Below are 123,959 nucleotides of genomic sequence, written 5' to 3' on the forward strand. Positions count from 1 at the left end.
GTCTGGGAAGATCCCACATGCCACGGAGCAACTAAGCCCGTGCACCACAACTACTGAGCCTGAGCTCTAGAGCCTGTGAGCCACAACTACTGAGCGCACGTGTCACAACTTCTGAAGCCCGCGCACCTAGAGCCCATGCTCCACAACAAGAGAAGCCACTTCAATGAGAAGCCCGTGCACCGCATCGAAGACTAGTCCCCGCTCAATGCAACTAGAGAAAGCCCATGCGCAGCAACGAAGACCCAGCGTAGCCAAAAATAAATAAATAAATAAATAAATAAAAATCTTCAGAAAAGTTGAAAAAAAAGAGTAAGTACTACTTTATGTCTGGCTAATTTTGTTCAACATAATATATTTGAGATTCATGCATGTGGTTGTATGTATCAGTAGTTTGTTCCTTTTTATTCCTGAGTAGTAAACCATCATATGAATATTCTATGGAGTGTTTATCTATTTTTCTGTTGATGGACCCCTGGGCTGTTTCCAATTTGGGGTATTATGAATAAAGCTTCTCCAAATAGTCTCATACAAGTAATTTTGTGGATATATAACTTCATTTCTCTTGGATAAATACCTAGGAGTGAAATTGCTAAGGTGGTTAGCTTTATATGAAACTTAGCTTTACAAGAAACTGCTAGACCTTTTCCCAGTGGTCATGGGAACAGTTTTCAATATGTTAACTAAGTATAACCACAAACAAATAAATTTACTGAGCGTTTTCTATGGGCATTGCACATAGAGCTTTACTTAAATACAGCATTTCACTTGATTCTTATACTAAGTCTATGGGGCAGATAGTATTAATTAATTAATTAATTAATTTATGGCTGTGTTGGGTCTTTGTTGCTGCGCGCGGGTTTTCTCTAGTTGTGGTGAGCGGGAGTTACTCTTCGTTGCATTGCGCGGGCTTCTCATTGCGGTGGCTTCTCTTGTTGCGGAGCACAGGCTCTAGGGGCACAGGCTTCAGTAGTTGTGGCACGTGGGCTCAGTAGTTGTGGCTTGCAGGCTCTAGAGCGCAGGCTCGGTAGTTGTGGTGCATGGGCTTAGTTGCTCCGTGGCATGTGGGATCTTCCCGGACCAGGGCTCGAACCCGTGTCCCCTGCATTGGCAGGCAGATTCTTAACCACTGCGCCACCAGGGGAGACCTATGGGGCAGATATTATTTTCATTTTACATGTAAGATAATTGAGGCACAGAGAATTAAATAACTGCCCAAGGTCACACAGCTAGTAAGTGGCCAAGCTTGGATTTGGATCTAAGCAGGTTGGACTCCAGTTCCTATGCCTCATGCTTCCTAATATTTACTAGCAAAAAAAAAAAAAAAAAAAAGAAGAAGAAAAAGAAGTATAAGAAGAGGCTATTTCTTTTCTCAGGAAATGAAATAATTTCCTAAGAATGAAAATTGGTCATGGTAACCAAAAGATACCACATTCATCAATAAGCACTATGTAAATGTAAATTCTCACCCAGTATTTAGATGTAGTGCATATGGTAAAGAGGGAGATAGACAAATGCCTCAATCAAGGTCTCTTTATCCTCCTGGGAGACTCTTCAAGTTTATCTTTAAAGACACCCTATCTCTTCAACCCTGTGCAAATCCATCTAACTTCTCTTTAGAATATGAAGGGTTAAACTTCAGAGTCTCTTTCTTGGGCTGTTTAATAAGATTATGATGCCTCTCCTCTATAATTAAGAAAGGAGTCTGAGGCTTTACTGGAGAAGTGTACATATAAGCTGCCAAGAGGTGGGGAGGTAGAAGACATTCCTGCCCATGGTTTTACTAAGCCATTAGAGCTCAGTCTCAGATCCAGACTTGCCCTGGACTATCTGTAGGAACCTTGAGGCAAGGAGGAGAATCCTAGGGAACACACCTCTTCCTTGGGCTGAGAACCCACCTCTCATCTAGGACTCTGACATTCTCTCTCATCTTCGAAAAGGTCTCTAAACCAGAAGAAGTTAGAAAAAAAAAAAAAGGAGCTATAGGTTGGAATTGTTGGTTAGGGAAGGCTAGGAGTCTGAGTCTTCTGAAAACACGTAATAAGTTTATATTTTCATTCTGGCTCCTAGGCCAGGGGCCTTATGAGATGGTTGAGTATGTGGTGGTTGATGTCTCAAGGCCTTCCCTCCTTATTTGTTTTTATTTATTTATTTTTGGCTGTGTTGGGTCTTCGTTGCTGTGCGCGGGCTTTCTCTAGTTGCGGCGAGCGGGGGCTACTCTTCATTGTGGTGTGCGGGCTTCTCATTGCGGTGGCTTCTCTTGTTGCAGAGCATGGGCTCTAGGTGCGTGGGCTTCAGTAGTTGTGGCATGCAGGCTCAGTAGTTGTGGCTCACAGGCTGTAGAGCGCCGGCTCGGTAGTTGTGGTGCACGGGCTTAGCTGCTCCACGGCATGTGGGATCTTGCCAGACCAGGGCTTGAACCCGTGTTCCCTGCATTGGCAGGTGGATTCTTAACCACTGCGCCACCAGGAAAGTCCCTCCTTATTTGTTTTTTAACTATTAAAAAAAAAAATTCAAGTATAGTTAATTTACAATGTTCAAGTGTACAGCAAAGTGATTCAGTTATACCTTGTTATTTTTTATGGTTCTGGGAAATACCAAATTCTCTCCTCTGGTCACATGTTAGCTACTCCCAACGGATATATTTGTCAGGATCAAGTCCATACACCTTCAGATGGCGAATGAGGACCCTCAATATCTGGGCCCAACCTCTCTCCAGCCTCCTGAACTGCCACTCCTCCCTGTGCACTAGATTTGAGGAATTGCTTGAAGGTTCCTGTGGATACCACATTCCACCCATCCGTTTCTCTTCTCTCCTCTCTATTCAGCCTTTTAGGACTGGTTCAAAAGTCACAAATATGGTAACTACTGGCTTACATACACACCCCACCTCCTAATCCTCTTTAGACTGATTCTTCCCCCCAGGCAGAAATGTCTTATTCTACTTTTTTTTTTTAAAAAAAAAAATATTTATTTAATTTAAGAAGTCCTTCTTATTCTACTTTGTATTTCTAGCCTAGCATATAACAAAAATTTCATAAAGCTTTTCTAGTAAGAAAGACATATGGACCAAAAGTTTTGAGTAACTAAATACTTTATTTGAACCACCCCAAGAGCTAAATTATTTGTTTTCCCTGCTTCACAGAATGCTATTTTCATCTTGCGGTAAAAAAACACATTTTTCCCTAGGATGCTAAGACAACAATTTTTACAAATATTGATACAAGCCAGTTGTCCTTTTTGTCTTCTGAGCCCCCAGTGAGTTTCCTACTGACCACGGTCTCAGTATCCATTAGAAATATTTTTAGGAAATGTGTAGGGGAAGGGACAGATGAGGTGCTTTCAAAACTTAGTATGCCACGAATTTTAATGACAATCAGAATTTTTCTCTGGAAAAGTTTAGAGAGAAAGTAATGTCTCTGAAAACTTCACTTTTCTTCTTTTTAAACTCCAGAACTCCTCTTCTTTTTCTCTCATTTGCCCAGATACGAACTGAACGGTAACGTAGGCCTTACCCAGATGCCTCTAGCTCTCATCAGACTCCTGCTGACTGGCATCCTGGGGACTCTTAGGGACAAACGTCCTTTTTCTTTAGTGTTTTCTCTACTTAGCAAGTCCAGCCCTTGGCCTCTCCCCTCCCCACCCAGGGAGGAGAACCGGGTGACTCTCCTGCTAACTGGAAGGAATTGGGTGTTGCCGGGCACACAGCCAGGAACTTGAACTCTGCTGAGGAATGGGGCCTGGGCAGCGGCTGACTCCCCAGAGCCATGCTGGCAGCCAGCTCACAGGGCGTCTGGCTACCCGGCAGGGGGGAATCTTCTCCTCCTGACAAGGGGGCAGTTTGTTCAGTCCTTCTCGCCCCGATTCCTCTCATGCTGCTGTTCACTGCATCCCTGAGCCTTTTGGTAACCCTCCCTCTCACCAAAGTTTGCAATTTGTGGTAGACTTCAAAACCTCAGGCTTTACCTCTCCAGAGCTGCACTGCCCTGCAATCTGAAAGCCAACAAAGAGGCTCAAGTTTCCTTAACTCCTTTTCTTTCAGGCTCCTGGAGCTGAACTCTTTGGACCTACATACCAGAAAAGCTCTTTTATCCTATCACCGTTTGAAATGTTTCCCCAGCATTTCCGACCTAGAAGCTGACAAAGGAGCTAAACATTCTGTGTTCAGAAACACTCTTCACAGGACACTCACGCTGGGACACCGCTGATCTTCATTTGGGGGAGCCCCTGTTTTCTCAGTTCTAATGGGGACTGATGTTTGCTGTTGTTTACCTTTTTTTGCTCCGTCATGATGACATCTTTCTCCTGCTGCTTTTCTCTCCTCCTTTGCTTTTCTTTTTCTTCTGTAATCTGCCTCTCTCTTGGTGGAATTTTCTCTTTGCTTCCCTCTTTATGCTGTTTTATTTTTTCTAGGTAGCTTGCCCCTTCCTCCCCCTCCTGGAAACTTCTTTGTTCCAGGGTTTCACTAGGAGATTTTATGAATCACTAAAGAGCTTCTAGATTGCTAATCCAGGGATAAGGGCAATTTGTTTCTTCTGTTTTAGATTAGATTCCTGGTCAAGGCTACTTCTTAACTGTGTGCGTAATCTTCATCCCCCTCCTACTGCTGTTTCCACGCTGCTTCATTAATCTGTAACAATCACCCATCTTCCTTCCAGACAAGGAGGCACCTTTTCTCGTTTAAAGTCCTCAAATCTTTAGATTTCTCAGACAGATGGCTGCCCCCAAAATGGCAGATAAAATCTGAGGTACAAAAAAGTTATTAGGAAAAACTTTTCCTTGAGAGTCCTCTGTCTGATTGTTCACATTAGCTATTATTTTGTGGAAAGAGAACTAGATTTAAGAGTCAAAAAAGGGGATTTAAGACTCTGCATTTCCATTGCAGGGGACATGGGTTGGATCCCTGGTTTGGGGAACTAAGATCCCACATGCCGTGCGGCCAAAGAAAAAAAAAAAAGAGCTGGGATGACGTCCTGATTCCTCTTTAAATCCTTCAAACGTAAAGGGTCATTAAACACTGAGATTTGTTTTGGTCAGTCTATTTTAGGTGGGTCTCAGGGAAAGCTAGCAGCTAGAAAAGGTACAGCAATCCTTGTGGTAACATTTGGCTAAAATTGAGGGTATAAACTGTAGGACTTTTTGAACACAGAGGGTCCTAAGGAATTCTGATTACTTTGGATTTGGGAACCCAGTTTCCGCTGCTGTGGCCCCAGGGAGGTGCTTTGATAAGTGGAATCACTGCAGGTAGGTTCAGCATTCACTTCTCAGGCGAGCCTGAAACCTGTTTTTAAAAAAACGTGTGTGTGTGGGCCAGAACCAAAGCAGCCTGGGACATTTCAGACGGGCACCACCTCCTCTGGCTGTTTTCAAGGCCATCCAGAGGCCAGGGTCCAGATAAACTGAAAAGTTAAGACAGGACTGCATGGGACTTTCTGCAGACGCGCTTGTAGCACAGAGGGTGGGAGGGAGGAAAGGAAGGAGGGAAGGAGGGCGTTGGGAGCTGAGGCCCCACCTTTCATTCCAGCACCGGCAGAGCAGGAATGACTCACAGGCACAGGTGCTCAGGTTCCCATAGGTGAGGGAGTGACTCCCCTCTCCGGAAAAACGCAGTGTGCTTTCCTCCTGGAGTGGCCTTGGCAGGGTGCTGGAGCGCTCGGTCTGCCCGGTCTGGTCTCTGGGGCCAGGGCTGGGTTTCCCTCATGTATGGCAAGAGCCCTATGCGTGCTGTGCTTTTTCTCCTCGGCATACAGCTCACAGGTAAGAGCTCTCGGGCTTCTCTGAGCCTACCTCCTTCACTGCCTACCCTATAAAGTTAGCTAATTGTCGAAGAAGTTGCAAGAGTCTTTTTTTGGAGCCTGAGCCACAGTTGCATTTTGTTTTAGTTTTGACTTTAGTGAAACTGAAGTGGTGGGTTGTTTTGGGGGAGTTGCTTTTGGAAAAACAGGTTTAGGTGTGTTCTCAGGTGCCAGTGATTCAGGCACAGAGAGGGTTTTCTAATCTCAGGTTACACACCATTTTTTGTGGCTACTCTCAAACTCCCACTGCTGGCAGAACCTGGCACTTCGATTTCTGTGTGTGGGTCTTGTCTGGGGCTCTCGGCAGCACTGGGAAAGCTGAGATTGTTAAGGAGAGAGACCCACTGTGGCTTTGTAACTGCCCCAACATGCACATTCTAAATGTAAATATCATGCTAAAAAAATGCCATGTGGTATAAAGGTTCCAGCGGCGCAGGCAAGCTAAACTGTCTGGGACTGATTAACTCAGTTTCTGCAGAAGACTAGGAACAGTGTGAAATTCACACAACAAGGACACTTTCTGGAAAACTTACCTGCTAGGGGACCATCAGACACATAACATACAATGCTTAATCTGAATACATGTCTAATTCATGTTCTGATTAGTTCTGATGTTTTGTTTCTGCTTTCAATTTTATTTGCCGATGTTTGTAGTTTGTTACAGCAGTTTTGAAGTGGGTACCATGAGGCTAGGGTATCATGCTTTGGAGAAAGTGAGAGCACTGTGTGGTATTTTTAGTTGTTTAAGGAATGGGAGGGTCAAGGTTGCATGTAGTAGGAGTATGTAGACTCTGAGTGAAGTGAGTTTGTGTGAGAGCTGGGGCATCTCAGTTCTGTTTGATGCCCTACTCAGACCTTTATTTTGGTAGTGTCAGCAGAAATTCTCTTAATACACATCTCCTGTTAACCCTTCCTTTCCCTTTTTTTCATTGCAGCTCTTTGGCCAATAGCAGCTGTGGAAATTTACACTCCCCGTGTGCTGGAGGCTGTCAATGGGACCGATGTTCGGTTAAAATGCACTTTCTCCAGCTTTGCCCCTGTGGGTGACACTCTAACAGTGACCTGGAATTTCCGTCCTCGAGATGGGGGGTCTGAGCAGTTTGTAAGTAAGGGTCCCTTGGTTAGGAAAATAAGCCAGTCCATTTCTCCTTGCCCTTCCTGTATTTTTCTTAGCAACAAGCACAGGGTAAACCTGGGAAACAAATCAACAGACAGAACTGAGAGGCTGGCGAAGGGGAAAGCAAGAGGTTCTTGCAGGAGAGCTGCAGATGGGACAGTCAGGCTTGCTTGCGTTTCTCTTCTGGTCCTGCCATCTCAGCCTCCCTGCCCAGGTACCAAATAAGACCTTTGGCCATTTCTCCTCTCTAGGTTTTCTACTACCATGTGGATCCCTTCAGACCCATGAGTGGGCGTTTCAAGGACCGGGTGGTCTGGGATGGGAACCCTGAGCGGTATGATGTCTCCATCCTCCTCTGGAAGCTACAGTTTGATGACAATGGGACATACACCTGCCAGGTGAAGAACCCACCTGATGTTGATGGGCTGATAGGGGAGATCCAGCTCAGCGTTGTGCACACTGGTAGGTGATGCAGAGAAAAATCGTTTTGGAAAGCGTGAGAGCTTGTGGAAAAGAGAGGGGCAAACTTTTGTGATGGCTGAAAGAGTAGAGAGAAGGACCAACCCTTTGGATCTGGAAACTGCAGAGGGAGAGTGAAGAGTCCTGGGGTAAAAAAGAGAAAGGCTTTGTTTGGCTGTGGAAAGAAACAGAAAATAAAGGGACCTAAGGAATCTGTTACAAAAATGGCATTGAGATCGTGAAAGGGAGAGGAAGCAACCCTCTGATAAAGGCTAACACAATAGGTCCATTCATTCACTCATTTATTCACAAGGTACTATTGAGTACCTACTCTACATCAGGCACTGTCCAAAGTTCTTGACATGTACTATCTCATTTAATTCTCACAACCACTGTTGGAGGCAGATACCAATAAGGGTAGTTATTGTTTATTGAACACTTCCCATGTGCTAGGGGATTTACATATCATATCTAATCTTTACATATCATATCAATTTATTGTGCTTTTAGTGTGCCCCCCCCACCCATTTTACTAATGAGGAAATCGATGCTCATAGAGGTTAAGTCACTTGTCCAAAGTCATGGAGCTCATAAATGGAGTCACTCAGAACTCAAACCCAAGCATCTGTGTCTCCAAAATTGTGCTCCAAACTAAGGCACTGTATTGCCTGCAGTTCTATAAAGGACAACCTGGAAAACTGCCAGACAACAAAAAGCAAAGACCATAAAACTTACAAGTTGTAAATCTGGGTTTGAGTACTGCTACAGTTTACCAGCTGTAAATAACTTTTCTTTTTCTCCTGTAAAGTGAGAATAATATAGCAAAGATTATGGTGAGGATAAAATGAAGTAATAAAAATAAGACCCCCCAAACTCTTGAATTGTACTGAAAATTATAATAGTTACCATATATTGAAAGTTTATTATGTGCAGGCACAGCGTGGAACAATTTACATAAGCAATTTTAGTTTTTATAAGAACTCAAGAAGTGAATATTGTTATCTCTATTTTATACATTGAAGAAACAAAGACGTTAATTACCCCAAATCACACAGGACCTGGTATTTTAACCTAGCTGTCTGCTGTATGCTCTTAACCAACACACAACATTACTACCCAAAACGTAAAAGCCTATAAAGTGGTATCATTTCCTCCTTTCATTCCTATTATCATCCTTCAAGGCCCTATCAATAGAGAGCTGTATGATCTTGGAGAAGTCATTTGAGTATTGAAAGAAGTAATGTAATATCTTTGGCTCTCAGTTTCTTATCCTGCAAAATGAACAGGTAGATAAGAACACATGGTTCTTCAACATATTGGGATCACTACTCTTTGAGAACCTAATGAATGCCATAACCCCTGTTTACCACAAACAATGTACACACACAATATGACATAGATTTTGTGGGCTTGTGCCCTGCTCCCCCCATCTTCCTTCATAGACTCCAGGCTGGGAACCCCTGGGCTAGATATTCTCTAATGTCTTTTCTGGCTCTGAGGGTTCGTTGAAATTTAAATCAGAAATCAAGGTAAAAATTAAGAGACCCAGGCTTCACAGACTCTAGCCTGGTTTAGGGACCCTTCCCTTTGGGTTCTCTCTTGCATCATATATCCACTAGACTATAGTTACTGATTTACTTGTCTATCTTTCCAGTGGGCATGAGTTCCTTGAAGATAATGTCTTTTTTGGCTTTGTATTTCCATCAGAGTCCCTGGAACATAATAGGCCCTTAATAAGCCTGAATAAATGACTGACTGCATGACAGAGGGGAAAAGGATTCGGGGAGAAATAGTTTAGACACTGGATTCGATTAGGTCAGCAATAACCTTACCCCACTAGGTAGCTCAATTGGCCAAGTGGTTCTCAAACTTTTAGCATGCATCAGAATCATCTGGAGGACAAATTAAAACAGATTGCTGGGCCCCCCCCTGTAATTCAGTAGGTCTGGGGTGGGGCCTGATAGAACTTGCATATCAAAGTTTTCAAGTAATTCTGTAGCTGCTACTCCTAAAACCAAAGTTTGAGAACCACTAAAGTAGTCTGTATGTTTTTCCTACTTTTTTTTTTTTTTTGCCACACCACGCAGCATATGGGATCTTAGTTCCCCAACCAGGGATTGAACCTGCGCCCCCTGCATTGGAAACACGGTGTCTTAATCACTGGACCGCCAGGGGAATCCCTGTAAGGCTTTTCTACTGCTACTAGACTTTACAAAATTAATATCGTAGAAGAAAGGAAGATTTCATTTCAAGATGAAAATACACCCCTTAAATGATTCCATTTAAGGATGAATATCTTGGGACTTCCCTGGTGGTGCAGTGCTTAAGAATCCGCCTGCCAATGCAGGGGACGCTGGTTTGAGCCCTGGTCCAGGAAGATCCCACATGTCGTGGAGCAACTAAGCCCGTGCACCACAACTACTGAGCCTGTGCTCTAGAGCCCGTGCGCCACAACTACTGAGCCTGCGCTCTAGAGCCCGTGCGCCACAACTACTGAGCCTGTGCTCTAGAGCCCGTGAGCCACAACTACTGAGCCTGCGTGCCACAACTACTGAAGCCTGTGCGCCTAGAGCCCGTGCTCCACAACAAGAGAGGCCACCGCAATGAGAAGTCTGTGCACCGCAACAAAGAACAGGCCCCACTCGCCGCAACTAGAGAAAGCCCGCACACAGCAACAAAGGCACAATGCAGCCAAAAATAAATAAATAAAATAAATAAATTTATTTTTTTAAAAAAGGATGAATATCTTTAGATTTCATTATAGTCTTCCTCTTTTCAGAACCCCAACTTGATCTTTTCTCCTTACAGTACGCTTCTCTGAGATCCACTTCCTGGCTCTGGCCATTGGCTCCGCCTGTGCACTGATGGTCATAATAGTAATTGTGGTGGTCCTCTTCCAGCATTTCCGGAAAAAGCGACGGGCTGAAAGAGCTCATAAAGTGGTGGAGATAAAATCGTAAGGCTGGGCAGTTCTGGGAAAGTCTTCTTTTAACACTGTTTTATGGCAACACTTGGTATTTTATAGTGGGGCTAAATAATTGTTGAACAGATGTTCTTCCTCTTGAGTTTATCTTACATAAAAGAATTCAAATTCACAGGATGGATAAATTAGGGTGTGAATTAGTAACTTTAGCTTTTTTTAAATTGAAGTGTAGTTGATTTACAATGTTGTGTTAGTTTAAGGTGTACAGTAAAGTGATTTATATATATATATATATATGTATTCTTTTTCAGATTCTTTTCCCTTATAGGTTAATACAAAATATTGAATATAGTTCTCTGTGCTATACAGTAGGTCCTTGTTTGTTCTCTATTTTATATATTATAGCGTGTATATGTTAACCCCAATCTCCTAATTTATCCCTCCCCACTCTTTCAAACAAACAAACCGTAAGTTTGTTTTCTATGTCTGTGGGTCTAGTAACTTTAGTTTCTTAATTTTACAGAAGATTTTATTATAAGCTTTCTTTACTATGCAGGATTTGATATTATAAAAATTTACTTATGTAAAGCTTTTCTAGGATATTCCTCACTTTTAAAAAATAATTAATTAATTAATTTTTGGCTGCGTTGTGTCTTCGTTGCTGCACACGGGCTTTCTTTAGTTGCGGCGAGCGGGGGCTACTCTTTGTTGCGGTGCGAGGGCTTCTCATTGCGGTGGCTCCTCTTTGTTGCAGAGCACGGGCTCTAGGCGCACGGGCTTCAGTAGTTGTGGCAGGTGGGCTCAGTAGTTGTGGCTCTCGGGCTCTAGAGTGCAGGCTCAGTAGTTGTGGCACACTGGCTTAGTTGCTCTGCGGCATGTGAGATCTTCCCGGACCGGGGCTTGAACCCGTGTCCCCTGCACTGGCAGCTGGATTCTTAACCACTGTGCCACCAGGGAAGTCCTGGATATTCCTCACTTTTAATGTAAAGCATACATTTCTAAGAACCACTGGGCTGTCAGCAGGGGCTCTATGAATCAGTGCCTAGCAAAGTCAGCCATGCTGATATAAGGTGCTTAATATTTTTTTTATTCAGATAAAATTTACATATAATAGAATTCATTATTTAATGTTCACAAAGTTGTGTAACCATCACCACTAATTCCAGAATATTTTCATCACCTCCACAAAAGAAACTCCATACCCTTTAGCCATCACTCCCTATTTTCCTCTCTCACCTGCCCCTGACAACTACTAATTTGCTTTCTGTCTCTATGGATTTGCCTGTTTGGACATTTCATATAAAGAGGATCATACAATATGTGACCTTTTATGTCTGGCTTCTTTTTTGTTTATTTATTTATTTATTTATTTATTTATTTATTTAGCTGCCTTGGGTCTTCGTTGCTGTGTGTGGGCTTTCTCCAGTTGCGGCGAGCGGGTGCTACTCTTCGTTGCGGTGCGCGGGCTTCTCATTGCCGTGGCTCCTCTTTGTTGCAGAGCACGGGTTCTAGGTGCACAGGCTTCAGTAGTTGTGGCTCACAGGCTCTAGAGCACAGGCTCAGTAGTTGTGGTGCATGGGCTCATTTGCTCCGTGGCATGTGGGATCTTCCCGGACCAGGGCTTGAACCCTTGTCCCCTGCATTGGCAGGCGGATTCTTAACCACTTTACCATCAGGGAAGCCCTGTCTGGCTTCTTTGAGTTAGTATAATGCTTTCAAAGTTCATCCATGTTATAGTACTTCATTCTTCCTGTGGCTGCATAATATTCCATTGTATGCATATACCACATTTTGTTTATCCATTCAGTTGATGGACATTTAGGTTTTTCCCACTTTTTGGCTATTTTGATTAATGCTACTATGAACATTCATCTACAAGTTTCATGGGCATATGTTTTCAATTCTCCCGTGTATATAACTAGGAGTGGAATTACTGGGATATGTAGTAACTCTGTGTTACCTTCTTGAGGAATTGCTAGACAGTTTTCCAAAACAGCCGCACCATTTTATATTCCCACCAGCAATGTATGAGGGTTCCAGTTTGTCTACATCCTCAACAGCACTTGTATTGTCTGTCCTTTTGAGTATAGCCATCTAGTGGGTGTGAAGCGGAATCTCATTGAGGTTTTCATTTGCATTTTCCTAATGACACTGAGCATCTTTCCATGTGTTTATTGGCTATTTAAATATCTAATTTGGAGATGTATCTATTCAAATATTTTGCCCACTTTAAAATTAGGTTATTTGTCTTTTTATTGTTAAGTTTTAAGAGTTTTAAAAAATATATTTTGGAGTATACAAAAGCGTCTTATTAGATATAGGATTTGCAATTATTTTCTCCCATTCTGTGGGATGCCTTTACACTATCTTGATTAGTATCCTTTAAATTTTGAAGAAGTCCAATTTATCTTTTTTTCTTTTGTTGCTTGTTTTGTTGGTGTCATATCTAAGAAACCACTGTCTAATCCAAGGTCAAAAAGATTTATGCCTATGTTTTCTTCTAAGAGTTTTACAGTTTAGTTCTTACATTTAGGTCTTTGATTCATTTTGAATCAATTCTTGTATATGGTGTGAAGTAGGAGTTCAAATTTATTCTTTTGCAGTTGTAATTTTTCAGCTGTCCCAGCACCATTTGTTTCTTTTCCTCAAGAAATATTTACTATAGTAAATAGAATTGATTTTTAAGGAGACTAATGTACCCAACTCTAAGTTGGTTTGAATAGAATACAATCAATAAAGATGACTTCTAGGTCAGTCTTTTTTTGTTTCTGTTTGTTTTATTTTTTATTTTATGCTTTTCTTTTTTGAATAGGAAGTAGAATTAGAGGTAGAATACTAATGGTAAACTAAGGTGTCTGCTTTAAACCTGGAGTTCCCAAATGATATTCTCTTCTAGAAATATTCTGAAAAGTGTCTAAGTTCAGATACCCAGGGTCATGTGGAGGTATGAGTATTATTAGATAGTGCTAATAGGTTTAGCACTCTGTAAGCTTGGATCTACTCCCAGGTGCATACAATTCTTCCCCAAATTTGGGGGAATATATCTCACCTGAACCTTTGTAGGATTTGCCTCCCTTGCTTCTTGCCTTGTTCCCCTGACATTGGTTTCTGCTTCTATGTTACAGAAAAGAAGAAGAAAAGCTCAACCAAGAAAAAAAGGTTTCTGTTTATTTAGAAGACACAGACTAACATTATTAGATGGTAAGGTTCACAAATGGGTTCATTTCTTTCCTTAGCTTTTTTTGGCTGCATTGGGTCTTCGTTGCTGTGCGTGGGCTTTCTCTAGTTGCGGTGAGCAGGGCCTACTCTTCCTCGCGGTGCGCGGGTTTCTCACTGCAGTGGCTTCTCTTATTGTGGAGCACGGGCTCTAGGGCAAGGGCTTCAGTAGTTGCAGCACACGGGCCCTAGAGCACATGGGCTTCATAAGTTGCAGCACGTGAACTCAGTAGTTGTGGCTCTCAGGCTCTAGAGCGCAGGCTCAGTAGCTGTGGCTCACAGGCTTAGTTGCTCCTCGGCATGTGGGATCTTCCTGGACCAGGAATCAAACCCGTGTCCCCTGCATTGGCAGGCGGATTCTTAACCACTGTGCCACCAGGGGAGTCCCTCCTTAGCTTTCTTTTTTTTTTTTTTTTTTTTTTTAATTATTATTTATTTTTATTTTTATTTAATTTTTTTGGCTGTGTTGGGTCTTCGTTTCTGTGCGAGGGCTTTCTCTAGTTGTGGCAAGCGGGGGCCACTCTTCATCGCGGTGCACGGGCCTCTCACTATCGTGGCCTCTCCTGTTGCGGAGCACAGGCTCCAGACGCGCAGGCTCAGTAATTGTGGCTCACGGGTCTAGTTGCTCCGCGGCATGTGGGATCTTCCCAGACCAGGGCTCGAACCTGTGTCCCCTGCATTAGCAGGCAGATTCTCAACCACTGCACCACCAGGGAAGCCCCCCCTTAGCTTTCTTATATGGCTCATTTCTACTGTGGATCTCCCAGATTATATGATAGGTGTTTCCTGTATGAAATTACAGGAGTTGGGCAGAGAAATGAAAGGCTTCTCTTGTGTTGTCGATGGCTTCCCCTTTGAGTGTGTTTTGTGCAAAGGACAGGAAGCTAGACCCTACTACCAGTAAAGCTGAGATAATTCTATGATTATTTGAGGCTTTGGGGTTATATTTACCACCACAAAGAATAATAAATTAACTTTCAACATGTAAATAAATTTTTTTAAATGAAAGAATATCTGCTCTTTTTCTTTTGTTTTATTGTAAACTAATCATGGCATTTAAGAGAGTGACTCAATAGATATGCTTGACATTTTGATAGGAGAACTTTTGTATTATTTGGAATTGATTTCTACTCCTCTCATTTAGTTATTGGGACTATGAATCCAATTTTAGTGGTGTGTAGTTTTGTTTTTCCAGTTTTTAGGTTTATTAGGCTTAAAAGGTAGGATGATTTATTTTTCATATGATCACAATTTCTTCTATTCTCTGAAGTAGGTCCACTATTATTATTTGCAAAAGGAGCCACATTTTTAAAAAAAATTAATTAATTAATTTTAATTTTTGGTTGTGTTGGGTCTTCGTTTCTGTGCGAGGGCTTTCTCTAGTTGTGGAGAGCGGGGGCCACTCTTCATCGCAGTGGGCGGGCCTCTCACTGTCGCGGCCTCTCTTGTTGTGGCGCACAGGCTCCAGACGCGCAGGCTCAGTGGTTGTGGCTCACGGGCCTAGTTACTCCGCGGCATGTGGGATCTTCCCAGACCAGGGCTCGAACCCGTATCCCCTGCATTGGCAAGCAGATTCTCAACCACTGCGCCACCAGGGAAGCCCCCAGGAGCCACATTTTTATAGCCTAAAGCTCCAGTGAAAGTTCTCAAGGATTTATAAAATAGAATATGGAGAAAAATGGTTCTGTTGTAAACCTAGAAAAAAAGTTTGGTGTCAGAGAGATTTTTACCAAGGGCTATTTTTAAAATCAAGCAGATTTTCTAATAAGCCAGAGTCATGGAAAATAAAGATGGAGGCTAAGATTGAAAAAAATTTAAGGATTCCAAAAAAGAGGGGATATATTTATACATATAACTGATTCACTTTGCTGTACAGCAGAAACTAACACAATATTGTAAAGCAATTATACCCCAATTAAAAAAAAAAGATATATAAGGAATTAACACAATCAAGTGCAGTGTACGATCCCTGACTGGATGGATACTAATTTGAATAAACTAGTTGTAAAAAAGATTTGGGGGGACAATGGGAAAGTCTTAATGTGAAAATTTTCAATCTGGACAATAGGGAATTATTAACTTTTATTAGGTATAATAAGGGTATTGTAGTTATATAGGAAGATGTCCCTATTTTAAAAATGCGTATTGGAGTATTTAGGGTTAAAATGTCAGTAATTTGTTTTAAAAACTTTAGCCCCCACCAATATATGTATTTATAGCAAATAAGGAAAAAAAAAAAAAAACCTTTAAAATTAAGTGATAGTGAATTCCATACACTGCCTTCTTTACTTTTCTGTATATTTGATTTTGTTTATAATAAAGGGGTTGGAGTGATGGTGGGGGTGGGAGAGAGAGAGAGAAGAATGAATGCATGTGAGTGAGCAGCTATAGATCATCCAAGTGTCCATGCAAGGCAGAGACTATGCATTAAGGACACTGACCCTCAGAAATATGTAATAAGGATCAGGAAATTTCTTTTAAAAGTTAAGTTAGAAGAGGACAAATATACTTAAGAATGTTTTCCTTCACGATGGAGAATAGATTATATATATACGTATGTATTCGTAATGCCAGGTACTCCTATTGCACTCTTGCCATATACATTATCCATTTAAACTTTTATTTCGTATTTCAGGAAGCTGAAGATTTCCAAGAACAAGAACCCTGAGATAAGTTGGAGTTAATGGAAGCTTTTCTTTGGCTTTTCCAGTTGTGACCTGTCTTCCAACCAGCTCTGCAGTATATAACCACCTAGACAAGCAACGTTCCTCTGGTGCCAGCATAGGGCCCTTCTTGAGCAGATACCAGCAGACTCACACACAGCCCTGTTACTAAGGTTTTATTTAATTTCAGAGTACAAATATTGTATTTTTTTCAAATGCTCATTAGCTTTTATATACTAGGAAGCTACAGTTTTGCCCTTAAACACTCCTTGTGGATTATGACTTGTATACATATATATTGGCATCAAATGGGATAAAAGTCAACTTGTGTGTCATAACATTTCCTTTAATATATTAGCTTCCTTAGAGCAGCATTCTTGCTACTAAAGTTAACATGTTTACTCTTTCCTTCTCACACTCTCGATTAAAAGGTGAGCTAATTCTCCCAACTGTTTTTGATTGATTAACAGAAAATCCTAAATTCAACCTGTTAAAGAACAGTTTGATTTTTATGGCTCTCCTTAAGTATGGGACACATTTTATCGAATTTCTTTCAATACCCTAGATGGCAGGTTTTTGTTTTTGTTTGTTTTTGGTCAGTTGATCCAAGGTTTACAGTAGTACAAGTCTAAACCACAGAGTAACTAGGGAAGGTTACAGAAATGCTAGTAGGTTGACAACACCTCAAGATGAATTGCTTGTCACCTTTTTTCTCTGCTGTGACAAGCAATCAACAGCTCAGAGCTTTCATGAGCAGTGAATGACTGTTTAGCTTACTACAGTTTTTCCCCCAATTCAATTATTTATCACAACAGAGGAAAATCTATGCTCATTTGTAGACTGGAATCATTAAGCAGTTAAATGGAAGGTTTCTGAAGGAGTATATTACAACTAAAAAATTTAGAGCTAGTGAAAAAAATCACCCTAAATGATAATAATTTTGTATAGTGTTATACAAAGCTCTGAGAACTGGAAGAGATTAAAATTTTTTCTTTTATTTATTTTTTAATTCAGTTGCTTATTTGGGGGGAGGATTTGGTATGGGGGCAAAGAAATACCAAAACTAACAGAATGAAACCAACTTTGTTTTTTTTTTCTTTTATATTAGTAGATAAAACAAACTTTATAAGTGGGTCATGGAAAGAAGAGTGCTTTTGAAAAAGTGTCTAGTCTCCCAGTGTCTTTCCAAACTTAAGCTACTGCAGCACTTATTTAAAGAAGAGAAAACATCTAAATGTTTAGGAACCTCTCCCTCTACCCCCTGCCCCCCATGTTTACAGCTTGATATTTTCAGTTTTCACCAACTAGGCTGAAGATGTTATTTCTTTTAAAACTGGAATTTCCAAATAGTTTATCTGTATTTAAAGATGATGAACTTTGATATTTTTTCCAATACTAAAAAAAAAAACCTGGTATAATTTACATATGAACCTTGATTCTGAAATGCATTCCATACCTGTCTCATTTTGCCTTTTATACTGTCTAAAAAAGTACAGTTTCAGTACCCAGTTTTGAAAGTAAAAATTAGATTTAAAGTCTATATTACCTTTCACATTTTCTATTTTTCTCCATAATTCAACCTTTGAAAATATAGTAACTGGGTATTTCTTCAAACAGATGGCCTGGGTGATGTTCCATAAGTGTAAAGAGGTAGTTAAAAACTCATGGAAGGTTTTTCCAGCAAAATTGTAGCTTTTGTGTCTTGGCTAAATATTCAAGTGTTCATATAGCCCGGCTGTTCAGTGTCTTTTACTTGAAGAGAACTTTTGTATTGTAACTTATTTTTTATTGTGCCTTAAACACTATGTAAATAACCTTCAGTAATAAAGCATTACAATTATATAATTTGCTTTTATGCAAATCTAAAATTTTTACATAGCAGGTCACAGAAAACTGATGGGAATACATTTTATCTTCATTGAAAAATTTTCTTAGAGGCAGCCTGGAAGTCAATAATGGATAGAATTAGTTTCTACTGGATAAATAAACCTGTATGAATTTCCACATTGCTTCAAATAACCGAGAATTGGGCACAACCAACTACTTAGTTTGGGGACTCTTTTGAAGGAACAGTATCATCTCTTCCATTTGATACTCTTGCATTACCTTCTTAATAGAGAAAACTACCAGCTTTCAAGTCTAGTAAAGGAATGGGAGTTGAAAAACGGAAAGTTATTAACTTTCCCAAAAGCTGAAGCATATTTTCGTTCCTCTCTTGCTTTCATTAAATATACATAGATTCCAGGAGAATAGGTTGACTAATGATTAGAGCAGGGTACCATCCCATCTCTTTTTCAGAAGAATGTGACACCATCTCTTCATTTCACTTCAAGCACTTCCTCACTGTTCCAACCAAAAGTGGCACAAATCTCAGCTCCTTTTTGTAATGATTTCATCATTGCCACTGTCAACAGCAATTTAATAAACACCCAATTTAGGTAAGTACTGAACTGGATGCTGTAATAGCTACACACACACAAAAAGAACACGAACCAAACAGTCTTAGGCACAAATTGACAGGAAGGCCTAATACATATTTATCTATTCACTGACTGATCCTGTATGATCTCCTAGGCCCCTCTGAACTCTAAATTTATAGAAATCTATTCTGAGAGCATTCAAATAAAATAATCTGTAGGGAGTAAAAAGGACTTCTGGCTTAGAGTCAAGGGGATCAAGACGATTAAGTCCTTCAGAATTCCGTAAAAATAAATAGTAAGTTCTCCAAAGCCTGTCCGACTTCATTTTCGAGCAAAAGGGAATAATGAACTCCTACTTGAGAGTTAAGAATCGCTGACTTGAAGTGAGCAAGTCCAGGTGCGGCTCTGGAAAGAAGCCACGTTACTATGGCAACTTCGAATCGCCATTTTAGGTCTTCCCGCGGCCTCCCGCCCTCGCGTCACTTCCGGTGTCACCTGTGTGGTTACAGAGAGCCGTAAACAAGGTGTGCAAACTTCTGGAGAGCTGTCGGGATGCTGCAGAGCGGGGCGGCTGGAGGCCGTGGCTGTGCTCTGTGCCCACTGCTGGGCGTCCTATTCTTCCAGGGTGAGTGAGTCGGCGGCGGGCTCGGTCGCACTTCCGGCCGGGGGCTTAGGGAAGATGGTCGCTTTTCCGGTTCCGGTGGGGGGTCTCAGGAAAGCCCCCACTGCGCTTCTGGGAAGGAAGGAAGCGGGAGGGCGTGGGGAGGATGTTCTCTTCTGGTAATCACCACCCACTGAGGGGTGTCGGTAGCTTGTCCGTACTTTCATGAGCCCCTGGCAGCTCGATCACCTTGCGTGGCTGTGCGTTGTACTGTGGTGATGGCACGGATAGATAGAATCACGGAGGGCACTGGGTTTGGGGGCACCCGGTGTTATCTTATGATGAGTTATGAGTGGTTGACTCGGCTGTGGTTTTGTGGGCCGTATATCCTGATTCGGAAAGGACAATTCTAGTCTTCAGTAGTTCCAGTAATTTTGGGAAAGAAAATGATGACTGTTGCTAATTTCTTTTGTAGGTGATTGTCAGGGCCTATGAAGTAAAACGTTTATGAGTCACAGAAAGGATGTGCTTTGATTTCATTGTAACAGAGATGCATGTGTTGAGGAAAAGCAACTGCTTTGGTATTTTAATAACAGTTTTTTTTTTTTTAATACAAGGAAGGGAATATCAATTCTGTTAAGATTTTAATCTATTAACCAATATCAGAAGTATAGTATTCACACTATCACGTAATCTTAAAATTTGGATAAGTTTTGCTTTCATGCAATTTTCAAGTTGCATAAATTTCAGTCAACCTAATTACCTTCATTTAGGGTGCAATTATTCCCTGGATTTGTGTGTGTGTGTGTGTGTGTATGTGTGTGTGTGTCTTCCCCAGGAAATCATATGTTAGTAGAGCTAGCATAGGAGTGTATTGTTAACTTCATAAAATTTCCCTGTGAGTAATGGGAATTTCTGAAGGGGATCTTTGATATAAAGGCTTCAGGTGTGCTAAGTCTCAGCAGGTAGGGCTAGGGAGTTTTAATTTATTTGATGACTAGTATTTATGCTGCCAGCATACTCCCTGATCCCTCCCAGCTGCCTGTGTCATAACAGGTGTCCAGTTTTTCAGCTAAATTATTTTGCAATATACTATTTAGGCAGACCTACTGTCACTCCAAATAATCCTAAATTCTTTTTCAATATACTATTTAGGCTGAACTACTGTCACTCCAAATCATCCTAGTTTCCTCTCTCTGTCTGTCTGCCTGTCTCTCTCACACACACAGAGAAATGTTCAAATATTGTCCTACTGGAAAAAAATTCTAGAAATGGTGGGTGGTTTCACAAACTTGATGTCATTTCACATTGAAAAGTGTCCATCAGTTCAGCAACCAAATAATTCAAATGTTATAAGTTGAGTCTATGATCTGTATGTATTTGTGGATTTATCTTTTGCCTAAAAAAACCACCCAAAAACCCCAGCTTTATTGAGATATAGTTCACATGCCGAACAATTTACCCATTTAAAGTGTACCATTCAGGGAATTCCCTGGTGGTCCAGTGGTTAGGACTCCTTGCTTCCACTGCAGGGGGTTGTGGTTTCGATCCCTGGTTGGGGAACTAAGATCCCTCATGATGCACAGCATGGCACGGCCAAAAAAAAAAAAAAAAAAAAAAAGGCGTACCATTCAATAGTTTTTAGTGTATTCACAGTTGTGCAATTATTATGACAATCAGTTTTAGAACATTTTCATCATCCCAAAGAAACTCCATAGTCATTAACAGTCACTCCTTATTCTTCCCTCCCCACTGCCCCTGGCAAACACCAATTTACTTTCTATTGCTGTGGATTTGCCCATTCTGCACATTTCATAGAAATGGAATTGTACAATATGTGTTCTTTTGTGACTAGCTTTTTTCACTTAGCATGTTTTCAAGGTTCATCCATTTTTGAGGGGGTCTTTTGTTTTGAGTCTCTTAGGTAATAGACTTTGGTTTCATACCAGTTTGATTGCCTTTCCTCTTCATATTTAGGACCCATTAAATTATTAGCTTGTTTGAATTCTTCCTAAGTTATAAGTATGGTCCTGCTATATCAGTTGTCTAAGTATGTAAAACCAGTAGATTAACAAGCCTAGGGCTCTTACACTTTTCTCTTTTCCACTTGAGTGTGCAATTTTATGACTCAGTTTGACAGATTTGTATTTTGGAAAACTGGGTGTATAAAATTGGGAGTTTTTGTCATTTTTTCCATTTCTTCCATGTATAAAGTTACTTATGGTTAAATGTGATTTTCTTGTTTTCCTCCCAGATTAAAAATTTTTTAAAATTATTATAATTATTTCTATAGTTGGCTGTTTTTACCTGGCAAGAATGCTTTTTCCCTCTGGGGAAGAGATAAATATCCATTAGCACATTAGGCCTAGGGTGAAAGTTTCTGAATGAATGTAACATTGGATTGATATTTTTTTCTTCTTATTTTATTTTTTGAGTGGAGGAGGCAAATTATTTTATATCCATTGATTTTAGAATACTTTTAATTTCAGTAAAACAGAGAAAAGTGCTTATAAGTGTACAGCTTAATGAATTTTCAGAAACTGAACACACCTGCGCAACCAGCACCCAAATCAGCATGTAGATTGTTACTGGCATTCCAGAAACTTTCCCTGTGCCTCCTTTCAGGCATTCTTCCTTCTCCTCCAGGGGGAACCGATATCCTGATGTATAGATTAGTAGTGTAGATTTGTTTAGTTCATCCATGGATGTTATGGTTACTTTTCTGTAACTATACATTTAAGACCTGCTTATCCAGTGTTTAGATTTCAGTGAAGTGACTTTACATATTGATAACTTTGTGGCAAAATTATGTTCATGAATATGGAGTTTATATATATTAAGAAGGAAGAAGCTGCTAGTAGGTAGTTTGATTAAAGGTGTACTTGCTGTAATTCAGTAACCAAAATTTGCTCAGAACTTGTAATTTTTATGCTTACTTTATAACAATTTTTGCTTTATAAAAGGAAACTCTTGGTTTGGTTCAGTTGAATAAATATTACTGAGCATCCATAGTGTGCTAGGTTCCATTTCAATGAGCTTAGGGTCTATCGAAGAAGACAAGTCAGCAGATAATTTTAAAATCTAGTACTAAGAGAGAAATGCACTAGAAACTATGGCATCACAGAGGAAGTGCCCTTAATCTGCCAAGAGGATACAGGGAAGACTTCCTGGAGGTGTCTCCAAAGTTAAATCTGAAAGAAGGATAAGAGTTAGAGAAAGGGAATGAGGAAAATTCCAGACATAGAGAAGAACATAAACAAGGCATGGAGGTAACTTTCCAAGAAAATTTTCTGAAACTTACTTTGATTAGATTAACTTAAATCCCGTGTTGACCCCAAATATATCTCTGTGGTCAGGAGGATGGTGTGCTGGAGCTACCTCCTACTGGCTCTCAAGAGCCAATCATGCACATGTCTTCCTAACTCAGCATTCAGAAACTTTTACCTTCATAGCTTGAAATTAGCCATGGTGGGAGTATTTGTACCACAGAAATCAGAAATTGTCAAACCTACATATTTGGGTTTTCTATTTTTAGCTGTTCACCAGCACACCTCTGGATGTAATGATTAGTTTAGGCCAATCTGAGTCACCTTCCAGATCTGGGAGTAGGGTCTAGTTATTCTTGGTTTGCTCTCCTCCCACCAGATCCATTCACTTCTCTTCTCTGTTTTGCCTACTCCCTGGAAAGCTGACCTATAAACCGCATCATCCAGGCTCCCGTCCTCTGGGTTCCAGTTAGGTTTGATCAGTGGTAGGCATTGGCAGGAGATTGGAGGGCAGGAGGAGAAAGACATTTTTCTCCCCTGCTCCCTCCCTGTCATGGTGCCATGGTTGATAGTGGTTTTGTTCCTCTGTGGCCACAGCTTCTGTCAAATGGCCCACAGATCCACCTCTTACCAGGCTTCAGTAACACCATTTCCTCCCTCTGCCCCTTTAGGCGTGGAGTGGTAAAGGCTTTGTGCCTTTGTTGGCTTCCTTGATGCTGAGAAAAGTCCCTTTGAAAAGTGACCCATACACTTTTCAAAGTTTTAGCTGATTTTGCCTTCTGTTTCCTGCCTGGACCCTGACAGAGGCCTCTACCCCCAAGCTCATGGGCTATGTAGGAAAGGGTGGATAGCTAAAGAAAATCTGGGCATTGTTAGGAAAGGAGATGAGGGGAATGGATATTGAGCTGGTAACAAACAAGAGTTCACTACCTTCAGTTTGGGTTCCTGTGGTGGTGATAGTCAAGTGGGTATATCCAGTAATATTTGGACACTCAGAGGCAGGTCATGGCTAGCAACATAGTTTGGGGAATCATTAGCCTATTAGTGGTTGTGAAATCTATAAAACTGGGTAGGATTGCCCAAAGAGAACATGTTGAAAGAAGGACCATGGGCTCAAGGTGGAACTCTGAGGAACACCAGTGTTTAAGGGATGGGGAGGAAAGGAGGAGCCTTAGAAAGAGATTTGATAGAAACTAGCTGAGATGTCGAGTGTGTGCGTGTGTGTGTATGTAACACAATCAGTGTGGAGAGTTGGTTGGAGGGAGACTAATGAGATTCTGATTTATAACTCTAATCCATAGTTCTTTTTTGCTATAAACCAGGGTTGGCAAACTTTTGTAAAGGACCAGATAATATTTTAGGCTTTGTGGGCCACATGATCTCTGTTGCAAGTATTCAACTTTGCTGGAGTAGCACAAAAGGAGCCCTAGATGATACATAAATGAATAAAGTTGGCTGTGTTCTAATAAAACTTTATTTATAAAAAGGTGTTGTAGGCTAGATTTGACCCATGGTCCATAGTTTGCCCATCCCTGCCCTAAACCAACTGCCCCCTTGACATTATCCCTTGGATATCTCAAAGGCACCTTAAACTTATCCAAAATCAAACTCATGTTCTTCCCTGCCAAGCCTGGTACTTTTCTAGTCTTCCCTGTGTCAGTGAATGGTATCGCCAAGCCAGAAATATGGGAGTCATCCTCAATGCCTCTCTTTCCCAAACATTCCACATATGATCTAACACCAGTTCTTGCTGATTTTTACCTTGTATTGTTGTCTTCCTAGTTCTCTCCATGTCCACTGCCACCAACTTAGTTCAATCTTCCCTTATTTCTCACTTGACTATTGTAGTAGCTTCCTAAGTAATCTCTTTATATATACTCTTAGTGCCTCCTAATCGTCTTCCCTAGAGTGAGGTTTTAAAAATGCAAACTTCTTCATGCCCCTTCTCACTCAGTCCCATACTTAAGTATTTTCCATGGCTTCCCATTACTCTAAGAATACGGACCCAGATCTCTAAGGTCCTGCCTGATCTAGTTTCTGCTTACCTCCTAGCCATGTCTCAGTCTTCTCTCTCACGCTCTTTGTGTTGCTGCCATTCTGCCTTGTTTTTAGTTCTTTGACTGACTGTGGACAGTTCCTTCCTAGTTCCTTCCTGACACAGGAACTAGGAACTAGTTCCTAGCTCCTTCCTGACACAGGACCTTTGCATACGCAGTATCCTCTGCCCGGAATGCTCCCCCTCTCCTCACCTTGTTATCCTTGCTTCAGAACTCAACTCAAAAGTAACTTTTTTCAGGCAAGCTTTCATTAACCACTCCCTGCTCCCGTATCATAACTGGTACAGTTCTCATAACTACTCTGTCTTTTCTTCACAGTGCTTATCAGAGTTTGTAATTATACATTTGTCTTTATGATTGTTTGATTAGTGTATTGAACTTCTGCTGCATTTTAAGCTCCAAAACAGGGAGTGTATGTATTTTGCTCACATTTAATCCTGAACTTAGAGGGTGGCACAAAACAGACGCTCAATAAATCTTTGTTTGAAGAATGAGTGAATGAATGAGTGTATCATCCTGGAAGGCTTGAGACAGAGAAGGTCAAGGAGCAAACAATTACTGCTGCAGAGGGATCCAGTAAAATCAGGAGAGAAAGCTGCCTATTGGAGTTTTTGTCCCTTGGATTTTGCTGTTTTAAGACAATAATGCCTTTTACTAGAAGTGGTAGTGGAGTCCAAATTGTGCTGTAGGGGTCCAGAAGTGGATGGGAAGGGAGGAAAGGGAAACGTCAGATATAAACAACTCTTTCACAAACTTGGCTTAGGATAGAGAGGGCAGTAGTTGGTAATGAGTAGGATTACAGGGTTAAGGAAAATTTGTTATTGTTTTGTTTTATTGTTATATATTTGTTTTTACAGATGGGAGAGAATTCTGTGTATTTAGAGGCTGAGGGGAGAAAGCCCCTCTTGAAAGGGAAATGTTGAAGACAGTAGAGAGGGCTTTTTTTTTTCTTCTTCTTTCTTCCTGGAGCAAGGCTTGGAAGGGAGGGATCCAGGCAGAGAAGAAGGGCTTGACCTTGCTTAGAAAAAGGGACACCACATCCTTTCAGATTGGAGGTAAGAATGGGTGAAGATGCAGGAAGATATGTGACTGAGCAGTTTGTATGGCTTCAAGTTTCTTGAAGAAGAGAGACATTTTTTTCTGAGAATGAGGGGTTTATAGGTTGCACAGAGGATAAAAGAGAATGGCAAAGTTTGAGGAGTCAGAAAGAGGAGATGACCAAGGCTGGTTAAAGAGTCATCATGCCTCATTAAGGACTTAGCTGTGGATGGAACTGATGAATTTCTTATGGTAACTGTCGGTGCATTGGTGTGATTTTTCTCCTTCAGTGCACACCAGCCATAGTCTAGAAGTGGTCATCTAGGGCTGAGCTTTTCCTGATTCAGTGCAATGGAAAGGTAGGTGTCTAGGGGACTTAAGAATGTTGAAAATACTTTAAGAATGGGGATAGGAAGAGAATGGGTGACTAATAAGCACACTTTGTTCCTACATGAGAACTTTTGGTGACCTGTCCACCTCTTTCTCTTGGTCTCTCTCTGCCTTCTCCCTTCCCTCTGACTTTTGCTCTTAAGGTACTTCCTTTAATTTAATGGAGGAAATCGTCTTTACAAATTGAGTGCAAGCAATGGTATATGTGCTCGAGTAGCATTATGTACTAAATGTTATGTGAAAATTGAAAAATAGTAATAAACTGCATCAGAGAATTTGGGAAGGCATCACAAGGGGGGCTGATATTTGAGATGGGTTTTGAAGGGTGTGAGTATTGGGGATGTGGTTACCAGGCAGGATTGGTAGGGATGGGGAGAAACTTCCAGATAAAGACATATTCAAAGAAAGTCACAGTGGCATGAAGGACATAGTAAATTTGAGAAATGGCAGGACATTCTGGGCATAGTGAAGGGGATGGGATGGGTAGGTGGGCAGAGTAGCAGAAGTTGGGGGCCAGACTGGCACTATTTAGATTTTATGTTATAGCCCAATAGAGAATTACTGAAGGTTTTTGAATGTTTGTGGTGTTCATTTTAATGACAATAGTTAACATTTATTGAAAGTTTCAGTTTCAGGTGCTATGCTAAGCATTTTATGTGTTACCTTCTTTAATCTTATTATATCCTCACAGTGACACAATGAAGTAGGTCTTTTAATTATTCCCACTTACCAAGTGAGGAAATTGACTCTTGAACAGGTTAGGTAACTATGATCAAGGTCTCACAGCCAGAAAGCAGCTGGGCTAGAACTTAAGTTCAGGTCTGTCTAATTCTAAATCTAAACTTTAAAATCTCTTTGCTATACTTATGTTTTAGGATATATAAAGAGTATATAAAGGATATATAAAGGATATATATCCTTTATATATAAAGGATATATAAAGAGTATGGGGAGTGTGTAGATTAACCATTCATTTCTGCCTTCCATTTTTTAGAGCTTTATCTTAAGTCATGAGTAAGGTGGGTCAGGAGTGAGGGCTTAGGAGAGAGTAGGGATTGAGGGATGAAGGCTTTCCAGGCAGAGGAACAGCATTTGCAAAGGCATAGGAGGAATAACAAGTTTAGCATGGCAAAGTCAGAGAGGATGTCTTGGATGAACCAGAGGTAGTCCTCATCTTTGGGATGGTCAGATTCTTAGTAGAGTTGTGAGCTTAGTCTTGGTCTCCTGCTTTTAAGAGGAATGTGAACAGACTGGATTGTCTAGAGAGGAGCAAGAAACATGATTCAAAGCAGCAGAGGTAAAGGCAGTGGAAATGATGACTCATAAGTATGTCTCTGATAGGAAAGTTTGAGAGACTAAGGACAGAACTAAAGAGGTGTCAGTAACGATGATGAAGCTATCTAACGTGCATTGCGCATTTACTCTGGGTTAGGTAGGCTTCTTAGTGTGGTACATGTTTTAATTCATTTATTCTTCACAGTGACCTTCTAAGGTAAGTGTTATTATTATCATTCCTACCAGGATGAGAAACTGAAGAAATCAAGTAAACCTACGAAGGCCACAGAGTCAGCAAGTGATAGGGCTGGGATTGGCATCCTTTCTCAACCAGAGGGACTGTTGTTTTCTAGGATGGTGTGTGGGTTTGCTCTCTTCTGAAACCTTGCTGCTCTGTTTGCTTTTGGCCTGCCAGATGAATCATGGCTTATTGTAGTGGAGAAGGAAGCAGGAAAAACAAAGTGCTGGTGGCTTACTTTCCTAAAAAATGGCTCCCTAGTGGAAGAGAAATTTCTACCACTGTTCTCTGAAAGCAGAGGGAATGGTCAGAAGAAAATGCCAACTCTTTTGGGGGAGATGGGATGTCAAAGTTGGATATACGAGGGGGCTTCCCTGGTGGCACAGTAGTTAAGAATCCGCCTGCCAATGCAGGGGACACGGGTTCAATCCCTGGTCTGGGAAGATCCCACATGCCACGGAGCAACTAAGCCCGCAAACCACAACTACTGAGCCTGCGCTCTAGAGCCTGCGAGCCACAACTACTGAGCCCACGTGCTACAACTACTGAAGGCTGTGTGCCTAGAGCCCGTGCTCCACAACAAGAGAAGCCACCGCAATGAGAAGCCCGCGCACCGCAACGAAGAGTAGCCCCCACTCGCCGCAACTAGAGAAAGCCCACGTGCAGCAACAAAGACCCAATGCAGCCAAAAATAAATAAATAAAATAAATAAATTTTAAAAAAGTTGGATATATGAGGTGGCTTTGGAAAGAAGAAGTCTCTAAAGAGTTTATAAATGATATCTTATTTTTACATTTTAAAATGCATTACACTGTAAATTTAATAAACTTTTTCCTCCCCATGATTTACTTTTCATGGATGAGTGATTCATTAACCAGCTTTAAGAAAGGGAAAAACAAAACAAAACTAGATAGAACCTTGGGGTAGATTTATAAAAATTTTTTTTTCTTTGAAAAAAAATTCCTATTCTTGTTTTCTACTTTTATTTTGCTGGTGGTTGAGGCAGTGATAGCTTCAGGTTACAGTCGTGCTGTACTTGGGGTAAATCCCTCAGACCACAGCAAGTGCCATATTCCTGGAGTATAAGTGTGTCAGGAGAGTGGGTGGTGTTGCCTTTTAGCCTTCTGTGGGCTGACCCGCTTGGTTGTAGTTAATTTAACCACAACTCTGTATTTGGAAAAAGTGCTGATGTGACCAGGTTTTAAATTTTTACCCAAACATTCATTCTATGATTTGATATCGTAAAATGACAAAAATACCACCCTTGATTAATGCAGATATCTGCTCCTTATCATTTTGGGCCTGCCTGAGAAGATATTTATTGCTACGGCTTTCTGATGAGAGCCCTAAAAATGATAAATAGTGTTTCTAGGGCTTCCCTGGTGGCACAGTGATTAAGAATCCACCTGCCAGTGCAGGGGACACGGGTTCGAGCCCTGGTCCGGGAAGATCCCACATGCTGTGGAGCAACTAAGCCCATGCGCCACAACTACTGAAGCCCTTGCACCTAGAGCCCATGCTCCGCAACAAGAGAAGCCACCGCAATGAGAAGCCCGTGCACCTCAATGAAGAGTTGCCCCTACTCGCCGCAACTAGAGAAAGCCTGTGCACAAAAACGAAGACCCAATGCAGCCAAAAATAAATAAATAAAATAAATAAATAAATAAATAAAATGGGTTTCTATATTGTTCACTCACGTCTATATATTCCACCCAGTGTACACATTTTAAATGTTTGGGCTTGCTTTGATTAGGTGTTTACATCGTCCTTTCCCTGGAGATTAAAGCAGATGCCCATGTCTGGGGTTATGTTGGAGAAAATATCAAGTTGAAATGCACCTTCAAGTCAACCTCATCTATCACTGACAAACTCACCATAGATTGGACATATCGACCTCCAAGCAGCAGTCGCACAGAATCAGTAAGTGTATACTTTTAAGGATATTTCTTTGAGCCTTCTGTGGTCAACAGCTCTGGAATCCTTTTATTCTATGTCACAGGTACACCTTAGGCCTTCTCATCTTAAAATAGAAGATGAGCTTCTATTAAATAGAAGGAGATGAGCTTCTACCCTATATGACATTCATCTGGTCATGTAGGGCTTTTTCTTCTTCTGTGTGAGAATCTTGCAAATAAGCTATAGGAAAAAAAGTCAGAAACTCAGAGGAAATGTGGTTTAGTTTTGTTTCTCCTTTGTTGTTTCTTTTTGCTTGGCTTCATAGCTTGAGTTTCAGATTTGTTGTACTAAAAAGGGTACCTCCAGGCTGTTGAACAGAGAAATTCTATAGGTCCCAGTCTTAGACATCCTTTTGCTCAAAGCTGCTCATTTCCTGTCATGTGAAGTTGTCTCAGTGGGTGTTTCTGTTTGTATATCGGTACTTGTAGATTTATCTTGGCATCTTCTCCCAGTGTATAAACATCTGCACTGATTTATACAGCTCCCTTTGAAGGAAATTATAGGGCACCTTATGCTGATGACAGATGCTGTTGATGACAGATAGTCTTGCAATATTAGAAGCAATATATTTTAATCACACAGATAAAACACATTTATGGCTCAAATCCCATTGTGGATGTCTAATTGAAGATTGCAATGCTATTAAAAAACCCTTTTTCTGTATGCTTCCAGCAATATCCTAGGTCAGGATACTTTTTATCAAGAATGTGAATGTCAGAGCGGTATGTAAGATTGTATTTTTGAAAGTATCCTTGATTTGTTTATCCTGTTTCCTTCATTAGAAGTACTTTCTCTTTGATTTTAATGTATAAACTTTGGATTTTGTTTTAGGAACCATTATTGAATGCCATGTAACATCTCTCAGTAACTACAGTAGGTGCTCCAGTTGTCCTAGTGAAGGTGGGTCCAGTGAGCTAGGCTGTATTTGTGGTCCCTTTTTCTCCCTTCCTTCCTTCCTTCCTCCCTCCCTCTTTCTCTTTCTTTCTCTCTCTTTCTCTCTCTCTCTTCCTTCCTTTCTTCCTCCCTTCCTTCCTTCCATCCTTCCTTTCTTTCTCTCTCTCTCTCTTTCTTTCTTTCTTTTTTTTCTGAGGTAAACTTTTATTTCTTGGCTGACAGGACTTGCAGACCCATGCTCCTCCCAGCACCTTTTATCCTGCCCAAGCAGCGGCAGCCTAGTCCAAAAGGTGCCATGGCCAAAGGGGTTGGGGAGTCACTTCACATTCCAGGCTGGAGGAGTGGGGGGCTTGGGGATACTCCCCCACAAACCTTTGCCAGCAAGAGGCCATGAGTCACCCCAACCCCAAATCCTGCATTCTGGTAGGAGGTGGCAGTGCCTCCTTCCAGCTCTCCAAACCTGAGAGGGGCATGCATGACCACACAGGGCAGGACACAGACCCCCCAGCTCCAGTAATGGCAGTCCCCAACACCAGCCTCTGCCCAGGTCACAACCCCAGCCCCCATCCCAGGGCAGCAGGGGTCTCTCCTCCTCCTTGGTCCTAAGCGATGGATGGAGCCCTCCACACCAGGCAGAACAGAGGCAAAGTCAGAAGCAGCGGCAGTGGCGGGGAAGGAGCAGGCACCGAGACTGGTGGCACTGGGGCCCAGGGCTCTCCCGAAGTCAGGGCAAGCTGTCTGTCCAGGCAGCTCTGGGGCTAGACACTACGTGGGCGTAGTCGGCTGTGTTACGGGTACTTGGACACCTTTCCGTCCTGATGCTAGCTGATACTTGTCTTTGGTTGCTGCTCGCTCCTTGGCATCAAAATACCAGACAGTGATGGCGTACCTGGTGGCCTAGGCTGGTTTCACCTCATGGGGGTTCCGCCGATCAGACCAGAAAATGAGCAGCCGGTCAAAGAGTGGCTCAATGTTGGCTACCACAGGACGGCCCTCAGGGAATATCTGCAGCAGGCCGCCATGCACCTTGACGTCCCAGTTTTGATTCAGGTAATAGATGCAGGTGATGCAGCACCCATCGCCATGTGGATAGTCAACGTGTCTCACCTACCCCAGCCCGTTACCTGGGTAACACGCCACCATGGCCTTGGTGCGCCCATTGATGACGTAGCTGCTCAGCCTCCCAGCACAGTGGCGGATTATAGCATCCACGTGGGCCATGAGGGCACTGATGCTTCGGCAGCCTGGCTCATGGCCTTCCACCCAGGCGATCTGCTCCCCACGGATGCTGCGTGGCAGGATTGCCCGCTGGCCCATCACGCAGGCGCCTGCCCCGCTTCAGGGCCTCCACCTCTGCCAGCACTCGGCCACCCAGTGCCGCCCCCAGGAAGCTGTCCTTGGCGCAGATGCCATAGTACCGCATGCAGGGCACAGTATAGCCCAGGGCCAGGCGCTCAGGCGCAGCGGGCAGCACCTCCTCCCTCAGCGCGGCGCTGGCCTCACCGCTGCCGCTGCTGCAGCCTCCCCCTCTGCCTCCGCCTCCTGCTTCTCCTGCCTGGCCCAGGGCCGCTTGCTGGGGGCGGGGGCATCCCCACCATCCTCTGCCCATTTCCGTTTGGGGGCCTCGGGCTGGGTGCCCTGGGCTGCCAGTCGCTGGCACCCCTTGGTGACCATCGCCGCAGCACCGTCACTCTGCAGCGGCCGCAGCTCGCCGCCGTCCTGCCCGCCGAAGCCCTCCCGCAGGGGGCTGGCTGTGGTGGAAGTAGCTGTGGCTCTGGGGGTCCCACTCCCCGCCGAGGCCTCACCAGGCGCTCCCGGACAGTGGTAGGAGGACAGCGGGGGACAGGGCAGGTGACTTTCCACCCCCATCCTGGCCCTGCTAGGCTTCAAGGGCTCTGACACGGAACCCGGCAACTGAGGGAGAGCCTGACTCAGGGGCTGCGGCTGGCGCGGGCTGTCCATGGCAGTAATGTCTTCATCCCCCGCGCATGGAGAGCACGGCCCAGGCCCGGGGTGCCACCCTCCTCCCCCTCCTCCTCCTCCACTTGATGCAGCCGGGGGCCGGGGCGGCTGGGCCTGATGTGGGGCACGAAGAGGCAGGGCAGGTGGCAGAGGCCTTTCTCGTGCCCTGGGGGTGCTTGCTGGTCCCCAAGTCCTCTGCTGTCCCTAGGGGCTTGGGAAGGGACCTGTCACGGTGGCGAGGTTTTTCCTCCGGCCCCGGCGCTGCGCCGCCGTTTGTGCCAACCATCCTGCGCCGCACAGCACGCCATTCCCTGCCCCACCACCTGCGACGCTCGCCCTCCCTCCCTCCCTTCCTTCCTTCCTTCCTTCCTTCCTTCCTTCCTTCCTTCCTTCCTCTGTCCCTCCCTCCCGCCCTCCCGCCCTTCCTTTCTTTCTTTAAACTTTTAAAAAATTTTTATATTGAAGCATAGTTGATTAACAATGTTGTGTTAGTTTCTGGTCCTTTTTTCTTTAGACTTAAAATAGGTCCCTTTATTCTGAGTGGTCAGGAAACTATGGCTGGCTTCAAATGGCTCTTCCTCCTTGGCCCAAAGTAGGACAGAACAAACAGTGGGGATCTTCCTGGGGCAGAAACCTTAAATGCAAACAGCGTGAGGCTAGTTGAGAAATCAGCAAACTCATCCAAGTTGGAATTAGTGGACCCTTAAAGTTGCATAACACTATGTTGCAGTTACGTGATCAGTCAGGATTCTGTCAAACTAATCAGTTAGCAGGATTTGAGTATCACTAGTTTAACTTGAAACTCACAGGTCGGATTAATCTTGAAGATTCACAGCAGGCTTTGTTTTGTCAATAAGGAGTTTCAAACCCTTTTATACTGATGCTGATAATCAGAGATAGGTATTCTTTACCTCCCTCTTTGGAACATTCTACACATTTTATTATTTACTAATATCTGTATTTCCCACTAGATGGTAAGTTCCATGAGAGCAGGGACTGTGCCTGATTGGCTCCCACTGTATCATTTTGCTTAATACAGTGCCTAAGGGCACATAGTAGGTATGCAGTAAATATTTGTTGAATGAATGCATGAACAAATGAACCAAGAAGTGATTCAGCATCTTCTCTGGGAAGTTGCTTTTCAAAATTGGGCAATTCAGTGTTTGTAAGTGTCTGGGTTCTTAAGTGGGGAGGTACCAAGTAAGAAAAGAACTAGGAAAGGCCTGAATCTTACATAAGAGAGAGAGAAAGATCATATTGTATTGTAGTGCTTGCCCAGCCTACCACCAAATATAATTAGGTGTTTCTGGTGATGAAGTATATGATTACCAATCTGAAGTAGCATTGTTTTAATTCAATGTATATTCATTGAATGCCAATCATGAATCTGACTTGAGGTTTTTATTAATTGCCAAGATAGATAATTTGAGAGAGGCTTATGTTACAGCCTCCTGGTGATTTTGAGAATAAACAAAAATCTCCCCTTTCCCACTTATTAGCTGTGTGCCTTCGAGTAACTCATTTAATTTCTTGTTCTTGTCCTTGTTTCCCTTTCTGCCTGCTCCATGTATAGTTCAGTGTTGTTGTGAAGCTCAAATGAGTAAATGTATAGAAATAGTTTGCACACTATAAAGTACCATATGAATTAGATGCTGCTTTAGCATAGGGTTTCTCAGCTTTGGCACTGCTGGCATTTTGATACAGATAATTCTTTTTTGTGGGGGCTGTCCTCTGCTTCGTAGGATTTTCAGCAATATCCCTGGCCTCTACCCACTAGAAGCCAGTAGCACTCCTTCCAGTTGAGACAACCAAAATTATCTCCAGATATTGCCAAGTGTCTTGAGGGCAAAATTGCCCCTGGTTGAGAACTGCTACTTTAGGACTTCGGGGAGAATTTAAAAGGGGTTCAAGAATTAGGATCCCTGGGTTCTTTCATCAGGCCTTTTTTTTGGACAAGTTTTATTAACCTGTCTTTTAATCTATAGGATGGAAGTGAACAAAACATAGAAAACAATTGTCCAACTGGGAAAACCCACTACACATTTGTATTTTATTTTGGACCTACTTAGCTTTACGTTTTCATTGCATTTTCCAAATTAACTTTTTTTCTCATGGTGTTGCTTTCTTAGATTTTTCATTATCAGTCTTTCCAGTACCCAACCACAGTGGGCACGTTTCGGGATCGAATTTCCTGGGTTGGAGATGTATACAAAGGGGATGCGTCCATAAGCATAATCAACCCTACCATAAAGGACAATGGGACATTCAGCTGTGCTGTGAAGAATCCCCCAGATGTGTACCATAATATTCCAGGGACAGAGCTAACAGTCACAGAAAGGGGTAAGCTAGCTGCCACCAACCTTCTTCTGTAGTGAGTGCTCTCTGACTACTGTGGTGGTTTGTGGGGAGATCAGTGAGAAGCAAAACTACCTATCTTCGTAAGCCGGTTGGTCATTGGGACATTCTGCCATTTTGAATTATCTGAGGATGAGTTTTTTTATCTTTATTTTTCAAACTGACTTTTTTTTTTCAAATATTGTCATAGTTTCTCCATTATCCTTTTAAAATTTTAATTTCAGGTGACCAGAGGTCTTGTGGAATGTATGGCAAACCCCTGAATAAATGGAGGGTTGCTGTCTGTGTGAAATAGAAGTCATTCTGGTTTCCCCAATATGTTCATACCCTCAGTTATGAGACTGTGTTCTTGCCTGTTTCTTGAAAGGGTACCTCCTCTAAAGATGGAGGCAGCACATTTCTTTCATGTTGCAAAGAGCAACTGTTTCCTTTTAGTGTGAAACATGAGGAGAGTGGGTTAAGGGTTGACCTTTTGTTCTACACTATTCCCTGGTGACTGATGAGTGGTCATTCTAGTCCTTATTTGAATTTGAACCAAAGATTTAGAGATTCAGAAATGACAAAGTATCTATGGTTCATTATAGATACCTTGTCATTTCTGAAATCTTTCTGTATGTCTCTCTCTCTCTCCCTCCCCTTCCTCTTTCTTTTTTCTTTATTTTTTTAAGGCAACTCATAGGTTTCAAAGACATAGGAACATTCATACTGCTGGTAGAAGTAGAAACTGGTACAGTTTTTCTGGAAGACAGTTTGGTAGTATAAATCAGATGCCTTAAAATTATATACCCTTTGATCCAGTAATTCCATTTTAAAATTTATTTTAAAAAATAGAGCTAAATATTTATATACAAGGATGATCATCATTATATAACTCATAGATTCAAAGAATTGGAAATAATTTGAATATCCAGCAATAGAAGATTGATTCAATATATTATTTAATACGGTAGAATACTATGCAGCCATTAAAAAAAAATCACACCTGGAAGGAATACTTATGGAAAATATTTATAATATAGTATATAAAAAAGAGGCTAGAAATAGTATGTAAACTATGATCAATACTTCTGAACATGTACTCTCCTCCCTATATTCAGACTCATACCCACATACTCCTAGAAAGAAGATTGAACGGGTAGATATTGACATATTGATCCTAGGGAATGGGATTATGGGTAAATTTTAATTCTTCTTTGTCCTTTTGTGTATTTTCTACTGTTTCTACAATGAATTTATGCCCTTTGTAACCAGAAGAAATACAAGAGCAAAAGTAAGACTATCTCATGTCAAAGGAAGCACTTTGCATGTCCCTCTCTTTGATCTCTTTTTCCTCCTCCAGGTTTTGGCACGATGCTCTCCTCCGTGGCCCTTCTTTCCATTCTTGTCTTCATTCCCTCAGCTGTGGTGGGTGTGCTGCTGCTGGTGAGAATGGGGAGGAAGTCTGCGGGCCTGAAGAAGAGGAGCAAGCCTGGCTCTAAGAAGTCATCTATTGAGGTTTCAGCTGAGTAAGTCCAACTGCAGTCCTGAGCAATCAACCCTCTTCAGAGACCTGGTTTGTGGACAGTACCCAGGCTTCTGCGTCATGCCTTCCTTTCTTCCAGGATGAATTTAGTTCTGCTGAAAGGGAAATGCGTGGATGTTAATTTGGGGAGAGAGATGGAGGAATTGATAGCATAGTCCTAGTCTCTTTTTTTTTTTTTGAAATGAGATGGTGTAGTGCTGTGGTTCTGAATATAAATTCTGAAGTGAATCTCTCATTCCTTCAAAATGGACAGGAAATTCCAACAAGTCAGTTATTTTCCCCTTTTCCTTGTTTTGGCACTGAGCTGATGTCTCCTGACAGAAGTGCCTGAGCAGTGAGAGAGGCTTTAGAACAGCCAGGGAGAGCAAAACAGTTTAAATAAGTGAGAACTGTTCTTGGTCAGCAGATGCTCGGAAGGGGCTAATTGGATTGTGGTTATCAAAAGCATTTGCCAGTGAGCAGGTGTGATCCAGTATTTTCCCTAAGAACAAATCCACTAAAAAAAAGGTAACAAAAGTCTACATAAAACCCTGTTGATTCTCCATTATCTATATCAGGGGCTCTTAACCTGGGGAGAGAAGTCTTACTTTGAGAAAGTCTAAAATCTTCTTTCAGTGTGTGTGTGCGTGTGTGTGTGCATGTGTGTGCGTGTGCGCATTTATTTAATGGGAGTAAGAGTGCCCTTTACAAGGAATCTGTGGCCCCACAAAAAGGCAAAGAACTCTTGGTAAAAATACTAAAACGTCTATTTCGAAGCATGGTCTAACAAGATCCTTTATGATCTAACCCTAAGTCACATTGTTTCTTGCCATGTCTTCTCATTTGCTCCACATTCCAACTACAGTGAGCCATTTCCTTCTCCAAACATACTATACTCATTTAGACCTTTTAAAAAATTTTCAACATGCTTTCCTCTTACCTAGAATCCCCTCCCTCCTTCCCTTGTTTGCCTGGAAAACTCTTCCTTATCTTCTAAGACCCTGATGAAATGTCTGCTTCTCAAGAGTTTCCCTGACTCTTTCAGGGAAAACTGATCACTCCCTCCTTTTTGCTGCCACAGCGGTTTGACCTTAACTCTATGAAAACATTTACCACATTGTATTCTAACAAAATGAGCTCAAGGGACCATGTTTTATTTATGTCTTTATCCCCAGCCCAGCACAATGCCTCTGTCATGGTTGGTGCTGGGTGCATTTCTAAATGAACGATTGTGACTGGCTCCTATTTATTGAGCACTTACTATGTGCCAAACACTGTGGTACCTGTTTTACATGTGCTTATTTTGCATTTACTCCTAACCACTACCCTTTAAGTGTAGCTGGTAATACCTGCATTTTGTAGATGAGGAAATAGGTTCCTGGAGCTTAAGTAATTTGCCCAGTCACCCTGCTAGTAAGTGGCAGAACTGAAATTTAAAAACAGACCTGTCTGACTTCAACGCTTGTCCTCCTAACTGCTCTACCATACTGAGGATAGTGATTGTTCACATTTGGTTTGTCCTCTTTCTACAGCACTGACCAGGAGAAGGATGACTGCATGGCAAAGCTTTGTGTCTGTTGTGCCGAGTGCCTGGTAAGTCCATGCCATTTCTTCTGTTCACTGTTCATGCTTCATTTTCCTGCTTAATTAACGGAATCCTTCACCCTCAGAGGCAGCAGAGGATATGCAGATAGGACTAAAGCAAAGTATGAACCAAGGTCTTTCCCCAAAGCATTTTGGTCTCAGGGAACCCCCACCAATTCTAACCATTATTTTATTTTCTGTCTTACGGGCAGAGAGTGGTGTCCTTAGGTTAGGGAAGGGGATTGCGTAGGCAGCCTCTGCTGACTGACAGGGAACATCCTGAAAGAGGAGTGTCCTATGCTGCTGAGGTCATACTAGGAGACCTGGCTGGACTGGCTGAACCTAAAACCCTGAATTGAACTTTTCTTCTGCGCCTCAGTTTTCCCCAGGGAATTTAGAGTGATATAAACTTTTAGGTGACTTGATGGCGTTTGTCAATAAGAAATACCCGTGTTGGAAGGCTTGAGTTTTGATTTACATTTCAGAAAACTGTCATCCCACCCCCTTTGGGTGCTTGCTGTGACTGGTAGGCTTGTGTAGCTGTTCCAGGCTCCTAGGAGGGAGAGAGACTCTCTGATGTGGTACTGTTGGAAACAGGTCAAAAGCAACTCATGATCTAGTACAAAGCATACCTGTCATTTCAGGGTTTAAACTTGAGCCTTCTTTGTACTTACTGCCAAGTTCAGCACTTGGCTGGATGACCGCAGCCCAATTACTCACCACAGTGTTCCTTTTTCTCTTTCTCTTACGTACTTGAGTATTATAGGTAAGATGAGAGAAAGGTTGATAGTGCCAGTGGATAGGATCTAATTCCAACCCTTTGGGATTTGAATATTTTGATAACAAAAAATAAGCTAATGTCCTGAAACTAATACAACATTATTAATCAACTATACTCCAATATAAAGTAAAAATTAAAAAACAAAGAAAGAAGAATCACTTTGCTGCACACCTGAAACTAACACAACATTGTTAATCAACTATACTCCAATATAAAATAAAAATTTTAAAAAGTAAATTAAAAAACTAAATAAGCTAATGTTCATAAGATTATTGTCCACATTTCAGATATTGATTTGTTCAACAGTTATTCTTCGAGCATGTATCTGACATGCCCCAGCTGTGATTTTTAGGTACTTAGGAAACAACAGTGAACAAAACTGACAAAAATCCCTGCCCTCAGAAGAAATTACATTCTTTCCATTCCTGGAAAACTCTCATCATCTGAGACACAGTTGAAATGTTACCTTCTCTTAAACTGGGGTACAAACAATAACAAACTAAAAAAATTTTAAAAATTAGTAAAATATATAGTATGTCAGATTGTGCTTAACGCTGTAGAGAAAAAATAAAATAGGAAAGGGAGATGGAATGGCTGGATAAGGGGGTATGATACCAAATAGGATGGTTGGGGGAGTTCCCTGGCGGTCCAGTGGTTAGGACTCTGTGCTTTTACTGCCGGAGCCCGGGTTCAATCCCTGGTCCGGGAAGTAAGATCCCGCAAGCCGCAAGGTGTGACCTAAATAAATAAATAAATAGGATGGTTGGGGACACCCTCACTGAAATGATATTTGAACAAACACCTAAAAGTAGAAGCAAGCGACATGGCTATCATGGAGGAACATTTCAGGCAGAGTAAGTGGTTGGTGCAAAGACTTTGGGGAGGGGCCATGATTGGCATGTTCTAGGAGCAGCACAGAGGCCAGTGTGGCAGGAATGAAGTGAGCAAGGCAAAGACTAGTACTTCTTCAGAGAGATAATGTCGTATCTTATAGAACATTATAGTGATTGTAATCACCTAGAATTTTATTCTTTTTTTAAAATAAATTTATTTTATTTAATTTATTTTATTTTTGGCTGCGTTGGGTCTTTGTTGCTGTGCATGGGCTTTCTCTGGTTGCGGTGAGCGGGGGCTACTCTTCGTTGCGGTACACAGGCTTCTCATTGCGGTGGCTTCTCTTGTTGTGGAGCACAGCTCTAGGCGCGTGGGCTTCAGTAGTTGTGGCATGCGGGTTCACTAGTTGTGGCTCACGAGCTCTAGAGCGCAGGCTCAGTAGTTGTGGCACACGGGCTTAGTTGGTCCGCGGCATGTGGGATCTTCCCGGACCAGGGCTCGAACCCGTGTCCCCTGCCTTGGCAGGCGGATTCTTAACTGTTGCGCCACCAGGGAAGCCCTAGAATTTTATTCTTAATGAAACAGAATCCACTGGAAGTTTTTGAGAAAAGAACACTTTGAACCGATGTATGTTTTAAAAGGATAATTCTGTCTTCTCTGTTGAAAATAGGTGGTGAGGGACCATGACAGAAACAGAGTACAATTAAGAGACTTTAGCAATGATGCAAGTAAAGGAAGAGGGTGATGATTTGGACCAAGGTGGTGGTGGTGGAGGTGGTGAGTAGTTGTTTTCTGGTTATAGTTTGTAGGTAAAGCCAGAAGGACTTCTTGACGAGTTGCATGTGTGTGTGAAAGAATGAGAGGAGTTAAGGATAAATCCAAGGTTCTTGACTTGAGCAACTAGTAGAACAGAGTTGCCATTTTCTAATATGTACAAGCCTGGGGGTAGAACAAGCTTTAGGGGAGCTGAGTTTGGATATGTAAATTTGAAATACTTGTTAAACATTCAAGTGGAGATGTGGAGTAAGCAATTGGTTTTATGGGTGTGGAGTTCAGAAGAGAGGTCTAGAATGGAGATATAAATTTAGAAGTTATTAGTATATAGAGACTGGTAGAGATATTTCCACCAGGGAAATGAGAGTAGATAGAGAGGAACTCAAAGGACTGAGCCCTGGAGCTCTCCAAGGTTTATAGATGGGGAAGATGAGGAGAAATTAGCAAAGGAGGCTGAGAAGGAATGTCCAGTGAAGTGGGAGGAAAACCTGGAGAGCTCTGTATCCTGGGAACCAAATGAAGAAAGCGTTTCAAGGAAAAGAAAGTGATTAACTGTGTCAATTGTTCCTGAGTCAGGTCAAGTAAAATGAGAACTGAGACTTGATTACTGGATGATCTGGTAACGTGGAAGTCATTGGTGGCCTTGGCAAAAGCAGCTTCAGTGGAATAGTGGGGATGAAAGCCTGACCAAGGTAGGGTCAAGAAAGAATACAAAGAGATGTATTGGTGAGAGTGGGTATAAATGACACTTTCAAGGAGTTTTGCTGTGGAGGGATGCAGAGAAATAGGGCAATAGGTAGAGAGGGGTGCGTGTCAAGAGTTGCTCTTCTTTTTACGATGGGAGAAATTACAGTACATTTGTATGCTGATGGGAATAAACCAGTAGAAAAGGAAAATTTGATGTTACAGGAGAGGGGGGAGGATTGCTGGAGTGACTTCAGGATCTAGTGCACCAGTGGAGATGTTGGCCTTAGATAAAAGCAGCGAGAATGTATCCATACTAAGAGTAAGGAAGGCCAAGTAGGTGGGCCCAGATGCAGGTGGGTGGGTAAATATGATGGGAGCTTGTGGAAGTTCCATACTGACTGCTTCTCTGTTCCCAATGATGGGAGAAAATAAGGTCATCAGCTGAGAATGAAGTGAGCTGAAGGTGTTGAAGGTTTGGAGAAAGAGGGAAAGATATGAAAATAGTCATCTAGGAGAATAGAAGAATGAGTGGACTAGAGAAATGGGGTGTGCCAGGTAGTACTAATGGCCTACTCGAGCTTAGAAGTTTGAACAATAAAGATAAGAATAAGAATAATAGTGATAGTAGTTCATCATGAATGAGTGCTTACAAATTGCCAGGCACAGTGATGGAAACTGAGGTTTAAAGAAGTTAAATAACTTTACTCAAGGTCACATAGCCAGCAAGGGGTGGAGCTGGGATTGGAACCCAGAGGTAGACTGACTCCTAGCCTAAACTCCTAGCTACAGTCTTGCACATTTTGCTACAGACAGACATCTTTTCATGTGTGTTGAGGTTTTAAAAAATAGTCACCAAGGAAAAGGGAACCCTTAGGGTTTCAAAGCAGAAATTAGCCCAATAGATACCAATTATAATGAGGTCCTGTGATGCTTCTTGGGAATTTAGGTGGGTTGAGTCAGTGCCATTTCACTGTTGATGTTTCCCCTGGCCAAGTTCCATTTGGGGGACCCTAATGTGTGGTCTTTGCCTGAATTCTGACTGTGGCATTGTACTTCATATACCCACCACAACTACTGTTCTTTCCCCTCCAGGATTCGGACTATGAAGAGACATATTGATGAAAGTGTGCATGATAGAAGAAGAGTCACCTAATAACAGAAAATATCCCATTCCACTGGCAGCTAAAGCCTCCCAGAGAAGTGGAGCTGGCTTGGACAGTAGTGATGGAGAATTCTGGAAGCCATCAGTGAAGACTTTAGGAGCCATTTATTTATTGAAGAAATGTTCATTTTGTATTTATAAACTTCAAAAACTCTCAGAAGAAACTCATAACTACCCCTTTTAATAACTTATACTCTAATTGAATGAAGGAATTCTTTTCCTAAGTAGAAAGATACTTTTTGTTTTGCCTTTGGTCTTGAATGTATTACATGTTTTCTTCCAATTTTTTGAGGGAGAATCCTAGATGTTGGCCACACTGCTGATGCCAAAATATGTACATATATTTAATGAAATGGAGCTTGGAGCTTCCTGATGTGCTCCCAGGCAAAATGTTTGTCTGGGATAGCTATTCTTTGTTTTTTTGCTCCATGAACATTTTCAGCTGTGAGTTAGCATACAGCATATACTCGTTGGTTTAATTGTCTCATCATCAATTGTGTTTGGGAGGCTTGGAGTGCATAACCCCAGTTTTTTTTTAGAGTTGGTAGGCTCGGGAGTCAGTGGTTTACTTTGACTGGGTTTTTAAAGTGTTAAAGAGCCTTCAGTTTACAATTAAGGAAATAAATGATGAGATAGAGGGATTTCTTTCTTTTGTCTTACTAGGTGCAATTTGTTATTTTACTTTCTTACAGCTGACTGATTTATGATTTCCTTCTTCACTTTTCAGATCAGAGGCAAGAAAAACTCTTCAAAAGGTTTTTAGTGGGGCTAAGTAGACTATTTTACCAGTAATTTGCAATGAAATCATCTTTTAACCTATGCTGTTCTTCAAAAGTTGTTTGATTTCTAAAATGCGGAAAATATGAGCAAACTAATGTATTTACAAACTGTTTTTGCATAATATTTGAGATAAGGGAGTGAGGGTGTGAATAACCTACACTTCCTCCTTCTGTTCTCTTGATACCTTCTATTAGCTTCCTCCATTCTACTGCAGCAACATATTTCAAATTTTAATTTACATGGGATTTTCTGTAAGCCATTAAGAAATATGTATGAGCAACAACTACTGAGCCTGTGCGCCACAACTACTGAGCCCACGCGCCTAGATCCCGTGCTCCACAACAAGAGAAGCCACCGCATTGAGAAGCCCACGCACTGCAATGAAGAGTGGCCCCTGCTCGCTGGAACTAGAGAAAGCCCGCGCACAGCAACGAAGACCCGATGCAGCCAAAAAAAAAAAAAAAAAAAAAAAAATGTATGACATATCAGGAAGGGTTGACTGTGCAGTCCTCTGTAATAGAGGGATAGAGTTCACTTCTTAATTATGAGAGACAAAAATTATCCTCTCTTCCCATCTTTGATTTTTTAACAGGATAGCCCGTTTCCATGATTTTTTGCTAGGTGGCTCAGGAGGTTTCCATATTATAGCATCATACACTGTATGCTGTACAAAAATCACTTTTATATTTTTTTGCTAAGATCTATTTTTAAAAATTTGGGTTATTAGTTCTCATAGATTTGGCCTGGCCTCTTTTGTTAATCTAGTCCATCAATTAGAGAGTCTGATTAGTTAATAGATGTTATGATTTACCTCTGGTCATATAAAGAAGAAGAGGCAAAGGCAAGATTGGCAGTCTACATTTCCAGTGGTTAAATCTCACAGTCTTGGGCTACTTGTTAAGTATGTGGATGTCTAGGGCCAATCTAGTGAGACAATCTGACACCTCAACACAGAGAGGAAAACAATTTGAGCAATGAAAGTAAATAATTTGGGCTCTAGGACATTTGAAGATAGAGATATAGCCGTGAGGTAGAATTTTTGTGGGTCCTCATTTCTTTGAGAAGGAGATGATGTTATAGGAACCCAGGTAAAATCACATCCCATTGAATAAAGAACGAGTTTTGGCTGAGTTATCTTGTAATTTCTTTTCAGGCATGTTATGAGGATTAATCCAGTGGGATATGTTTATCACAGTCTTAAGGCTGCTATCAGTTTCCTTCTTCAGTCCTTATATTGAGGTCTGGGTTACAGCTTTTTTTCTTCAAAGGAGCACAAAGCAGTGTTGGGACACCTGCCTTTTAAGGATGGAAGGAAGATTAAGTTTTTTCTTTTTTTAACTTACTGTTTTAATATCTTCTAAGGTGCTATTCTCTCTGTTTTTCTTTTTGCTGCTCCATGAGTTCTTATCACATTGTATGGAGACCAGCCTTGTCTAGAAAGGGAATTGAATTCTGAAAGCTTCAGAGGTGCTTAAAAGCCTTTCAGAATTTTTCTTTGCCTGCTGAAGTCTTTACTTGTGGTTACATTACCTTATGAGTTTTGTCCATTGAGCTCTTAATTCTGTTACCAAATGTGAACTTATAAAATGCTTTGTGTTTCCTATGTGGCCTGTTACCTCAAGCTTCTTGGGGGCACATTCTCTACAGCTCTCAAACTGGACTCTGGTGCTTCACGAGGGGATGTTGCATGTCCTTGTTTAGAAAAAATTCTGGCGGCCAAATTCTGAATCTGAATATTCTTGTGTGTCACTCAGTTATGTTTCCAAAGGGGACCTGTAAGAAGACATGGACCAAGACTCTCATTTAATTGCACAATTTAAAACTTTGCTGCAAGACAAGGCAGCTCCAACCCTTTGACTCCAATGTTGGACTGTTAACTGCTACATTTCACTGTGTTTTTTGTTTGTTTGTTTGTTTTTGTAGGAGGGTATGCACTATTGGGTCATGCACACAGACGTGTAACTCTTGAGATCTTTACCACATCATAGTTAATAAACTTCTTTGCACTTTCTGGCTACTTTTTGGTGCATATCTGCATATTAGATGAGAGCTGTCCTGTGAAAGAGAAGAGGGGTGGTTTGTGATTTTCAGCATCAAGTAACCATTCATCTCTGAGCTGTACCCCAGCAAGAATCTGCATAGATTCCGAGGGGTGCTGGAGCCAGCTCACACCATAAGAGCTGATTGTTAAATTTTTAGGAATTTTGCAGGCCAATTGTTAAAGTGTTGGTAGCTTGAAATAGGCCATGGTGGGGGTATTTACTCAATTGCTGACTTATCAGCACACCAGTTCTCAAGAACCATGCAGCATAGTCCTGGTGAAGAGCAAGCATTCAACAACTTTTCAAATGATACAGGACAAGGTCCAAAAAACAAGTATGCCCATGTTTAATTCAAGCCAGTGCAGGCAAGGTTGAAGGCATGTACACTGAGAACACTTATTTTGAAGTGGCGACTTAAAAGCAAAAGATACCTCAACGTGAAGAAGCTTTGAGTTTTTATCTAGTCACCCACGGGATTCTCTGGGGGGGATAAAATGCTTCTTGTATTCTAGAAATGCTGATATCACATGGTCAGGGGAAATTGACATGCCTAGGTGGTGAGTTGGAGGACTGGACAGGCATATCTTTGGAAGCAGGGATTGAGTGATTGGCTATATTGCCCCTCTGTGTTGAGAGAAAAATAATGAAAGGTTGCTATATTTTAGATACAGAGCAGAATGTTTTGTGTTAATCTTAAATTTATTTTGTTTGCAAGAGGCTGATTTCTTTCTCAGCATGTTTGCCTGGGACCATTTGAGATCCCACCCTCGGAGAGTTTGTAATCTAGAAGGGGAGATGACACCTGCAGAGGTCTGGAACATGAGGCTCTCCTCAGTAAGGTGAGTTTATTACCTCATCTTAGAATGAAAGTGTAAATAAAAAGTGGGTAATAGGCCAGATGACTGAAACAAGAACCTTGATTTAAAGGTTCCTGTTTGTGTCTCTGCAGCCAACTCAGAATGCACGCATTTGGTTTGCTCTGAGCCTGACCTTCTGTGAAGGCAGAAGTGTCTTCAGTCGGACTTGGCAACTGCAGTGGTGGGAGAGCTCAGTGCATTGCTTCTCCTGGCATTCCTCATCTTGGGTAAGCAGTTTCTTTGTATTTCTTAAACAGTGACTTGAACTTTCTCACTCGGAAGAAGGCTGGTTCTAAAAGTATTCATTTAATGGCAATCCTTTTGGATTGTGAGGCCACAATCGCAGAACTGTCAATTTCTGCAAGAGGACTGCCATAAGGTAGTCTAATGGGGACACGTTTCCTTTCTGTAATGTAGAGTAACTTGTGTTAAGACGCTCAGAGAAAAAAGGAGTAAGGTTTGCTCTTAATAAAAGAGTAAATGATAATGATAATGATGATGATGGTGATAAGGCTTTAGCTTTTTTTTTTTTAACATCTTTATTGGAGTATAATTGCTTTACAATGATGCATTAGTTTCTGCTTTATAACAAAGTGAATCAGCTATACATATACATATATCCCCATATCTCCTCCCTCTCGTGTCTCCCTCCCATCCTCCCTATCCCACCCCTCTAGGTGGTCACAAAGCACCGAGCTGATCTCCCTGTGCTATGTGGCTGCTTCCCACTAGCTATCTGTTTTACATTTGGTAGTGTATATATGTCCATGCCACTCTCTCACTTTGTCCCAGCTTACCCTTCCCCCTCCCCGTGTCCTCAAGTCCATTCTCTACATCTGCGTCTTTATTCCTGTCCTGGCCCTAGGTTCTTCAGAACAATTTTTTGTTTTTAGATTCCATATATATGTGTTAGCATACAGTATTTGTTTTTCTCTTTCTGACTTACTTCACTCTGTATGACAGACACTAGGTCCATCCACCTCACTACAAATAACTCAATTTCATTTCTTTTTATGGCTGAGTAATATTCCATTGTATATATGTGCCACATCTTTATCCATTCATCTGTCGATGGACACTTAGGTGGCTTCCATGTCCTGGCTATTGTAAATAGAGTTGCAGTGAACATTGTGGTACATGTCTCTTTTTGAACTTTGGTTTTCTCAGGATATATGCCCAGGAGTGGGATTGCTGGGTCATATGGTATTTCTATTTTTAGTTTTTTAAGGAACCTCCATACTGTTCTCCATAGTGGCTGTATCAGTTTACATTCCCACCAACAGTGCAAGAGGGCTCTCTTTTCTCCACACCCTCTCCAGCATTTATTGTTTGCAGATTTTTTGATGATGGCCATTCTGACGGGTGTGAGGTGATACCTCATTGTAGTTTTGATTTGCATTTCTCTAATGATTAATGATGTTGAGCATTCTTTCATGTGTCTGTTGGCAATCTGTATATATTCTTTGGAGAAATGTCTATTTAGGTCTTCTGCCCATTTTTGGATTGGGTTGTTTGTTTTTTTGCTATTGAGCTGCGTGAGCTGCTTGTAAATTTTGGAGATTAATCCTTTGTCAGTTGCTTCATTTGCAAATATTTTCTCCCATTCTGACAGTTGTCTTTTTGTCTTGTTTATGGTTTTGCTGTGAAAAAGCTTTTAAGTTTCATCAGGTCCCATTTGTTTATTTTTGTTTTTATTTCCATTCTCTAGTAGGTAGATCAAAAAGGATCTTGCTGTGATTTATGTCATAGAGTGTTCTGCCTATGTTTTCCTCTAAGAGTTTTATAGTGTCTGGTCTTACATTTAGGTCTCTAATCCATTTTGAGTTTATTTTTGTGTATGGTGTTAGGGAGTGTTCTAATTTCATTCTTTTACCAGTAGCTTTCCAGTTTTCCCAGCACCACTTATTGAAGAGGCTGTCTTTTCTCCATTGTATATTCTTGCCTCCTTTATCAAAAATAAGGTGACCATATGTGCGTGGGTTTATCTCTGGGCTTTCTATCCTGTTCCATTGATCTATATTTCTGTTTTTGTGCCAGTACCGTACTGTCTTGATTACTGTAGCTTTGTAGCATAGTCTGAAGTCTGGGAGCCTGATTCCTCCAGCTCCGTTTTTCTTTCTCAAGATTGCTTTAGCTATTCGGGGTCTTTTGTGTTTCCATACAAATTGTGAAATTTTTTGTTCTAGTTCTGTGAAAAAAGCCAGTGGTAGTTTGATAGGGATTGCATTGAATCTATAGATTGCTTTGGGTAGTACAGTCGTTTTCACAATGTTGATTCTTCCAATCCAAGAACGTGGTATATCTCTCCATCTGTTGGTATCATCTTTAATTTCTTTCAGCAGTGTCTTATAGTTTTCTGCATACAGGTGTTTTGTCTCCTTAGGTAGGTTTATTCCTAGGTATTTTATTCTTTTTGTTGCAGTGGTAAATGGTAGTGTTTCCTTAATTTCTCTTTCAGATTTTTCGTCATTAGTGTATAGGGATGCAAGAGATTTCTGTGCATTAATTTTGTATCCTGCTACTTTACCAAATTCATTGATTAGCTCTAGTAGTTTTCTGGTGGCATCTTTAGGATTCTCTATGTATAGTATCATGTCATCTGCAAACAGTGGCAGTTTTACTTCTTCTTTTCTGATTTGGATTCCTTTTATTTCTTTTACTTCTCTGATTGCTGTGGCTAAAACTTCCAAAACTATGTTGAATAATAGTGGTGAGAGTGGACATCCTTGTCTTGTTCCTGATCTTAGAGGAAATGGTTTCAGTTTTTCACCATTGAGAACGATGTTGGCTGTGGGTTTGTCATATATGGCCTTTATTATGTTGAGGTAAGTTACCTCTATGCCTACTTTCTGGCAGGTTTTTATCATAAATGGGTGTTGAATTTTGTCAAAAGCTTTTTCTGCATCTATTGAGATGATCATATGGTTTTTCTCCTTCAGTTTGTTAATATGGCTTATCACATGATTGATTTGCTTATATTGAAGAATCCTTGCATTCCTGGGATAAACCCCACTTGATCATGGTGTATGATCCTTTTAATGTACTGTTGGATTCTGTTTGCTAGTATTTTGTTGAGGATTTTTGCATCTATGTTCATCAGTGATATTGGCCTGTAGTTTTCTTTCTTTGTGACGTCTTTGTCTGGCTTTGGTATCAGGGTGTTGGTGGCCTCGTAGAATGAGTTTGGGAGTGTTCCTCCCTCTGCTATATTTTGGAAGAGTTTGAGAAGGATAGGTGTTAGCTCTTCTCTAAATGTTTGATAGAATTCGCCTGTGAAGCCATCTGGTCCTGGGCTTTAGTTTGTTGGAAGATATTTAATCAAAGTTTCAATTTCATTACTTGTGATTGGTCTGTTTATATTTTCTGTTTCTTCCTGGTTCAGTCTCAGAAGGTTGTGCCTCTCTACGAATTTGTCCATTTCTTCCAGGTTGTCGATTTTATTGGCATATAGTTGCTTGTAGTAATCTCTCATGATCCTTTGTATTTCTGCAGTGTCAGTTGTTAGTTCTCCTTTTTCATTTCTAATTCTATTGATTTGAGTCTTCTTCCTTTTTTTCTTGATGAATCTGGCTAGTGTTTATCAATTTTGTTTACCTTCTCAAAGAACCAGCTTTTAGTTTTATTGATCTTAGCTATTGTTTCCTTCATTTCTTTTTCATTTATTTCTGATCTGATCTTTATGATTTCTTTCCTTCTGCTAACTTTGGGTTTTTTTGTTCTTTCTCTAATTGCTTTAGGTGTAAGGCTAGGTTGTTTATTTGAGATGTTTCTTGTTTCTTGAGGTAGGATTGTATTGCTATAAACTTTCCTCTTAGAACTGCTTTTACTGCATCCCAAAGGTTTTGGGTTATTGTGTTTTCATTGTCATTTGTTTCTAGGTATTTTTTGATTTCCCCTTTGATTTCTTCAGTGATCTCTTGGTTATTTAGTAGTGTATTGCTTAGCCTCCATGCGTTTGTATTTTTTACAGATTTTTTCCTGTAATTGATATCTAGTCTCATAACATTGTGGTCAGAAAAGATACTTGATACAATTTCAATTTTCTTAAATTTACCAAGGCTTGATTTGTGACCCAAGATATGATCTATCCTGGAGAATGTCCCATGAGCACTTGAGAAGAAAGTGTATTCTATTGTTTTTGGATGGAATGGCCTATAAATATCAATTAAGTCCATCTTGTTTAATGTATCATTTAAAGCTTGTGTTTCCTTATTTATTTTCATTTTGGATGATCTGTCCATTGGTGAAAGTGGGGTGTTAAAGTCCCCTCCTATGATTGTGTTACTGTCAATTTCCCCTTTTATGGCTGTTAGCATTTGCCTTAAGTATTGAGGTGCTCCTATGTTAGGTGCATAAATATTTATAATTGTTATATCTTCTTCTTGGATTGATCCCTTGATCATTATGTAGTGTCCTTCTTTGTCCCTTGTAATAGTCTTTATTTTAAAGACTATTTTGTCTCATATGAGAATTGCTACTCCAGCTTTCTTTTGACTTCCATTTGCATGGAATATCTTTTCCCATCCCCTCACTTTCAGTCTGTATGTGTCCCTAGGTCTGAAGTGGGTCTCTTGTAGACAACATATATACGGGTCTTGTTTTTGTATCCATTCAGCCAGTCTATGTCTTTTGGTTGGAGCATTTAATCCATTTACATTTAAGGTAATTATCGATATGTATGTTCCTATTACCATTTTCTTAATTGTTTTGGGTTTGTTATTGTAGGTCTTTTCCTTATCTTGTGTTTCCTGCCTAGAGTAGTTCCTTTAGCATTTGTTGTGGAGCTGGTTTGGTGGTGCTGAATTCTCTTAGCTTTTGCTTGTCTGTAAAGATTTTAATTTCTCCATCGAATCTGAATGAGATCCTTGCTGGTTAGAGTACTCTTGGGTGTAGGTTTTTCCCTTTTATCACTTTAAATATGTCCTGCCACTCCCTTCTGGCTTGCAGAGTTTCTGCTGAAAGATCAGCTGTTAACCTTATGGGGATTCCCTTGTTTGTTATTTGTTGTTTTTCCCTTGCTGCTTTTAATATTTATTCTTTGTATTTAATTTTTGATAGTTTGATTAATATGTGTCTTGTCATGTTTCTCCCTGGATTTATCCTGTATGGGACTCTCTGCACTTCCTGGACTTGGTTGACTATTTCCTTTCCCATATTAGGGAAGTTTTCAACTATAATCTCTTCAAATATTTTCTCAGTCCCTTTCTTTTTCTCTTCTTCTTCTGGGACTCCTATAATTTGAATGTTGGTGCATTTAATGTTGTCCCAGAGGTCTCTGAAACTGTCCTCAATTCTTTTCATTCTTTTTTCTTTATTCTGCTCTGCAGTAGTTATTTCCACTATTTTATCTTCCAGGTCACTTATCCGTTCTTCTGCCTCAGTTATTCTGCTATTGATTCCTTCTAGAAAATTTTAAATTTCATTTCTTGTGTTGTTCATCATTGTTTGTTTGCTCTTTAGTTCTTCTAGGTCCTTATTAACTGTTTCTTATATTTTCTCCATCCTATTTCCAAGATTTTGGATCATCTTTATTATCATTACTCTGAATTCTTTTTCAGGTAGACTGCCTCTTTCCTCTTCATTTGTTTGGTCTGGTGGGTTTTTACCTTGCTCCTTCATCTGCTGTGTGTTCCTCTGTCTTCTCATTTTGCTTAGCTTACTGTGTTTGGGGTCTCCTTTTCCCAGGCTGCAGGTTCGTAGTTGCCGTTGTTTTTGTTGTCTTCCCCCAGTGGGTAAGGTTGGTTCAGTGGGTTGTGTAGGCCTCCTGGTGGAGGGGACTGGTGCCTGTGTTCTGGTGGATGAGGCAGGATCTTGTCTTTCTGGTGGGCAAGACTGCATCCGGTGGTGTCTTTTGGGGTGTCTGTGACCTTATTATGATTTTAGGCAGCCTCTCTGATAATGGGTGGGGTTGTGTTCCTGTCTTGCTAGTTGTTTGGCATAGGGTGTCCAGCACTATAGCTTGCTGGTCGTTGAGTGGAGCTGGGTCTTAGAGTTGAGATGGAGAGCTCTGGGGGAGCTTTCGCCGTTTGATATTACGTGGAGCTGGGAGGTCTCTGGTGGACCAATGTCCTGAACTCGGCTCTCTCACCTCAGAGGCACAGGCCTGACACCCGATTAGAGCACAAAGACTCTGTCAGCCACACGGCTCTAGTTACAAACAATAAAGCAGGGCAGTCAGGCAGGTTAACACAGCTTGAGTTCAGCAACCACCTTACACTACGATCTTCATTCAAATCTCAAAATGAACTCACATCAGCTTTGTCCTTAGTCAGCAGAACACTCTCAGACTCAACTGTGGTGCTTCCTCCTTTTTCCATGTTTTCTCACATCACATCTTAGTTTATCACCTGCTCTACGCATCTTTAAATGGTTCCTACTCCTTCTTCAAGGCTTTAGCTTTTAAGTTGCCTGTGGCTTTGGGTAGAGCTGTGACTAGCTGTCCTTGGACTCATGGCAGAACTCTTCCTGCACTGTTTCTCTTCTCCCAGTCCTAGACAGGCCAATATTTAACCTCAAGAAGTCAGGAATTTAAACCTCCCTAGAGAGCTAGGCTGTTGTCCATACTTACCACACCCTCTGCATAGCCCTGATCTCAGGAAAGATGAAGTAGGATGGTTTAGATAGAACCCATTGTAAAGGAGAGAGCAGGAGTAATGACTCTCAAGGTCCCCTTCAAGTACAGGGTTGACCGATGTAACTGAGATTGTATTATAAGAAGCCATGTAACCTACCAGTCTGTATTAAATGGTCTTGGAAGGAAAAACGAGGATGCATTTTAAGAGGTTCATGCCTCAGAGTGGTTATGTGGACTCTATACCTAAAAACATCCAAAAGCCTGGAGGTACACAGTGATGTGTAAATTGAGGGGACTTAACATTGCAGGTAGAGCAGCTGCCTGAGTGAGGGAGGTTGTCTGTGTGCTCAGCTGTTGCTTGTTCTCACTAGGGGCAAACGCTTTGACTGAGAGAGAGTGCCTCTCCCTTATTTTGTCTTGTAATATTTGTGGGTCATTTCCGCATCCTGTGTTGTAGCCTCATTGTCATGAGTCTCTTTTCTGAAGATTTTTTTTTCTGTTATAATTGTGCCAAGGACAACAATTCCCCTACACTGTTAATAATAGGAAAGGGGGTCCTGATACTTACAACTCCCCAGGAGTGATAGAAGGTATTTGCCAAGAGTTATATTGTGAAAGAGCCATAAGCTCAGGTTCAAACATTTGGCCAACATGTGAGATAACTTACTATGCAGAATTATCTCAAGAACATGCTGGTGAAGAAATAAGTCAGGATCTGGGAAAGGAAGCAGGCTAAGTTGAGGATTCAATTGGAGTCTATCAAGGTGCTGAAGGTGCATCTGAATGCTTTGGTTAGATTTTTAGAGACTGAGATTCATATATATATATTCTGAATTATATATCTGAATAATAAAATTCTGAACTATATATATATGTGTGTAATATCTATCTGTATTATATGGTAGGAATTTCTGAATATTTGCCAACTAACTAGGAAACTTGAAATTTGACTAGTGTTCTTGGCCTGGTTAGGTGTTATTAATTCATCTGATGAGTGGTCCCTGGGCTCCCACTCTGGGTCTTACTCTGTGCTGGTGTTGGAGATGCACTGGCCCATAGCCACAGCTCTTGGCCTCATGGGGGTGAGGGTGGAGAGCAAGACTTTAATCAAACAAGCACATAAGTAAATAGATAATTAGAAGTTGTGACAAATGCCCTAAAGGAAAGAGAAATGGTACTATTAAAACATGTGGCTAGGGTCTGCCCTGGGAAGGGTGGTTCAGGAGAGGTTTCCCTGAGGAAATTACGTTTAATTTGAGATCTGAAAGATGAACAGGAGTTAACTAGGGGAAGGGGGTGGGAAGAGCATTCAGTCAGGGGGAGCAGATTAATCTTGTTTTGGTAAATGAAGTTCAGGGAAGCTTTGCTGTAAAACATTGATTACTTTCACACACATGGAAGAGCAGTACAGGCTAGTAAGGAGACAGGCTCTGATCCAGAATGCCTGGGTTTGAATCCTGGCCCACCACTTGCTCTGTGTTACTAGGCAAGTCACTTCACCAAACCATGCCTCAGTTTCCGCATTTGTAAAACCTCATAGGGGGTTGTGAGAATTAAACTGGTTAATGTGCAGAGTGCTCAGACAGTGCCTGGCATATAACCTTCTCTAGTTTATTGAGTATCCACTACTGATTTCTAGTGTGGTGCTATATTAACTAGGGAGAAAAAGTCTGACCCTTTAATGTTAAGAATGAGGCCTGGGGAGACTGAGTGGTTTCCCAAATATCAAAGAATTAGTTACTGGGATGTCTGATCTGGGAAGAGAATTTTTAAAAAACTTAATGCTTTTTATGTTAAATCATTGCTTCTCTATTCATTCACACAGAGTTCTAGTGGTGCACTTGAGTACTTAAGACTGAAAATGGGTATCTTCTAGTTATCAGATTTTTGCACATTTCTTAGAATTTGTTTGAAAATGGTTTGGGTGTGGCTCTGTGTGTCTTGAGGTTGGTGACTAGATTCAGAGTCTTTTTGGGGTCACCGGTTTCCTCTTAGAATAGAGTGGTGCATTTGCATGATGTCTAAGTTGATTTCAGTTTGATGGTTGTATTGGCAGCTATCAGCACTTGTCCAGTATATGCCAGGCACTTCACCGATACTGTAACACGGGCATGGGACACTCATAAATGAGACGCATATGGTCCTGCCCCTGAGAGTGTAGATAAGTCTACACTGTAATCAATGATTACTCCTCCATGCAAATGGCGCACTGCTTTGGGGAATATATGAGAGCTGTTTGCTGGGCAGTGAAGGGAGCACAACCAACTTCCTGGAGAAGAATTCATCCAGAACACAACAGGGATCTTAGATGTCCGAAATATGATGAATTAAAGTTATGATATAAAGGAAGCCCTTTATCATGCTCACCCATGTATGCGTAGGGTAAGGTATGTGTCATGCAGCAGGAATAAAGTTGTGGCTATCCTGAGAGAGAGCTTGTATTTTCATTAGAAGTACTCATATTTGGGGAAATTTAACGTGACTTTTGGTATATCTGAGTCAGTGTAATTGTTATCTACATTGTTGTGATGGAATTCAAGAACTGAAACTTAAAAAATTTCCAGTTCATTCTGATTCATCATTTGCCATTCTTGTAAAGGTAGATTCTCAGAACCCAAAATCTCCTCTAAAGCTACAAACTCTGTTTCCTATCTGACTTTTAGGCTATAAAGATAGGATCTTATGTGGTAATGCTTTCTATTTTTCAAAGCACTGTTATCTGCATTATCACATTTGATCCTTGTGTTGTTATCCCCATGTTATAGGCGAGGAAACTGAGGTTCAGCAAGGTCAATGGACTTTCTGCATAAGTGAGACTTAGGTAAGGCCACCTTAAACAGTTTGACCCTGATTTTCCAGATGGAGGATTTTGTTGATTAGAATACAGGTAAGAAATCTCTTACTGGGCTCTAGAGCCCGCAAACCACAACTACTGAGCCTGTGCACCACAACTACTGAAGTCTGCACACCTAGAGCCCGTGCTCCGCAACAAGAGAAGCCACTGCAATAAGAAGCCTGCGCACCGCAACGAAGAGTAGCCCCCGCTCGCCACAACTAGAGAAAGCCCGTGCCCAGCAACGAATACCCAATGCAGCCAGAAAGAAAGAAAGAAAGAAAGAAAGACAAAACAGCAAACATCAAACAGATAAATTATTAAAAAAAAAGTCTCCTAGGTAATCATTTTTTATGCATTAAAACGGCCACCATACGTGCTGGACTTCCAGGAGAGCCGGGTAGCGTACTATGATGTTAATACACAAAGAAGACCTTTCCTCCTAGCAGATTCTGAGGTGGAATTACTCCAAGAAGTTAGGGGTGCAGGGATCGTGACTGAGACCAGCCACAGTAGTAGGTAGGAACCCAAGGCTTGTTGAATTGTAACTCCTTGGAGTTAAGGTTCTTCTGTTTTGTTAAGAAAATTACAGGGCATTGTGCAGACAGTGAATTCTTTCCCAGGAGCTGGTGGATGCAGTGAAATTAGTACCACAGAGATAATATAGATGTTTTAAAAGTACTTTTGCCCATGCACAACCCAATTCTCATTCTATCCATGCTATCCTGCCTAAAAAAGTAAAAAAATAGAAAAAAAAAATCTCACTGTGGACCTTTCATGTGGCTTCTTTGTGTCATAGAACTTGGTGAATGCCTTAACTGAGTTTAAAAAATTTCCTTGTATTTGTGTATCTCTTTTCTTACATGTCGAGAACATTCTTTATATATTTAAAGGTAGTCATTTTAATTTAGTTGGAGAGATAGGTAAAAATTTCAGGCTGAGTATCTTGTAATCTTTTGTTTATGTGAAACTCTCAGGTTGTAGATTGTCTAGGGGTGTCATCTCAAGGCTATCCTGGAATTGTTTGCTTTTTTTCTCTTTAAAAGCAACTTTCATCTAATCTTCCCTTATAGCCAGTCTGAGGCAGCCCGCAAGTGACTCTCCAAACACCACTCTGTTTTGTTTCATCATAGCAGTTACCAGCATCCGCTGTTTCTTATTCTTTCATTTGCTGCTTTTTCCCCTCTCCATCTCCCCTCCATGTGCAAGCTGCTCATGAGCCGGGACCTTGTCTTCCTTGCTCCATGCTGCAGCCCAGTGCCTCAGACAGAGGCTGACTCACAGAAGAACTCACCATTGATTTGTTAAATTAATGAACTTCTCTTGACACTATTTTCTGACTTTTTTTTTTCTTTTAAGGTTGAAAAATTGAGAGCAGCATGTTTTACCCACTGAAACTCATCCTGATGCCAGTGTTACTCAGTAAGTAGAAGCCAAGGGACCAAGGAGGGTATTTGATTTCTTGTAAGTCTCATTCATGTTCAGAAGCCAGTTTTATATATTTTCATTTCCCCTTGCTTTGTTGAAAATGGAAACCCCAACCTGGAACTTCATAGTTTTGTTGAAACAGCCGTTTTGCTGCAACAGCTGTTTTAGAAGCCAGGTAGGAGACTCTTTCTTGGAAAGCTGAATATTCCTCTGTTGCTATTAGAAACAGAATGCCTTTGGGTCCTGACTGGGTGTTTTAGGACCTTCTTATGGGATACGAAGAAAGTTTCTCGCTGGTATTCCTGCACTTTAAATTGTTATCTTTAAAACCACAGCTAGTCTCAGATTAGGAAATGAAATCACCAAAGGGAGTCCCAGAATCCCTGTAATTGTTTTCATGCTTTAGCTACGCTAGTCTTCTTGCAGTTCCTCAAATGCACTGAGCTCTTTCCCAATTTTGGATGGTTTCTTTTGCCTGGAACCTTCTCTCCCCACGTCACCCTAGCAAGCCTGCCTAAGCCTTCCTTATCCTTCCGGTTTCTCCTTAAGCTCCACTTTTAAAAAGCCTGCTCTGGCTGACTCATCAGACCAGGTTGGAGTCTCCTGCTCCTACAGTGCTCAGGGCTGCTTCTTCTTGCTAATCCCATCTCTTTCTAAAGTTTTCATCCTTTTGACCCCTTGTCTTCTCTTTATCCCATGGATATAGCTCTGTTGGAAGAATAAATTAATTAGATGCTTTGCTCTCACAGCTTTTTATTTTTTTCTCTTTTAAATAAAACTTAAAAAAATTATTTGGTTGCTCTGGGTCTTAGTTGCGGCAGGCGGGCTCCTTAGTTGTGGCACGTGAACTCTTAGTTGTGGCATGCATGTGGGATCTAGTTCCCTGACCAGGGATTGAACCTGGGCCCCCTGCATTGGGAGCGTGGAGTCCTAACCACTGTGCCACCAGGGAAGTCCCTATTTTTTTGTCTTTTTAAAGTATGGTTAAGTATGGTTGATTTACAATGTTGTGTTAATTTCTGCTGTACAGCAAAGAGATTCAGTTATACATATACATACATTCTTTTTTATATTCCATTATGGTTTATCACAGGATATTGACTACAGTTCCGTGTAATATGCAGTAGGACCTTGTTGTTTATCTATTCTATTTTTCTCTTTACTATTAGTTTTTTAAACTTTGCATGGTGACCTACACACTGACTCAGCAAAGTGCACAAAAGAATTGTCTTTGCTCTAATTCCAGGCAACATAGCATGTGCACAAACATGCAGTCAGACAGACACACACACATGAAACTGGTATGTATTAGAGAATTTTTTTCCCCATGGAATCAGGGTTATAAAAATCTCAGAGGCTATTTAGACATTTCCTGGGTGAAGCAGCCTGCAGGTTTTTGCCCTTCCATCCATAGACTTAACAATCCAACCCCATGTGGAGTGGCCTGGTGACATCAGGGGGTATTGTACTTCTTGGTGGAGAGGTTTTCCTCCTCTGTAGAAAGTCTCAATTTCTTCAGCCATTTCTGTACAAAGGTTACCCATCAGGTATAAGTTTCTCTTTGCTTTGGTTGCTGCTCTTGCTTTCTAGCAAACTCATTTAATTCTACAGACAGTGCTCTTCATATTACATTAAATAAGCTTCTTACACCTTTAACCACACTTAAAGTTGCTCAGTTCTTCCTTACAGGAAAATTCCAGGTCACTTTTGCAGGTACTTTTGATTTCTTTCAAAAAATAATTCCCTCCAGAGGGTGGAGAGTTCATGTTTTCTTTCACGTCTTCCCCACTGCGTGTTGCCTGCTGTGGGCAGGAAGTTAACACTCTTCACTCGGGGCAACAGCTTGGATGGAAAGGTTGGCACATTTTCTGTTTATTCCCAAATTCGTTCACTTGGCTCTTCTTTGATAGGAACTGGCCAGCATCTAAACGTGTCTTTCTCGCTATGGTTATCTCTTTGCATAGAGCATGTCTTTTGAAAACAGAAATATCCATGTAATGGTTTTCTCTTTAGAAATGGTTTTTTCTTTAAGGGAAAAGAGAAATTACTTGAGCAATGGACAGATAGTGGAGGGGTACCGCATGGGCTAACCCTAGAGACTGGAAAGCCAGGGCTGAGGGCAGAGCTGGAGGAGGGAGGTGTGGAGAAGGCAAACACAAAGGAAATTCAAGGGAAGAGCTGTGCTCTGTACTGGCCTAATTACAAGGACCTACACTACAGCCAGAGTCAGCCAGCAAATTCAGAGATAAGCTTTTGTAAAGGAACTAAAGAAGGAGAAAAGCAGAGGGAAGCAAAAATACCTGTGAACTGGCTTTTCAGTTAGGGAATGGGTGGGAAACTAGGAGCCAGAGACATCCCATTTCCTGTTTATGGGTGTCTAAATTCATGACCTGAAAGGAGAGACTTCAGGGTCTCTCTTCTTTTTTCTTCTTGTTTTGTTTTTGTTTTTGTTTTGTTTTGTTTTTCTGGCCACGCCACACGGCTTGCAGGATCTTAGTTCCCTGACCAGGGATTGAACCTGCTCCCTCGGCAGTGAAAGTGCAGAGTCCTAACCACTGGACCACCAGGGAATTCCCTCTCTTCTTTCTTTAGAAAGGAGATTGCAGGGATGAATTCTAGAAAAGGGGAAGGGACTGGCTAGGAGCACGGGACCAGTTAGCATCTATAGAACATGAAGATTGTAGAACCCCTCTGACTTGAGCTACGTGGGGGGAACTACAGGGTATTTCTCTTACCCTTGGGAATGCCATGCTGGTTTGAATGAAGGGCCTCTGAATACTTTGTCCACATTGGGTCATCTGGGGTGGAAAGGTGCATATACTTGGAGATTAATACTAATTTTTATTGTTGAGTGTATTTGTCTGAATGATGCCTCCTCTTGCCTTTTTGACTTCTGTAGGTTACTCCTTGGGCCTGAATGACTTGATTGTTTCCTCCGTGGAGCTAACAGTCCACGTGGGTGATTCAGCCCTGTTGGGATGTATTTTCCAGAGCACAGAAAAGAAACTTGTGACCAAGGTAGACTGGATATTCTCATCAGGAGAGCACTTCAAGGTAAGAAGGAGGAAACACTGCTGTGTATTAAAAGCCCCTGGCCAATGGTGTCAGAATGTGGGGAGAGGGAGAATCAGGTCATCCAGTGCCATGAGATGGGGCTGCAGGAGCTTGGGCTCTGGAGCTTGCCAGAACTGAGCCTCCTCCTAGTCTGGCCTCTTGGCTGTGTAATCAGCTGGGTAAATTACTCAAACTCTCTGACATTCAACTTCCCCATCTGTGAAGATGAAGGTGATTATAATAATGGTAATGCTTACTTTTCAGGACCTTGAGAAGCTAATGGGAGACATGCACATAAAGTTCTTTAGTTCCTTTCCTCTATTTCTCCCATTTGTAGAGTAGCATAGGTGGGTGGGAGGGTGGGAAGAGTGAAAATGCATTGGTCTAGACAAAAAGAGTTATGGCCTAGGCACAGGAACGGTGTCACAGTAATATTTTCTTTGGGGAGGGGGCAGATTCTTTCAGCACTCCACTGACACATTTATGGGCTGGGGAATCATCTCTTTCTCCTTCATGGCTGCTTAAACTGTTGGCATTAGCAGATTCAGCATGGCTGAGTGAAGGCCTTTCATGGGAGCTCTTTGGATTAGGAAACAGTGTATTAAGCCTCATCTGAGATTCTGTGGAGATACTTGTATGTCAGGATCATTTGCGAAATATGTCCTAAGTAATATATTGTGAACAATAAAGTCCCAATGTTTGCAAATGAAATATTGCTTTTGTAGCTCAGAGCATGTTATCCCCATAATGCTACTGTCACTCAAATTTTTATTACTATTTTTTGTTATAAGAGGGAAATACCCATGGCCTAAGTGAAAATAAGAATTCCCCATGGCTCCCCCTCCCAGTCTGTAAACAATTCCCTGTTGAGGACTCCTTCTCATGCCTTATGATAAGCTGCCTGGAGGAGGGCAGAAAGGACAGCGGTAACAGCCAACATGCTGGGGATTCTCACAACAGCCAGTCTGTGGGATTACATTTGGATGCCATCGAATGCGGGGGCCATGGCAGAACACAGGGTGAAGATGGGAGATGCTTTTCAAAAGTTGTGAGTTTGAATCCCCAGAGTGATCTTCAGAGTGGATGTTACATTTTACCTTAAACTGTAAGAAATGGAAATGTGTTGACCCTGTTTCTCCAATTGTCTTTGTATAAAATGAGCCACAGAGCCTTGTGCAAGTTAACGTATTGCCTGGCACATGATGATGATGATGATGATGATGATGATGATGATGATGATGATGATGATGATGATGATGGTGATGATGGTGATGATGGTGATGATGATGATGATGATGATGATGATGATGTTGATGATGATGATGATGATGATGATGATGATGATGGTGATGATGATGGTGATGATGGTGATGATGGTGATGATGATGATGATGATGATGATGATGTTGATGATGATGATGATGATGATGATGATGATGGTGATGATGATGGTGATGATGATGATGATGATGTTGATGATGATGAATTGGGTACCAAGCACTTTTTGATCACAGTGGTGATGATGACTATGCTGCCTCCACAGAACAGGGGCTTTTGAATCCAGACTCCTGGGTCTGGTGCCATGGACTTTAGATTTTCTCTGACGTTGTATTGCCCTCCAGGATGATTACGTGCTCTTCTATTATGCCAACATCAGTGTGCCTGTGGGGCGTTTCCAGAATCGTGTGCGCTTGGTGGGGGACATCTTACACCATGACGGTTCTCTCCTGCTGCAAAATGTGGAAGAGGCTGACCAGGGAAACTATACCTGTGAAATCCGCTTCAAAATGGAGAGCCTGGTGTTCAAAAAAGCAGTGGTCCTGCATGTACTACCAGAGGAACCCAAAGGTACATAAATGCTTACTCAGAGAAGGGCGAAGGGGCAAGAGATTTGGTGTGCAGTGAGGGAAGCGAACTGATTTTGTTGAGCAAATGCCAGCCATTGTGCTATGTACTTACCACGGAGTGAGTCCTCAATAAAATAAAAATAATGATGATCATTATTTTATTATTACTTTAACATGTTTCAACCTCATGAAAATGCTGTGAAGGAAGTACTGTATTCTCCTTTTCATTTTACAGATGAGTTAACTGAGGCTTAGAGAGATTAAGTGACTTGCCTAAGGACATATATTTATTAAATGGCATATCCAGTACTTGGACCCTGGTACCTCTGTCAACAAAGTCCATGTTTTTTTCACTATACCCTGATGCTTCCCATCAGTTATCCACGTTGATGTTGTGTCCATATTTTGTAGGTAACTATGTTAGGTGTTCTGGGGGATATTAAAGAAATGAGCAGATCTCTCTAACTTCCTAGGACCTCATGTTCCCATTTATAAATGGCTTCAGTAGATTGTTGGTTTTAAAAAACATGTTCTATAGAACACTCAAGGTCCAAGGAACCTGGTGGGCCACACAAAGGGTGAGAACAGGGCAGGGGATTGATAGAGGATCTAGTTGGGCAGGATCTCAGGCTTCCACCTCCACTACAACCAAAGTCCTTTTCCTTTTTCCTGTTGTATTCATTGGGCTGCCAGATAAGATTTTGTTTGAAGAAAGAATTCTGCTGCTTTAAAAAGTTTGAAAACCACAGAATTAGATACATTCTTTAAAAGTGTGAGATAGAAGGAACTGTCTTTGGCCTCAGGAGAGCTTGCTGTTTAGTGAGTGTACTAGAATCTGGACGCCCCTCTCCCTGCCAGCTAGTTTAGGTCCGTTCTTTCAATGAGCTCCTTTGGAGCACCCTGTCCTCCTCTCTGGTGATATTCAACACACCTGTTCAGTTGTGTCTCCCCTGCTCACCTGGATCTGTATTCTTGGTCCCATGACCAGCCCTAGACACAATGCCTGGCATAGAGTAAGCATTCAGTAAACATTTGTCATATGAGGGAAATTCTTAAATTAGCATCCCTCACTTGAATCTGACTTCTAAAAAATGGAATGGTAGAAGGAATTGTAGAAGGTGGCCTCTGGCCTCTCTCCTAATTTTTCCTACTTTTTTTCAATTGCATTTTTCTTTTGATTTTAAATCTATGGCTCTCCAGGAAGAAGAAATGAACCAACTGCCTGTGTCCCACAAGGATTATCTTTGAGTTCCCCCTTTCTACTTTGTTCTCTGATGCTGGGCCTGAGGACTACAAGCATGTCCTACAAAATGAGTGCCTATTCCTGCTTAGAAGAGACACAGAGGGAAGGAGCCCAAAGGAGGCAGTTTTAAGAACTGAGTCCATGGGAGCAGGCTAGAGCAATTTTAGGGGTAGTCAGATATTTCCCAGTAGCCAGTGGAGCAACTTGTATTTACTTCTCCTTTCCAGCCAGCGTGGGAATAGCTCTAACTCCTGACCATTTGCCTGGTGGCTATCTCCTTCCAAGTGAAAACTCATCTAGATTTCCTCCACAAAGTTTACCCTTCAGTTTGTAATTTTTCTGTGTTTCTACTACTTCAACTCTTTTATTCATAGTTCTTATTTTAAACACTATAGACAATTTTCTTTTTTCTTTCTTTCCTTTTCTTCTTTCTTTCTTTCTTTCTTTCTTTCTTTCTTTCTTTCTTTCTTTCTTTCTTTCTTTCTTTCTTTCTTTCTTTCTTTCTTTGGAATTTGCTTCCATTTTATTCTGTGAAAGGATTTTAAGGCATCTGAATGTGTGTGTTCACAGATTATATAATTATACTGTATAGATATATTATATAATAGTTAATGAAAAGTATAAAGACAACAAAAAGTAATTTTTATTCAAACTTGTGCATATAATTTCAGTCAGATGATCTTCATTTTTAAGATTCAAAATTGAACTAAAGTTTTCATATCAGATGAATTGCTTGAACAATGTTTTGAGTTTGGTTTAACATTTTGGAAAATATGTTGGTCAAGGAGAGAAAATATTCTTATTGAAGGGATTCGTGCACATGGTAGGTAGTATAGAATGTGAGCTTTAGGTGGCTTCTGGATGCCTAACTTCATTACTCTATTATTTTTATTCTATTCTAATCTCTTCTCAATTTATAAGGGTCTATGATTCTAGAAGGGAGGGAATATAATGAAATAATTAAAAGCCCATGTCTTGGAATCACACCTAACAGTGCTTTAAGTCCTAATTTAGAGAAACTTCCTAATATTTGGAAAACAAAATTTCAGTGGTATAGACAATTTTCTTACAAATAAAAATAATATTAACTTCCCGTACTTTTGCTCTAGAATCAGCCATCCTTCCACTTAATGTGAGGTGGTAACAGTAAAGGGAGTGAGAAAGCGTGGGCTTTGTTTTCACTCAGTCCTGGGTTTGAGTGCTGGCTCTGCCTTTTACTGGCCATGAAGCTCTGGGCTCTTTCACTTCCTTCCTCTGTGAAATGGGAGAGTAATAGTGCATATCTCAAAATATTGTAATGACTAGGTGATATCCTAGGTGTCTAGCACATGCCTGGTGTGTTGAAGGAACTCAGAATGTTCAGTTCTTATTATTGCATTTAAAAAATAGAGTTCAATTCTTAATATACTCATAGATTTAGAGGGTGTTTCCTTCCCTACTGGTATTCTTTGGAGTGAATTTTTATTACTTCCAAAATAATTCCCTCCATAGAGTTTTGAGTTCATAATATTTTCTTTTACTTTCCTCCCATTGTGCGTCTTTCATCCTGGGTGGGAAGTTAACGTTCTCCAGGGACACAATTTGGATGAAGAGGTTAGCTGATGTACTGTGTTCCTTTATGAGCTCTGCTTAATGCTCTTTTGAAGGAACTCTGTCCAGTTAAGACGTAGGCTTGTGTCTCCCTTAAATATCATCCTGCCTTTCTTTTCTTAATTGACTTTGTGGTCGATTTATATAGAGCACTATTGAAAAATCAGAAGCATCTTTCTAATTGTTTTCTTTTTCAGGGACTTCTTGAAATGACTAAAGCAGTAAACATATGATGGGGTCAGCTGCTTATACAAATAAGCAGGAGGCAGAGACTATGTGTTGGAAAGCCAGGAGCAGGGGAAGGGGGAGCAGATGGGGAAGTGGGGGCAGGGATTAAAACAGAAAGAAAAGCCAAGAGGAAAACTGTCTGTTGTCTTGGCCTAATTAGCAAGCAGTCCTGTGACCTGTACTCTAGCCAGAATTGTCCTAAGCAAGTCCTAAGACAACTTGTAGAAGAATAAAAGAAGTTGAAGAGAGTTACCCATGATTCAGTTTTTCATCTAGGAGAGCCAGTGGGTTATTTATAAGAATGAGAGTTATATAACTTTCCACTTCCTGTTTATGTTAAGCAGATGTGGGTATCTAAGTTGGTGAACAGAAAGTGGGGGGCTTCAAGGTTTTCTGTACTTTCTTTATTACAAGCTTGATGTGGAGTTGGGGCTTGTGGGAGAAGTTCTACAAAAGGAGAAGGAGAAAGGAATGAAAGAGAACCAGAAAGTGTTTACTGAAGTCAGTGGGACCCCTCAGACTTGATGTATGTCAGTAGCTAGAGGGTATTGTCTTATCCTTGGGGTATTGTGTCGATTTGAGTGAGAGGCCTCTGAGTACTTTGACCACACAGAATAATCTGGATCATCTGTGGAGGGAAAGCGTGCAGTATTTGGTGGTGACACTGATTTTACTGTTGAGGATCTTTGGCTAAATATTATCTCTTCTAGAAGTTCTTTGGCTTCTATAGATTATACCTTGAGTTTGACTTGATTTACCATTTTATCCCCAGAGCTCATGGCTCATGTGGGTGATTCGACTCAGATGGGATGTGTTTTCCACAGCACAGAAGAGAAACACATGACCAGGGTAGACTGGATGTTCTCATCAGGAGAGCACGCCAAGGTAAGGAGGAGAAACCCTCACTGTGTATAAGAAGCCCCTGGCCGATGCTGTCAGGACAGAGCGGGGAGATCAAGAATCCAGGCACCAGGTGCCATGTGGTGGTGTTGTGAGGGCTTGGGCTTTGGAGCTTGGCAAAGCTGGGCCTCTCAGCTCAGCCACGTGGCTGGGCAATTTCAGATTCCAGTTGGGAAAAATGACTCTAACGAAGATGATGAAGAAGAAGAAGTAGATGCTGCTACTGCTCAGCTTTTCAGGTTGTCAAGACGCATACAGGAGACAGCTGGTGTAAAGCATTTGTACATGACTTGGCCACTGCAGTTTAGTTTAATTCCTCTTCTCCCTTCCCCTTTTTGTAGAGTCCATGGGATAGCAAGGGGGATGATTTTGGTGGCCTAGCCAGGAAAGCAATGGGCTAGGCATAAGCACAATTGCATTCTTATTCTTTTTTTAAAATTAAAAACAATGTTTTTAATTTTTATTTTTAATTAATTTTTATTGGAGTATAGTTGCTTTACAATGTTGTGTTAGTTTCTACTGTACAGCAGAGTGAATCAGCTATATGTATACATATATCCCCTTTTTTGGGATTTCCTTCCCATTTAGGTCACTACAGAGCATTGAGTAGAGTTCCCGTGCTATACAGTAGGTTCTCATTAGTTATCTATTTTATGCATAGTATCAATAGTGTATATATGTCAATCCCAATCTCCCAGTTCATCCCATCCCCCCTTCCCCCTTGGTATCCATGTGTTTGTTCTCTACATCTGTGTCTCTATTTCTGCTTTGCAAATAAGATCATCTATACCATTTTACATTCTTATTCTTTTTTTAAAAAAAATTATTTATTTATTTTTGGCTGTGCTGGGTCTTCGTTGCTGTGCGCGGGCTTTCTCTAGTTGCAGCGAGTGGGGGCTACTCTCTTTGTTGTGGTGCACAGGCTTCTCATTACGGTGGCTTCTCTTGTTGCCAAGCATGGGCTCTAGGCGCATGGGCTTCAGTAGTTGTGGCTCGTGGGCTCAGTAGTTGTGGCTCACGGGCTCTAGAGCACAGTCTCAGTAGTTGTGGTGCACGGGCTTAGTTGCTCCGTGGCGTGTGGGATCTTCCCGGACCAGGGCTCGAACCCGTGTCCCCTGCATTGGCAGGCAGATTCTTAACCACTGCACTACCAGGGAAGCCCTCTTATTCTTATTTGGGTTATTTTTATGAGTTTTCTTCTGTGCCCGATTGCCCCATTTATGTGATGGAGGGAATTTTCTTTGTCTTTATGGATGCTTTGAATGTTGGGGTTAGTAGGTCCTGGGGGCCAGGGTGAGGAGTACTTCATGGGAACTCTGAAGTAGTAAACAGCAAGTTAGTTCATTAGACCAGTAGATGTCAACTATGGCATGGTGATGTCCTGATGGGTCAAGGTGTATTGTAAGAGACATCTCAGGTAACTTATTGTTAATAAAAGTTAAGGTACAAAGTTTAGAAAAGATTTAACTTTTATAAATGAAGACATATTCCAGGTCATCCCTACAAAAAGTCATTTATACTCACTTGATTCCTATATGCTGTCTGAGTGGGTCAGAAATGGTGGCATCCAGATGTAGAGAACAAACGTATGGACACCAAGGGGGGAAAGTGGTGGGGGGATGAATTGGGAGATTGGAATTGACATGTATACACTAATATGTATAAAATACATAACTAATAAGAACCTGCCGTATAAAAAATAAATAAAATAAAATTCAAAAATTCAAAAAAAAAAAAAAAGAAAGAAAAAAGAAATGGTGGCATCATGGTGGGATCTGGGGAATTACATGTAGTTCCAGATTCACCTCTGGGAACTCGTCATGCATTTATATGTCATCCACCAATTGAGACACTGCAGAAAATAGGATGAAAGTTGACATTTGGGGTTGTGAATTTGAATCACAAGAGACAAACCAGGTTTTTTCATTCATGTTTCTGTCTGTATTCCCATTTCCTTTTCTTAAAAGCTTTTAAAAAATAATATTTATATAACTTTATAAAAAATTCCAACACATTTATTTAACAAGTATTTTAAAAGCATCTGCTAAGCAGTGAATACTCAAAGCTCCTGCCCTGATGGGGAACTTACAGTCAAGATGGAGGGATAGAACCTAGGGGCAAGACAGGAATAAAGATGCAGACATAGAGAATGGACTTGAGGACACGGGGAGGGGGAAGGGTAAGCTGGGACGAAGTGAGAGAGTGGCATGGACATATATACACTACCAAATGTAAAATAGATAGCTAGTGGGAAGCAGCCACATAGCACAGGGAGATCAGCTTGGTGCTTTGTGACCACCTAGAGGGGTGGGATAGGGAGGGTGGGAGGGAGACGCAAGAGGGAGGAGATATGGGGATATATGTATATGTATAGCTGATTCACTTTGTTATGAAGCAGAAACTAACACACCATTGTAAAGCAATTATGATCCAATAAAGATGTTAAAAAAAAAAGATGGAGGATATACATAGTAAAACAATGAAGAAATAAATACACATGTCAGGTAATAGTAAGAGCTATGGAGAACAAGAAAGCAGGATTTTGTGGTTGTTATTTTATGTAGGTGGTCAGGGAGACCTCATCAAAAAGGTAACATTTGAGCAGAGGTCTCAAGGAAGTGAAGGAGGCAACCGTGCATCTGTCTAGGGGGAAAGAGTGTTCCAGGCAACGGGAGCAGCAAGTGCAACGGCCCTGAGGCCAGTACTCAAGGAGCAGTAAGGAGACTGGTGTGGTTGGAGTGAAGTGACCCAAGTAGGTGAGGAAAAAGCCAGTAGAAGATGAAATCAGAGAGGAGATGGGGGTGGGGCAGCTCATGGAGGACTTTGTACTTTTAGGAGAAATGGAGGGCTATTAGAGGGTTTTGAGCAGAGGAGTGATATGATTTAACTTATATTTCTAAAGGTTCATCTGCTGAGAATAGGCTGTAGTGGGGAGTATAGAGGGATACAAGTTGAGAAGCTCTTGTAGGAATCCAGGTTAGAGATGGTGGCTTGGACCAGACTGTGGAAGAGGTGAGAAGTGGCTAGATTTGGGATGTATTTCGAGGGTAGAGGATTTGTTGTGGGATTAGATGTGAGTTGTTCAAGAAATAGTGGAGTTAAGGATGACTCCAAGATTCTTAACCAGAGCTTAAGGAAGAAGACGTTGCCATTTACCAAAATGGGATGGATAAGAAGGAACTGGTTTGGGGGAGAATTTTGGAGTTCAGTTTTAGACATGTTTCAGGTGCCTATTGGAAATCCAACTGGATATGTCATAAAAAGTAAAGGTGTACTTTTACTTTTTTTACTGGAGAAGTGCAAAAAACTGAAAGTCCCTCATTCCCACTTTCCTCATCCCTCTCTTGAGATGGAAGAGTTGTTTGTGGTTTGGTGGCGTCCTGCACAACTATGTGCCCGCAGACACGTGTGTCCATGGATTTGTGTTACTAATACCTTCTGATAGTACCTTTACTATTTCCACACACAGAGCCTGTGAGTCCTGAGAGCTCCCCTCTCAACCTTCCCGGCGCCCCTCTACCCCAGCCCTTCAATCTCATACGTTTTGCCTTTCCCTTCTAGGAGGAGATTGTGTTGCGCTATTACCCCAAACTCAAGGCACCCGTGGGATACCCTCAGAACTGGGGCCGCTTCCAGAACCGTGTAAACCTGGTGGGGGACACTTCCCGCAATGATGGCTCCATGATGCTCCACAGAGTGAAGGAGTCTGATGGAGGAAGCTACACCTGCAGTATCCACCTGGGGAACCTGACGGTCAGGAAAACCACTGTGCTGCACGTGATCCTGAAAGAGCCTCGAAGTATCTAACATTTGGCTGGAGAGGGAGGAGGGACCTCATAGCTGGTAGGCAGGGCCAGGACTAGGGTGAGGCTGGAGAGGCTTCTAGGGCGCAAAATTTAAGGAGGCATCACTCTCAGGTGCTGTACTTGCCTGACCCTGATAAGCCCAGCACTTATCAAGCACTTGTACCCTGTACTTGCATGACCTTGAGAGTGATACCTCCTTAAATTTGGTGCCCTATGCACCTTACTTGCCTCACCCTAGTTCTTCCCTGCTGGTAGGTCAAGGGAAAAAAAAGCTAATATTGAGTGAACACCACCCCTCTGCCAGACCTCACTCATCATTAGTGTAATATACTAAGTTAAATGTACCGGAGCTCAGAGATGGATTGGAGTTGTTTTGACTTGGCTTCAAGGGAGATGCTCTATGCTCTGTAGTGGAAAGGAAGATGATCCCGAGCTGGTGAGAGACAGCAAAGAACAGAGAGAAAACAGGAAGGGGCCAGAACCAAAAATAGAGGGGTTTTCTGATCAAAGATTCTGTAGTCTGGCGAAACACTGTGTATTAAGGCCACTGGTGTGTAGGAGAGTGAAGACTCAATTGTGTTGACTGATAGAGGTTGATAAGTGAGGAGTTAAAGTTAAACCATAACCCAGTTAGCAGTCAGGATGTGGCCTGTGGACTTTGCCTTTTGCTAGGGCCCCAGGGGTTGGCTGTGGTTGGTTGGGGGCAGGGATAGAGGTGAGGGTGCAACACACTCCAGTACCTCTGGCCAGAGACTTAAGTCTATGGAGGCACCTTCTTGCCAATAGCAAAGAATCCCAGCTGGAGAGGGAAGCAAGACAGATGGCTTTCTTCATTCTCAGAAGTCTTAGCTCCACTTCACAGAGAAAATGGAAGCCATTAGCGGGAGCTCATTCAAATTTGGAGCCCTCCCCACCCACAAACGGACCTACATCTGCTCCCATCCTCATCCCTGCCCTGCCATCCTGAGCTCCCTTCCACCCAGGGCTTATCTGAGCCCCTGTGCTCAGGTGGTGCTCTCTCTTCCTTCTCAACATCCTCACAACATGGCTCTTTAAGCTTGTACTTTCCAAGGGCTTCTACCACTCAGCACAAACATACACTCCACTCTTCCTCTTACCTGTGTCCTTGTCTCCTTTAGCTCTCATCCTATATCTTTATTTTTCTTGAAACAGCTTTATTGAGATACAACTCACATACCTTACAATTTACCCGTTTAAAGTGTACACCTTGATGGTTTTAATATATTCCGAGTTGTGCAACCTTCCCCACAATACATTATGTATTTCTTTCTTTACACAGCCAGAGAGCTTGCTAAAGGGCTGGACATGGTGTCTCCTATCTCATCTCCCATTAATTGATAGCACACTGCATTCAGGTTTCTGCTTCTACCTCTACTCTAGCGTAGATCACCGATGGTACTCTAATGGCACATCCTCGACCTTCTCTACCTCAGTAGTATTGAACACCATGTTGTATATACATTCAATATATTCTATGTTAGATACAACTTTATCTGTCTGCCTATCTATCATCTATCTATCTATCTATCATCTATCTATTATCTATCTATCTATCTATCTATCTATCTATCTATCTATCTATCTATCTATCATCTATCTATCTATCTCTATGTATTATATGAGCTCCACCCAAATATTCCACAAATACTCAAATACAACATATCCAAACCTACCCCTCTTACCTCTCCCCAGCCCATCTCTTCAACCTCAGTTAATGCCACCACCATCTACACAGTTATCCAACTGGATGCCTGGGAGTTGTACTTGATTCTTCCCTTTCCCATGACCCCCAATCTAACAAGTCAACAGGTCCTGTCATTTCTACTACTGACTTTAAAAAAAATATCTTTATTGGAGTATAATTGCTTTACAATGTTGTGTTAGTTTCTGCTGTACAACAACTTGAATCAGCAATGTGTATACATATATCCGCATATCCCCTCCCTCTTGCATCTCCCTCCCACCCTTCCTATCCCACCCCTCTAGGTCGTCACAAAGCACCGAGCTGATCTCCCTGTGCTATGCAGCTGCTTCCCACTAGCTATCCATTTTACATTTGGTAGTGTATATATGTCGATGCTACTCCCTCACTTCATCCCAGCTTCCCCTTCCTCTGCTGTGTCTTCAAATCTGTTCCCTACGTCTGCGTCTTTATTTCTGCCCTGCTGCTAGGTTCATCATACCGTTTTTTTTAGATTCCATATATGTGCATTAGCAACCCATATTTGCTTTTCTCCTTCTGACTTACTTCACTCTGTATGACAGACTCTAGGTCCATCCACCTCATTACAGATAATTCAGTTTTGTTCCTTTTTATGGCTGTCTACTACTGACTGGGTCTGCCTTCTTTCCCATCTGTCACCACCACCTTATTCTGGCTGTCTCATCTCTGTCTTGGACTGTAGGCCTCTAAAAAGTCTCTGCTTTCATTCTCAGTCACTACCCCTCATTCTTCATGCAGCTCTGAGTGTCGTCTTTCTCAGTCACAAATCTCAACTGCTTATAATCTCTCGATGTCTTCTCCATTGCCTACGAAAAAAAAGCCAAACTCCTCATTGAGATAATCAAGGTCCTTCATGACTTAGATCCTATTATTTATCCAGCCTCATTCCCCACCACAACCGACAAACACAACCTTTGAACCAGACCCATGGAACTCTTGCTAGTTTCTAAAAACACCATCCTGTCGCCTAAAAGCACCTAAGAGCTCCAGACCTTTGGTATAAGGTCCCTATCATCCTTCCCCATATTGTTTGCCAAAAATACCTTGATGTTTCCTTTAAGACTCAGCTTAAACTTTAAAACGTTTGCTGTCAAATTCTCAGGTTCTGCTCCCCATAGAATTGGGTACCCTTTTCTCTATGCTGCTCTGTACTCTATATGGACTGCTCTCAAAGCATCTATAAGCAGTCTGTGGTTTTCTGTTTACATCGTTTCTCTCCTTGAAGGCAGGGACCATGCACTATTTGTCTTTGTATCTTCTGTGCCTAGTGATATCTGGCACCCAGGAGGTGTTTGATGTGTATGTTCAGAGTGAACTGAGGAGATGAGTGAAGGGTGCCATAAGGGTGGAAGTGCTTTACTTTGTATCATGACTATGGGGTTGAGTGTTGTAGCCTAGAGCAGGCTCTGACACATCTGTTATTTCTGTCATTTGGTAAACCACATTTTAAGATAGAATTATTAATGTGAAAGGAAACTCTACTGTAGGTGAGGTGATACTCTCTTTTCCCACCGACCTTAATCTACATTTTAAGGGTAAGCAAGGGGAGGGTCAGCAGACTTTGGTCCTCAATCCCCCTAACTGGGGACAGTTGGAGTCCTAGTGTTTCAACATGGAGTGGAGTCTGACCTTCTCCTCCCACTTCTGACGTGGCTGTTACTACTTGGTCTAGAACTGGTGAGGCTCCCAGCTCTTTTCTGGAATACTGAGGCCCTGTCATTACTTTTCTCCTTTTCCCAAGCATTGGTGACCCCAGGAACCCTCAGACCCGAGATCCTGGGCGGTAATCAGCTGGTGATCATTGTGGGGATCATCTGTGCCACGATCCTACTGCTTCCTGTTCTGATATTGATTGTGAAGAGGACCTATGGGAATAAGAGGTACAGGGCTGCTCCCATCTCTTGGGCTGGGGGGCTGGAGATGCCTCTAGCCTGAAGTGGAAGAGAGTGATAAGGCTCTAAGTGTGCCATTTTCACAGAAGGGGGTGTTTTAAACCAGAATCATCTGTGGTTACCACGTTAGACGTCATCGTATAGTGACCCCACCCCCTTTGTTCACTGTTATCCTGAAAGGCCTTGCACATTCCCACATCATCCTCATTTTACAAAGATTACAAAGACTTACAAATGTTGGTCCAAGTAGAGCACAGTTAAGAGTATAAATCTTATGCCAGAGCCATAATGGTGTTATTCAATGCCTGAGAGAAACGATTTTTGAATTATCCACAGTATGTATACACTTCGTAGAGAAGCTCAGATTTTGAAGGTTGTCAGTGGCTTTACCTAAAGGACCACATTTTAATTATGAGAAGCTACTTTTGAATGAATGGCCTCAGGTCCTAAATTATTTATTGTTGAAATGCGTTTTTAAAGGCTTGAAATTCTCCCAGTACCTCAGAAATACACCGATGCTCTGGCACGGGCACTAGTGTTTCACTGGCTGTTCGCAGGTTCATCTCCTTCCGTTTATCCAACTATTGATGAACTATGTTGCTAGGGCAAATTGACTCTCTTTTTGAAATAGTGTCAATGGGCAAGAACCCCCATTAAGACTGAGTAGTGCTGACTTTTGGGACTCCTTTCCGCATGGGACGTGTATTGTACAGAAACTGCTGCTGCCTGCTAGGTTTGCACTTGACTCCCCAGGGGCTCTCTGACTTGGTTTTGAACTTGAAGGTCTTTGCTTTGGGCATGTGGACAGCACTGAACCGAGAGTTAGACAACCTGGCTCCCCTGTCAGCTCACTTCCCCGCTCTGGGCCTCAGTTTCCCTCAAAATGAAGAGCAGCACCCCCATGTCTGTCTACTAGTTTATTCTAAAGAAATAGTCAGACGGATGTGCTGAGACTTGTGCATAAACATGGTTGCTGTAGCAAAGATTACATTTAAAAACTGAAATCATTCTCAGTGCCTGTCAGAAAGGTAATGATTCAATGAATCGGTATTCCATTCAATAAAATATCGCATGGCTCTGTATGTAATGATGCAGAAAGATGTCCGAGGAGTAGTATTATACAATATATAGTATGATCTCATTTTAATAAAAAAGCATATTATGTAATTCTCTCTTCAGCAGCATATATACTAAATACATTTTGTGTGAGTATACTTACACTTGCATTGAGAGAGGTTTGGAAGGATAATTCTAAAATATTAATAGTGCTATTTGGGATAAAAGAAAAGGTGGGTCCTAGGAGGGTAGGGGGTTTACTGGAATTCAACTTCAGACTGTCTACATTTCTGTATTATTTGAGTTATTTTACAATCAGAGCATACAACTTTATAATCAGAAAATGCGATTAAAATATTTCTACTCTCAGACAAAAAAATATACATTCCTTTCTAGCTTTAACCCTGGTTGTTGTTGTTGTTATTTTTCTTTTTTAGCTCCACCTTAGGCCAAAACAGGAACAAAAGGAAGCCTATTTAGTGACAAATGCAGAAGGCAGATGGTCAAGCGATCAAAGGCCAAGGGCAGGGGAGGGGCCAGAGCTCCCAGCCCTGGGTGTCTGAGGGGATAATTCTGCTTGGCCTCCTCCCTGGAAGAAAGAAGCCGGGAGCCTTTGAAGTGGTGTCTCGCTGAGCTTCTACTGCTCCCTGCTGGTTCAGCTCCATCTCCCTAGTCCTCGGGAATGATAAAATCGAATCCCATGGCCCCTCTCTATTAATTCACTTAAAATTGTTATGGACAGAAAATTGTTAGGGTGACAATAGAGAGGTTGAAGCTGTCGTTCAGCCTAAACTATCTCCAGATGCCTTTCTGCTCTCCGTGAAAGAGATGCATCTCTCAGATTTCAAGCGGAGCTGGGTAGCGTGGGCTGTAGGTGTCTGGGAGTAGTTCCTAACCTGGGGTCTCTCTCTTCATAAAACTCTGTGTGGTCTCATGTTGTCACCCTTGAATATACGGTGCTGGCTGGGTAATTCCACATGCTTTTCATGCCTTTGCAGTTCAGTAACGTCCACGACCTTGGTCAAAAGCCTGGAGAACACAAAGAAGGCAAATCCAGAGGTAGGAGAAGAACTCTGCCGTTTTGCTGCTGTGCTCAGTGAGGGCAAGGTGGAGACTGCTCCAGGATCCAGGTGGTGTCATTATCATTCCCCTGTGAACTGTGTCTCAGTCCTCGTTATGTCTCGGCGCATCCAGTGCCTGGCGCAGAGCAGCGGCTCAGGAAATCTCCATCACTGCAATGAGTCCCTGGGAGAGTGAGTGGCGTGGGGCGGACAGGGCCAGTCCAGCAGCCCAGTACATCCTTGGAGGGCCCTGGGAAAGGCCCAGTTCAAGCCCAGCTCTGCCACCTCCCTGAGCCTCAGTTTTCTCATCAGTAAAATGAGTTTAAGGACAAACATATTTGCCCCGTTGTAAGGTTCAAATAACATGATGATAAGCAAGTGCTTTGTAATCTATGAGGCACTGTATCAATATAAAGGATGTTATGATCCATTGCAGAGCTAAGTGAAGGAGTTAGTTGTTCAGATTAAATATTCGGGGACCTTTGGAAAGAGAGGATCAAGAACTTTTTCTACCATATTAGTTTGTGATAAATAATTGCTGCTAGGGACTGAGAAATGGATTAGTTTCCTTGAACTCTTTTTTTCCCCTTTTGTTCTTTCTTTTCTTCCCTCCTCCTTCCCTTCTTCCCCCTCCCTCCCTCCTTTCTTTCCCCCTTCCTTCCTTCTTCCCTCCCTCCCTCTCTCTCTCTCTCTCTCTCTCTCTTTCTTTCCTTTGAAAAACTCCTCTTATAATATTTGCCTTTCCATCTTTTGGGCTGTTTGTGACCCAAGAGTAGGATTTTCTCACAACATAGTGCAGGGGACTCCAGAAGTCCAAGACTTTGTCAATGGATGATATCACTTCTCCAAATAGTGACAGGAACGGGAATCACAAAGTACCTCTGACCTCACAGATGTGAAGTTCAGTGAGGGCTGTTCCTGGCATATAATCCCTCTGGAAGAGACGATGACAATTAGCTGCTGATGAATGCTGTCCTGCCATGACTCTAATTAGGAGGAAATAATCACAAAGTACAAATAATTTGGCAAGATAAGAATTTTCTGCTGCTACCTCAATGCCCATCCAAACAAACATGTTTGATTTCTTTTTTTTTTGGCCACGCCATGCAGCACGTGGGATCTTAGTTCCCTGACCAGGGACCGAACCCACGCCCCCTGCATTAGGAGCGTGGAGTCTTAACCACTGGACTGCCAGTGAAGTCCCAGATGTTTGACTTTTGAACCAAAGAACTTGGTTCTTAAGATAGTGTTCTTTGCTGATGAGCTAATTTTCTTAATTTCCAGGAAGTCTGAGGACTAGATTATCATGACCTATGATAATTCTCTAGCTCTTAGTAACCCTCTGACCTACTGATTTTGGTGGTTGATGCCCTGGAGAACCCCTGTCCCCTTGAAGAGTGGTAGATAGTCTTTTCTCTGGCATGTAAGACTTGTTGAGTTTTAGGGATATTTACATGATTTTCTCCCCTCTAGAAACACATCTACTCCTCTATAACCATGCAAGAGGTGATTGATGAAGAAGAACCAAGTGGGAAGTCAGAGGCCACCTACATGACCATGGTGAGAAATATTCTGGGTCCAGCCAAGCCAGGTATCTGGAGGCAGGAAAAGGAGCTGGGAAGGATATGGCAAACTCATGGGGAATGCACATTGCTAGGTTCCCTGGAGAGGCCACTCTGCTGAGGGCAGAGATTTTTCTAGGTAGTAGGAAAGGGTGAGAAGCTGAAGCTCTGCTGGATAGAAAAGTAATATCAAACTTGTCCTTATACCCAATTTCGAGTATTATGAGTATCTCTAGGGCTGGAGAGGATTGATCTTAGAGGTAAAAGGAAGTGCCTTCATGAAGGTAGGCAAGATCTCTGCCTCATCAGTACAATACTGGTTTAACACAGCATAGTAAAGAGGGGGCTGTGAGATCCTTGCACAAGCATCGTGTCACAAGGGATTGTTTTCCTTCCTTTCAAAATGTCCCTTCCAACTCTTAGATTTTTAAATTCTGTGACTTATTATACCTTGACATAATCTAATTGCCAGCAAGGCTGCATGCTGAATTTCATGTAATAATACAGAGTCTGATTCCTACTTTCTCTTTGCTCAACTCTCCAGGGAAGTCCAGCACCTAGAAAAGACACTGGCTGTGTAGTGAGTAGGGGTAAGGACAAGAGGACTGAGCTGGCGAGGGATATGATGCTATTTGTAGACGAATGATAGGCACCCCAGCCATGGAGGGAGCAGTGTTCTGCTGGGTTCAGGAAGGCTGGCCTCCTCTGTTTATAGGATGATGGCTTGTGTTTGTTCCTGTCACACCAGCGCTAAGGACACATGACTTCCAGATGATTACAGCAGAGAAAGGTTCTGTCAGGGGAGTGTGAGATCAGAGCCCTGGCCTGGCTCCACCAAGGGAAACATAAGCTCCCCTCTGAAGTTGAATATAGTCATTCCCCTCCCCCAACCCATCCTTCTCCTGTTATTGCCATGTGATGCTACAGTGACTGCCAGAACCTCACCTTAGAGACCTGCTGATACAGCTGCACAGCGGCTGCTGCTGAGTGTGTCAGCCGCCTGGGTGGTACTGTTTGCAGATAGTCTGTGGGGCAGAGATGATGGAGGAGGGAAAGCCAGCTTTGAAGCCAGCTTCCCCATGTTCACTGCCAGGTGCTTGTGATTTAAACTTTGCAGAAAACGGCACCCCTGTCCCCTTGAAACGGTTTCAATAAAGCGAGTGTGATGCGAGGCCAAGGCCACAAACTCAAAGCCCTTCAGGGGTTGTCAAGTTATTTTAAAACACTATGTACCAAATTAAACAAGCCTGTGGGTGAATTCTGGCCTGCGTACCACTTGTTTGAGACCTCAGGTAGGGAGGTGTTATCTGAAAGAGAGCAGGGTAAAAAAGAACCTTTGCTTCTTGATTAAATTTACTTAAATGAAGGGGGCACCACGCCGTGTCCCCTTTCTGAGGCTGTATAGCACAATGGTTAAGATCACAAGCTTTGGAGTTGGACACACCAGGGTCCAAATCTTTACCCTGACTTAGAAGCTAGCTCAATCTTAGGCAGGTAACTTAGCTTCTCTGAACCTCAGTTTCCTACTCCTTAATGGGAATAATAAAACCTATCTCTCAGGTGGTGAGGATCAAATGAGACAGTGCATGTGAAATTCAGAATGGGCCAGACAGATGGAAAGAGCTCAATAAATGGTAACTATTATGATTGAAATGCTTCTGACAAATGTGCTTTGTTTCTCTCTCCCCACAGCACCCAGTTTGGTCTTCTCTGAGGTCAGCACCAACTAGCCCATCTGACAAAAAGTCAGATGGGGGAATGCCAAGAACAGAGCAAGCCTTTTGAAAAGAAGGGGGAGTTCCCTTTGCCCTTGGCCATGGTAGAGACTCTCTTTTCCTTGTGTCCTGAGTCCATATACCAGTTATGTCAGACCCCCTGCCCTCCCAGTCCTCCTCCGGCCTCATTGCTTAGGCAAAGGGCTGAAGATGGAGGGCTTGAAGCTTGGCCGAGAAATGGGACAGCTCTGGAGGAACAGGCCCTGATTAGGGGGAGCATGGACTTGGTCCCTCTGGAGTGGGACACTGGCCCTGGGGACCCTGACTGAGCTGCCACAGTGGCCTCAAGCATCCCATCAGGTCAGACCCTCTGCTTGGATGGTGCTCTTTGTGGATGGTTACAGGGAAGAATCACAGAGATAAAAACCAACCCAAATGATTTCTTTGGCCAATTATCCCTAAATAAATGCAGTTTGTGGAAATCATCCTGTATTTCTACCCTGGCTGAGGGGCAAGTGGAGTCTTGGTGAGGAATCTATGGTGTGGAACTCCTGAAACAATTGAAGTGACTGGAGGAAAGCCCTGCTGTGACTTACACATTGGGGACTGTTTTGAGGCCTGGGAAGGTTTTGAGGAGGTGAATGGGGTTGGAAGTGGGGTATGAATACAGCTCTTTGATTTAACGCAGTGCTTCTTGATTCTGGCTGGGTATCAGAGTGGCTGGTAGTTCTTTGCTGGGCTCCACCAGATTTGTTCTGGTTTGGAATTCATGGGTGGAGCTGGGGCACTTGCCTTTTTCAAAATTGACACTCATGCGTCGCCAAAGAGGACAGCCACTGATTTAACTCTTGGTCTGAAATGTGAAGCTCCCTTACCTTTGGGTTACTATTGTAAGATTTAATAAGGTTAGTTTTTAAAATCCTTTGGTTCTGAACTCTTATTTCTAGTCTGGGCCCAGCTAGGATCTCCTCGTCTTTATTCCCACAGGGCCTTCCTCCTTCTCTGCATCCCACTTTTCCCTCTTAGCCATTCAGGGCCTGGATAAAGAGCAGGTCTCTTGTGGGTCTCTGATTTCTGATCCAATCTTAAGTGAGCTACATTTTTTTAAATTGGAGTATAGTTGCTTTACAATGTTGTGTTAGTTTCTGCTGTACAGCAAAATGAATAAGCCACGTGTATACGTATATCCCCTCTTCCCTGGATTTCCTTCCCATTTAGGTCACCACAGAGCATTGTGTAGAGCTCCCTGTGCTATACATTCTGTTCTCATTAGTTATCTATTTTACACATAGTAGTGTATATATGTCAATCCCACTCTCCCAATCCATCCCACCCTCGTTTCCCGCCTTGGTATCCATACGTTTATTCTCTACATCTGTATCTCTATTTCTGCATTGCAAATAAGTTAATCTATACCATTTTTCTAGACTCCACATATATGCATTAATACACTATATTTGTTTTTCTCTTTATGATTTACTTCACCCTGTATGACAGTCTCTAGGTCCATACACGTCTCTACAAGTGACCCAGTTTCGTTCCATTTTATGGCTGAGTAGTATACCATTGTATATATGTACCACATCTTCTTTATCCATTCCTCTGTTGATGGACATTTAGGTTGTTTCCATGTCCTGGCTATTGTAAATAGTGCTGCAATTAACATTGGGGTGCACGTATCTTTTTGAATTATGGTTTTCTCCAGATATATGCCCAGGAGTGGGATTGTTGGGTCATATGGTAGTTCTATTTTTAGTATTTTAAATAACCTCCATACTGTTCTCCATAGTGGCTGTATCAATTTATATTCCCACCAACAGTGTAAGAGGGTTCCCTTTTCTCCACACCCTCTCCAGCATTTATTGTTTGCAGATTCTTTGATGATGGCCATTCTGACCGGTGTGAGGTGATATCTCATTGTAGTTTTGATTTGCATTTCTCTAATAATTAGTGATGTTGAGCATCTTTTCACGTGTTCGTTGCCCATTTGTATGTCCTCATTGGAGAAATGTCTATTTAGGTCTTCTGCCCATTTTTTGATTGGGTTGTTTGTTTTTTTGATATTGAGCTGCATGAGCTGTTATATTTTGGAAGTTAATCCCTTGTCTGTTGATTCATTTGAAAATATTTTCTCCCACTCTGAGGGTTGTCTTTTCGTCTTGTTTATGGTTTCCTTTGCTGTGCAAAAGCTTTTAAGTTTCATTAGGTCCCATTTGTTTATTTTTGTTTTTATTTTCATTACCCTAGGAGGTGGGTCAAAAAAGATCTTGCTGCGATTTATGTCAAAGGGTGTTCTGCCTGTGTTTTCCTCTAAGGGATTTATAGTGTCAGGCCTTAGCTTTAGGTCTTTAATCCATTTTGAGGTTGTTTGTTTATTTATTTACTTATTTTTTATAATGGGTTTTCTAAATTTAGATTTTTTTTAAACATCTTTATTGAAGTATAATTGCTTTACAATGGTGTGTTAGTTTCTGCTGTATAACAAAGTGAATCAGCTATACATATACATATATTCCCATATCCCTTCCCTCTTGTATCTCCCTCCCTCCCATCCGCCCTATCCCACCCCTCTAGGTGGTCACAAAGCACCAAGCTGATCTCCCTGTGCTATGTGGCTGCTTCCCACTAGCTATCAGTTTTACATTTGGTAGTGTATATATGTCCATGCCACTCTCTCACTTTGTCCCAGCTTACCCTTCCCCCTCTCCATGTCCTCAAGTCCATTCTCTATTTCTGCGTCTTTATTCCTGTCCTGCCCCTAGGTTCTTCTTGACCATTTTTTTTTTTTTTTTTTTTTAGATTCCATATATATGTGTTAGCATACGGTATTTGTTTTTCTCTTTCTGACTTACTTCACTCTGTATGACAGACTCTAGGTCCATCCACCTCACTACGAATAACTCAATTTCATTTCTTTTTATGGCTGAGTAATATTCCATTGCATATATGTGCCACATCTTCTTTATCCATTCATCTGTCGATGGACACTTAGGTTGATTCCATGTCCTGGCTATTGTAAATAGAGCTGCAATGAACATTGTGGTACATGACTCTTTTTGAATTATGGTTTTCTCAGGGTATATGTCCAGTAGTGGGATTGCTGAGTCATATGGTAGCTCTATTTTTAGTTTTTTAAGGAACCTCCATACTGTCCTCCATAGTGGCTGTATCAATTTACATTCCCACGAACAGTGCAAGAGAGTTCCCTTTTCTCACACCCTCTCCAGCATTTATTGTTTGCAGATTTTTTGATGATGGCCATTCTGACTGGTGTGAGGTGATACCTCATTGTAGTTTTGATTTGTATTTCTCTAATGATTAGTGATGTTGAGCATTCTTTCATGTGTTTGTTGGCCATCTGTATATCTTCTTTGGAGAAATGTCTATTTAGGTCTTCTGCCCATTTTTGGAATGGGTTGTTTGTTTTTTTGCTATTGAGCTGCGTGAGCTGCTTGTAAATTTTGGAGATTAATCCTTTGTCAGTTGCTTCATTTGCAAATATTTTCTCCCATTCTGAGGGTTGTCTTTTCGTCTTGTTTATGGTTTCCTTTGCTGTGCAAAAGGTTTTAAGTTTCCTTAGGTCCCATTTGTTTAGTTTTGTTTTTACTTCCATTTCTCTAGGAGGTGGGTCAAAAAGGATCTTGCTGTGATTTATGTTATAGAGTGTTCTGCCTATGTTTTCCTCTAAGAGTTTGATAGTGTCTGGCCTTACATTTAGGTCTCTAATCCATTTTGAGTTGATTTTTGTGTATGGTGTTAGGCAGTGTTCTCATTTCATTCTTTTCCATGCAGCTGTAAGTGGAGCTACATTTTTGAAGGGTTTCCTGAACTCTGCAAATATCAAGAACCCTCTATACCACACTCATACTTCACTTTCTCTTTTACCAACGGCTCTCAGGTCTCCACTTGGAGGCCTGAAGCCTCTTGCTGTTCAGCCATGGCTAAGAGTCATTAAATGTTTCCTTCTCACCTGTCAGCTCTCAATAAGGAGTATGTCAATAATTTACAGTATGTGGATTGAAGGCAATATCCTGTCCAAGACATACCAGAGAGGGGACACGTGTTGACATGATAAGGAGAGGGGGGAGGAGGAGTCTTGCATATACTAAGAGTTCATGGGGAGGAAGTGGTTTCATTTCTGGGCTATAAGGTAACATGCTCTCCTGGGCTAAGGGGCCCTTTTCCATTTCCTCAATTATTGTTTTCATAGGATGACGACCTTCAGGATACCTAGTGAGATGGATGGATGGTGATTGTACACCTGTTGTTCTGGGTGGAAGGGGATACTTGGGATAAGAGCTGGAGGGTGGGCTGGGCAGCTTCTCCATACGTTCCTTCCTGCAGAGGGTGCTTTCCCCCGGGAAGTGTGGGCATGCCCCTCCAGAGTTTGACTTGCCCACATCAAATCTGAATTTGATTCATCCAAGGTTCGACTTCCATTCTAAGGAGGAGGAAGAGGAAGCCCACCTCTCTCCCACAAGCTTACCTCTCCACAAATCTTCCTCTTATACACAGGCATGGAGTCAAAGTTGAGAGAGCAAGTCCACAGCTGTCAAATATAATTTTGCCCCAAACCAAAATAGCCCTGCAGGGGACCATAGAAAAGACCTGCTTGCTCCCTCATGCCCTTCGCCTAGGGGTGGCCATCTACTAAATCCAGGGCCATGAAGGCATATGGCGTAGGGAATGGCTTCAAGGTCAAATAGGCCTGGTTTAAATCTTGGCTCTGCCTCTTGCTCTCTCTTCAATATTGCAAAGTTTATGTCAATTCTTTGAGGCTATTTCCGAGATATAAAATATATTGTGGGGACTAAATGAGGTCAGTTAGGGGCTAGAGCCTGGTCTGGGCCCTCCAGCCTCTTCCAGTGTGTTTCCCCCAGTGGATTTGTCTTCTGATGATTCTGTCCCCATCTCCCATTAATTTTTATTTCTATGGGCAGGAAGCCCTTGCAACCCTAAATACCTAAGTTCCTCTTCCCATTCAAAGAAAGAGTTAGGAAGCTGAGCTCAGGGAAGGGCTTTGCATAGCTCCAAGGGGTGACATTCTGACGGGTATGAAACCTGCTGGAGATGGAGCAAACTGGATCTCCTGGTAGATCCAAGCAGTTTTGTTACTCAAATTTGTAGTATTTTAAGTCTCTAGGACACCAGATGCTCCCATATTCAAAGGCTTCCAGAAGCAAGCAGGCTTTTGCCAACAGAAAGCAGCATAAGGGTAGAGGGGGTGGGGCCACCCAAGAATAATGGATAATCTGGCACCGTCACAGTTTGGCTATTGGAATTGAAAACAGTTCAGCCTGTTTGCCCACTGCGGACCTGCAGAAGATGTGTCTCCTATTAAAGGCTGCAGCCTTCCACCAGCCCTTTGGTCTTTTGTTTCTCTTTGCCACCCCACTCTTTCTCCTTTTGGCTAGTCCATGTGCTTGCATGTCTATACTGGCAATTTTCTTTTATAAAACACTAGCTCTGTGTGTGTGCGTGTGTGTGTGGAAGGGGTCACACTGCCACTGATTTGGCTCAGTTGCTTAGACCCAAAGAACGTTAGGTTGCAAGTTTTATCCCAACACAGACCAGTTATCTTCTCACTAAGAATAAACAAAGTTTCTCAAGACTCCTGACCTTCTGTCCTGGCCAGCTGGTTTGCAAATGTGGTTTGGTCTTCCTCAAGGGAGATCAGGCGATCCATTACCACTTCTATAAAGCCCAACTTTCGAAACACCCCTTCTTTATCAAAAAATAAGGGAACTTGGAGTTTTCACAGAAAGCTAAACCCCTTCTTATTTCATAGATGGTGAGAGCAATAGTGATTTACTTGTCCCAGAACTTTCAAAGCCCTTGTCTGAACCCCACATCATATGTTCATGGCCTTCTGAGATTGGGTGCCATCTTGTCTACCCATCCACATCTCTCATTTTTTTTTTCCATGACAGGAACCCTCTGCTCCATATACCTTTGTCTTTTGTGCTTCTGAGCCTTTGCTCTTGGTGTTCCCCTGCCTGGAATTCCCTTTTCCTTCTTGCCTGCCCAAATCAATATTCCTTCAAGGCCCTGCTTGAGTCTCACCTGGGTGATCTCCTATTTCTCACATCTTCCTAGATGTCTCTACACTTACCAGATTTTATCTTCTGATGTTCTCTAATTGTTTCATGGGTGTGAGGCTTTATTTTCTGCGAGAGATCTTAAACTCTTAGAGATCCTGTTTAGATCTTTTCTGTGAGCTTTGCAGCATCTGACCCCATGTGGAACAATCCCTTGTTGAATGGAATTCCTAGGGTGTGGAGTGGCTCGATCTGGCTCCCAGTCCTGGTTCTACCACACTTTGGCTGTGGAAGGTCAGGCTGATGGAGTTTCTGCTCTTTCCCCAGATGTAAAATAGACATTCATTCATTCATTCATTTTCATCTGCTCAGGGACCAGTAGTGGCCCAGCACAAACTAAATAGAATAAGACACAACCCCTGTCTTTAAGAAACTACAGTCTTGGGCTTCCCTGGTGGCGCAGTGGTTGAGAATCCGCCTGCCAATGCAGGGGACATGGGTTCGAGCCCTGGTCTGGGAAGATCCCACGTGCTGCGGAGCAACTGGGCCCGTGAGCCACAACTACTGAGCCTGCACGTCTGGAGCCTGTGCTCCGCAGTAAGAGAGGCGGCGACAGTGAGAGGCCCGCGCATCGTGATGAAGAGTGGCCCCCGCTTGCCGCAACTAGAGAAAGCCCTCGCACAGAAACTAAGACCCAACACAGCTAAAAATAAATAAATAAATAAATTTATTAAAAAAAAAAAAAAAAGAAGCTACAGTCTAGTTGGGGAGATAAGATGTATAAACAAAAAATGACAATACTCCCTGACTCAGGCAACCCAGGTATACTGTAGATGGGAGTTGATACATTTGTCTCCCTATTTAGAAGGTAAGCTCTCAAAGGGTGAGCTGTATATCCCTCGTTTCTGGGTCTCTGGTTTCTAGCCTAGTGTCTGGCACATAGGGGACATTAAATAGATATTTGAGTTTGTTGACTGAGGGAATTGGTAAATGAGTGAATGGACTCAGGGTCACAGCAGCAGAGAGAGGAGAGGTATGTAGGTACGACAAAGAAGGGGTTACTTTGTAGCAGGTTTTTGAAGAAGGACGAGGAGCTGGCTGAGCAGATGAGGGAGGAAGGGCGTTCCTAGAAGAGGAAACTGCAAAGGCAGAGACACCATGATGCGAAGCCCTATGCGGGGTAAGAGAAACCTCGCCTGGTGTGGAATGGCTTGGGAAGGGCCCGGGCAGAGAAGAGAGGTGAGTGAGATTGTTATCCCTGAGCAGGCTGCCGGTTGCTCTGTCCATTTAACCCTAAGTTTGTTCCTGCTTGCCAGTGCCTTCTCCCCAACCCCTCAAACCTGGCCTCTGCATTGCCCTTTGCTCCTGGGATGCAAACCTTTTAATATTAGCTGAAGGTGTTACTTCTCAAACTTCACTGTGCTCAAGAAACACCTAAAGATCTTGTTAAAAATGCAGATTCTGATGCTTTGGGTCTGAGGTGGGGCCTGTGACTGTACATTTCTAAGGAGATCCCAGGTGATGCTGGTCCAGTAAGGCAGTGGTACCTAGGGAGGCTCTTTGTAGCTTCAACCACGAATTCCAAAGGCAAAAGGAAACTACCTTCCTTTAGGTTATTCGTAACAGTCTTCCCCAGCAGGGTAGGTAATTGAGTGTTGTCTAATAAAATCTTCACGGATAAATGGCACTGGGTAGAAATGCCGAAAATAGGGCTTCATTTCCCAAATGGCCAGTCTTCAACAGTGGTGTCTTCATTCTGCAAAATACCTCTTCAACTTTCTGCTTCCCAGGCTTTTATTGGCTCCTGGGGAAAGCGTATTCTTTTGGAGCAAAAGGGCATCTGGAGGCCCACGTGAGTTGAGGGGAGGTTCTGGGGTAGCTCTCCTCCCGACTCACCCTGCCAGGGTGTCTCTCCCCTGATCTGGCGCCTTCTGACCCTTGGTCCTGGAGGGCTGAGTTGGACAAAGGCTATAGAGTCATATACTTGGTTTCTCTTAGCCAAATTCTGGATAGAGGCAAAGGAACTTCTGGATCCCCTTCTTGTCTCAGATGTCCCCAAAATAGAAGCGTCTGGATCCAGTGTGAGACCAAGTGAGCCCGGTAATCAGCTTCCCTGGGCCTCACAGGCACGCTCAGCTGCATTAAGAAAAAGGAGGAGGCCGGCTATGTCAAACCAAAACTCTCCGGCTGACATGGTGCTGCAGACCTGGCCGAGGGGCTGTGCGGGAACCAGGGCACGGGCTGCTGCCAATCTATCTCTCCGGGCACACCTGTGAGCCAGGCCACTGCTGACAGCGGAGGAGGCCTGGGGCCTGAGGGTTGTGGCCACCGGACGACACTTGTCTCCCTAGGCTGCCCCATCTCTTCTTCTCTGATTTTCCTTCCCTTGGGCTGTGAGCTCTGTGAATGCATGAGCCAGCTGCAGCCAGACTCTGGTGGAGCGACAGAGGAACTTTGGCGACGGAGTCTGTGCAAGATCCAGGCATGGACAACCACCTCTGGTGTGGAGGAGCACAGACGCCTTCTCTCCGCCTTTCTGCCTTTAGCAACTGCCACCCAAATTTGGCCCACTCCACTCCTCTCCAGCCTAGGACAGCTTCAGCGGCCTCAGCTAGATTTTACTGCCTTCACGATGATGTGGACGATGTCCCACTCCGCTCCAAATTCATTCATTCATTCATTCATTCAGGGTGTCCCCGTGCAGCTATGCAGCACCTGTTTATTGAGTGTCTGCTTTGAACCAAGCACTGTGCTGGCCTCTCATTTGGTTCCTCCATGCCCTGCCTCTTAGCATCTTCTTTTATACACACACACACACACACACGCAGAGGCCCTCGCTTCGTCTAGTCCAGTCTTCTCTTCCCTGTGTCTCTAAACAACCCAAGGGAAGGTGTCGTGTCTCCTCCCCTTGGCAACAGGCGATGTGGAATACTGGACATAGCCAGTGTCTCACACAGACCTCAGCTTGAGTCCTGGCTCTGACTCTGCCCTTAACTGTCCTAGGTAACTTGAGTGGGTTAGGCCCTGTCGGCCTCTGTTTCCTCATTGCAATTTAAAAAAAAAAGAGAAGAAATCACCTCTTCCAGGCTTACAATTAAGTAGAGACTTTTAAAGACTTGGCACAGAGTTAATGCTCTAAGATGTGGGTGGCTCTCTCCTTGGTGCATCAGTGGCCCATCGCAAGCGCGTGTAGTGGCTGCGTGAGAACCTGTGTTCTCCTCAAATGTCTCCCCAGAGGAGTGGGGGTCACCTTATCTGCTTAGGGCCACGTGGGTACTCCACCGCAAGTTCTCCTACTTGTGATACTAGCCTATTGTTTTCTCCCTTTTTCAACATCTGTTGAAACAACTAGTTTCAACATCTGGTCTTGTGTCACCTACCTCCCCCCCACTATTTTTCTTGGAATATTTTAAAGCAAATTTCAACCATCATATCATTTCACCTATAAGCACTCCAGTGTGTATAATAGATAAAGATGTTAAAGAACATAACCACACATTTTTTTTTTTTTTTTTTTTTGGCCATACCATGGGGCATGCGGGATAATAGTTCCCCGACCAGGGATCGAACTCGCGCCCCGCTCAGTGGAAGCACGGAGTCTTAATCACTGGATGGCCAGGGAAGTCCCAACCACAAAAAATTTTTAACGCCCCCCCCAATCAAGAATTATTCATTAATATAATCTAAAACACCCAGTCCATATTTATTTTCTTCCCAATTATCTCAACAATGTCTTTTTACTGTTGATTTGATTGAATCAGGATTCCCCAAAAGTTCATGTTACAAATGATTTTAAGAGCTCTTATGTATTTTTACACCAACCTGCTGTTCTGTTTTCAGTGGAAATGCTAGAAAAATGAGGAAGTTCTTACTTCCTGAAAGTCTCCCAACTCACTTCCCTGAACCCTTTTCAAACGAAACAAAAATTAGCATCTCCTTTTTTGGGTGTTTTTAAATGACAAAAAGAATTCACCCCTCACAGCAGCTTTGAAATAAATGGGTTCCTCAAACAACTTTCCAACTCCAACAATCACCCAAGTGAAGAAGAAAGGCAGGCCACGCTTTAGTTCTGGTTTTGGAGGGTAAAAATTTCTGAGGAACTTTGCTCTTTGCAGACAGATTTTTTATGCCCTCCCACCTGCTTTTCGAAATCCACCAACCACAAAATTTACTCCATCCACTTTTTTCTCTCTCCCTTCCACACTCCCTCTCTCCTTTTAGCAGCAACATACAAGCCGGCCATATTAGAGAGATGGAAATAAAGCTTCCTTAATGTTGTATGTGTCTTTGAAGTACATCCGTGCATTTTTCTTTTAGCATCTAACCATTCCTCCCCTGTAGCCCTCGGCCCCTCAAATCACCCTCTCCCCTATCCCACCCGACTAACATCTCAGTCTCTGAAAATGCACAAAGATGCCTGGCTACCTCGCCCTGCCTTCAGTCTCACGGGGCTCAGTCTCTTTTTCTCTTTGGGTAAGTTAGACTGCACATCTGCATGCTCCTGAGGGTCCAGAAGTGCAGCCGCAACAGGAGGAGGATGGGGGCCGGGGGCAGGAAAGAAGACATCGCTTGAGCCTCCCTTCGGCGTTGTCCTTGGGAAGGGAGGCACGGGGATGGGGGGAGATGTGGCTGGGGACTGCATAATGCTGGGACGGCTTGGTCGCAGAAATGTTGGGTCAGGGGATCTGAGTGTTCCTTGGAGGTGTCAGTTGTCAAGGGAGGTGATTTTTCTTTGGATTTCCCTGAAATGGACGTATGTGGGGGGCTGGGGGCGGAGGGTAGGCTGATGTGCAGAGCCTCTTCATGGATTTTTTCTTTTAGCTGCTACAAATCTCCTGGGACTTAATGCTCCCTTAAGGGGCTTCTTCTGTGAACCTTGATCTTTGGAATCTGGTGGATTTAGGATATCAGAAAAGAGTGTACGGGGGAGTAGGGGGGCAGAAAGTTGAGTCTGGGTCTGGCTTCCTGGAAATCTGTACCACCGATTTGTTGCAGTGTGTGGAGACGTAGGTGGGAAGCAGGCTTGAGGAATGATCTCTGCATTGGGAAGAGAACGGCTGAAGCAGGCACTGATGGAGAAGCTCTCTGGCTTGGGCCAGATGGAGTGGAGGAGGGGTCAGGTGAAGGGATCAGAAAAAAAAAAGAAAGAAAAGGAACACATGAGTGTGGTTGTGGCCCTTTGGATCATGTCTCCGAACTGTCCAGCCCCACCTTGCAGACTGTCAAGAGATCCAAATGCTAATTTCATACATGGCCACTCATGGACTTCCTGGTGGGTAGGTGGGCTAGGGAGTCACTTGCAAGCCTGCTTTATAGGTAGTTTCCTTCTTGCTCTTAAACTTACTCATTGCTGGCATAGCAATTGAGGATCCAGTCCAACGGCTGTCAGTGGGAATACTCCCCATCACAAAGTCTCTCTCTCACTCCTTCTCTCCCTCTTTTTCTCTCCTTCTCTGGCATGCTGTGCTGGATATTGGGCAGGAGTGCTAGAGACAGCCCAGGGCCCCTGACAGCCTACACGATAAGGCCTAGGAGCTTTGCTGAGTTACTGAACATATTAACAACAGAGCAAGAGTGTTAGGGAAGCTCAGGCAGTAGAGACAGCATGAGCCTTGGACTCGATCTGGGTTTAAAGCCACCTTTGTCATTTACTTCATACTATCGGCAAGTTACTCCCCTCTGAGCTTCAGTTCTTTCCTGGGTGAACTGGAGAATACCTACTGCCTGGGTTTTTTGTGAGTCTGGCACATAGTAAGTGCTCAATAATAGCTAGCCTTTATGAACTCTTTTCACGTGCCCACGCGCTGTGTATCTTGTTTAGTCCTCACGGCAATTGGTTACCGTATGGGGCAGATACATTATGATCCTCACGTTACAGATGAGGAAACAGGCACAGAGAAGTTAAGTAACTTGCCCAATAAGGTCACAGTAGTTTAAGGGGAGCCGAGATTTGAACCCCTGGTTGTCTGACTTCACCCCATTCTTTTTTTTTTTTTAACATCTTTATTGGAGTATAATTGCTTTACAATGGTGTGTTAGTTTCTGCTGTATAATAAAGTGAATCAGCTATACATATACATATATTCCCATATCCCTTCCCTCTTGCATCTCCCTCCCTCCCACCCTCCCTATCCCACCCCTCTAGGTGGTCACAAAGCACCGAGCTGACCTCCCTGTGCTATGCGGCTGCTTCCCACTAGCTAGCTATTTTACATTTGGTAGTGTATATATGTCCATGCCACTCTCTCACTTTGTCACAGCTTACCCTTCCCCCTCCCCGTGTCCTCAAGTCCATTCTCTATGTCTGCATCTTTATTCCTGTCCTGCCCCTAGGTTCTTCAGAACCATTTTTTTTTTTTTAGATTCCATATATATGTGTTAGTATACAGTATTTGATTTTCTCTTTCTGACTTACTTCACTCTGTATGACAGACTCTAGGTCCATCCACCTCACTACAAATAACTCAGTTTCGTTTCTCTTTATGGCTGAGTAATATTCCATTGTATATATGTGCCACATCTTCTTTATCCATTCATCTGTCGATGGACACTTAGGTTGCTTCCATGTCCTGGCTATTGTAAATAGAGCTGCAATGAACATTGTGGTACATGACTCTTTTTTTTTTTTTTTTTAATTAATTAATTTATTTAGGCTGCTTTGGGTCTTCGTTGCTGTGCGTGGGCTTTCTCTAGTTGCGGCGAGAGGGGGCTACTCTTTGCTGCGGTGCGCGGTCTTCTTATTGTGGAGGCTTCTCTTCTTGCGGAGCACGGGCTCTAGGCGCGCAGGCTTCAGTAGTTGTGGCGCGCGGGCTCTAGAGCGCAGGCTCAGTAGCTGTGGCGCCCGGGCCTAGCCGCCCCACGGCATGTGGGATCTTCCTGGATCAGGGCTCGAACCGTGTGCCCTGCATTGGCAGGCGGATTCTTAACCACCGAGCCACCAGGGAAGCCCACATGACTCTTTTTGAATTATGGTTTTCTCAGGGTATATGCCCAGTAATGGGATTGCTGGGTCGTATGGTAGTTCTATTTTTAGTTTTTAAAGGAACCTCCATACTGTTCTCCATAGTGGCTGTATCAATTTACATTCTCACCAACAGTGCAAGAGAGTTCCCTTTAATCCACACCCTCTCCAGCATTTATTATTTGCAGATTTTTTGGTGATGGCCATTCTGACTGGTGTGAGGTGATACCTCATTGTAGTTTTGATTTGTATTTCTCTAATGATTAGTGATGTTGAGCATTCTTTCATGTGTTTGTTGGCAACCTGTATAACTTCTTGGGACAAATGTCTATTTAGGTCTTCTGCCCATTTTTGGATTGGGTTGTTTGTTTTTTTGCTATCGAGCTGCACGAGCTGCTTGTATGTTTTGGAGATTAATCCTTTGTCAGTTGCTTCATTTGCAAATATTTTCTCCCACTCTGAGGGTTGTCATTTCTTCTTGTTTATGTTTTCCTTTGCTGTGCAAAAGCTTTGAAGTTTCATTAGGTCCCATTTGTTTATTTTTGTTTTTATTTCCATTTCTCTAGGAGGTGGGTCAAAAAGGATCTTGCTGTGATTTATGTCATAGAGTGTTCTGCCTATGTTTTGCTCTAAGAGTTTTATAGTGTCTGGCTTTACATTTCGGTCTTTAATCCATTTTGAGTTTATTTTTGCTTCACCCCATTCTTAACCACTGAATTCTACTGCCCCCGATATTTAAGAAATGATGCTTCTATAGTAACAATAATTTGGATCAAAGAATCTTAAGTACAGGCAAAAAGAGGGGAGTTGGGTGAGTGACCAGTGTGCAAAGAAATGAGGATGGAGGACAGGCAACCTCTTTGGGGAGTTAGGGAGAGCTTCCTGCAGGAGGGAGAGCCTTATCTAAGTGAAGAAAACAAGGGGGCTCGGGGACCAGGCCCAGGGTGTGGCTTAGAGGAAGATGGAATCTAGGGTGAAGAGGTCAGGGCATGGGGGCTGTGAGGCAGTGGTGGGAGGAAGCTAAAGCCTCTGCAAACCTGGATGAGGGGAGGGTGCAGGAGTAGGGACCTTGAACTTGAACTTGATTGGCGCTGTGATGAGGCATGCCCTGGTACTCCAAGGCCGAGGGCTCAAGTGGACAATGGAACCTTGGTGGTTGTAGCAGCATCAGTCCCCAAGATGGAGGGATGTCACAGGTGACAAGGGAGGGGGCTGAGACAGGGCCTGGGTTTGTGAGGATGACTACAGAGCTGACAAAGGGACAGGGGACAGCTGGCCAACCTGCTGTACACATGACAGAAGCACATGAGACTAGTTTTCAGTTAGAAGCAATCCAAATGATTGGTTTTCCTTAGAGTTTTTCTCAAAACTCTTGGCTCCACGGTCATTGGCATGGTTACCAAAGTCTGGGTTATGTTAGGCGAGGCTTAGAAAGTGGAGTCTGGTCCTCACTCAGGCCCACTGCACACGGACACACAGGGGAAAACGCCTTCCCTTCCCTCTACAGACTTTTATCGAGTGCCCACTGTGTGTCACATGCTGTTCTGGGTCCAGGGATGCCAAGATAAATAAGAATCAGCTCCCCAGAGTCTCCCGAGGGACTAGGGAACATAAACAAAAAATAGTAATGCAGCATCCCATGTGCTGTTAGCAGCTAACCTTTGGTGGGGGCTGACCATGTGCCAGGCACTGCTGTGAGCTTTATGTTTTAGTATTCAATCCTCACAACAGCCCCAGGAGGTAGGGCCTATTGTTGTCTCCCATTTTACAGATGAGGAAACTGAGGTGCTGGGAGGTGAACCATCTTTCATAAGATCAGACCACGGTGCTAGAGCGCTGGTCTTGGCCACTATGCCATTCTGCCTACCAGTCTGGAAGTGACAGAAACCTCCCAGTCTGGGGAGAGGGCACGGGCACTGGAGAAGCTGCCACGGGGGCGATGCCTTGTTAGCTGGGATCTGCGGGGTAAGCAGGAGGGCTCAGGGGCAGCAGGGTGAATGAGCTTCCCAACCTGCAGCAAAAACACGTGCAAAGGCATGGAGGAGTGGGAGAAGGCGGCGTTTTCAGAAAAGTAAGGACTCCAGGGTCACTGGAGTGGTGGAAGCGTGAAGGGTTGGGAGCAGGACAGGAAATGAGGCTGGGGTACTGGATGATCCCAGATGGCAAAGGGCTCAGAAGCCCAGGAGCCTGGACGAGATCCTGTAAGCAGCAGGGAGCCAATGGCGATTGGGGGTAAGGGGTGACAAGGACAGGTGCTCTCCTGGCTGCATGGGGGTGGCCTGGCCTGGGAGGGAGACCTGAAGCGGTGGGTCTGAATGGTAAGGCAGCCCAGGAGTTGGGCTGCGTGTCACAGTCACCTGGGAGGCAGGGGCTGCCCTGGGACACAGCGTGCTCCAGAAGGGTGGGGACTAATTTCTCTGCTTAGACAAACTCTGTTCTTTTTTTTTTTAACCAAGAAGAAAATTAACCTACCTCATAGGTTGCTGTAGGGTTGGAAAGAGGCGTGAAGAGAATTAACTTCTAGTCTCTGTAGGAAATAGTGTTTGACAGGAGATGAGCAAATTTTTGTGATCTCTGCAAGACGGGCCAGTTAGAAAAGTATATGACATGGGGCCTGAGGTGCCCAGATACGCCTTAGAGAGAGTGAGGGGGCCTGGGCACCGGTAAAGTTTTGGAACTGAGCTCAAAAGCCACATCCTTACGGTACCCTTGTTGAATCATTTCCTTTCTGTGAGTTGGAGATCAGAGACTCAGTCTCCAGACCTGGTCCCAAATGGGACAACCAGGAAGACTGTGAGCCCCCCTTGTATGGAGGTTCCTTTAAAGAAGACCATTCCCCTCTGGCCAGCCTGACTGGCTGGGGGCTGACATGGGGGCCGGACCTGCCATGTAGACAGCAGGAGGACTGAGCCCTGCGACCCCTTGGAACAAAAATCACCCCCTCACCCAGCCTCCACCCCTCAAGCTGCTGTCTAGAGCCTGGCAGCCTGGCAGCCTGGGTTCCAATCTAGCTTTGTCACTTACCAGCTGTGAACTTGGGCTATTCATTTAACTTCTTTGTGCTCCATTTCCTCACCTGGAAAGTGGGGGTGATAATAGGGTTGTTGTATTAAATGAGGTGATATCTGTAGGGTATTTAAACAGCGCCTGGCACACAGTAAGCACCTTGTTGTTACTATGAAGTCCTTTTGTGGCCCTAGCTGTGGATTCGGCTAATTTCCTGAAGCAGCAGAGTTCATCAGGAGCCCAGGATTTTGCTCACAACTCTGTCCTCGTTGCATGATGATTTCCTCATCTTTAATGAGGGCCTGGATTGGTGAAAGGCCTAAGGCCCTTGCCCTGAGCTGGGACCCTGGGAGACCTCAGGCGGAAGTGGGCGCTGTACTGGGAGCCAGGAACCGTGATTCGGGACCCGGCTTGTCCCTACCTGCTGTGTGTCTCTCTCAGGCCTCACTTTCCTTGTTGGTAAGATGATGGAGCTGGATCTACAGTTCCTGAGGTTCCCCCTGCTTTGGTGGCTCCTGTTCCTCTCTCTGCAGTTGGGACTTGACGGTTGACCTCTCTGACCACTAGAGGGCACACGTGTCCGCCTGGTGCCTCCTGCAGGCCGCGCCATAGGGATGCGGGGAAGGACCCGGATTGCACCTCTCAGTCTGCCCCGCTCCTGCTGGCCAGAAGAGGCCCCTCACTCCCCAGGGCCCTGCCCTCCCGCACAGCAGAGTGCTAGCTCCTTCAAGATGGAGGGAGCTCCTGGTAGGGTTCAAGTTCTGTCTCTGGAGTGATGTTGTGGCCTGGGGCGGGACAGAGGCAGGGATGGGTCAGCCAGATGTGTGGGACCTACTTCTTAATGCCACTTGGAGGCTCCTTTTGCTCAGGTGCCCTGGGAAGGTCGCCGAACCTTCCCAGGGAAGGTGCTAGGGAAGCAAGGTGTTCCTGGGATGTGAGGTAAGCTCAGGACACGGCCCTGCCGGGCTCCTTCCCTGACGATACCTCCGCCTCTGCAGAGCGGGGGCGGAGATGGCATTTTCAGCACACCTCCTCCTAGCCTGGCGCTGTGCTCAGTGCTTTCATAACGCTGTGAGAGTGAGGAGATAGGAACTGGGCTTTGTTCTCCTGGGGATGCCGCTCAGCCTCTCCAGTTCCTATTTCCCTGCTGAGCACTTCAGCACACCTGGAAGCCTGGCCTTGCAGGTGGGGCCGTGTGCCTGTGCCTCTATCTAGGGCTGGGTCCTGACCTCCCTGGCCAGCAGTTCAGAGCATCTCCTGTTCTTAAGTCCTGCCTACTGGCCCTGGCCACTCATCCCAAGGGATGAGCTGAGTGGAAGGACTTCGCTATCCCTGCTTCCAGGCTGCAGTGCTGCTGCCCCTGGGGTGGGGCCCGGCAGCTTTGCACAACGAAATCTTTTGCAAAAAGCGAGCCCTGTGCAATACGGGGGAATTACAAGGGGCTGCCCTGAGGGGTCAGGCTCCAAGGTGCCCCTGCCGGGAGACTGCCCCAGAAGCCCTTCCTGCTTAGGGGGCGGAACTTGAGGACAATTTAGGCTACCCTTTGCCTTATTTTTATTTTGTATTTTTTTTTTTTGGCTGTGCCTTGAAGCTTGCGGGATCTTAGTTCCCCGATCAGGGACTGAACCCTGGGCCACGCAGTGAAAGTGCCGAGTCCTAACCCCTGGACCGCCAGGGAATTCCCCTACCCTTTGCTTTACATATTTTATCTTATTTAATCATTACCATAACCCCAGGAGGTAGGTATCATGAGCTGCGTTTTACAGAGGACGGGCCTGAGGCTCAGAAGATGGAGGAACTTGCCCATGTTCTCCCAGCCGACAGAAGGCAGAGCTGGGATTGAACCACATCTAATGGGGTCTCCGTGCCTCCTAGCTGCCCCCCTGCCGCCCCCTAGTGGCTTCTCTCACTCAGAAGAATAGTGTCCTGGTCCTGGCCTAACGCTGGGACCTCAGCTCTCTCCAGTTGCCCCCTTGATCACTCTGCTGATTGTGTTCCGATGTGTGATGCTCATTCCAACCGCTGGAACTTTCCTCTTGATGTTCTGCTGCCTTGGATTCCTTCAAAATTTCAAATGGCTCACTCCTTCACTTTAGTGGGGGGGCCACCTACAGGGTACCACTCGGAGCAGCTTTCCCTGAGCACTCGATGTCAAACACACCCTGCACCTTGCTTTATTTTTTACAGCCCTTGCCTGTGAATCAATACCTAAAGTTACATCATTTCTTTTCCCTGTTAATGTCTGTCCCCCTCCCTAGAATATAAGCGCCATGTTACAGTACCTCTGCCTGCCTCCATCATAGCAATAATCCCTGGGGCCTAGACTGAGTGCCTGGGGCACAGGAGGTGATTTATAAATATTTGGTAAATGAGTGAATGAATGATTGATACTGAGCATTACTGCTTCTCCTTTATAAAGAATATTCATCTCTTGGGATGAGGCTTTGACCATATTGGCAGAGAAGTTTAGAATTCAGCCCAGGGCTAGGGTGAGGTGAGTGCAGTGCCCAGGGTGCAAAATTTAAGGAGGTGTTTGCACGACCCTGAGGGTGGGCACCCCCTTAAATCTCGTGCCCAAGGCTTTCTGCCTCTCTGTGGGCGGGGGTGGGATGGGCACTGCAGCTTCAGCTGGGAGGGCTTTGGCTCACTCCCCTCACCCTAGCCTCTGCCCTGCTTGGAATGTCAGTGTGGGATGGGCCTTCTCAGGCCACACACCCAGGGCTCCTGGACCAGGTCCAGCGCTCCCCAGAGGATTCTGCACCCTGCTGTCCCTGCAGCCTGTATCAGCTCCTTGCCGTGGTGTGTCCAGGCCTGGCATCTCCAAAAGGGACTCCTGTCCTTGTAGACCCATCAGTTGATCACTTCGAATTGTGCCTATTCTTCTGGGGCATCTCTTCCTTCCCGTTACTCATCTGCCGTCCCTGCCAGGAGCCTGAGGAAGAGAAGGGGGCTGGGCCGGGCCGGGCTGGGCATACGGCTTGACTCTGCCCTGCGGTAGAGAGAGCGAGGCCTTCTGAATCTGCATCTGTCCTCAAGGCTGCCTGCCCCCAGGGGACACTGCAGCTTCAGCTGGAAGGGCTTTGGCTCAGCAGAGATGGTTGAAAGTGGTGGGAAGAAGGGGAAACCGAGGCCAGCACTGTGCAGCCCCTTGTCCAAGCCATCAGGTGACCACGACAGGCCTGTGGCAGGACAGCCAGGTGGAGGGAAGGCTTGAGGCCATCTGTCTGTCCCTGGCTTGACAGACAATGTGGTCTCTCTCCACCCCAAGGGCCACATCAGTTACCGCTTAGGAGCTTTGCCCACCCCACCCCCTAATTTCAGCCATAAGGGACCCAGCCAGCTGTCCTAGCTCTGCTCCGCTCTGCTCCCCACCAGGTGCAGAGGCTTTTGCCCCCTCCTTGGCCTTGTCTGCCAGAATCCTCACCAGCTTGTGGCTTTGTCCACAGTGCCACCAGGGAGGAGCATGGAAGTCACAGTACCTACCACCCTCAACGTCCTCAATGGCTCTGATGCCCGCCTGTCCTGCACCTTCAACTCCTGCTACACCGTGAACCACAAACAGTTCTCCCTGAACTGGACTTACCAGGAGTGTAGTAACTGCTCCGAGGAGATGGTGAGTTCTCAGATGGAGGCAGGGGTGGGGGAGGCAGGAGCCCCACAGCGTGAAGCTCCCCTTTCCCACCACCTGCCCCTGCACTGTACAAGGACCCTAGCATACCCTGGTGGGCTATCTGCTCCTGAGGGCATTGGCAGAGGTGTGCTGTCGTGCCTGGGTGGCCCTGGGAGGGTGGCAGAGATCTAGAGGTGACTGCCTCTCTTCCAGGTAAAAGGGGGGCATGGGAGGAGGGGCATACTGCTGTCCTTGCAGCTCCTTGCTCATCCAGCCCCCTATCCTGTCCCTCGCCTCCGGCCCCCCCAGTTTCTCCAGTTCCGCATGAAGATCATTAACCTGAAGCTGGAGCGGTTCCGAGACCGCGTGGAGTTCTCAGGGAACCCCAGCAAGTATGACGTGTCAGTCACACTGAGAAACGTGCAGCTGGAGGATGAGGGCACCTACAACTGCTACATCATGAACCCGCCCGACCGCCACCGCGGCCACGGCAAGATCTATCTGCAAGTCCTCATGGAAGGTGAGGGGCTGCTGGGGGGCCCTGCCCGTTCCCACCCAGCTACTCTCCAGCAGGACTAGCTGGGGCTCCTTGGGAGAGGCTGTGCCCTCCTGAGGGGTGGGAGCAACAGCATGTGCTGGGTGGAAGGCATCTGTTTTACTCCTTCCAGTCCTTGAGGACTATGTCTCAGAGAGTCCTGATGATGCTATCCAGCATGATCACGATCTTAAGAATCCCAAGAGCAGCTTTCATTTATTGGACACTTGCTATGTCTCGGTTATAGCTAGGGCTAAACTCTCCAGATGCAATAGCTCACTTCATCCTCATACAACCCTATGAGGGAGGTACTATGATTATTCCCATTTTACAGATGAGGAAACTGAGGCTATGTAAGGTACCTAAGGTCACACAATTAATAAATAGTACAATCAGGACTCAAATTGGGTCCATTTGACCTCAAAGTCCATCCTCTTTGATACTGCATTATATTGCCCTCCCCTGGGGCTTTTAGGTGCCCTGGGATTATGGGGTGGGTGGGGCGCTTAGAGGTCCATGGCCTGGGTTGATTTCTGGCTTTGACTAGAATGCTTTCCACGGAGGAGAGTAAAGTCAGGACCACCCCACACCTACTGCAGGGAGCAGGGGCCAGTGGACGAGACTCCCTTTTCCAGCCCTAGGGCTCAGCGGGTCTGTTTCCTCTCCTTCTCCAGAGCCCCCTGAGCGGGATTCCACTGTGGCCGTGATCGTGGGCGCCTCCGTCGGGGGCTTTCTGGCTGTGGTCATCTTGGTGCTGATGGTAGTAAAGTGTGTGAGGAGGAAAAAAGAGCAGAAACTGAGCACGGATGACCTGAAGACGGAGGAGGAGGGCAAGACGGATGGAGAGGGCAACGCGGACGATGGCACCAAGTAATGGGCGGGCGGCCGGCCCTGCAGCCCCTCCCTTGCGTCCTGTCTCCCTCTCACTCTCCGCCCTGCACAGTGTGCCCCCGCCTGCCCTCTCTTGGTGTGCTTCTCTCGAACCAGGACCCCAGGGCTGACCTGGGACCTCCTGAACCCCTCCCTTCGTATCTGCCACCCTGCACCAAGAGAGACTCACCTCTCTTTGATTCGAGAAACCTGCCCTGGCGTCTGGGATGTGTGGGCCCTGGGGGGAGGGAGAAGCTGGCTCAAAACTGCCAGCCTCTGAGAAGAGGCAGGAGGCCTGTGGGAGGGGCGCAGAGAGAGAGGGGGAGGGTGGGCAGTGGAGGAGGAGGAGGCCAGCTGTCCAGCCTGCCCAGTGTGTGCACTGGTCTGGTGGCGGCTTCAGAGGGGACCTGCAGGTGGGACGGGGCTCTGCTGGCTGCCTCTAGAAGGCCTGGGGCGTGGCATGCCTCTGCTCCCCGAGCTGCTCCTGGCCCTGGGCAGCCTTGTCATGGGGTGATGGGTTCCTATAACTTGGGGGTGTGTTGAAAGGATGATCGTGCGTTTCCTGGGCCTTGAAGGGAAGGAAGCTGGAGGCAGCTGGAGACAAGCCTTGGCCCAGGGAGCTCTGCTCTCACCTTTCTCCTTCGATAGCTGCTACCACAGAAGCCTCTGGGTTTCTGTTGGCTTGCAAAGCCCTTGGGATTTTTGGCAAGAAAAGTACCAAAGGGCTGCTGAGCTAGGCCATGAGGGGCAGGGAGTCGTGTTTCTCCAGGTGGTGGTCATTTTTCACCGCAGTTACCCACTAACAGGAGACAATTGCAAAGTTAGCTGAGGGACGAGGGGCTGGGGGCTCTGTTGTAAAATGGAGTTCAAGGTTGACTGCCTTCTCCCCCAGGGTGGCCGCCATCACCTGGGCCAGGAGCAGCTGAGGTGCGGAGATAAGGAGGGAGGGGGTGGGAGCCACGTCGGAGGAGTAGGTGTGCAGAGCGGGGGCCTCGCTGGGGCTTCTGTTCAGACTTTCCCCGTTACCCTCAGCAGGGTTTCATCTGGCTTCTGGCCCTGAGGGAAGCATGAGGGGAGCCTTGTAGCCTCTGAGATCCTGTGGCCATGTCACATCTGGAGCCATGTCACACCCTCCCCTGCCCCGACAGCTCTCTCTGGGGGGGAGGAAAGTAGCATTTGTGGGGAGCCAACTTTCACTGCCATTTTACTCACATGAAGAGGGAATTGCTCAAGCCTCAGGAGCGGGAGAGAGACAGAGAGACACTGCCTTGGAAGATCCTCAGAGATCAGCTAGCCAAGTCACCCATACTACAGACCGGGAGACTGAGGTTCAAACTCACAACCGAGGGGCCTGCTTCTCCTCTGGTACCTCAGTCTCCAGTTTGGATGAACAGAGCCACACTTTGCCCGGTGGGAGGGGCCTCTGCAGACAGAGAGATGAAGGAGATGAGGAGAGGGAGGTGAGCTCCTCCAGCCCTGCTCACCTCCCCGGAGCCCAGCCCCTCCAGGCTGTGACTGAGGCAGGGATGGGGTGATGGGAGTGGGAGGGCAGAGCTGCTGGAATGCCCCACGCCCACCCCAGGCTGACCCTCTGCAGCACTTCCCAGCCTTTCTCAGAGCTCAGGCCCTTCCCTGGGCTCAGGGGGTCAGAGCCCAGGGCAGGAGTCTGGGGAAAGGGGGTAGAGATGGGACTCTGACAGCTTCTGGGACCCCTCTCTGCCTCTGCCCAGCACATGGCCTTTCTGGGGAGAGAGCAATAGCATACGGGCGATTCAGTTTAATTCCCTTCAATTCAACATCCATTTATTGAGCATCTCCTATGTGCCAGGCACTGGGCCAGGTACTGGGGATGCACACAAAGCCATAACAGAGCTGGGAACTGCTAGGTCAGCACTGTGGGGACCAAGATGAATTTTTTTTTTGGTGCATCTAATTCCACCTCTGCAGCCACTGCTTCCAGGGCTGGAGTAGGAGAAAAAGGAAGAGATTCCAGAATCTGGGCCCTGGGAAGGGAGGAAAGGAAGGAAAGAGGGAAGATACAACAGGGAAGAGGGTGAGAGGCCAGACAGAGTGGGCACAGAGTGGAGGGTGGGCAACCAGCCTGAGAGCTCCTAGGTGGGAGGAGTCCAGCTCACCTGGAAATTCTAACTCATCAGTACCTAACTGCCAATCAACACACTGCCAATGGGGGTGGACTAAGCCCCCAGGATGCCTGGGGTGAGTGGACATTGCCCATCCTTGGAGCCAACCAGCTGAGAGGGGAGAGATGGGTAGTGGGCACCCTCGTTCCAGCTGAGACCAAGAGTGGTTGTAATAACAAGTCTGCAGCTTGCAGATTTCACTTTTTGGCAACTTCTTAAGTGCTCTCCTCTTCCAGGATGAGTGAGGATCTGTGTGGATGCTGGGAACTTTTCTTTTTTCAGGACTCATAACATTTAGGGAAATTGTTTGCAAGATTCCCTAGGTTTATTCCAAGAAGTCCTAACTCTCTATAAAGAAGCCCAAGACTTCTGGGTTCCTTCCTTTCTCTGCCCTGACCTAGAGGGTCCTAGGGAGAGCAACGCCTCTCCAGGGGCCTCAGGCGCCCAAGCAGATGGGGGTGGGCCAGGAGCCACCTTTGTCTCAGGTACCCATCCTCATATGCACTTTCTTCCCGAGCCTCTTAGGGTCTCTTCCAGAGGCCTCATAGAGCTGCCTCCCCCAGGGCAATGAGGCTGGGAACAAAATGGGGCTTCTGTGAGTAGAGGTGGGAGACTGGTGAGATGTTTCCACAGCACCCTGCTTTCTAGTGTATACCTCTTCCTGCACCGTGGGGCTCAAGCCCTACTTCTGGCTGCATGTTCCCATCACTGCGCTCTGCTGGGTTCAGTCTGCTGGTTTTCTCAACTGCCTCTGCCTCTCCTGTTCTCTTGGAACCCCCATCTGTCCCTTTCTCCTAATTAAGGGCCCCTGTAAAGAGAGATGGGCTGGCCAACCCATGGGATTTAGCTTATAAGAACAAAGCACATTTTTTCAGGACTGAAATGCCTTGAGGTGCCTTGGAACTGGCTTTGGAAATAGCTATCTGCCCCCTAGCTCTGGACTAATCACAGTTATTCCCAATTTATAAAAAGGAAAAGCTGGATCCATATTTCTCCCTGTGAGTCTCCTTGGTGAGGTTGGGCTGGTAAGTATTTGCAAGGTCAGGTTAAGCAGATGGACAATTGAAAATACTGGCCAGGTCCAAAAGACAGTCCCAGGCCATAGGAATGGCTTGGTGCAATTGGAACGGGTGATGAATGGAGAAATTTTTCTTCCTACATACGTCTTAAGGATAGACAGCCTGTGTCTCTTGCTGTGCCTCTTGCTGATGTCTTCCTTTATTGAAGCTTGCTGATGCGTTTGTACATAGTCTATATATAGGTAGAGATATATTATATATACAAATATAAAACATCTCACTACATCCACCCCGAAAGTTACGTTGAGGGGGAAACAATCATTTCTCAGTGTTTTGAGTTGATTCACCAAAGGCAAATTATGGAATGTTCTTGTTGCTCTTTGTGCACTTGGAGGGGAAAACACAACTACTTATGCACTTTCTAGGATTTATGTGCTATGTGGTAATGGAAGAGGTGGTGGGGAGAGAAACTGAAATGGTCCTCTGTGACCCAACTGCTGTGATGTGTCTGCTTTGGGGAGCAGACAGTTTCTGTTGCGGTTTGTCTCATTGCTTGGATTTATTGGCTGCAATAAACAGATGGTCTCCCCTGAACATCCCTTGAGTGTGACTTTTTTCAGGGGTGCAGAGTGGGGCAAGTTGAGGCGGTGCCAGGATTGTCACAGGGAGTCCTGTTGTTCCTTTCCTGGTGATGACGTTGACACTGCTGGGTCCCCATCAAGGATGAGATCGTTCTGCTCCCCTCTTGTTAGATGTTTCCTCTTTTTCCCTCATTGCCTTCCCAGAATCCTGGCGGACTCCATCCACCTTGAAAGCACCCTGGGGCTAAACACCCACTTCTTGGAGGGCTCTTGGTTATTTCTGGAAGATGACAACCCTTTATGCCCCCAAGGCTAACCGTCATGCCTATGTTGTCTATTCTTTCCGTGGTTGGATGGGCCATCCTTCCTGCCCCCTGTTTCTAAGCTGTGTCTGACTAGGCAGACATCTGTTTCATCTGCTCTGGGCTCAAGAGAAATAGCTGACAGCTGGTGCAGAGTCTGCCCTCATGCAACTTCATGGATGAGGGTGGCTGCAGGGAAGAATCAGGTCGCTCGTGTCCCATCTGCAAACTGCTCTATCCTAGTTACGTGCTGCTGAATCGGCCCTCAATTCAGGACCAAAGGCAACCACCTGGCCCAGGGGCTCTGCTCTCCCAGACAGCCCAGTCTTTTTCTCTCTTGCCTTCTGTTTTTGCATCTTTTTGCATTTTTCTCTTTCTTACACACACACCCACACACCCTTGCCTAGGAGGCTCACCCGATAAGAAAATCCCCAGCTTTCCGAATGCAAGGAAATGCTGAAGTGCTTGGTTTCTACTTTTCTCATGGTTTCTTTGTCATTTCTGCCTGCTCCCTGGTAACCCAGAGACCTTCGCCAGTGGTTTAGTGGTCAGATGCATTTTAGAATATTCTAGGAGTAGCCTAACATTCGTAGTCCTAATTCCGGCAGCTGCTACCCGAGAAAGAAGCCAGATAGAAGGTGGCAGCGTTGAACAGAGGTGGCTGGTATTTGACAGAACCAAAGGTACCTCGGTTTAAAAGGATGTCTGCCCTTGGGGCCCCTGAGTCCTTCCAAGGATGGGATGTCAGAGAGGATGCTTCCCTACTTAACAGATAGGAAACTGAGGCAGGGGATGTGGACTCAGGTGCTGGGGATTCTGGCTGGTTCCTTCTGGGTGGACACAGCATCTAACTCAGTCCAAGGCTTTTCCCCCAGAACACTTGGAGGACACTTTGGAGCTGGGCCTGGCTTCTGGGAGGACTGGGTTTGGCTCAGGTGTCTCCCCTAAACTGATGTTTTGGGGCCCAGCCTGCTTGGGGCCTGGTGAGGTAGTTCTGATTGAGGAAGGAGCTGCCGTGTGCCGGAAGGGCTAGCTCCCACGGTGCAACTCAGAATTGCTCACCGGCTTCCTGTGTCCCCCACCTGAGGTGCTGGCGCCTCTCCATTCCCACCGCTCTTTTGCTTCCCGCTGGAGCCCCTGCGGGGCTCAGGCACAGCCATCGGCCTGCCCATGGCCGGCTGCCCCGAATAGTAGTCTGTATGCGGAGTCTCTCAGAGTCCCTAGGACAGGTTTTGAGGCCCAAAAGGAGCGGGGGAGGGGGAAGAGTAGATCTTTACAACATCAGAGATGGGAGGGATCCCAGGGACTACTTGGACAAGTCTCCTGATTATCCTGAAGGGGAAATTGAGGACCAGATCGGGGAAGTGATTCGCTTAAGGCCACATGATGAGTCAAGGACAATCCAGGATCTCCCGGCTGGCTCCAGGCCGCCTGTTCTTCCCACAGTCCACACCCAGTCTGAGCCTAGCGCTCGGCACAGCAGCCCACACCAGCCCAGGCTCCTGCCTGCCCCTCCCCAGTGGGCTTGAGTTGAACAAAAAGAGGCCCCCATGCTTCTTGTAAGGGCACAGTTTTGAAAGCTGAGGTTCAGAGAGGGAAAGTAATTCTCCCAAAGTCACACAGTAGGCTAATGACAGAGCTTGGTTTTAGTTGCCATTCCAAGTCCCATTCCACACCTCAGTAGGGTGCCTTTCCTCATGCTGGTTTGTATATGGTCCATCTTAGGCCACTTGTCTCCCTCCCATCTTGCAGGTGTTGTGTCTAAAAACCTTCAGGTGAGAGGAAGCTGGGGCAGTGCCTGGTGGGATATGGGTTGGGCAGCTGGGTGCACAGGAGCCTGGGTCCCCACTGAGGTCTCCTGCTCTCCTCCTTTGGCACTTCAGGGGCTCAGAATGTCCATGCTGGCAGGGCTCTGCAGGCACTCTTCTCGGATGGCCGTGGGGAAATTGACCCTGAAGCCCGCCAGGTTCTAGTCACTCCTGGCTGCCTGCTACCATGCTGATGTGCAGGGCGCCAACCACCTTTTAGGACAGGCTCCGGCCACCCAGTGGTTGAGAGCTCCAGAGGGCCATGGGGAAGGAAGCTCATCTTAGAACTATATCCTGGCATCGTGACATGGCCCATAAATTTGGTCCTAAAACAGATTAGCCTAGGACCCCACTCCTCTGCAGGGCTGAGAAGGCCTCTGTCTGGAAAAGGGAGAAAGACAGTGGGAGGGAGGTGGTAGGAGTAGATGAGTTGGGAGTAGGTAGCCTGTAAAGCAGCTTCTCCTTTTCTCTGGCAATAATGACTTTGAGAGTCCACGAGGTGCTGGGAAGGGGGGCAAGTGGACACTGGGTGCTCAGCTTGGCTACTTTGGAGTCCATGAGAGGGGCTGTCCCTTACAGCCTTGGCAAAGTCACTTTTATCCCAACTGCAGCTGCCTCTGCTTCTCAACTGCGACAGATTCCCTGTAAACAGGTGGCATAAGGACTAGAACTGTTTGCCTCAACAGACTGAGACCCTCCTGTGGGCAAATGGGCAAAAGAAGGGGGTGTGTTCCTCCTGGAGGGGAAGTGTGTGTCACAGCTGATGGCTAATACAGCGGATGGGGCTGTGGCCACAAGGAGAGGGATTCGCCTTGACCCATTCTGCCCCAGGGCGAAATATTAGGGCTGGCGGACAGAGGCAGATATTGATCCAATGGAATTCAGAGCTGTGCAGAGGGTTGAGCTTCTCTGAGGCAATAAGCTCCCCATCCCGGAAGGTATTCAAGCATAGCTTGGGGGTGTTGTCGAGAAGATTCATATGTCAGGGCATACTTTTAGATGCTGTCTAAATTTACTGACAATGGCCCTCTGCAGCCCTCATTTTAGGATTCAAATGATAGAAGTAGGATTAACTCTTGCTTGCCTGAAGATAAACAGGACACATGAATGGGCAAACTCCTGTCCCTCTGCCTTGTTACTCAGTCACGCTCTACCCTAGGCTGCCTCTGCACTCTTCTACCTGCTTGCCCTATTCATCTTTACCCGACTTAGCAATCGTGGTGGGGAGAGAGTAGGTGGTGAGCCCCTATTCACAGTGAGAAATAGGCCAGAAGAGGGTGGAAATTTGGAGTTAGGAACCCTCAGGAACTTCTTTCCAAAGATCAGGCCAAGTCTAACTTGTATCCTTGGCCCTCCAGCTGGGGCAAAGCTTCCCCTGTCCTTCAATCAAGACCGTAGAAAATGGTGACAATCTTTTCAGCTTTCTCCTCCCTTCACCCTCCCAGCTTTGTCAAAGTCTTCAGCCTTCCCATCCTTGCCCCATAGCACGCTCACACCCTGTGGGCTCTCCACAGGAGCTGATGCTCTTGGGAAGGGCTGTGGGATGGGCGGGCTCATATCCAGCCTCAAAGGGTTTGGAGGGTGGGCCCGGGGTGGTGGCAGGGTGAGTGACAGTCGGCTAGACTAATCAGGATGACCATCATTTACTGAGTAGCTACTCTGCCTGGCCCTGAGCTCAGTATTCAATGTGTATCAGCTGACAGTACTCAGGACAACTCCCCAAATATGCATTCTTTTCTCACTTTTACAGATGAGGAGACCTGTTATATTGTTATGTGTACACTCAAGGTGACACAGTTAGAAAATAGCAGAGAATTCAAACCCAGGGTGGAGTGATGCCAAAGCCATCAATCACATCAGGCAGTGAATGGGAAAGGGCAGTGGACTGGCCTCTTGCGGCCCAGAGACCTAGGAGTGGGTGGGGGAAGGGTGACTGGGAGCCAATCTCAAGATGACCGTGGACAGCTAGAGATGGGCAAAAGTGTTTGGAAGCAGAGGCAAAGGTTTCCCAGTGGGTCTCTAACATCCACCTCCTGCCTGGCCTGGCCTCTGACCCCACAGCTCTGTGCAAACAGCTCTGGCCTCCCGCTGGCCACCCTCTCCTCTCTTGGTTTCTGAAAACCTATAAAACCTCTTCTTCACCTGCTGACCAGTTGTCTCCATCCCTACCCCTCCTCCTCGGCCTGTGTCTCACTCCAGCTTCCCCAGGTTCCCCTTCATTCCAGGCAGACTGTCCCCTGCTCCCATGCTTCTTCCCTTCCTCTTGGTCATCTCTCCTGACCTTCTGCCCCTGCCATATCTCCTCTTCTACTCCACATCCTCCCTCTCCTCTCACTTTGCAAGAGCCACTGCTCTCACACTAAAATGTTCACAGCGGATGGGACCAGAACACTCGGGGAGCCCTGCCTGGCGCTCTGCACCATTTTACTGCTTCTGGTTTGGTCAGTCTGTCCCAGTGCCCAGTTCAGCGGCAGGACCAGGTCTACGGTTCCAGGAGGACATCTAGCCATTCAGCTGACTAGGCAGTCCCCCTACAATGAATGACAAACCTTCCCAACGCCTCCGACCCCCAGCCCTCCTGAGCCCCCATCCTCCCATGATGGACAAGCAGTGGGGCATGGTAATCCATGAAACACAGAGGTAAACACAGCTCTGGGGTGCTGGGTAGGGTGTCTGAGACCCTGACATGGGGCTTCACGCCCTACCCCAAAGTGGCCCAGAATAAAGGGATGCCCAGGACTCACCCCATCTCTGAGCTGCAGTGAGGGAAGCAGATGCCTGCTCCTGGAAGGGGGCACATGCCCCTCTCCAGCTTGGGACTGTCCAGTGAGCATCTCCCTGGTCAGAATGTTTTAGCTCCCTCCTCCCTCTGCCCTCCTCCTCCCAATGAGCTCATCTGTCTGGGGCTCCCCACCCCCCTTTGCCTGAAAGGATGTTTGGAAAGAACCTGGCAGAAAACAGAAAAAGAGGAAGGGAGGGATGGAGGAGGTGACTGCCTACCTGCCTGCGCCCAGAGCCCTCAGGGAAAGTGGAGATGGGCGAGGAGGGTTCAGGAAGAGTTCATCGCTACTCCAAGTCGCATGCGAGGTGGGCTGGGGAGCAGCGGGCAAGGTGGCCAGTACTGGTTCCTTGCTGGGCTGCTGAGCCACGTGCCTGCGGGTTGGTTGGGTGCATGCTGCCCTGTTAACCCCCTCAGCACCTGCCAGACTTCAGTGGCTGCTGAGACTGTGGCTGAGGCAAGTGAGCACCGAGCTGGAGGGCAGGAACGGTGAGTCGGGATGGGCAGGGAACAGGTGCATTAGAAGGAGGCTCCCAAACGCCTGGCCAGGTAGCATCCACCCAACCCCAACCCCAGAGGCAGAAGGATTTGGGAGCATTCAACCTTAAGTTACTGTATGCAGAGCATCTCGGCTCCTGCAGTTCCAGTGCCCTGAGGTTGGGGCCCTGTTTATAACTGGGTTATAAGCTCCTGGTGTCGATCTGAGTGATCTGAGGTCAGAGGGAGAGGGGCTGGGAGGTGGGGGCATGGTGGGGGGGTGGGGGAATCCCTGCAGAGCCCCCTCTTCTCTGCCTCTCTGAGCCGGGTCAGCGCGGTGGTCGGCCAGCTCCATTACCTGCAATGCCCCGACAGGAGCCGCGAGGGCTTATGGGGGAGGCGGAAAGGCAGGCAAGGGCAAGGGCAATAGGGGAGCCAGAGGAGGAGGAGGTTCCCTGCCAGGCTCTTATTACTTAGAAGGAACTCCTCTCAGAATAGCTCTGGAGACCTCACCGGAGCTCTCCCTTCCTCCCCTGCCGGGGTCTTGGCTAGCTTTCTGAGAATTGACAGGGGATGGACTCCTCCATCTACCCGCCCCAGGTGGAGGTGGAAGGTGGGACCGCCCGCAGGGTTGAGTACCTTCCTGGGTAAAAGCATCTCCCGGAGGCTGGGAGCTGGAGCTCTGCCCCCATTTCTGCCAGTGCCACTTCCCCACCACACACTGAACCTCATACCTGCGCTCCTTCCTAGCTCCCATCCTGCTCCCCTGAGGGCCGGGGTGGAGGCGGAGGGCAGGAACCGAGAGGCTTGCCTGGTCTCAGAGAGGACTGTTGGACTAACTGCTTCAAAGAACCTGAGCCCTCCCCCGCACACCCATCCCCCTGGAAAAATCTCCTTTCCCCTTAAATCTAGGTCCTATCTCCTCCCACCTGAGAACAGCTTCCTGGCAGCTCCTTGGCTCGGGGTCCAGTCCCTCTCTGCATCCCTGAAAACTTGCTCTTCAAGGTATTTCTGAGCCAGGCTGCCCAAGACCTGAGTGTACAGAAACCCCCCACCACGATTCCAGCCTGCTGGCCACAGCGGGGGGCTGTGTCCAAACCACTATCCTGCCCTCTAGGGACCTCCAGCAGGAGGAGGAGAAAGAGCCAAAGTGCCCGTCCTTCTGATCGATGGACAAGGGTTTTGAGAATCTTTGAGGAAAGTGCTCTCTAAATGTAGAATTCCTCTAGCCGCTAATGTATCTTTCAAGCACTTTTTCTGCCCAACTGTGGAGCCCTCCTGATGTTCTTTAGAGGAAAGCTGGGGGTGTGGAGGGAGGGAATCAAATAATGGGGGAAGTTCTAATTCTGACTTTAAGAATCACTTTCTCTGTGACCTTGGGCCACACATTCTACCTCTCTGGGCCTGTTTCTTCATTTGGGAGGCGTGTGGGTTTCCTAAGGACCCTTCTGGCTCTAAGAATTGGTGAGAGCAGCGAGGCAGCTGAGAAGATGGAGGGCACGGAGGAAGCTGGCACCTTTTCGTGTCACCAGGGTCTAAAGATATCCAGGGAGTGCTGTCCCCTCCCTTCCCCTTTCTCTGGGCAGGGGTCACTTTCCTTCCTTTTGGCTCACCTCCTGTCTCAAATCAACCTCCGGCTCTGAGAAACATGACCCCTGCTGTAAAAATAAAGTAGGCAGTGTGGATGTCTGGCCCTGTGGATCTAGTGTCTGGGACCTCCTGGAGAAGGAGGGGGTAAACGTGCAAACTTGGAGACAGGAAGAGTCTTAGGCTTTTTAGGGCCACAGACCTCTTTGAGAATAACAAGAGCTAAAATGTACTGTGGGCTGACCCTATGCCTAGAACTCCGTTAGCACTTTTACGTGTGATAGTATCTCATCCAGTCTTCATAGGTCCACATCTGATGTTTGTGAGGCCCGGGGCAACTGCACAAATGATAATTACATATATGTCTAAATATAAGTTATGAATCACGATAACAGAGTGTTAAAACTCATCTATTATCCTCCACCTTTGATGAATTTTCCTCAGTCTTCATTTTAAGGCCAAGCCCAAAAGCCATTCCCTGGCCCACTCTTCCCTGGTCTTGCTGGGACAGGGGCTCTCATGCATGCCTGGGAACCCTCCACCTGCATGTCAAGTGCCATCCACTTCCCACCCTCTGCAAACAGCTGCCCTTTGCCCACTCCCTTGGCCTGTGGGTGCACATCCGGCATGGGCAGCTCCTGAGAGGATTGACCCGGGGAAGAGGCCTGCTCGGAATCGGGTCATGTGAACAGGGAATTCCAGGGTCCCGGATGTTCGGAGCATGGTCTAGAAGGGGAGGTGTATAGACTACCCTCCCTTCTGTCCCAGGAACCACTTTTCCAGTGAGGAGGCGTAGGGCCAGAGGAGGGCCAGAGTGAGGCCCTCCAAACTCGGGATCCCAGGGCTGAGGCCCCTTTGCCCAGGTCTAAGGGTGGCATCGCTCTTAACAATTGCATGAGGTGAATATCGTCACTTTCACCGTATCACAGATGAAGCTTCTGCAGAAGATTGCGTAACTTGCTCAAGGTCATACGACAATAAATGCTGGAGCTGGGACTTGATTCCCCAGTGCCTAACTCCAGAGCCCCTATACCACTCTCACAGCTATACTGAGCAAGCCTCTCTCCTGGAAAAAAAGAGAGACATTCAGCATTTCCAGTACAACCTCAAGGGGTCCATGATCTCTGAAGCCCACCAGGGACCCCAGGTTAAGAAGGTGGGCGGTGCGGGGGCAGTAGCAGAGGTCAGGCCATGAAGTGGGAGCAGGTTTCCAGGTCTGAACCAGCCTCCAGACAGGCAAAGGTTGGAGGGTCAGGACTTCAGACAGGACCTGTGGTGGTGGGAGGGGGCTGGGATGGTTGGGAAGGGGCTGCTGAGGAGGATATCAGACATGAGTTACCAAACCACCCCAAATAGCACTACTCACTTGTAACTCAAGAGGGTCTGGGAAAAAGCCCTCGGACCTGGCTGTGACCCCCAAGCCCAGAGGCCTGCCCTGGGCTCCTCGACCCCCACCCCAAAAGGGAGGCGAGGCCAAGGGAGTCTTCCAGGATTCTGAAGGACTCAGGACACCCTTGGAGGGGGGTAAAAGGGGAGGGTCTGAGGGGGTGGCCTAGGTGGGAAAAATGAGAAGTAGGGGCGCCGCCGGAGGGTGAAGCGGGGCTTGGACCCGATCGGCGGTGTCTGGCCGATTCTGTAACCAGGAGCATCATGATTTTCGAGGAGTCCATGAAGCCATGGGAGAGGATGGTGGGCGGTGGCGGGGGCAGTTTACGGTTGGAAGCCGGGTTCCCGGGACCCTGCACAGCGGGGCTCCGCGAGGCTGCACACACGCGGGTCGGCGGCCGCGGCGGGCAAGCCCGCACACGCCCGCCGGCTGCTGCAGTGTTGGCTGCGGGCATCCGAGCGGTCCCTTCGCGGCCCCGGGAGAGGGAGCCGCTCCCCTACTCGTGTTCCCCAAAGCCGAACATCACAGCCTTCCAACACCCGAAAAGCTCCATCTCTACTCCTCCCCAAACTATCCTCCTAATTGGCAGCTCAGCGCACGGGGTGATGCGCGCGGCTGAGGGCGGCCCTGCAGTGCGAAGCCGCAGCCGCCCAGCCCGAGCCGGAGGGAAGGCAGGGGTGGTGGTGGCGGTGGAGGGGGGGGGGGGGCGGTGCGGCAGGCTCCCGGGGCTCGGGGACCACGAGGCGGGGAGGCCCCGGGCTCCGCGGCGGCCACCGCCCCTCCTGCGGCTGGAGCGCTTCCAGAGCAGAGGAGCAGCGCCGCTCGCCTCTGCACTAGCTCGGAGATCCTCCTGCTCTCCGTCCTCCTCCTCGGGCTCCTCCTTCTCCTCCCCTTGCTCCCGCAGCCGGCTCCTCCTCTCCCTCCCTCCCCCTCCTCGCCCTTTCCGCGCCAACTTTCCCGAGCCCCGGCCGGCGGCGCAGAGCTCCCCGGCAGCCTCGGGGCCGACTGCAGACCGAGGGCTGCGAGCGCGGCTGTGACCTGGGTACCCTGTCCCCGCGCCCCTGGTGCGCTCCGCGGAGAACAGAACGATGCCCGGGGCTGGGCACCGAGGCGCAGCCCGGGCGAGATGGCTGGGCACTGGGCTTTTGGGTAAGGCAGCCCTGGCTTGGTTTCTTCTGCCTCTTCCCCCCCACCCTTCCCCCACCTTCCCCCAGAGGAGGAGACACTTAGAAGAGCAGCGCCTTGGACGGGGTGGGCTTTGGAGTGCGGCCCGGAATGAGCATCGCGGCTACCGCTTCTTGCCGGACGCGGGGCTCGGACTGCTGAGCTCCCTGGGGACCGTGCGCCGTCCCCTGCCCCATCCGGCCAGCCAGCCCCGAGATTAGTTCTTTGCTGTCTGTGGTGCCTTCAGCCCCGGGCTTCTAAAGCTGAATCTTGGGGCCCAGAGTTCGGAGGTTTAAGCGTGCTGGGGGAGGGTGTCTTTGCCTTGGGCGTAGGGGATGCCAGGTGGGTTTGCATCCCAACCTGTGATTGTTGGGATGCTGGTTTCTGCCTCTGCCCAGAGCCGTTTGCAACTTGGATGCTTGTTACCCAGGCAGTAGCGTGCACCAGTTGGGGGTGGGGGAGCTCCCCTTCCTCCTGGTCCTTTTTCTGTTTGACTCCTCTGCTCTCTACTTCCTCCAGTGCCCATTGCCTTCCCTGCAGACTGGATGGGGTTGGAGGGACTTGGAGGACAGTTCAAGCCCCTATTTATTTATTTATTTATGGCCGCGCCGCCTGCTTGCGGGACCTTATTTCCCTGGCCAGGGATTGAACCCGCGCCCTCGGCAGAGAAAGCGTGGAGTGGTAACCACTGGACCGCCAGGGAATTCCCCAAGCCCCCTTTTAGGAAGGATCTTACCTCTCTTCTTAGGTAAAGATTCCATGAGGGTGGGGGGGAACCTGTTTAACCTGCTCCTGGCGCTTCATTTTTGGGATGAGTATGAAGACGGAGGGGGCACATCCAGAGGACACAGAAGGAACAGATTATTATCTATTAATATGCACACGATAGTTTTGAGAGTCAAACTCCAACAGATTGGGGGATGATATTTATTAGTCCAGAATGTAATCGCCTCATAAATCATAGCTGGATTTCAATGTAAGCCGACTCCATCTCCGGCACCCGCACCGCTTCCTGTTTATATTTGTCAGATTTGGCTTTTGGCAGCTGCCCCCTCATCGGGTCAGGCACACCATGTAGGCATTTGGGCTGAAAACAGGGAGACAGAAGTCTTTAAGGGCGGTCACTGCTGCTTCTGCAAATGTAAACTGCGTGCAGACCTGTCACGTTGGCACCTGGTGGAGGAGGGGGGGATAGAGTATGTCTTGCACTCAGGAGCCACTGATTTTATTACATCCCCACAACTGGATAGAAGCCACTGGTGTTCTCTCTTGTACCTTAGGCACAGATATGCTGGTTTCACAGTGACCCTAGGAAGTGGGCCTCTGTGAGAACTGAGGCTCCTCTTCATGGGCTGGGCACAGTGCCACTCTACACTAGCTGCCCTTCACCCCGTCCCTGATCAGCCCGAGTTCCCACTGTGGCCATGGCCATTTTATCCTCAACTGCAAAGTTGAGGATAAAATGGGTGCCAGTCCCTTCCTAAGCATGTAACTGGTAATGTATGTGTCCTACCCACCCCTTCCTGTTCCCTGATTTGCTTAATTACTGTGATCTCTGTGTAATTATCACTTGTGAGGGTGCTATGTTGCCCCACCCTCTTTCCCTTGGTATGTATTTATTAAGGGCTTGTTTAATGAGAAGGCAGTTAAGTAAGGAGAGGGTGCTGAGTCCCACTCAGAGGAAGGAAAAGGAAAGGGTAAGTAAGGAGTTCATGGAGAAGAGGATGGGAAAGGGGGGAAATGGAGAAAGACCCCAGGTTTGAATCTGGAACCGGGGATTTGTTCTTCTTCTGGAGATGCAGGCCTGTGGGGTCTCCCAAGCCCTAATGCCTGCCGTGGCTGGTGGGACCAGCATGCTAGGTAGACCCCAGGTACAGATCCTCCCACTTTGCCCTGTTGCTGTGGGTGTAGGGCTCTCTGCATAAGCCACGGGCTGGCTGAACCAACGCACCCGTTCCGTGGCCTGCAAGAGGAGGGGTGGGCACTCTGCTTGGACTTGTTTGCAAAGCTGGTTTTGTTGAGCATCCAGTGTTGTCTCAGGGGCATGTTTCTATCCCGGCAAAGCCCCTGGGTGTGGGCCGGAAGGAGGCAGCTTGCCTAGGGAGAGGGAGCTGAAATCTTTCCTCTGTCTCTGGGTCCAGGGGCCTTCCTGCCTCAGTCTTGCCCCCCTCCAACCCCACGGCCCCCAGGGCCTGCACCCCAGGAGGGGTCTTGTCCTGCTGACCTCGGCCCACTTTCTGCCTCCCAGCTCTAACTTTGAGCCTGTCTGACTCCCCCGGGGTCCAGAGTGTATCAGCTTCCTTATTAAAGTCAGCTGTGATTCCGCCTGCCCTGCCAGGAGAGCCCTGGGAGCTAAACTTAGAGAGGGCACCACGCTGCCCCTCTTTCCTCCCCCCACCCCAAGGTGGGTGTCACTGTCCCCGGATGTGGGAAAAGGTGGCAGAATGTTTCCGCCTTGGCATTTGCCTTGGAAGGTCTGATGGTAGCCCTGAGATCCCTGCTGGTGTATTTAATGGTAACATTTGCATGTACCAAATACATTTTTACTTTAAATGGGAGGCCTGAGTCAATCCTTAGACAAAACCGCAGCACCCAGATGATATAGGAGGGGGCCGATCAGTAAATAGCAAAGAAAATGGCTGCTCTGAGAGTGGCTCAATGGTTAGGGTCTTTCAGTGAGCAAAGGCAAGGCTTAGGGGCTTAGGATTGAATTCCACAAGATCATGAGTAGGAGGACTTGTTCATCAATCCCACGATGCCAGAAAGAGGCCCTCAATCTGAAAAATACACAAGAAATTCTAAAGAGTTTAGTTTGGGACAAATCAAAGGAAGTCCTTCTTTATCTAAGGAAATAACCACATGGAAATAATTACCTCCAAGAAGTAATACAAGGTGAAAGTATAAAACAGCGTGTGAATGGCCTGGAGGTATTGTTGACTGACACTGGTCATTAAGTTGGGGTGCCTTGATTACATCTAGACCTGTGATGGGGGCCAGCTCTGTCTCTCTCCCTCCCTTTAAACACTATCCTTCTCTACCTGCAGAGTGCCCAGGCCAGAGGATGGACTCATTGAAGCCCTTCTTGTGTTTTATAAGCTCATGTTTTAGCTTTATACCAAGCTCAGAAGGTAGGAAAGACAGCCATCCCTGGTTTGGGGCTATGGCACCTCTGACTTTCTCAAGGTCAGCAGGCAGAATGGGGCCTGCCTTGTGTCTGCTGACCCATCCACCCTGGCTCGGTCGTCCTGCTGAAGTACCTCTCGGGGTCCTCTAGTGGATTTATACCTGCCCCTGCTCCCTCCTCTCCCGTCAGCGCAGGCTCACAGGGGAGAAGGTACAAGAGGCAAGCCCCTGGGCTTTCCTGTGCACGAGTCTCCCAGACACAGCTGGCAGGACTTTTGCCTGCTGGGAGGGCGTGCTGTGGAGAAGCCAGGCTTGCTCAGCCTCTCTGATGCCTTAACTCGGGCAGGGCTCTGAACTTCTCCGTGGAAACGTCTCTGCCTTTCCTTTGTCCCCTCCAGGCTACGATGGAAATGGCAATGCTTCACTCTGGGAGTCGGGGAGTCCCGAGTGTACTAGAGTTAAGTCATCCACATAGGCACACACTAATCAGGCAGAAATGTGCACTGTCATCAGACAGACCTTAAAGAAATACTTTTCTCCTCTGTTCTGGACTTTTTTTTTTTTTTTTTTTTTTTGCTTCTATTTAAAGCAGTCAAGTAATTTCACTTTTGATGTGTATCTTTGGTGCTCTTGGATAGCCCATTCTGGCTGAGGCTGGGGAGAGGGATTTGGCCCCTGACTCGCATTCCCCGCCACCTTCCCCAGGATCCCAAGCACTGGAGGCTGGCGGTGTGGTGATCCTTGGAGCACGTGCTCAGGCCCCGAGGGAGCGCTGTGGCCATCAGGAAGCTGCCTTCTCCCGAGAGCTTCCCCGTCACGGCTCTGCACTCTGCTTCTTGGTTTGCGGGGGCGGTAGGGGGTGAGAAGCAAAGCTGGGGTCTCCGATCAGAAGGCCATCTTCTAGGCTGGAGGGTGGAATCTCATGTCTGGCTCCCGTCCCTAGACCTCTGGGGCAGGGGGTTGGGGGAGGGGAGAGATAAAAAGAAAACCAAGAGTGCTAAGGAGAGCTTGGCCCTGACAGCACTGTTCTCTTGGAGAGGCACCGTCACAAAGGGGGGGACAGCAGAGTGCCGTCTGTACACTGCTTATTCCACTCATCAGTTGTGTGGCCTTGAGCAGGTTAATCTCTCTCAGCCTCTTTCTTCATTTTGTATGTTGGGGATAAAAATAATAACTAACTACCTCATAGGATGATTGTGAGGATTAAATGGGACAGTGCATGTAAAACGCCTGTCCTATTTTATAATAGGTGCTCAATTCAGACTCACCATTTATTATGTGGCCCTGGGCAAGTGACTTAACCTCTCTGAGCCTCAGTTTCATTGCCTGTAAAATGAGAAAAATGATACCTACCTTTTGGCATTCTAATAAAACTTGGAGTTAACAGGTAGAAATCCTCTTGCATAGTGCTTCTCAAGGTGTCATCCCTGACCACAGCATTCCCTGGGGCCTTCTTAGAAATGCAAATTTCCAGGCTCCATTCTAAGTGCTAGATCAGAAACTCCCGGGGTGGGGCCGGCAGAGCTAGCTGTAATTGCCCTCCAGGTGATTCTGACACTCTGTGAATTTGAAAGCCACTGCTCTAGAACAATTCCTGGCACAGAGGAGCCGATCAAAGAATGAAGGCTAATTGAAATGACCTCTCAGCACTAACTGGAACCCAGCAGGTGGGAAAGCCCTGCTGTTTTAGGATGTAAAGAAGGACTTTCTTGCTTTGGGGCTTTGGGATGCTAGAAATGTCTCTTTTGGACCTTAGGTAAGTCACCTAACCTCTCTGTGCTCAGTTGCCATGTCTGTAATAGGGAGGTATTACCGTACACCACTCATAGCATGGATGTGAAGGTTAAATGTGCCTGGCACATAGTAATTGCTGAGTAAAGATCAGCAGTTGTTGACAGTGGCAGGGGCTCCTGGGCACGGGGTGTTATTTCTGAGTTTCGTGGTAAGAGCAGTCCACTTTGCCTTCAGAAGTGAAGTGGACGTGAAGAAGCTGAGGAGGGCCCTGAGGGCAGAGTTGGGCTGCCAGCTTTCCTTGGAGCTCCTCTTATTTATTTATTTATTTGGCTTCGCGCAGCACATGTGATCTTAGCTCCCCACCGCCGGGGAACTCCCCCTCCCCTATTTAAAAAGCATTGACCAGGTGGCACCAGGCATCATTATCTCATGTGGGCAAAACAAGAGGAAGCTGGTTTATGATGTAGCATGAGGGAATTAAGTTTGACAAAAGAGGTCCTTCCCTGAGAGTGAGGATGGCAGAAAGAGCAAGGTTGGTGGCCTTTAAAACAAAGACTGACCCTGGCTGTCTTGGGAACCAGAGCAGTTCTGGGAATTGCCTTTCGAGCTGGGAGCTGACCTGGCCCGAGAAGGGTTCTCAAGTGGCTCAGCCACTAAACCCAGTCAGTTAAGCCAAGTTTCCTCCCATTTTGGGGTCTTGGTTGTCCTGTCTCTAAAATCAGGCAGTGGCAACTTAGTGTCTGTAACATGGATCAGTCTGGATCCTTTAGCTCTTACACTCTGGGAGCCCTAGGCTGGAGGTCCAAGTAGTGGAGAGAAATTACAGTCTGGGGAGAGATGCCGGGGAAACTTTGGCATTGGAGTTGGTGCAGCCAGATGGATGCTCTCAACTGCCCACTAGCCCTGGGGTCAGACCCCAGTTCAGATTTCAACTGCCTCTAGAAGTTGTATGACTTTGGCCAAGGCACAAGGCACTTTGCTCTTCTGAGCCTCATTTTTCCCACCTGTAAAATGTGATTAATAAGACCACCTTACAGGTGTGAGGTGAGGGTGATATGAGATTACTCACACATAGCCTTAGCAAGCATCCCGGCCCAGGAAAAGGTCATTATTCTCAGGGTCACTGGAAACCTGAGAAGGACTCCCTCTGAGTCCTCACCCAGGGTGACCCTGGGTGCCAGTTTCATCTAGGGGCAAGGAGAGCTACTCTCTAATTCCGACACCCCTCTTCCCCATGACCTTGAGGTACGGTGGACTATCCTCAAGGACTTTGTAGGACAGGAGGACCAGGTTCCCTTACAAGAACTCATGAGGCAGGGCCCGGAGGCCACGAGTGGAAATTCACGATTGCCACCTGCTCAAGTGGCAGGGGTGGTATTGATGCAAGGGTGTGGGAAAGAAGCAGGGGCGGGGGTGTGGGGCTCGGGGGATATTCCCAGGACAAGAGGCCGCAGTGGGGCTGCGGGGAGTTGCGGGGAGGATGGGCCACTTCGGGTCAGACGGGGACGGAGTGTGCAGCGCCCTCTGCAGGCACCCCGCTTGCGTGCACCCGGTTGCCCGCAGTCGACCTCCACAAAGTGTCTTCCGCCCTCACTTTCTCTGCGTTATTGCTTTACCCGCTCGGTTCTCGCTGCTGCCGACCGATGCCCAGACGTGCTCTGTTGCACGCCCCCCCCCCCGCCCCCCCGCCGGATGCCATCCCGGTCCGCCGTGTCTCCCTTCTCCTCTCGGGGTCCCGCGCGGTGGTTCAGCAAGGTCCAGCGGGAGGCGCCCCTCTGCCTCTCCGCCCCTTGGGGCCGGGGGAGCCGCCAGGGTCGGTGATGAGTGGCTGCTGGGCCGTGTCCAGGGACCGCGATGGCCGTTTTCCTCTTCTTCACCTCACGGGACCCCCTCAGCCTCCCAATACCCCACCCCCAATCCCGAAAACGTAACGGGGGTGCCGCGCACAGCCCTCGGGGAAATTCGCAGCGCGAACGGGAGGCGCGGGTCCTGCACTTGCGGGTGATGCAGGGACCGCATCCGCAGGTTAGGGGGCGCGGACTCGCGGCACGGAGGCAGGGCCTGGTTTTCCTGGGTTGGGGTGACTCCTGGTGGTCACTTAGAATGCCACAAGGGCTGCTAACTGGCTCGGAAGTCCATCCAGCTCAGGCCAAGCGGGAGAATGAATCACGGCGGTGGCCCAGGCAGTGTACGTTGAAGTAAACAGAACCATCTTCCTGATATTGACACCAAGGGTGACAGAGACCTCCCTGCCTGACCAAGCCACTCCACCCTATCTGGGAGGTCCCTTCCAGGGCTCCAGCCTGGAGGTTCCGATGGGGTTTTAAGGGAGGTGGTGCCCCTCACACAGGTCTCTTCCTGCTCCCTGTGTCCCTGTCGCTGGAGGTATCTGTGGGAAAGGCCACTACCATCTACGCTGTCAACGGCACGGAGATCCTGCTGCCCTGCACCTTCACCAGCTGCTTTGGCTTCCAGAACCTGCGCTTCTGGTGGTCCTACAACAGCAGTGATACGTTCAAGATTGTAAGTAGGCGGGGAAAGGACAGGACAGCTCAGATCCTCCTCCCTTCCTTGTCGCCTCACCCCTGCCTCCCATCCCAGGCTCTGGTCATTTCTGGACTGACCCCACGGTGATGGTCCCCAGGACCTTTTGTCACCTTTTCTCCCAGTATTCTTTTCGGAGCCTGTCTAGAAGGAACTAAGTGGGAAGGATGCTTAGATTGTGTTGCCAGAATTTGGGGTCTGTTGGAATTCTTGGCTAGAGTCTTCTGTCTGGTCTGAAGAAATACCTGAAACTTGGTTAGCTTGTGCAAAAATTAATACTTTAATGTAAAAAACAGGAGAGACAAGACCTTTGGAAGACTTGGAGAGGGGGAATGAGAAGAGTCCAAATCGGAGGAGGGCCGGGGAACAGGCCTTGGAAGGATGGGAGGGCAAGCTGGAGAAGAGAAGGGGCCAGGGCTGTGGCCACGGGTGGGGATGGAGCAGTCAGCAGGTGTTTATTGAGTACTCACTCTGCAATCTAGTAGGGGACCAGAAGTCACAAGAGACTAACTCTGGATGTACCCTGAACTCAGAGGGTACCGATGCACAGTGCTGTGGGATTGATCCACGTCCTGATGGAGGGTCAGAATTCAGGCAGATGGGATGTGGCGTCAGCAGAGGCTGGGGGGAGTGACAGAGGGAAACGAGTGTGGTATTTGCAGGATTCGTTACTTAAAAGGCTTTTATGAAGAGAACAGTAAAAGCATGCTCCATTCTAGGGAGACCTTAATAACAGAAAGTGGGTTTAGCCTGAAGCCAGTAAAATCCAGGTTAGACAGGCAGAGCTATCGATACTGGAAGGAAACCACTGGGGGAGGGCTCTTCCTGGACCTGGGCAGGGAGATACCCAAGGAGTGGGCTGGAGTGATGTCATGACTCTCGAAAGGACCTTGATTCTTTCTTGGCCACCTCCTTGCTCCCCTCTTCCCCCCACAGCTCATAGATGGGATTGTGAAGAATGAGAAGTCAGACCCCAAGGTGAAGTTGAAAGATGATGATCGCATCACTCTGGAGGGCTCTGTGAAGGAGAAAGTGAACAATATTTCCATTCTGCTGAGGAACCTGGAGTTCAGCGACACGGGCAAATACACCTGCCACGTGAAGAACCCCAAGGAGAATTATCTTCAGCACCAGGCCACCATCTTCCTCCAAGTTGTTGATAAACGTATGCAGTAAGGGCTGGGACAAGGGCAGTAAAGTTGGAAGGACGGGGGTGGGGGTAGGTACCCAATTCAGTGTAATGATGAAATGCACCACGTTGGTGTTTTCTTTCGCTTTATGCTTTCAAGAGCTACTGGAGTTACATCTGGAAGCTTGAATAACTTAGCTTGAATACTTATTCTGCCCCTGAATAGCTTGTGATATACACTTAGGCCTTCTGAGCCTTGTTTTCCTCATCTGTAAAATCTGCATTCGCTTAGGGTTGTTGTGAGAGTTACAGAAGCTACATGGAAGCGTTTTGTAAAGTTCTCCGTATGTGCTGATTATTACTACTCTTGTGTATTCTGTTAGCGACAGCCGATTGGATGCCAGGCATCAAACCAAAAAGTGCTATGAATGATACACAGTGTTCTTTCTCGAGGAATTGACAGGTCAGGGTAGGACAGAAGACAGTTAAACACATAATTGAAACAGGGGCAGAGCATGTAGAGGCACAGGTAACAGCTTGATAAGAATGATCTCTCCCTCTGGAGCTTAAGTCCCAGTTGGTGGGGTTTCAGTCCGACACAGGCGAAACAGACAACGAGGAAGCATGTGATGAGGATGTCACATGATCCCAGACACTGGAGGTGTTTAGGGAAAGGGCTGGAGGAGTTAGGCTGGGTGGGCATCTTCGAGGGGGGAGCCTGGAAGGCTAGGGAGGTGCAGAAGCAGAGAAAAAGGAAGGAAACCTGCTTAAGGATCCTGATTGTGCTGTTTCTTGTGTGCCTGGGGGTCCACTGCTCCCTAGATGGTGTGGAATTTCTACAGGGGAGATGCTCATGATTCTGGAATTTATGAAGTTAGAGCCATTAGGATTCTCAGGTGGATTGGATGTGGGGGTTTGAAAAAAAGAGAGGAGTCAAGGATGACTCCAAGGATTTGGGCCAGAGCAATTAGAAGGATGGAGTTTTCTCAGCAGAGATGGGGGAGACCGTGGGTGGAGAAGGTTTGGGAAGTCAGGGGTTCAGTTTTCAGTTGAGGGAACTGAGGCTAGAAGAGTTAAGTGACCAGTTCTAGGTTACCACCTAGTAAGTGACCATGGAAATCCAGACTACCTGGCTCCAGTGTCTTCTGATCACATAAGAGATGTCACAGGGAGATTCTCAATTTTTTCTGCATGGGCAAAGGAGACCTAGAAAGAGGCAATGAAAGTCTCATGTTTGAGGGTCAAGTCAAACCTGGGTGCTGTGGTCCCTGAGTCTGAGTTATTCCAGAACTTGTGTGGGTGTCTGCGGGAGGGCATATGTGCAGAGTGTCAGGGGAGAGGGCCGTCTTCCTGTTATGCCTTAGCCTGATGGATGCCATATTCTAGCTTCTCCTGCTTCCTGCCTGAGGTAGGCATGTCCCAGATGCCCAGGTTGGAGGCTCTGGAGCTGTTGGGCTGCCATGGTCCTCCAGGTGACTCCTGCTCCCCTTTTCCACCCCCCTTCTCCCCCTGCTCTGGCCATGAAGTGGAAGAAGTGGACAACACAGTGACACTCATCATCCTGGCCGTTGTGGGCGGGGTCATTGGGATCCTCATCTTCATCCTGCTGGTTAAGAAGTTCATCGCCTTCATTATCAAGAAGACTCAGGAGAAGAAGTGAGTTGACTCCTGTCCTCCCACCAGCCCACCACCCACTCTCATATTATGGGTGTTCCCAGCATCTTCTCATCCACCGTCATCTACCCCTATCTGCCTTCATCCTTCCGTCTGTCTCCTAATCCCATCCTCTCTTTCTAAGTCTCCCACTCTCTTTCCTATCCCTGCCACCCTCCTCCCATCTTCCAGCCCCATTCCTAATCTCACTTCCTTTTCCCCATCCTCCCAGTAGGTGTTTGTTGAATATACTGACTTCACTGAGAACATAAATACAACCCACTTGCTCTTCCTCATTCCCCTGTCTTCCTGCCCATCCCGTTAACCTCTCTCTATTTGTACCACCTCAATCTAAAGTCCTACCAAAGGCTTTAAGATGCCTTTTTTTTTTTTTTTTTCAGATCAGGGAAAATATAACATTCCATGTACAGAATTTCTAAAATGGGAAGATCCTTCTAGGGTGATGGGAGTATCTTATTGTGAAATTCTGAAAATCCTAATGAGGGAGATAAAAACAGTCTGAAAAGGCTGATATGGCTGCCTAGGAAGCCCTAGGATAAATTCAGGTATAAATCAGATATCTGTAAGAGGAAGGGGAGGAAAGATGGGGAGGTACAAAGAGTGCGACCCAGGCCCAGAATTGCCAGAACAGGCAGGCTCCAAAATTGAATGTTGCAAAACCAGAGCAGGCAAAAGGCATTTGAAAGTTGTGTTCTTGGCAAGAAAGATGAGATGAGGCAGGCCTGCCATTGGAGCAGAGAGGGTGAGAGTAACAAGGAGAGGAAGAGAGAAGGGGGAGATGCTCTGTTGGTGTTGGCTTCATTCTGCTCTGTTGAGAAGAAGGAATTAGGCTTGAAAGGGCAGAAATTCCACTGGTAAGAAGGGAAGGCAGCTGAAGGCAGGGAGGGACTTTAGAGAACGGCAGAGGGGGAGGGGGAGCAGGGAGGCACTGGTTGAGATGATGAACTCTTGGGTTGTCTGCCTGTATCGTGGCCAGAGGCTGGGAGGGTTTTGGAGATCTTGAGAGGGGCCAGGAGCATGGAGCTGGACCAAATTCTGTTTTTAACAATCAGTCTTACTATTGATGGCGAGCAAATTTGGAGAACACGTTATTCAACATATGGTTTAAAAGCACTTAGAAAAGAAAACAGTGATCCTTGGGAGCCACCACAAGTTCATCAAAAACAAGGCAGGCTAACATTTTCTTGTTAGCACACAGCTGGATCAGGAGAACGCTATAGGTAGTAATACTTCCTGTCATTCATCGCATGCCTACCATGTGTTAGGTACTCCACCAGGCATTTTTTTAATAAAATATGTACAATTTTATTTTGAAGTTGAGCAAAGTGAGGTT

General features: G+C 45.4%; 5 protein-coding genes and 1 pseudogene across 11 annotated transcripts in view; 5 read left to right on the plus strand and 1 right to left on the minus strand.

Moving 5' to 3' along the window:
* Positions 1–5,549: 5,549 nt before the first annotated feature.
* On the plus strand, positions 5,550–18,015 carry MPZL2 (myelin protein zero like 2). Of its 3 annotated transcripts, XM_082411182.1 has the most exons (6): positions 5,553–5,754; positions 6,728–6,894; positions 7,161–7,371; positions 10,177–10,324; positions 13,417–13,492; positions 16,143–18,015. In XM_082411182.1, exons 1-5 carry the CDS (start codon positions 5,697–5,699, stop codon positions 13,478–13,480), a joined length of 648 nt encoding a protein of 215 aa, XP_082267308.1. In that variant the 5' UTR covers positions 5,553–5,696; the 3' UTR covers positions 13,481–13,492; positions 16,143–18,015. The 3 variants fall into 3 exon arrangements, with proteins under 3 accessions (XP_082267310.1, XP_082267309.1, XP_082267308.1); XM_082411183.1 differs by lacking the exon at positions 13,417–13,492 and having other exon boundaries at positions 5,551–5,754; XM_082411184.1 differs by lacking the exons at positions 10,177–10,324; positions 13,417–13,492; positions 16,143–18,015 and adding an exon at positions 9,456–10,123 and having other exon boundaries at positions 5,550–5,754.
* Positions 18,016–18,623: 608 nt separating this feature from the next.
* Positions 18,624–44,736, plus strand: MPZL3 (myelin protein zero like 3). The gene is made up of 6 exons (XM_082411177.1): positions 18,624–19,215; positions 29,209–29,375; positions 34,397–34,607; positions 35,962–36,127; positions 37,656–37,716; positions 41,876–44,736. The coding sequence occupies exons 1-6, from the start codon at positions 19,143–19,145 to the stop codon at positions 41,900–41,902; spliced, it is 705 nt and encodes a 234-aa protein (XP_082267303.1). The 5' UTR covers positions 18,624–19,142; the 3' UTR covers positions 41,903–44,736.
* On the minus strand, positions 29,382–32,611 carry LOC309637067 (prolyl hydroxylase EGLN2 pseudogene; annotated as a pseudogene). The gene has a single exon. The product of its transcript is annotated as a prolyl hydroxylase EGLN2 pseudogene (transcript).
* A 102-nt stretch (positions 44,737–44,838) lies between the features above and the next one.
* JAML (junction adhesion molecule like) lies at positions 44,839–78,642 on the plus strand. Of its 3 annotated transcripts, XM_082411151.1 has the most exons (11): positions 44,839–45,606; positions 45,717–45,851; positions 54,964–58,314; positions 59,359–59,513; positions 61,136–61,361; positions 65,194–65,306; positions 68,883–69,120; positions 72,613–72,751; positions 74,818–74,878; positions 76,354–76,440; positions 78,135–78,642. In XM_082411151.1, the coding sequence occupies exons 3-11, from the start codon at positions 58,224–58,226 to the stop codon at positions 78,225–78,227; spliced, it is 1,203 nt and encodes a 400-aa protein (XP_082267277.1). In that variant the 5' UTR covers positions 44,839–45,606; positions 45,717–45,851; positions 54,964–58,223; the 3' UTR covers positions 78,228–78,642. The 3 variants fall into 3 exon arrangements, with proteins under 3 accessions (XP_082267277.1, XP_082267278.1, XP_082267279.1); XM_082411152.1 differs by having other exon boundaries at positions 44,839–45,851; positions 54,964–56,453; XM_082411153.1 differs by having other exon boundaries at positions 44,839–45,851; positions 56,391–56,453.
* Positions 78,643–87,062: 8,420 nt separating this feature from the next.
* Positions 87,063–102,931, plus strand: SCN2B (sodium voltage-gated channel beta subunit 2). Of its 2 annotated transcripts, none has more exons than XM_082411186.1 (4): positions 87,063–88,472; positions 97,609–97,775; positions 98,082–98,292; positions 98,982–102,931. In XM_082411186.1, the coding sequence occupies exons 2-4, from the start codon at positions 97,626–97,628 to the stop codon at positions 99,179–99,181; spliced, it is 561 nt and encodes a 186-aa protein (XP_082267312.1). In that variant the 5' UTR covers positions 87,063–88,472; positions 97,609–97,625; the 3' UTR covers positions 99,182–102,931. The 2 variants fall into 2 exon arrangements, with proteins under 2 accessions (XP_082267312.1, XP_082267311.1); XM_082411185.1 differs by having other exon boundaries at positions 87,066–88,668.
* A 9,128-nt stretch (positions 102,932–112,059) lies between these two features.
* The window catches only part of SCN4B (sodium voltage-gated channel beta subunit 4), an 18,154-nt gene continuing 6,254 nt past the window's right edge, over positions 112,060–123,959 (plus strand). The window contains exons 1-4 of the mRNA XM_082411179.1: positions 112,060–112,407; positions 119,630–119,802; positions 120,760–120,988; positions 122,479–122,608. Of these exons, the coding sequence (XP_082267305.1) occupies positions 112,347–112,407; positions 119,630–119,802; positions 120,760–120,988; positions 122,479–122,608 (593 nt within the window). The 5' untranslated portion in view covers positions 112,060–112,346. The remainder of the gene's footprint in view (positions 112,408–119,629; positions 119,803–120,759; positions 120,989–122,478; positions 122,609–123,959) is intronic.

This window comes from Balaenoptera physalus (assembly GCF_965194825.1).
Source record: "Balaenoptera physalus genome assembly, chromosome: 10".
Lineage (NCBI taxonomy): Eukaryota > Metazoa > Chordata > Mammalia > Artiodactyla > Balaenopteridae > Balaenoptera > Balaenoptera physalus.

Excerpts from the sequence above, each read along its gene's own strand:
- MPZL3 (XM_082411177.1), top strand. The coding sequence starts at position 19,143 with ATGCTGCAGAGCGGGGCGGCTGGAGGCCGTGGCTGTGCTCTGTGCCCA. Across the intron at positions 34,608-35,961 it reads GCTAACAGTCACAGAAAGGG|GTTTTGGCACGATGCTCTCC; the intron begins GTAAGCTAGCTG and ends TTCCTCCTCCAG. Across the intron at positions 37,717-41,875 it reads TCTGTTGTGCCGAGTGCCTG|GATTCGGACTATGAAGAGAC; the intron begins GTAAGTCCATGC and ends TTTCCCCTCCAG.
- JAML (XM_082411151.1), top strand. The coding sequence starts at position 58,224 with ATGTTTTCTTTCACGTCTTCCCCACTGCGTGTTGCCTGCTGTGGGCAG. Across the intron at positions 59,514-61,135 it reads CATCAGGAGAGCACTTCAAG|GATGATTACGTGCTCTTCTA; the intron begins GTAAGAAGGAGG and ends ATTGCCCTCCAG. Across the intron at positions 65,307-68,882 it reads CATCAGGAGAGCACGCCAAG|GAGGAGATTGTGTTGCGCTA; the intron begins GTAAGGAGGAGA and ends TTTCCCTTCTAG.
- MPZL2 (XM_082411182.1), top strand. The coding sequence starts at position 5,697 with ATGTATGGCAAGAGCCCTATGCGTGCTGTGCTTTTTCTCCTCGGCATA. Across the intron at positions 5,755-6,727 it reads CCTCGGCATACAGCTCACAG|CTCTTTGGCCAATAGCAGCT; the intron begins GTAAGAGCTCTC and ends TTTTCATTGCAG. Across the intron at positions 7,372-10,176 it reads GCTCAGCGTTGTGCACACTG|TACGCTTCTCTGAGATCCAC; the intron begins GTAGGTGATGCA and ends TTCTCCTTACAG.
- SCN2B (XM_082411185.1), top strand. The coding sequence starts at position 88,599 with ATGCACAAAGATGCCTGGCTACCTCGCCCTGCCTTCAGTCTCACGGGG. Across the intron at positions 88,669-97,608 it reads CAGTCTCTTTTTCTCTTTGG|TGCCACCAGGGAGGAGCATG; the intron begins GTAAGTTAGACT and ends CTTTGTCCACAG. Across the intron at positions 98,293-98,981 it reads TCTGCAAGTCCTCATGGAAG|AGCCCCCTGAGCGGGATTCC; the intron begins GTGAGGGGCTGC and ends CTCCTTCTCCAG.